The sequence below is a fragment of the Clarias gariepinus genome, chromosome 2 (genome assembly GCF_024256425.1).
Source record: "Clarias gariepinus isolate MV-2021 ecotype Netherlands chromosome 2, CGAR_prim_01v2, whole genome shotgun sequence".
NCBI classification, from domain to species: Eukaryota; Metazoa; Chordata; class Actinopteri; order Siluriformes; family Clariidae; genus Clarias; species Clarias gariepinus.
This window is the reverse complement of record NC_071101.1, coordinates 18,868,723-19,012,901: the sequence shown is the minus strand read 5'-3', so window position 1 is coordinate 19,012,901 and position 144,179 is coordinate 18,868,723. Positions and strand designations below refer to the sequence as shown.

The window sequence follows — 144,179 nt, the reverse complement described above, 5'->3', positions numbered from 1 at the left end:
AATTGTTAAGCATGAATTTTATGAGAAGCATGAATTTTATTTGTGAAGGATTTTATTTTTGTTTTTAAGCCATTGTGGAGAAGGAACACGATGAACGTGTGACAACTGGCATGAGATTACTGAACTTTTAACCAACCAGTTCAATACTAGACCCAACAAACACCAATAACACATGGTTCACAGCCTAACACCTGTTCTTAATACTGATTATTACTATATTTTGTACATTTATCAAATTTAGATTTTAAAAGAGATGAGAATACAAATTAAATAAGTCAGTCTGTGCTGATCACGCATCTGTTTTTATTTGAGCCTCAGCAAAGGTGGAACAAATTTCCCAACTTATTGCAGAATGTTACACAGGCTTAGTTTTGTTTGGAGCATTCCTGTGTACTAGCACTTACTGGAATCATTGTGTTTAGTTGTTGCATTTTATGTTTTGCAAGTTCTTTTGGGGCAGCTGGTGAAAATTTAAACTTGCAGCACTTTCAAAGCTCTATGCACGAAACGTATTCTATAATGCACTGAAGTAAAAAGAATAAATAATTGATTACATATTTAAATTAGGAGCACTCAAGAAAAATATGTAAGCCAAATGAAAATAGAATTACATACATTCGCAAACTTATTTTTTTTTTTTTTACTGTACTAACAGACATCATATCAAAAAAGAAGGAAAAAGAATTAAAAAAAGAAGAAAGAGAAAAGAAGAAAAGAAAGAAAGAAAGAAAGAAAGAAAGAAAGAAAGAAAGAAAGAAAGACACAAACAAAAATAAATGAAATATGGACTAATAAATGAAATTTCATATAGAGTGTAAAATCAAATGTTACTCTATGTACTAATCTATGTAAGCCCTTTTTTGTTAATGCCAGTGTAAGAAAAGCAAGCTGTTTCATAGTTCAAAGGTATTTTCCATGTTATAATAATAATCAGAAGAACTTTTTCTTCTTTTTCTTTCTTTCTTTTTAAATAAATGAAAATAATTAGGATTTTAATTGGAATAAGAAATTTCAATAAAATAATTAATAAAATTATTTCAATAAAGCAATAAGAAATAATTAATGTGGCAGCATCCTAATTCATAAAATCATACTGATACTTTGGCATGGATTTTGCTGCTGAAACTGTATAAATTGGAAAAAGACCAGGTAATATCTTCAACTTGTCTGATTTGTGTGAGTCTGTGTACCCAGTGTTCTTGGCTGACAGGCGAGGGATGCTATATGGTCTCATCCACCACCAATTTGTATTCTGACTTTTCTGCTCACCATTTAAGTTTTCATAACTTTCCTGTCACCTTAAACCAGTTTGGCTGTTCTCCTCTGACCTCTCTAATAAACAAGGCCTTTATAATCATCAAAACTAGATGTTGTTTGAACCACTGTTCATTATACATTTTAGATAGATAGATAGATAGATAGATAGATAGATAGATAGATAGATAGATAGATAGATAGATAGATAGATAGATTTCTATAGTAAGATAACTTTGGTTAATGTGCTAAATAAATGTATGTGCTATAAAACTTTCCCTCAATGGCTTTCTGATGTCAGCTCATTGTCAACTATTACGCTAACTATTTGCCCACTACTGCAACTAATATGCACTTGCAAACGAATTTTACAGTCTTGTGTAAAAGTTAGTGTCCCCTCTTGTAATTGTATGTTTTTTCCGTAATAAAAATCATCTGATTATAGCAGGTCTCAGTATTAGGCAAATACAACCTCAGACAAATAACAATATCTTCTTCTTCTTTGTCACTGTGTCACACCTGACACTTTTCTCCACCCATTCCAACCTGCCTGTACCCGCCTCTTCACCTCCTTTCCACACTCCCCATTGCTCTGGACGGTTAACCCTAAGTACTTAAAGTCCTGCACCTTCTTTACCTCTGCTCCCTGAAGCCTCACCGTTCCTCTTGGGTTCCTCTCATTCACATACATGTATTCCGTCTACAAATAACAATATATAACTCATTATTTATTAAATAAAGCCAAAAAGAAAAAAAAAACTGCTCGTAATATCAAGTCCCGCCTTTTTGCTTCTACGGAATTTTAGGAGGGTAAGTTTGCAGCCTGGTGCTGCAAATGATTAATTGACTTTGATTAATTGATTATCAGCAGGTGTTCAGACCTCTATAAAAGCAGAAGTTTGTGCAGTATGCTGGTCTGAAGCATTCAGGTGTGTGTGTTAACACAATGCCCACACGAAAAGACATAAGCAATCGTCTTAGAGAAGCGATTGGTGCTGCATATCTCTCTGAAAAAGGTTAGAAAAACCTTTTGGAAATGCTGCAACAATTTAGAGTTTGGAGTCTACATTGAAAATGATTATTTACAAGTGGAAAGCATCCAAGACTGTCACAAATCCTCCCAGAGTTAACATCCCAGTACATTCACCCTATGGTCAGAGAAATTAAAAAGGTACATCTCAAAAAGCTACCCTACAGGCCTCACAGAGCATTTTAAATGGTGAAGTCCATGACAGCACAATTAAAGGAAGACTGAACAAGTATGGTTTGCTTGGAAGAAAACCTCTTCTGTCTAAATAAATCATGGATGCATGATTTACAGAACTACTTCTGGATGAACCACAAGGCTTCTGGAACAATGTCTTGGAGAGATGAGACCAAAGGTGTTTGGCCTTAATGCCCAGTGTGGCATTAAGGTTTGGCAAAAAACAATCAGCATTTCAGTAGAAAGACATCATACCCAATGGCTGGCATGACAGTGGAGGGGTTTTAATTTGGCATCAATACATTTGTTCCAAAGCACACCAGAAAAATCTTTATCAGAATGGCTGAATAATAGATGACTCAATGTTTTGGAATGGGCTAGTCAAAGTCAAGAATGCTGTGGTGAAACCTCAAGAGAGCTGTGCTTAAGCAAATGCCCAAAAACTAATCAACTGAAGCAATGTTGTAAAGAAGATTTGGCCAAAGCTCCTCCACAACAATATGAAAAGCAAATAAAAACCATACAGGGAATGATTACTTCAAGTTATTGCTGCTATAGCTGGAACTACCACCTATGGAATCATTGGGGTGCTTGATATTGCCCACATATTTATTTTTATTTATTTTGGCTTCATTTTTGTTAAATAATTAAAGGCATGGTAAAAAAAAAAGATATTTTGTTCATCTAAGGTTGTTTTTGCCTAAAACTAGGACCTGCTATGATTAGATTTTTATTACGTCTTTACACAAAAAGCCTAGAATTTTAAGTTGGGCATTTTCACATGACTGTAAATACTTTATCAGGTCTATATCAACACACATTGAAGCTGGCTATGCAGGTCAATGATCTTTCTTAACAGTTGACCTGAAACTCTTATCTCTGTCCAGCAGGAAAAAAATCTTTCCCGGGTTAAAATGTTACTCTAATGTCTGCTCAGCTAAAACAAAGATTGATCAGATGTCAGACTCGAGGCAGTTCTTAATCATTACAAATATCAATATACAAAATCCCATGGATATAAGAGGGTTTTTGTCAATGGTTCAGTATATCGCAGACTTGTACAAAGTCAATGAAGAGGATGATGAAGCAGATACAGAACAAAATAATCTCTATAACAGAAGTGCATCATCCTCCAGAATGATATAATGATGAATGCACTCAAACATAATGTATTCCATAACATTAAGCGCCTACTGGAAATGCATTGGTGTAAGATTTCTGCATCATTATATTGTCATCTATCAGGTAACACATGTTTTAACCTAAACATCCAGAATGGTATGAATGTAAGTGTCTATCCTGATAAATATTTCCACTTTGTTTTAATGTAGCTGGGGATGGAGGAGTTTTGGAGTTCAGAATTATGCATAATACTGTATGAATGGGTATAGGGTTTCACAATGGGTTGCCTTGCTGCCTCATACACCTAGTGTGCCTGGTTTAATAATAAGTATGGATTACTATCTGTGTGCATCAAGTATGCATCAAGTGGCAATCAAATTTGCCACAGAGTTTCTGTTCTCATCAGGAGAATGCTTTCAGAGACAGGAAACCCATGAAAACATGTCCTCGGCCATGGGCCTAAATCTCAGAGTCATAAATAACATACTGTGCCAGAAAAATCCTTGCAAATTGAAAGGTAACTATTTCCATGTATCCACTTCCCACGGACTGTGAGATACTGTATCACGTCAGTTGATCTCATCAAAGGGTGGGGTGGGGTTACTTTGGTTTTCTATAGGGCTTGATCAAGTTACACAATCTGGGCAGACTCATGTGAGTTCATTTTTCTTTTTCAAGAGGAGAGGATTCTTGTAGAAATGTATTTAACTCCAGTCTGTTTCAACTAATATCCAAATTCTTTAACAAATGCAAAGTCTGCACTTTTATGTAGGTATCACAGTCAGACAAATACAAGGAAAACTTAGAGGTAGTATACAACCCAACAAACAAACAAACAAAGTATTGAGGGTACTCCCAATTCAGGATTTAAGAAACAAACCAAAATTAATTAATTAATTTACACTACCACTCAAAAGTTTAGGATCACTTTGTAACTCCATAGTTATTCCTGATTCTACATAAAGTAATGCTGAGGGCAGTCAAAATATACAATAATCTCCCTTGAACAGTTGATATTGAGATGTTCCTGCTACCCATGATCCGTAATGGCTACTTACAGTGCCTACTTCTGAGGCTGATAACTCTAAATGAACTTCTCCTCTGCAGCAGTGGTAAGGTTTGGTCTTGCCTTTCTGGTAAGGTCTTCATGAGAACCAGTTTCATCATGGTGCTTGATGGGTTTTGCAAATAATTTGATACTTGACAAATACTGTTCTTGCAAGTACTATTCCAGAAAGGCTGACCTCCCTGTCTTAAAACAACAACTGACAGTTGTTGATGTTGTTGGTTCATAATTACTTAATTCGATATGTGTTATTTCATAGTTTTGAAATCCCCAGTATTGTTGTAGAATGTAGAAAATAAATCACTAAACAAAAACAAACGTATGCACAATAACTGCTTTATTATGTTAGGGTCATAGTGGATTTGATCCTGTCCAAATTATATAGGCCTTCGGGCATCATGAGTGCAGAAATTCACACAGTCATTCACATCTTGAGTATAATAAACCAAAATAAAGACATGGTTTTAGACATTGGAGTGAGCCACAGTATGTGAAAGAGCATCATATAGATACAGAAAAACCATGTAAAAGTTCACACAGACAAAGACAGTCATCCAAACTTAGGATCACAGGCAGTCCCCGAGTTAAGATTGCCTGATTTACAGATAGTCGGTACTTACAAATAGATTGACATAAAGCCTATTATTCTGAAAAATTTAGTTAAACACAATTTTGTATTCTTTGAACTATATATATATATATAAACTTTTTTAGTCCTAACAAACTGAAAGTTTGATATAACTTACTTAAAAAAACCCTGGATCTACTTGTTAGTATCTTACCCACAAATTCAATTCAAGGACTTAAAGTAATTTTGATTGTCACCTGAGAACTACCTGTAAGATTTTATTAAGGCCTCACGATTAAAGAAATTTATCAAGGTACAGTATTACTTGTACAATATAAATATTACAGTATAACTTGAAGTGTTATGGGGCACATATATTCTACGTGGTTATTAAAAATGTTTTAAACAGGGTCAAGGAACTGATAAGATTTAGAGAATGGTGCTAATGAGTACAGATAAGTCTCGTAATTGAGAATGCTGGAAAATATGGAGGCCAATCTACCCTGGCAACAATTTTGTACAAACATGTTCAGAACCACGGACAGCGCACAAGGAACCATTAAGCTGCTGAAAGATAATTTAAAGTTGCTGGGAATTAAAAGATTTATAGACGACCAAACATACAACACAAGGCACGCTGCTAAAATACTTGGTGCACTTAATGTTATAATTTGTTTGTGAAGGATAGGTAGATAATATTCTCTGATGGTCTTAGATTCCTAAGTTAGTCTGTAAATATTGTTAGGAAATCAGTCTGATAGATAAATATTTTATAACACTTATGGTAGTTTATAATGTTACTTGACATTTTTACATGACTTAATTCCTGGAATAGAAGAAATACAATTTCCTTTTAACATGTTTTAACTTCCATCAGTCCATGTGTCAGTTATTTATGTCTGTATTCATAATTTTTTTTTTCCTTTTGCATTTTAATTGTTATTTAAACTAAATATTAGTGAGTAATATACATTCTCTTACTAAACAAAACAATAATTGTTTGGTCAAAAGAAAATTGTATTTTACTACAAATTGCTATTTACTACTATTTTTTTTAAAATCCAAAACTTGTATAACATCAGTTTAATGTTTTTGCAATTACACAAAATACTATACTGAGTATAAAATGATGTGATATTTCTATAGTATAATGCAGCATTATTGAAGTTCTGTGTAAACATTTTAATAAGATCTGCTCTGACACTTCCTGTTGCAATGCAAATCATAAAGTAGTACAGCGCTTGCCCAACATTAATGAATTAATTTTTTGAACTGCGCCAAGTTGAGAAAACAACTTATGAGATTTAAATTACTGGAACTGGGTTAAGATCCCATCACCACATTAGTAATTTAGTAATGCCTGGAAAGACAGTGCTGAACCATGGGGGGAGGGGGGGTTACACACATGTTGTGAGAACTCACAGAATTGGGACTAAAACATTATGTGGCTAATCAAAAAAGACTTGTTAAGGAGCATAAAGATTGGATTTTGGAGCAATGGGAAAAGGCCATGTGATCTGATAAGTTCAGACTGACCCCGTTCCAGAGAAATGGGTGTGCCAGGGTAACAATGGGTGTGCAATGCACTAATGATGCATTGTGGCCACTGTAGTCTGTGAAGGCAGTGTTATGTGCTGGTGTTGCTTCAGTTGGTCAGGAATTAACAGGGCTAAACTTAGTTTTAAATTCCCACCGGTACTGTTTATCCAATAGGTAAGGAGAATAAACTATCGGGGTGATAAATGTATAAATTGGTGATTTTATAAATTTCTTTGTATAGTTCCACTTATTTTGCTTTAAAATATCATTTTTGTTACCTTCGGGGTTAAGGGGCTAAATCCATCCAATCCTAAATGGCATTAAATGAAAAGTTAATGTGCTAGTATATAGAATCCATTGTCAAACACCAAGTACTGCCTTTATCTCGGGTTAGGGAGGGATTTGGGATTCTGTGACTGGTTTTGAATGTAACCTACTGCTAACCATGCTGGCACCCAACATCTAGTATAATTATCAACACACAGAGTTAAATGTTTCAGTGCTGCTCTATCCCTACTTAACTTTTATCCAATCAGAATTCTTTAATATGATTTGATTTAATATGATATAATATGATATAATTTGAAGACTAAATGATGATTGCTTACAGTTAGTGAAACAACTTTGTTATTTAAAAAAATAAGAGCTTGGTAGAAATTTTACTTAAACTTGTAGACCTCTCTACTTGTAGTATTTCTTTTTGCAAAGATTCTTCGAACTTACTTGGATTAACATCAACTAAAGCTATGACGAATATTATCTGATTTATTTCCTATTATTACTCAGAGTTGTTGTTCTTTTTTTTTTTTTTTTTTTTACAAAAAATTAATGTCAGCATGTTTCTACTGGGGGCCTGAGGCACTGTAAATATTTTGCATGCTATCTACATGTTTATGTGGGTTTCTTACAAATTATCAGGTTTCCTCCCACTGCAAACAAACTAGTAGGCAGATTGTGCTCTGTCCTGGACTTCTGACCAAGAGTGAATTAGTTATTGTTTCTGTTACTGAAATTCTATGTTAGTGTGTCAAGTGCATCAAGATTTGAGAATGTCTTATCATCCCTCTCAACATTGTGATTCCACTCAAATAAACATTTCATATGTGCCAAAATTCAGACATATAGAATATCTATGCTGGTAGTTTGGTACAATGCTCTATACAGGATACTCTTATCTTTCCCATGTCACCTGCTTATCCTGCTTGGATTGTACAATACATGTCTTTTTTCTACAGAAACCACACAGGTGTAGCATTATGGTAAAGCACCAGTAGTAGCACACCTGCACTATTTCACTATGTTCAAATTATACCGAGTCGAATGATTTGATTTGGTTTCAGCTCTTTGTGTAAAAGTAAAGCGTATTTAAGTAAAGCTCAGTGCTGGATTCATTACTCATGAACATCTGCTCATAGTAGGCGACTAAATAGAGAAAGAAGTATGGCAGTGTTACAGAATTGAGTGACATGACAGTACTTAACTTTATTACCTCCAAATATGAGGTATGCCATATGTCAACACATGCCTTATAATACAGAAACCTTATTCTAAATTTCTAGACAAGGAATAGACTCCACATTATGCCTCTTTATGACCCCTGGGAAAAAATAAACCATTGAGCACATTAACATTAAATCACTGTCATTTATTCTGTAAAGAAGAAAAATTATTACAAATCTTCTACCGTCCAATGGAGTAAGCCAAAGCTTTAATCTGTTTATACAGACTTCACTCCCACTGGCAGCAGGGACAGATATTGTATAGGTCTTAGCATAAAAAAAGGTAAGTGCGCATCTGCACAAATGCTGCATTCCTTTTGTCACATTGATGCATAAACCTTTTGTACATCTTAAACAGTATACATTCTTTCATCTAGGCTTAGTTCTTAACAGTGCTTCGGTCATTAAACACAAGTCTATTTGTGTTTAAAAAAATTCAGGCACACTTGTAACCTATTTTGTTTAATATCCATAATCAATTCTTAGTCATACATTGGTTTAAAATATTTGTGAAACAAGAAAAAAAAAAACCTTAAGGATGCTTAGAACCGAGCACACATTTAAGACATTTGTGGCTCTACTGTCACTTCTGATAATGTAGGCGCCTGTGAAGGGATAGTCATCAGTGATGCAATGATTACCCCGTAGAAAATATTCTAACCATTTCCTACTCATTTCCCTTACTTCTTTACTTCCCCACTGTAGAGAAAGAAGGAACTTTTAATCTTTACAGCCCCAGCTGCGTTGGGTTTACAAATTTTGGAAAAAGTGATGTCATTTTTTTTAAAATATTGGGCTGAAAGCATCTACTGATTGCATGTTTGTAATGGAATGATAACTATAAAGCACTGAAAAAAGCTCCTAAGGTGAGTACAGGTTATAGGATATAATACGACATGTCAAGAATTTAATTATATTTTATTGAATTTAAACTATGTATTAGTACACATAACAGCAAACCTAATAGTAGCATTTCTGAGTGGTTTTCATGGTGAAATAGCCTTGAATTTGAATTAAATTTTATTAAATTTCATTAAATTTGAACTTTACATTTTATGAGAAAAGTCTGTTGATAATAATGGTTGATAATTCCCTCCCAGAAGATATGTGGCATGAGGTAGGGATTAATCTTGTCAGGATGCCAAACTATTTCAGGACACACTTACTCACACCTACAGGCAATTTAAAAACACCAATTAGCCCACACTCTCACTAAGGAAACCCACCAAGCACAGGGAGAATATGCCAACTCCACACACACACCTGAAGCAGGACTCAAACCCTTGACCCTGGATGTATTAGGCCACAGTGCTTACCACTACGCCACAGTGATGCCCTAATAATAAAATCAATTCAAAAGGGGCAAAAACTATATCAATATCCACTCTCTCATGGACAGATCAAGGATACACTTTTATTTATTAAAGTGATTCACTGTTGTGACTGTGCACTGTTTATCACATTTGTTTAGAATTCCTTAAAAGGTTTTAGAACCTTTAGTATTTTGCTATGACATGGTGGATATGTTAGGCTTGACAACATTAAACTAAAAAGAAAATATGATGAAAATTATAAATGATGCGTGTAAGTACTGAATGTACTTACAGCAGTTGTTTCAACCTTTATTTAATGGTGATGATGTCACGGATTACATCAGCCAGTTCCCCCCACCAGGCAGTTACCACTAAAATGACAGGGTCATTAGCCATTTTAGGGACACATACAAGATGTTTATTATTACTATTCTGAAAAAGGAATAAAAAAACATATTTTGCAATATGTTTATGTTAACTGAGCGATTCTGAAAAGGAAATCTAAAGACACATTTTAGTGCTAACCTTTAAGTGTTAACCCTCATGATAGGTGAGAGCCAGCTAGTAGGTGAAACCTGGCAGGTATAAAACAATAAAAGAGAAAAAAATATTCATAATCTTCCCAGAATGAGCTAATACTGTTCTGTATAATCAATTGTTCAAACAATGGGCTGTTTTATCAACCCCCGTTAACTTGTTGCTGGAACAAGATGTGATGTTTTTTGTTCCAAGACCAATTGACGTTCCACAAATGCCATAAATCCATTGTGGTGATGGAAAACTGTAATCCATGGAGACAGGAAGGATTGTAAACTGGACTGTGTCTCTGTTTTGAAGGAAAAAGACACTATCAACTCTGTTCCCTCAAATTTGGGCACAATGTCTGCAGTGAGTATACATATTGAGGTCAAAAGCCCTGGGTCAAATTATTGTCAGGCAGAACTTTCACAATATTCCAGTACTCGTAGACTCTACAGCCTACGCTAAGAAACATGTGTCTGGGCTGTTTCTTCCACATGCTGACCACAGAATGCCAGTCTCAGCTCTGAGTCAGGTTAAAGAATGGGCAACCCCATGAAAGTCCAAGCCCACACCCCCGCACACACACACACACACACATCATTACGGCAACCCGCACTTAGCAGGTGTTATTATTGGTCATGGACTCACTTACGCACACTGTTATTCTGGGTGCACTGGAGTTGTTGGAACATGAACACAATATCTTCTGGATCAAGGTTGTTTCCACGTTTTCCTATTGCCATTCTGGTGTCTGTTAATCCCATGAGCTCATGGAGATACCTAACACTGCCTGAATCACTGTCATGATTTGGCAGACCTCTTTGAGAAAGCTGCAAGGTTGCTATCGTATTCTCAGTTCTAGTTCCTTCCTGCTGAGTGCATGTCATTCTTTTTATCAGGTGCACTCCTTGTCTGTACAAAAACACATTTAGACACTGTAAAAGGGGTTTGAGGGTCCAGATAGCAGAATGAGAGGTCTAAACCTTCTCCAAACAAAGAGCCCTTAATCTTCCTCTTACATAGATTACTACTTATCCATCCATTAGTGTCTGCATCTGAAGTGACACGGGCCCAAGAAGAAATCCCTGAGGTACCTCACTGGTAAGGCCTTCTAAGGAAGATGAAAAGTTGTTAATTATAATAATAATAATAATAATAATAATAATAATAATAGTTGTTATTATTACTATTTTTATTATTATTAATAAAAAATGGAAATTGTTTTAAAATTTATTTAAATTTGATTTATATTTTATTAAAATTTTGTTTTTTTTTACTCAGTAAATTTCTCCACGCACTTGCTTTGGATGATTATCACATTTTTGTCTATGTAATTAAATGTTATATCCTTCATTTATTTTACAGAGTACATACTACACAGTAAATCAAACCAATACCTGAACATTTATGTATCAGTAAAAATTTAGGGAAACTTGAATTATTTTATCTCCTGACATTACACTTTCTTTCCAGCACCATTTGAGGACACTGATAGGGTATAATCTGCTGGCTTAGGAAATTGACAAGAAACAAAGAGCCCTAAGACGACAAAAGCTCTGGATGAATTCTAAAGCCTTGTCTCACACTCCTCCTCCTGTCTCACCCCCACACCTCTTTACAGAATCATTTTCTCAGAGTACTTAATTCAAAGTTGCTATTGATGATAAAGAATGTGACACAAAAGCATCGAAGCATCTGTATAGAGAGGAGGCCTAGCGGCTCAATCAAAGACTCGGGACCAATGAGGGGATTAATGAGTCTTTCCTCATCTGCTCTTGTTCTGATGTTTTCTGTTTTCCTTCTTTATCTCGATATTTCCTCCCTGTATCCCCCCGCCCTCTTCACTCGTTTCCAGCTGCCTGGATTGTGTGTGTTACTGCCTGAAAGGAGGAAAAAGGTCAAAGGTGGCTTATTTAGGAAACTCAAAACTGCAAATGTCTTCAAAGCATGCCACTGCTTTTAAAAGGGGAAAAAACAGAGGCTTGGAGAGCCCACCTCAGACTTTGCCCTCTGCGAATCAGACCCACTGATGTCACAGGTCACATTTCATAGCTGAACTGAGCCGCCTCTCTGTACGGTAACAGGTTGCTGAATCATTTTTAAGGCTAGGGTGAGACTGAACTGCGGGGTTTGAAAACAGTGCAGTTCAAGTTTCATATACTCGAGCCAAAATACATTTAAAATCTGGAAACTGATGAGTTCCTTTTTCCCCTCATTTGGTTTGCATGGTACAAATGATATTATTTTTGGTAAAACGTTCAGGACATGGCATGTTTTTCAAGAGATAAAATTTAACAAAATGGATTAGGGCCTCCTGAAACAGGGGTCATCTACTGAGGAAAAACAAGAAAACAAGGAGTGTAAGTCTAACCGCGAAGGTGTTGGGTCAATCCCAGGCGCTTCCTGGAATAGCCAGATCATTGTGGAATTCCAAAGCCACATAAAAAGGAATTTTACTATCCCGCCCCCTTCAATTTGCCACACTGCACAGCTCCCAAATGGTAATAAAAAAAAGCACATGATGTGTTTCTATAAAACTTTAGGGAAGTAATGAAAATGAAGTGAAAGAAACAGACAAGCTGGAGAAAGGTCAGCCAGCAGATCTCAAATGTCAAAAACACTTTGAAAACATGCAAAAGCAGAACTCTGGAAATAAATGCAAACAAAAAAAAGAAGAATAATGAATAAATAAAATGAAATAAATGAATAAATAAATAGATTTTTCAATGTCGGAATGAAAAAGTGGATAAAAAGCAAGCATTGTTAAAAAAATCAAAAATCTACGTCAATAATGGTTATATCACGCTAAAACACATAGTAATCAAGCAATTATTTAAAAGTTTACACTATCTAAAATGCATGTGTGCACATATATGAGCTAGAGTTCATTGAGTAGTTAAATCGCCTAATGAAAACCTCATGCCGAAGAAGCATACATGAGTGTATGTGTATTTGTGGTGTTGTGTGATTTACAGCAGCAGTCAGCCGATACAGATCTACCCAGACCGCAACCTTGTTCATGTTTTGTTTGGCACCTGTCAAACTCAGCATTCATGCCATTTGCGCACAACACACTATTAATAAAACAAGGCTTCCAGATTCTCTTCATGCTTCCCCTGATCTTCTCAGTTACTCTCACAACATTTTTCAATTGTCAAGAACTGTGAGGATGTGTGGACAATGCTCTAAATTCCTGATTTTGAAACAGTGCCTATAATAAGTATTAAAGGAACTCTGGGATGTTAAAGAATGCAGAACAGAACAGTTTAAGAAAGTAAAAAAGTGTCACACTTATCTGTATTTTTCTGGGAAAGAAAACCAAAAAATATGATGGCGGTGTTAGAAATAAGGGAATGTTATATGACTAATGTTTTTCTTTTTGACCTCAGTGTATTATTCTCAGAAATGGTTGTATTTTAAAAGATGTGATTAACTTGTTTGCTTTGCCGTTAAAAAGTTTTTTTTTTCCAAAATTGAAAAAAGATGTGAATAGTACTACATACATATACTTTTATGGAAAGTATAAGAATAAATTTTTTATTCAAAGGCAATGCCTAGTGCCCCAGGAGGCCATAAAGGATACCCAGGTGTTTGTATTTTAATTTTAATTTGTTTTCACCCTAATAGAAATCACAAACCCACTATTATAAAATGTATTATACACCGATCAGCTATAACATTAAAACGAAAACTTTAAGCCCAATATTGTAAAGGTTCCCCTCTGCCGCTGGGGCAGCTCTGGTAGTATCTGGCACCAGGAGGGTATACTGTAGGTGGATTCACTGTGTGCTGCATGTAAGGTAGGTGCATGGATCATACTTTGCCTGTCACATCGATGCTCAATCAGATTAAAATTTGAAGAATTTGGAGGCTGAACAACCAACCTTGAACTCTTTGCCTGCTCAGGCTCATACGCAACAGGCTGTAATGCACTGGGTGTTCTGATATCTTTCTATAATGGAAAGCATTGACTTTTTTTTCAATTATTTGTGCTACCTTGGAAGTGAATGGCTTTAACCCAAACCTCAAGAATGAAAAACAAGTAGGCCTATTAATAATCCCAGCTTGGACAATTCTGCTCTGTCAGCACAATGTTCAAAAATAGAATGCTATATGGCTTGAATAAATTGAGTCACTCTTAATGTCTCTCACCTTCTCTAGGCCACCAGACGTTTCCAAGCGATCGGAACAGCCTGGAGCCCATCCCAGCGGACTCAGGCCACAAGGCAGGGTACACCCTCAATGGGGTGCCAATGCATTGCAGAGCACACAAGCACACATTCACTTACATATACACTACAGCCAAATACCTACCCTGTACAGCATGTCTTTGGACTGTGGGTGGAGATAGGACCCGGAGGAAATCCACCCAGTACTAGGAGGGGGTATACACACAGATAGACCTAATGCTGGAATCGAACCTCGAACTTTGAAGGGCAAGACCACAGTGTTAACTATTACAACTGTGCCACCCACAGATTTGGGTAATGTCCACAAAATCAATGCAAAATGGGTTCATGGAATTGATTATACACCTAAAGTCGTCCCTGATTACTTTTTTAAAAGGTTAATCTCTTGATATTAATGCCAAGTGTGCATTTCTTTTGATCATGCTGTTTTGATTATATATGAATTTGAGTAAAAAGATTTAGGCTCCTGTTAAATTTAGTGTTTCTTAAAGCGGGGGTCACCTTTTTTTTCTATCAGATGCTATTTTCCTCAATTGTTCTCCTAATTGTTCTCTTATCTCCAGGCCAAAGACATGTCATGCAGAAAGAACAAGCCTCAGGAAATGACTGGTGTGATTGTGCTCGAACTTTTTCCCCAAAAATGTTGTGTGAAACATAATGACTACAATATACTAAGATCTTATGTATGTGGATGAACAACTTTAAGCTGTCTGGGTTTCCTTCGTGCCCAGTGTTATCTAGGAAAGTGCTGGCCAACTTATACCAACACAAATAACATGGCTTGTGTTATGTGCAGACGGGTAAACGTTCACTTAAGACCCAAAATTACACACCACACTCGTGGCACACACGCACAGTCTGTCTGGTGCGTAGGACATAATGCATGTTTACCTGCACAGAAAAGCCAGGCACATCTAAGAGTGATTGAATTACTAACATAATGACTGCCTTCGGGCACTGAAATCCCTCTGATCCCCCAGAGGAGATTTTCGAAAAGCTAATATGAGGGGAAAATAAGATGTTTTATACCATGCTATGAAAATGCCTTCTTGGCTTACTTGGCGTTAAAGCGTGAGCATTTTCCAGCCTTTCCACAACAAAATAACTCCACTGTGAACAAATCTGTGCATGCAGGGTTCACCACATCTGACCACAAGCAACACATTACCCCACAATGAAGTGAATTTCAGACTTACATCTATTTTACTTACTGCGTCACAATGCCAGTCCTCCTTATACCTCATATTTACATCAGCTAAATGTTGTGCAGTATTTAATATATGACTTCTGACATTAACCACTTGAGAACTCGGTATCAGATTCAGAGCATACAGCTGTGACCTGCTATGTTTCCAAGCTTAAATGTAACTCTGTGACTTTCCAGACATTTCACCACTTTAGACATTTAATGATGACCATGGTGTGAAAACAGCATGATCTGCTATTTTACATCAGCACTAACGTTTTGGGGAAATGGAAAAGTTTCAAAGGGGAAAAGAGGAGTTACTGAGGTCACCGCAAAACTGGGTTTATGTTTACGTATAAATTACGTGCCATCAAACGGAAACTGTATGTGTTTAGATAAAAAAAGAACTCTCATGTTTAACTACCTATTCATACTTTGTTTAAAATCATAAGTCTCTTCATCCAGTGAAAGTGTGTGGTCCTTGCTTCTCCTTAATAGCTGCAGATTTTTCCCTGATAATAATACCGACCATTCTGGAACATACGCATACACACACACACTCACACACAAACTCACTCACACACACACACACATGCACACACACACACACACACACACATACACACATGCACAGTCACACCATGCTGCCACCCATCATTAACCACAAGGTCTTGTGTGTGGCTGAGAAACAGAAAGACATTGTCATTCATAACGTGCAAGTGCACAGGTCGGCGCTGTTCAGAAGCATTTCTGGACACCATCCCACCTGCATTAGTGAAGCATTCAAATAAAACTGACAGACTTTTTGCAGGAAAGGAATGACAAAAAGGACTTAAGGGACACGTGCATTCGGTCACCCTGACACACACAAGTGTTTGGGGGTAGCCATGTTGTAAAAATGCAACATCCCTTTGATGTCATTTTGTCCTAAATATTAGTAGTGATGGCGATGTGTTTGTTTTTGAGAGCTTGTAAGGTTAACAGTGTGGTTGCAGATTTAGAGCTGGTCCTTGTAAGTCATTTTATAATTACTGTTTTGTCTCCATGTGGGAAAAAAAAGGCCAATGCACTGCTCTCATAAACCTTCAATCAAGCCCTCGTATTATGGCTATTAACCCAATTTTGTGACAATTACCGTACTGGACTGAATACAAACACGCGTTCATACAATAAGTAGATTTGGATTTTGGTATACAATAGTTCCGATGCAAAAATAATGAGGAAATGAAACCTCAGACACATGGCACTTTTAAAAGTGATGTGTATGAGGCCTTGTGTAAGATCTTTGCTGCAAAAGGGCACAGAGTGCATCAGCAGCTTGTTAAAAACAAGTACATTTCTTGCCATTAGTTTCTGGAATGTTTGGATCTTTCACAATTAGAAAAAAAAAACAAAACTAAAGGCAATACACTACCCCTGAGAAAACAAGACATAAAAAGAGAATTTTAGGCCAGGTGCAATTAATTATGCCAGATACTAGAAACAATGCGATAATTGTACTGGTAAAGAAAAACATTACATGTTGGTGTCTATTGAATAATCAGAAAATGTTTCATTATCCAAAATTAAACCCAAAAACTTATATTCAGTGTCTAAACAAGTTAAATAATACTTTACATTCCTTTCTTTGAAACTGAAAAGCGTCATGTTTCTCTTTCTTAATCAATCATATGTAACTCTTTGCATGTATTTCCCATTACAATAAACTTTTTTTTCAAAATATACTTATTTTTTTTTTTTGCTGTATTTTTCACAACAAAATGAGCGCAATGATCTGTGCAGACTGACATGCGATCAGCCAAGCACTGGGATGCCAGGTGTAGAAACAGAGAGGTTACTCTACTGAAGCCCATCAGCACATTTTCCTATCATCTTGATGCTCTTCACTGAAAAGGAGGAATGCGTTACTCAATACTGTTAATCTGATCTCACAGAATAGTACACACTTGCACACAATAGGTGAATAAATGCCTTGCAATCAAGATTTAGACTCACATTCCAGCAAACACAATATCGCCTGAATAAATTGAAACACCTCTGTAAAACAAATCTCTGTCTGAAGGACTTTGGTTATTGCGTTTCGAGCAGATGCAGGTTTAGGCAAAATGAATGTTTAATGTTTAAATTCTAAGTCACATATCTTATTTTTCATGCATGATTAGAAAGAAGCGTGTTCTCACAAAAATTTAAAAGAACATTAATTAATGTTAACTGATAAATGGTCCAACGTATACTGTACAAACTGTGTAGTATATGTACTGTATTATACGTATACTGTACAAACTATGTATTTAAGTTCTATGTGATTGTACAATATATATATATAAAGTTGAATGCTGAAATGTGTTGGGAGGTGTATTTATCATGTTTAAATAACAACTGTATGTAATATGTAATTTAATGTTGAATATAATATTAAAGTCACTCACTCACTTACAGTAGCAACCTCACAGTCAGGGTTGTGGTAGATCTGAAGCTGGGAAATCTGAAATCTGGGGAACAGTGTGTTTGAGGTAGGAATATACCATGCAAGGGATGTAATTCTAAACAGATAAATGTTATAAAAAATAGTTATCTCTACCTACCTACAAGGGGTCTAAGAGGGACTTTTGATAGTGCAGAATTACAGAACACAGCTCTGTAAGTAAAAACTCCCTTTATATATATCTTTGTAATCCCCTGATACACTAATGCAGCCTTTCAGCATTAGTACTTGGATACTAGTGTTTGGCTTTACTAGTACTTGGATACCATCAAGGTAAAAAGTTTTCTCAGTACACTGAAGACATGATCAAACTGCTTGCTTCAGTGCTGTCCTCCCAGGAACTCCGTTAATGGTCCATGAAAAATGAAATGGCTTGGAGCGAGGTACGGGGATGTGTGGCAATAACTCCCAGCCGAGTTCCTGTAATGTGCAAATGGTGTTTGTGAATGATTGTGTGTACAAATGCATCTCTTCTGCGAATTGGTAACACGTTATCCATCAGTTTCCAGATTAGGCATTCCACCTAGGCATGAAAGCATCTGTCGGGATTGTCATCCAGAAACATACGGCCTTCTTTAATATTTGCTTTAAACATTTAAATGTTTTACTGCAGCTAAGAGTGTTATTAGAGTGTTATTAGCACAGTACCTTCATTCACAAGAAATTTCATCAAGTCCCAGTTTGACTTGAACGACCCTGATAGTTTAATGCTCTGTTGGTGGCATAAAATCTACAGGCTCCAGAAATCAGGTTAAGGACACACTCTTACTCTCTCTCTGTCTTTCTGTCTCTAACACACACACACACACACACACGTTAGAATTATTCATGCTTGGTTAGATGCACGGGATGCACTGAATGGCCTGCCAGCTTTTGAAAGTGGATTGTCAATCGTAAGCCAGGCCAGAGAGGCTAAAGTTTTCATGGATAAAACCTTGCGTATATACAACTTGCCAAGTATCGCTTCTTATAATTGCTTCAGTCTCAATAGAGGCAAAAAGAGGTCATATCAAAAGCTTGATGTCCCTGGCATAACCTGTTCTAAACTTTTGTTCTAAAATAATTTTGTTTTTCAGTTTTGTTCAGGAAATACTGCTAAATAAAATGTTTTGTTGTCATTCTGTTGTCACCAAAGGGTCTGCTTTCATAATGACATCACATTCCACATCCTTTACCATGCCATATCTGCCAAAGCCCGACACTGTATAAAGATGAGATTGTATTTCTCCAGTGCACCACAAAGTGATCTAATTGCCAGTTCCCAATCAAACAGTATCTCAGAGAAGGGCCTCCTAATTATGTAACCATAGTTTCTGACTCGTACACATGGCACACAGGATTAGACTCTTTATGGTTTTCATGCAGGAGAAATGATTGAAAATATGTTTTAATCAAAGATAATTTCAGAGTGGACGTGAACGTGGTTGTATTTACTTTGTTGCGTTCTTGTCGATGTTACCGTGGGTTAACAAGGCCAGGTATTAAAAGTCTAGTGGCTGAGTAAAACCTAATGTTGATATCAGAAAAATACTGTCATATCACTGGTCTGTGCTAGGAGTGGGCCTCCAGGAGGCAAGATCACACACACACATCTACACAACAAAACAGCAAAATAGAGGCCCATGTTTTAAAAAGGTATGTTAATCAGAACCTGATCCTGTGAGCTTTGCACCAAATGAGACTCAAAGATCTAGTACAATCTTTTTGCATGTGTATATAGCATTTTTATGAAGTTTGCAACTTAAATAAATAAAGTACATTTAAGTGCTGGAAGCAAGTAAAAGCCAATTTGTTTTACTATTATACGCTTACATAATAAACTCTGTGTGTTTCATTAGAAGTGATTTCCAAGTACTCTTGGGCCTATAGCAAAGAAAAGAAAGAAAAAAAACAAACAAAAAAGCAGGTATGTCTAAATAAGCAAAAATGTATTTCATAAAATGTTTTTCTTTATTGATAGTAAAAATGAAAGTACATGAAATGTGCATTTTGGACGTTCTAGCGTGCAGAGGTTAAGTCAATAAACGTACACACAGGCTGAGTGGGCTACTGATACTAGGATGTTGACATGGACTTGGACAGGTAAAAGCTCTCTTTATATTTCACGCAAATTATGTTCATGTTCATGGTGTACATTATGTTCACCTTCATGTTCACTTAGTAATCTGTTCAAACAAAAAAGTGGATGCAGTCCTCACAGGAAGCAGGAAAATAATAATAATAATAATAATAATAATAATAATTTAATCAAACAACTGATAAAGATACACAAAAAGAAGGAATGTGGAGGCAAAGTGGTATAATAATTTTTCATGTTCTGGTACTACATGACATTTGGTAACATTACTGGCACATTTTACTCCATCCCAAAGTGGACAATTTTTTTTATTAAGAAAACTGTTTGTTAACACTTCCTCATCGACATATTTAGCTCAATTTTATCTTTCATAGATTTCCGTTTTCTACCTGAGTTTTTAAACCTGCCCTAAAGATAGTTTATTAAGGTAGCCCTTTTAAAATTATTGAATTATGATTTTTTATTATTATTATTATTTTTGCAAGGAATAAGTAACCAGTCACACCACAAGCCAGATGTATGGCATGGAGAAAGAGAAGGGAAGTTGGCCCTGTGTGAGTGGCCACAGATATGATGGATATGCATTACCTCAGTGCACTTAGGTGAACACCAAGAGGTTGAGCACTTCAGTTGTCTGTTGTAACTGCACTAATAGAGAGTGTCCTTTACACACATCTATGAGCAAGATTCACAAAATCACAGATTAATGTGAAAGACAAGTATATCTCAATATATCAGTGTATGTCCATACACTGGCTTCTCATCACCACTCAGAGCTGATATATGAAGCGGCCATTTAACACCTATACCTATATTGAATATATGTTTATACTTTAATGATACCCCAAAAAAATGGCAATATAATGACATCACCATTTCCTTAGGAACAAAACTGCTTCGATTATTGTCACTGCATATGGAACAAGTGTAATACGTCAAGCATGAGTATTTTTAATAACAGAAATCCATTTGGAAGACCAAAAAGCCATGTGAGAGAAGCTACAAGTGAAGAAATGCAGAATCTTCTGAGTATGTGCCTGTTTTTGTGACAACATGCCTAAGAGGACTTCTGCTGTTTAAATATTAATTTAAAAATAGCTGAAATAGCTCAGTGGTGAACCAAAAGGAGAAAGGAATATTTTTGGTACAAAGCATCTACAAAAAGAAAAAAAAAAAAAAAGCAGTACACATACAATGGGAAAAGGAGAGCATATAAAATTAATTCCATCAGTTGAGCATCAGTGCTATGTATATTACTGTATTTGGACCAATTGTCTTATATATAATTTTATAACAAAATAAATAATGCCTTTATACAGTGCCCATATTTGTACTTAAACAAACAAACAAAAAGCTTTGCGGCTCATTATGCAAGATACAGCTCAGACTAAAAGAATATAACATGACGTCCCTGGAAACTATATATATATATATATATATATATATATTAGATATTAGATATTCAAGTATCCGTTTTCAGGCAAAAGCATGTGAATACTACTGATACAAATTTTGAAATAAATGTTAGTTGAAATTATTGCGTATGTATTCCCTTTGAAATGATATTTGTGCCATTCTTCAAAACTGCAAAATACCATCTCAACAAATTAAGTAAATGGGTGAAAAAAAGTCGTTTGCATCAACAGGAACGTCATGGTACCAGAGACTGAACAGATTTTGATTTAAACATCTCCTCAAAAAGAAAACAGAAGACTAAAAAAAAAACCCACTTATTCCAAGTCCCAAGTCCCTTTACTCCCACTTCCTGCAGTGCAAGGCCAGGGCTATGTGCAGTCCAGGCCTGAGTGTCACCCTTTCAGTGTCCTCACGTACGGCTCCTTCAACTGAGTGCAGTGAGAACTGAAGCAAAGGGGACATGGCATGACTGTTGCACATTTTGATACCAGACAAGTCCATATACAGTGGCACCCCCTTCACACATTGCCACAGCTGATATGCTCGTTTGATCTTTTTGTAAGTCACACCTTCCTTAAAACGGAAAGCTTAATAATTATTTGAAGAACAAAAAAAGCGTGCTTTTTCAAACCTTTTTTCCCTTGAGTCCATTCACAACGCTAGCACCATGACTTTTTTGAGCTAAACGTTTTTTGTCCGTAAAAAAATAGTGCCTTTATTTGCTCAACAAGAACTTTGACGTAATCCGTGGCAATGTGCAATTTGCAGACACTTTCTGCTTTTTTTTTGTTTGTGATTAGAAGGTGCTGGAACAGGAATCTAATTTTTACAAAACAATTCCTTACAGTGTGGATGTTCCTTTATAGTGGGTGGTGCAAAGTAATTAATAATGATGAGGATTAACTGATAAGATACTTCTGCCTTCAGAGAATGATGTTGAATGCTTGTTGTTCGTGCTAGCAGTTCTTCATGTTCTGATGTCCTCCAAAACAACTGTCCTTGACTCTTACAACCCATGTATCATGTATGCTTCCTTTGCTCCTTGTTATAATTTTTTATCATCCACCTGAATTTCAGTCACCCAAATTGGTATCTTCCATCCTTATTTGAGTCTTGTTTGTCCATGTTGATGAATGCAAGAGTAAGGACTGGAAGAATGCGAGCATGTACTGTATGTGTGAGGGAGGCAGGATGTAGTGGACCATCACAAAAATGATGTTCTGATCCCCTACTCTTTTAACTTTGTGCAAACTATCCAGTCTTCACTTGTGGCTGACGTAATCTTCCGTGGGATGCCATAAGGGAGGGCGTTTGCTGGGAAGTGTGATAAGACGCTTGTGGACATTGGCCGGTTCCTGGCGCTTTTTCTTCTCTGTCTGTGGCCTGTGCTTCCTCGATCGCAGGATAGCTGGGATGCCTCTCCTTAGTCTCTGAGCTGCGTTCTGTTGCCAGAGTCCATATTTGGAATATTTTATAGTCACATGCTTTCTTGAGACATCCTGTAGAGAGGCAAAAAAAATCATTATTACCACAATGTTTCGTATTGTATGCACTTCATCACTACCGCAATTACATGTTTAAAATGGCACCACTGATCCTAAACAGGGTCAGATAGGAATCAAGAAATATGTCTAAATGCTTCTCTTCCTCATTAAACAAGAAAATACACAGTTTATATGGGTCAGATTAAATGTAACACTTTAGCAGAAACATACATTTAAAAAGAATGAGCTCAAGTATATCAGATGATGAATCTTTCTCAATCAAAGTTATGTTGGTTTTAATTGTATCATATCACACTATGATTTAAAAACGCTCTTGTAATGGACCCAGTACTTTAATGGCAAACAATCTCTTCAAAGAAGCCTTCAAGTGACCTCTATTTCAGCTCTTGGATCATTTTCCACTTTGTCAGCTCTTTTAAAAGAACACCTACTTATAGTTTCTGTACAAACACATTGCTCTAGATGCTGACTGTGATAGAACAGAAGCATTGTTTTCCATAGTGGCTTATATACCTGTTTTAATGCTGGCATCACAGGTATGACCTGAAGGGAAGTGGCTGAGACGTCCCGTTCTGACTTGGCTGGCTTGGCACAGTACTGTTCTAACAGTGCAAGATCACAACTCCTAAAACAACACTCCTCCACAATGCCACGGCTCTGAGGACGTCGGCTGTTTGACCTGCTCACTGGCCTACCTGTGAAGGCAAACAATACAGATAAATTAGCTGGTGGAACAAACGGGAAGCCTAAATCTAATCAGAATGCCGAAGTGATGTAATTAAAGTACAACAGAAGCTCAGACCTGGAGACATGTGACAGTTCAAACACAGTTGACTCTCAAACACAGTGTAACAATTAGAATGAAATACAGAGGTTGGGGGCATACAAAGATCTCTGTTTGATCTTCTGCTTGACCAGGCTAATCTTGTTAGATTGTCTACAGGAGAAATTTGTTATTCCTTGGAAGTAAATACATAAACATCAAAGACAGTTCCACATAAGCACTGAAGGAAGGCTTATGAGTTAAACACAATCAGGTTGAAGGCCAGAATCTTGAAATGATGAGTAAGTATTTTAAAATGCCAGATGTCTTTTGACCTTGTCTCCTAATATCTCAGCGAACCGAGTAAAACAGATAAAGAGTGAGGCACAGAAGGTGAGGGGGCAGGATGTACTAGAAAAACAAACAAACAAACAAAAAAAACATTGAAAGAGAGGAAGAGACACGTGACAAAGAGGAGCAGGAAATCTGATAAGATGTACCCTTGATAATTAGTTTTGGTCTTCTGGCATTCCGAAGGGATAATAGATAGGAATTGATAGTAGGACAGGAAACATGACTAAGGGAAAGTGGAACTGGATAAAGGGGAAGGAAGAAACTGTCCTGGCCTAAATTGGATAATGATCTCTTTGGGCAGTTGGGCTTCTGTGGCCAAAAGAATACAAGGTCTGTTTTGACGATGTGTGTGGGAGAAAAAGAAAGAAATTGATAAAGTGGTTGTCTTTTTAAAACAGAAGGGCATGATAAAGTAAATCTCTCTCTCTCCATAGACACAGTGTATACAGTAAATGTGTAGGTCTTCTGTCTGTTCCTGTACAACAACTTGGCACAGGTTTTACACCGGATTCCCTTCCTGACACAACCCTCCCATTTTATCCAGCCTTGGTACCGGCACTGCATCCAATTGGGCATTGGGTGGGAATTGAATATTGGCAGGAGACCTACCACTGAGCCCGCAATGGCAATGGGCTTTATTTAAAGTGTGTGTGTGTGTATATATATATATATATATATATATATATATATATATATACTGTATATATACTGTATAACAGTATCTGTCACGTGATTAGTCTGACATCAAAGCATGGTATTTATACTCCAACCTCCACCAGCAACACGTAGCCTGGGAACACTCCTGGAGAGGTGAACGGAATGTCACTTGGGTGCTATTACTTTCTCTCTTGGAATGCGCGAGTAAACAGACGAGCCATTGTGGGCCACTTAACTGTGCGCGTCCCTTTCATATGCAATCAGAGATATGGAGCAGAGAATGCGCTCAGTCAGCAAGTGCGCGCTCAGCGCCGCCAGCTTGACCTCTTCATCCACTGGGGCTGTTTTAGCTTTATAGTGACTTCTTCAGGCGTGTAATAGTCACATAGTTAGTTTTACGAATGTGCTCGGGTTTTAAACGTGATTTCGCAACGTTTCGTCTAATCTCAAGCCTGCGCGCGCAAACAAGACGCGCCGACTCACGCGCCGCTCCCAAACAAACAGAGTTCTAGCTTTGGAGTTTGGATAAGAAGTGAATGGCGTGCCGAAGTACTTACTGAAGTAGAAGCCTCTGTCTTCGCACACGAACTGCAGCGCATCCACCAGCTCTCCGCCGCACAGCGTCTCATTTGCAGCGACTTCAAGCAGGCAGAAGGAGAAAACCAGCGCGCACACCAGCATCTGACTGGACGGGCACAGCTTTAAGCCCTGGGGAAGAATAAAGTCACAAACAATACAGAGTTGTAAATCTTATAACCTCAGCTTACTTCAGGTCCAAACCTCTTTTGGGAATACAAACATGCGTAACTTTACACCACCTGGAGACAATCCTCACATGTTATTTGCAACATACATGTTTTATATATACATATACCAGTATTAACTCCATCGTATATTCTCTCTCTCTCTCTCTCTCTCTCTATCTCTCCCAGACACGCAAACGCATGAACTAATAAAAAAAGCACTACCTCCTCCATAGTGATTAGGCAGATGAGTGAATAACTGCTTGTGCTAGCCGAATACCTGGTGTTATCTCCCACTACCTATCTTGCAGAGCTCTTCACAAGTTGCTAACTACTCAATAACCTCAAGTTGTCTCTCCAGATTCAGCATATATAGTAAGTGCCCTTGCCTTTACCAGATATCGCCCCCTAGTGCTGATCAGCTTTTTCCTTGAATTCACGAGACGCTATTTTGATCGAGACTCACTAACAAGACTAATAACAGTAAACGCACAACACAACTTATATAACCAGGATTATATATCAGCACATGAAATTAAAACTTCTTCAACAGCACCATTCTTGCTTATAACCTCCTAAACAGCTCTTAGCTATGGATCAGTAGCTAAAACTCCATTCTGATAGTTCCAGTCTGTTAAAAAAAAAAAAAAAAAAGTAAGGAAAAAGTTGGGTCAAATATTCGATTTACCTTTTTTGCTCCTCTGTCTCTCCTCAAGCAGCTGTGGCAAACAGAATGGTAAGTGAGGTTGGGTTCTTGCTCCATGTCAGTGTTTTAAAAAAACCACACAAAAAACAAATATAAGAATTATTATCTTGAAAAACAAAAAACAAAATCGTCCTATTTGTCCCAGATGGTGCTGTAGAGATGTGTGCATGTGTGTGTATGTGAGTGTGCGTGTGTATGTGTGACGCTGTCCCCAAATCCAGGCGACAGGCGAAAAGTTCTTAGAGTGAAGTATTATATAGCAAGGTCCGCCCCCTGGTCCGCCCCCGCCCACCGCATCCCTCCTGTTTTATTGATCCTTGCGTATATAGTGCCTGTTATATGCTGCTAATTCACTTACGTTCTGAGTGCTGCGCTGAGAGGGGATATTGAGGAATTAGCAGGATCTGAATTGAACTCGAATTGGTGTGATTGAATTACGTTTTACCTGGAAATGTCATCCATCAGCAGGCAAAGTAATTACAGCCATTACTCGAACGCGGCCGGTTTGTGGGAACGGTTAAGTCTGAAATAATAGCTGGCCTCTCAATGCTGTGTATTTCCTGTGAATGCTAGATGCATCAAATTCACACTGACTCGGGGAGCCAGAGTTCAGACTGAAGTCTACACTTTACTCTAAAACAGAAGCAGAGGAGCAAAACAGAGCAAATCAAACAGAACCAGATGCCAGTGCGCCATGCCATAAAGGAACCACTAATAAACTTTAGACCATAAACATGAACATACTGGGACTTTATTATTATGATTAGAAGGAGTAGTATTCAATTGTTCAGTTTTTGTGGCACCTTCAAACTTTTTGTATAAACCTTGGAATAAGTGCATTTTATTTCCCGGTCCTGTAATAATCTTTATTTCTAATTGTAATCATCATTATGTTGTTATTAAGCTTTTTGCTGCTCCCATCGAGGGGTCGCCATAGTCTGTCCTTCCTGATGCAATCTTCCAATTTTATCCAGGCTTGGGACCTGCACTGCATCCTTCTGCATAGTAGGCGACAAACCTACCACTGAGCCACCAGTGCCCATCATCATCATCATCATTATTATCACACTGCCAAAAATGTTATTTACCTTTTATATTTACACTGTGCAAAAGTATTGTGCCACCTCTCATTTCTCCAGATTTAACTAAAGTTTGTAAATTAAATTAAAGTAACAGGACAAATGTTTTGCTGCGACAGGCTGCAAAGTGCCTGGAAGATACAATAATAATAATAATAATAATAATAATAAAAACATTCAGCATTTAAACATGAAACTGGTCAGATACAGGTAAATAAAGGACAAAAAACTTGCTAAAATGAGAGCCAATAAAGTCTTCTAAGAAGCCCGGAGAACTATTTCTCTGGATCTTTGAAAGAAAAATTTGAAGGCATATACATACATATATACATACATTTATACATAAATACATACAAACATGCATATATAGATACATACAGAACTAAGCAAAATAGAGACACCACAGGAATGTATACACAGACATGCAGACATGTGGCTTTTAACAACTAGCAATGGTAGGCGCCCGCCGAATATTGATCAGTAAAGTGTTTCACATCTTTGGTGCATAGTTTCACCGGCCTTTTTCTTCTTCTTGCATCTTATGTTTGGACCATGAAGCAAGCCAGTGTTTTGAGTGTAATGCTATGGTTAAAATCTGCTGTGGGAATACTCGAGCTGCAGTTGGCAGACTGATTCATGTGGTCGTCAGCTTTATTGTTTTATCACATTAACCCCTTAAACTCACAGGAACCATTAGCAGGTCTAGATTTACACTCTTGTAGCCACAAGCCTTTCTTATCAGCTCCACTGAAGATAAAAAGAATTCATATTACTTATTGAATAGTATGCTTTAATAAAAAGATAAGCATGTAATGGGTTAAACTTGTTGATCCTCTGCTTCTGTGTGTTCAATTCTCAAATGGATAGCAAAATTTTATTACAAGTCTACATATTTTCTTTAAATAAACCATTATTGCATTCGATCGTATTCTGACTGAACTTCTTTTCACAATTTTAAATGTTATGTGTAATCACACAATGCACAAGTAGGGGCACCAATCATCCATGCATCACACTGATGCAGCTTTACTACCATTATTTACATTTCTTTGTAGTTATAATGGAATACAATAGTCATGGGATTAAGGTGCCAAGGTTGAGATATTTTTCAAGTGCATAAAAAGGAGAATAGCGTCCCTACTGGAGCTCAAGCATATTGCTACATATGAAAAGTGGGCCCTCTGTCATAAATTATCAATGAGCTGAGTTACTGGAAGCCCCATTAAGAGAGCATTAAACCTCTGCTCTTTGCTCTCATATCATCTATCGGTTGTGTTAAACAGGAAGTCCTGTAGGTCTGAAGGATAATATCATGAATCATTCACTGCCCCATTCATTGAGCTGCACTATTATTCATTTAACCCACATTAATCTCTCTTTTTTAGTTTTAAGAGAAAATGTTAGGCTAAACACATTCCACATTTCTGTTTAAATAAAGAGAAAAAGTAGGGTGTAGGTCTGAAGAATTCAGTCAGTCGATAAGGATGGAAAGTCATCTCTAATGTAACCTTAGATTGTTTAACGTATTTAATAACTACAATGCTCTCTTGACTGTAAAAAAAAAAAAAAGCAATTTACCCATTATAGTTTATCATTTCTTTGAATCTCTCAATAGAACAAAGATCTTTTCTTTCTCTCTCTATTTCAAATAACGGCCTGATTTCGGGAACTTTCTTAATTGTTCGTAAATGCAAATAGGCTGCCACCTGGTGGCCACAGTGTGTCCAGCCACCTTAGTGTTGTGTGGAAATTAAATAAAATAAAAACACTATATTTAGTACGAAGTAGTTATTTGGATAATTTAAATAAGAAAATATAAGATAATATTAGCAAATATTAAAAGATAAACATTAAATACAAAAACAATTAAGTAAAATGATTTAGCAGCCCTAATAATGCAGGTGCACTTACCAGTGTACTGTACATACAGTATATTTATTTTAATCAGTGTAAATCTGTGAAGTAAAGGGAATTGAAGTAAATGAAACATATTGAATGGAATCAAGAAGTACTTATTATGTTTTTCTAATATGTTTTGGAGCACGATTCAAGAGTTTGTAGGGAAAAAAAGCTTGTAATTATCCATTTGTAACATTTACAAAATTAGTTTCTGGTCATTTATAACACTCTTCTTTGGTTAAGGAGAATTATTGAGCATGACAGAAGTGTTTGAATTAGCCTTCAATCGAATTAGGCATAATTGATAAAATTACACAGTGGTTCTACTTCAAATCACAACCTAATTATATACCAATGGAGTTCAAGTCAATCCAGGATTTTTGATTGTGCAGAATATTAGAACATTAGTACAAAAATGAGAGTAAAAACTATATTTGTTTCTCTATATAAAACCCTGCTACACTAATTCACTTACTTCAGCGATTCACTGACCAGTGCTTAGATACCATCAAGGTAGAAAGTTTTCTCAGTTTGCCCAATCTATGACCAGACTGTCTGCTACTGTACATGCCTGAAACACTGGCCTCCCAGGAACTCCTTTAGGGGTACAAACATGTGGAAATGGATTGGAGCAAGGTCAGGACTGTACAGGGGATGTGGCAATCCGAGTTCCTGTAATGTGGAAGTGTTGTTCATAAATGATTGTGTACAGTTACCACAGACAGATGCATCTTATTAACAAGTTGGTGACAAACACTCACTGAATGTTCATGTTAACGACTGCAGTGGGTTACGAGCCACCTCAGCCAGGATTGTCAATCGTGCGGCCTTTCTTAAAACAGTTGCGCCATTTGAATGCTTTACTTTGGCTAAGAGTCTCTTCACAGTTTTGTGTTTGGAGTCTATAAATGTCAGTTGGTTTACACATTCATTCATGTTAAATTTTACCACAAGTCCCAGTTTGACTTGAATGACCCTCATATTTAGTAGACTTGCTTTTTCTTTCTCAGATATAAATTTAGGACATGTTAAAGATACAAATGCATTCAAGGTATTAAATATAAGTAAAGTTAATGGATGTGCCTGCTGTTTTTTTTTTACTTAGACTAATGAACTTTTTATCTCAGCTATAAAGGGGCCCAAAAACAACACAACAAGGTCTTCTTTTTTCACTCACTATTTTCTGGCAATGCCTACTCTTATACTAATGAGAAATTTAGAATAGAAATTGTGGGAACAACAATCATTGGATTCAAAGTTCCTAAAGAAAATGCAGAGGTACATAGTTAAAGCAACGACTTAGCTCAGATAGATAAGGATCTGTGAAATAACAATTACAGTGGTGATGAGATTGGCATTAGCATGAAACCTGGAGCCTTGACCTGATTTGTTTAAACAGAGTATATAAAGGTGAGTGTGAAAGAGCTGGACAGAGTAAAATAAATCATCACCAGTCACTTAAGAAATGAAAATAGACAAGCCTGTTGACAAGTGAAATAAAAATCTACAGATTATAGTATTTTTAATCTTTTGGAATAGTGTTAGAGATCCTCAACATTTGTCCATAATAAATGTCTGTCTTTCTGAAAATAGTTGGTTGCAATGACCCATAGCTTTGTGCCAGCTACACACACACACACACACACACACACACACACACAAACACAAATACATACACACAGGCAATGTGTAAACCAATCTGACACATGGCCACAGGCTATTGGTGAGATTACAACTCCCAACCCCGGAGGTGGAAAGTGACAGTGCTAACTACTAATGTTTGAGGTGAGTTGGTTAGCATTACTAATTTATATATTTTTGTAAGTGAATAAGAAAACACATGTGCTCAGCCATTTCAAATAGTTTAATTGTATATGATATTGATAATTACTGTTGTTGTAATACTAGCACCTGATTGCCTCAATGCAATTAGAGCCAAAATGCCATTTGATATCAGCCACTATAATGCAAAACATGCATCCACCTGCAAATAATAGCTCAAGCATAATTACTGTGCTACTAAAACAGATTTTACTGCTCTTGTCAGTCTTGTTTAGATTCACAATTAGAAAAAAAGCACAATTAAACAAGCTGTAAGCAAGATTTTTTTTACACATATGCTGATAATATACTGAATAATAATATACCGCACATATAATTTGTATATATTAGGTCTTATTCACTCATTGTCTATACCGCTTTATCCTGTGTACAGGGTCAAGGGGTCTGCTGTCTATCCCAGGAAACTTAGGGCACAGGGTGCCAAGTCATCGCAGAGTACATACATACCCTCACACACACACACACACACACTACGAGCAACTTGGGATTGCCGATTAACCTAATATGCACTGTTTGAATAGTGGAAGGAAACCGGAGTACACAGAGGAAACCCACCAAGCACAGGGAGAAACATGCCAACTCCATGCACACAGAGGCAGGAATCGAATCTGGCCAGGAATTGAACCCAGACCCTGCAGGTATAAGGTGACATTCCTAACCACTAAGCCACTGTGTCTTCTAAATTAGGGTTTCAATTATTTGATATGAGAGAGTCTTTTTAACAGAAAAATAAAAGTAAGGTCTTTGGAAACAAATTCCAGCATGAGGTCATTTTGTTGCCACTGAGCTTTTTTAAAACCAACACGTTTAGCTGCAGCAGAAAAGTACAACAAACACAATGTAAAAAACAGTGCCACATAGTAAACATTGAGAGTCAGAACAGCAGGTGGTATAAACTGGTCAACTCAGGCCAGTACACTCAAGGCATCTGCAAGGATCTTCAGTTCATCTTTCAGTGACTCCAGTCCTCCTCTGATCTTCAATGGGTTGTCAAGAACTTCTATGCTGTTTGTGTAAGGGTCAAAACGCACTGAAAATGGCCTCTTAATCTTCATTGAATACATTCTGTCAATAAAAATGCAAGCAAATATATGTAGAACAGATTATATTTTATCAAATGTCATTGAATCATTGGTGATGTATAAATTATTGTTAAATATTACATCTATCAATGTTTCTTTTTACCTCATTTTGTCTTTAGCATCAGAAAAACTCTCTGATACGAAATAGACAGACTGGTAGGTCTGATCTTGGTATGGCTGAACAGCTACAGTGTCTGGTTCAAACTCTCGTCTCTCTGTTTCGTCTGAAAGTGAGTGCTTGTGAGAAACAAAAACACTAATTAAAATAGTTAATTAAACTAACTAAGGAATAAAACACAATGGTGTTAATGAGTTAATAGTAGCGTTTTTTTTTCATCTTTTGAAAAAAAAACTAATATGAAGAAAAACATTTCAGCATGTCTAAATATTTCTGCTGTTAAAAAAGGAGTTTTTTCTTAGGCTTATAAGGACCACTTTCATCCAAACTAACAGTAACGACAGAAAAAAAAAACTATTAGAACAATATAAACCTGTGATTTGCCTTGAACATTAATCAATACCTTCTAATTGTTCACATTCAAGTATTCATCAGTGTTGTGGTATATTTTTGCATGACATATTCAATTGGACTATGATAAAGGACACTTACCACAAGTTCACCGTAGGAGGAAAGAAGTCCTGCTCCATAAGCTTTCACTGTGTCACCCTGCTTACAGAGACCAAACTCCACTGTGAACCAATAGAGCTGAAAATGCACACATACACAAGCACATAAACACAGTCACCAGAGCTCATTGAAATCCTAAAATACAGATTTATTAACTAATTAATTAATCATCCATAGTTTTATGATGTTGTTGACTATTATGACATATTATAACTACTTTGAATATTTGGTTATTTGACTATATAAGCATTAATCATGCCCAGAAATGAAAAAGTTTGGTCAGTCTGAGAGGGCACTATCCAGAAGTTAGCCATAAATCTTGAACTGTGTTTGAAGATCAACACTCTTATTATATGCTTAGGCAAGTGTTTACTCTTAGCTGTAGAAAAGTAAAAAATGTATATGTATTCGATACTGTGCAAAAGCCACATTTTGAAATAAGCAAAAACATTATATTAAATGTTTATTTTTTAACTCATGCATTATTGAAGCAAAAAATGGATTCCAGTTTTTACATGTCTATGGGCAGCAGCAGCAGCATCGTCAATGATAATGTTGTTATACTGTGTACAACAACAACAACAACAACAAAGTTTACAGAAAAATTTTGTATGACAGTAAACTAGCACCCTTTAAACCCAAGCAGCACAGATACTTGCCGGCAACTTAGCATAGGTCAATGACAATTTTTTTTTAAATGTGTATTTGGGTATCATTACTTTTACAAAGGGTAAACATTACCACTACCAGAAAATGTGAATAAAGCTGTAGTACTGACAAAATAAGCAGATTTTTTTTTTCTGGTCACAGTAACTACTGAAGACAACCATAAAAACATTTGATTGTGTGTATTTGTGCTATTTCTTTGCCTTTGTGACCCAGTTTTAATTTCTTTGCTTGGTCCATTGATGCATTTTCTACTTGGGCTGCATGATTTCATAAAAATAAAAATCACATTGCCATTACTTTAAGAGATATTTCAATGTGCCCAATGTGCTTTAACTATTAAATGTAGCATTTTGTATTCAATCATATTTATCTAGGTTAACAACAAATTGTGGCAAATAATACTATTAAGAAGCTGTTTGCCAATATGTATTTAGTACCTTAAATGTTACTTAATTATAATAAATACTTAATTAAAGAAAAACTCTGCATAAATTCTAAACTATGAGTATAATACCTGTTCTATTTCGCAGCCTGTTGCGATTAAATAATAGCACTGCTTTTATTCATTGATTTTTACGCAAATAATTATGCAGCCTGTGTGTTTACATGTAATGATGACTATGTTTAATTAATACTGTTAATTGCTTTCAATAGTGGATTTTATATATAAATGCTTAGTTTAATATTATTTTTGAAGCAATCTTTGTTTTATAGTGACACATAATATTTAATTATTTATTATTTAATTATTTATTTATTTCTCTCTCTCTCTCTCTCTCTCTCTCTCTCTTACACACACACATACACACTTTCCTATAAGCAATAAAATACTCACTGTTGACAATTTCTCAATGTCATCCTCAGAGGCACCAAGAGAGGCAAGACCAATATTCTGCAAATACAGACATTTCAGACATTTTTCACTCTCTATACATCACCTCCAGGAAAAAATACTTTTAGAACAGGTCACAAAAATACTGCTTAACAGATTCACCTGGGAAAACTGAGCAAATGTTTTATCAGCCAGCATAGGAACATGTCCCAGGAGTTCATGCACACAGTCCCTACAAACAAAAACATGACCATGGTCAGATAGACAGATTCTACTTGCATTTATTAATATATTTAAGAGTGTAGTTTTAAGAACAAAAGTTTGGGAAGACATGATCTGAAGTAATGAGAAATTCAGCCTAAGGATGCCATGTCTTCTTACGGTTCAGGGGAGTGCATGGGTGAAGAGGCATGCCGAATATACTGTGTACACTGGAACACACGAAATGCCAGACTGGCCAAAAAATCTCGAGCTGACAGAAGACCTGCCACAGGCCTCAGTTGGAATCCTGTACGCTCTGAATACACAGAAAAAATTTCAGTGGATAAAATGATTTTATGTTGTCATTTCTGCAATAGAATAGAAATAAATAAATAAAAAACACAGATTGAGCAGATTCCTTATGATCCTAAGAAAACTTTATATAATACCCAAAAAGCTTTTAAATTGAAATAGTAGAAATATCATACGCTAAAATCAAGAAGAAAGTGTTTTTCATGGGTCTTTCAATCTCCAGGCATGATCTGAAGGAGATCATGTCTATTATTTGTCCATTATTTTATACACGGGCTAAACAGAAGTAGGTCTGAAAATAAAAAATGACAATACATACATTCATATGTTTTCCCCATATGTTGCTAATATACTGTTTTTCATTTATTTACCTATTTTTGTTTGCCTTATTTATTCAAAATCCACTAAACCAATATAAGCGTATAGTATGTACACTTTCCAATCAGTTTTAAATAGCAGTATTCAGTTTTACTTTCAGTGCATTTGATATTCCAAATTACAATTCATACTCCACATTTAATATTCAGCTTTATATTCTTGACTAATAGGGAGCAGGATAAATAACAAGGAAAAACATAGAAACATTTCATAACAACAAGTTGTGATAATCTGCTCAACACCTTTCAAAAAGCATGAGACGTCCTCTAGTTGAGGGATGCTATTAGGGCTGTAAACACTGTGTTTCTCCAGCAGTCTAAAAGCCTCTAAATGCTCATTACACGCATGGGTGGTGTACAGTTCTCTGAGGGTAGTGTAGACCTCTCTCCTGTCAACACAAACACACACACCATAACATTTAGAATCCAAGGTCAGATTCTTAGGTATGTAACACTCACAAACACATTTGACTTCTTCGCCTTCACTTGTCGTACCGTAGGTGCAAGCCAGTTTATAATAATATTGTCCATATTAAATTTAAGACTTACACAGACCGAAACATGCTAACATAATGGCCCCACAAGTTGACCTGATTTGTACTGCGTAAACCAATTCTCTTAAAGTTGTGCAGCATGTTCTGACAGAGATTGAGTTATCACAGCATGCGGCCATGGAGGAAAAAACAAAATGTATCAAATCAACGTATCTGGAAACATATCCCTGGAGAAACAACATTTGTGCAAATTTAATGCCACAGTCTTGATTTAAATATCTATTTAAGGACACATACCAAGTTTCAGTTTCCTCTTGTGTGTACTCCACTTTAGGGATGGCCTCCCCACTGAAAAGAGGCAAATTATATTTTTTAGATTTAATTAATTGCATATACAGAGAAAAATAGGGAGAAAGTATGATGGTAGCTACGGTCTGGTCTTGACTTACTGCTTATACTTGAAAGCAATCTCCCCAATCTCTTTTCGTCGTTTTCTGTAAACAGGGTCGGTGAATCCCTACAGGAAAGAAACTGTGTCATAAGATCTTTGGAATACAGTGAGAGTTCTTATCATGCATAACAAATTTACCCACAGGATGATCCTGATCCAAGTCTGGATCAAATTTTGTCACCAGGTGATGGCATCTATCCAGTTCTGCAATTTTCTTTGGAAACCAGTGAACTTGAGAGAATAGAGTGAATGAAACAGATATTATAATACACATTATAATAAAGCATTCCACCCAGAGTTCTAAAAGTATGATATTAAATGCAGGTTGTAATAGTATATGCAAATGCCAAGTGCTTACATTTCACCTCTTTAGTGGTCCTGACATCATCTGCAATCCTTCTCAAAGAACTGATGAGTGTATTTACATCTGATAGATGAACCTCACAGCGCACAAAATAATCCAAGTCCGGTAGGCCATCTTTAGGTTTACGGCACGGCCTGGTCTCAATATGGTGCATCTTAGCCTCAAAGGTCTGTAAATAACAAGAAAAAATATATTCTCATTAAAGAGCACTAATAAATGAGTGATGCATATTTAAGGTCAGTAAAAATTGTAAGCATGCATAATATACAGTAAATAAATTATTAAAAGATGTATATTTGTACATTTCCTGAGCATGTATAATAATTAAAAGTCCATTAAGACGTATAAATAATATACCTTATTTTTTTCGCCAATAGTTTAAAGCTTATATTTATTCCATTTATAGAATATGCTATTTCAGACATAAATAAAAAGCCTTATAGAATACATTAGCAACTTTAGCTTTTTTATGTCTAAATAAATGTATTTTTTAAATTTTTAAATCACTCATATTGCACTTTTATTTCAATCATTAATTCAGACAGGAGTCAGCAGGTTGATTTTATTCTTTAGTGTTGGTGTAGTATTAAGGAAACTTCTTCTGTGTCAATCTTTTGTAATCAATTTGTAAATGTTTTATATTTTACCAAGAAAGGCACATGTGGTAGTAAAGCTTTAAAGATACACCATGTACTTTAAATTCATTTGAATGTAAAAGCTAAGAACAAACATTTCTCACCTTCATGGCACTACCATAGTACCAAGAGAAATAACAGTTTGAGGTTGTTTGTTCTATGTTGGATAATGAATTTCATTTTTGATGTCCAAATCCTAAAAATCTTTAAAACTGTAAGACATATTGCATGCACAACGTTTAAACAATTATATACAGGAAATACCTTGATGAATAAGTTTTTTTCCTCGGGTATTAGGGTAAAAAGGTGAAAGGCGTGCGTCTGAGATTTTTTTTTCCCGTGTATGGAGTTGTACCTACCTCGAAGACCTTGAGAGTGCGAGAGAGGGCCGGAGCTTTGGAGCCTCTCAGGGTGAAGAAGAGGTTAAGCAGCGCTTTTCCATCGTCCTCCTCAAACACGATGTGGTCGCTCACATCCGCCGCTTCAGCCGCCGCCGCCGCCGCCGCTTCCCTCTCCTTCCGCGCGTCCTCGATCAGACTCTGTCTGCGCCCCACGAACCGCTGAGACTGCAGCAGAGCACAGAGACACACAACTCGGGACTGAGTCATGGGACGTGCTCATAGAAAGTACTGTATTTCATGTCAAAGTAAATACCTTGTTTAAAATATTGTCTATGGTTATCCAGCATAGAAAACTCTTCCACCTGGCATGAGGTGTGTGTGTATATATATATACCCTTAAATATATAATCTATTTATATTTAAGGTGCATTTTAGTGTAAAGTTTTTTTGAGATCATAACTTGACTTAAGAGAATTATCATCATCTAATTATTTAAGTTTTTGTTTGTTTGTTTGTTTGTTTTCTGCTATGGTGCCTTCGGGGACCTCAGGTCAGCTGATAAGATTTCTCTCTCTCTCTCTTTCTCTCTTTCCTTTTTGTACTATTTTATCTCCACGCGGTGCGCTTTGGCTGGAAATGATGCGCGTCTTCAATGGCTCGCAATCTAGTAATCTGTATGATATCTATGACTTTCTGGTGTGTTGTATAGGTAAGGGATTCTTCGCTTACCGTGATGGAGTCGGATCGTTCCAGTTCAGAGCCAGCTCTCCTCATGCTTTTGGTGGAGGAAGTGGAACTGGTTGAATTAGACATTGTCGCCGTTCAGAAGCTCGGAGATGTCTCGGCAACGCTGGTGTGCTTTTCCATCAGTGGCTGCCTAAGCCCCATATTTATACAGGCAATTTCTCTTTACTGACGTCAAACCCAGAGCCCCACATTTTCGTCGTCAAACACTTTATAGCCTCTCACACCCCTGCTCTTCTTTCACTTAATCCCATTAGCCCTGCGTCCTTTGCCATTTTGCAGTTATTGATGAGCAAAAAATTGACTTATCAGTGATCAGTAAGACATGTTTGAAAAACTGTTTTTATAATTCTCAAAATACCATTATCAGCTGATTGTAGCTCAAATGAGGAAATCATTTTGCAAACGAAATATTAATTATACCATCATATTATTATTATTATTATTATTATTATTATTATTATTATTATTACTAAATTTAATTTAGTAATCAAAGTTAATAGAATTAATGCCCCTACTTAATAACTGGCAAAAAGATTTCTCTTTTTAAATATTACATTGTCAAATTTGCACTTTGATGTGCTTGTGTTTAATTAATCTCTCTCTCTCTCTCTCTCTCTCTCTCTCTCTCATCTTTATTATGATATAACTATTTATGTTATATCTTTAAATGTAAATTTCAAATTACAATCACATAATTATTTTTCATTTTTATACAACACTGTTACACAAGTAGCGCCAGTAAGTTTAATATCTTCTCCATTATGAAAATGTTCCTCATAGGACTAAAGGCCATCGAAAATTAAGTCACTTTCTAAGCTCAATTGAACATCCATTCCCATCCAGCCTGCCAAATTCGATTTCAAATAAAGCATTGCAGGGTCCCTGTACCACTAACCGGAGTTTTATCTCCAGCGGAGAATAATATGACCCCCTTAGGGAACTCAAACCACTTGATGATTCACCTTACTCCATCAGAGGCAACAAGGCTGAAGCTGCAAAAGCTGTGTACAAGTGAGAAAGCTACAGAGCTCTTTTAAGTTAATTCATAGACACTTTCAAACCAGTGTCAAGTAACATCAATTACCATACATGGCTTTTTTAAAGTAGTTTATTTCCACAAAACCAGTGAGGTATAATAACACCACTTCTGTTTGCTTCTGGTTTAATCTAACAGAGGAAGCTTACCAGGATAGTAACTAAGCAAATAGACTAATTCTCTGCCAAAGATACTCCTTGGGACATACAGGATATTCCTTAGGACATACAGGAGATTAATCAAAAACTTTATTAATCCCCGGAAGAAAATTAGGCATAAATGATTTTGTCATCAGCGCAACAGAGTTATTTGAATTTCCCATTAAATGGGAAGATAGCACCAGGTAATGGCACCAGTCTTATTAACCACCACCTTTGCAATTATTCTTATTCTTATTATTAAGACCTGGCAGCACAGTGGTATAGTGGTTTACACTATGGCCTCATACCCCAGGGGTGAGCGTTTCAAGTTCTATTTCAGGACTGTGTCTGTGGAGTTTGCAAGTTCAACCCTGGTTGGGTTTCCTCCAGGTACTTGGTTTCCTCCCACTATTTAAAGACATACAGGTTAGGCTAACTGTCATTTCCTAATTACCCATAGTGTGTGAGTGTGTGTGTTGTGCTCTTATATATAAGAGCATATATATAGTTATTTATATATGTATTGTTTTGTTGTAGCTGTTGTTGTTGTCATTGTTACCATGTCTGTATTGTAGCAGGACTAATTGTAACTTCTGAGTGTGATTCTGATTTTACAGTCCTGACATATGAAGCCAGACACATGAACTAGTTATTGTCACTGTTGTTATGGTATAGCTACTTGAATGAGCAGAGGTTAGCACGTTGCAGGGTTCACTGTAGAAAGGCTAAAGTGTAGTCATGTGGCCCAGGGCTCTCTTTACAAAAATGATCCCTTTATTCAGGAAGACAGAGAAATAAAATTAGATATAACACAGACTGACAATATGCCGAAACGAGATACGTTTTCACCTTGAGAATAGGTAGGAATTATGACTTTAAATGTAATTTATTTTTAGTTTATTGTTTTTTCTTACTGACAACCTTACTGAGATGCATAAACTTACTTCTCATTAATGACTAATTTACTGTTTTCTGGAGTTTAATTTACTAAATATTTACTATAAATATATAAATTAGATTTTTTAATTTTATTATTATTATTATTATTATTATTATTATTATTATTATTATTATTATTATTATGTGAGGTGTTCACATCAAACAGGGAGTTATGATGAACAAAGGTGTAAAAAATAGAAGACTACAAGCACAGTACACAATGATAGTAGTACAATATATTGTACAGTACATTATAAAAAAAGTGTGGTGTCTCACAAGGACCCTATAAATATTTTAAAAGTAATTTACATGGGTGAAGGCATTTGTCTTATATGTAATTTTTTATTCGGATTTAAGACCCAAGATAACACTCAAACTAATAAAAGATTGAATAGAACCAGACCTAACACCACTTGACTTTTGAAATTGCTATAATTTATATTCAAATAATATTTTGCCTATTGACCATACTATTGAGCTATCCTGTATATTTAGACGAGTAAGATTTATATGCATTATAATGTCAAACCTTACAACTATTAAGCTGAAATATGATTGGAGCCATGATTTTTTTAATGTAACAAAAAATGTGTGGTTATAATATGCTACTATATGCTTCCAAAATCCAAAAGGATTTTCTGAACAAAATAAATGAAGGTGATTTGAGACATGTAACCTTAAATCTGCAAGAGAAAGGACATTATAATTATTTTTTATTTGAAAAGATTTGCAAATATCACATGTCTGATTGTTAAGGAGAAAGTTCTTTCCTCTGGGTGAGGTGACTCAGCACACACAGGTTTTCATACAAATGGCTACAGTGATGAAATGACGTCCCTCTGTCCATTATCAATCATTCACTGTTTATTCATTTCTCTTTATCTTTCTTTTTTCTGAAAGTTACAGAGGTTCCCTGGCACAAGGCACACAATTATCGCAATTATGTATTGATTCCCCGGTAGCGTCCTCCTCACATTGTGCTCTGCGGCTCGCTTTCAGTGTATAATTGTCAGACTGTGTAATTGCAGCACGCGCCCAGCTGGGTGATTATTCCTCATCCTCCACAATTCTGTTTTTTTTTTGTTGTTGTTGTTGTTGTTGTTGTTTTTTGTCTATTGAGCATTTAGTGTTTCAGTTGTTTTTATGAAAATCATTGGTAACAAATATTTTACTGTTTTCACATTCAATCACGTAGTAATAATAAATGATCAAAAACCCATGTGGACACATTTATATATATATAAAATAATAATAATAATAATACTTAAAATGACAGCCTACCTAAGGCATCACTAACTGCCGTTAGTTCCCACCACTAAAATGCCTTGATGTTTTTTTTTTATCCTCCTCAAGAACCTCTTGAAATGCTCTATTGGGCCCCAATGTTCCCCATACGTAAAAGCAGTCTGGTCCCTGTTACAGGCAGAACAATATTGTGTGTTTATGTTTCCTCACAGTCACAGGCCATATGAAGTGCAGCACGATCTAACCCCTGTAAACAGCTATCTGACTTTTATTCCCCATAGCCCAGGGCGCAAATGCAGACTACTGAGTGCATTCTCATTTGATCAGGCTTTGCCACCAATCCACTCTTTTATTCCTTACGAAAAGAGAAGAACACCATTCCTTTTTTGTGTCTTGTTTAGTACTTTTGCAACAATGGTAATGTCTTATTTACAAATATAATGCTTAAATATTAATTTGTAACATTTAGATATTAAATAAAAACTTTGATGTGACAGTGTCACAAAATCAGTTGCCTCCCAAGTAACTACAGAATTAAAGTAAATGCTTTGCTCTGTCCTTTCTGTTAAATGTGATGTGGAGTGAAGGTAATTACCCATTTGCTTTGCAGTGTGTCAAAATACAGCTGCCAAACAAAGTGGCTAATCATGTAGAGTGCACTTTCATTACTTTTTACACATGTAATTTGTCAGAGGTGGCTGAGTGTTCTGAGGACGGATGCTCAGTGAGGCGTACTGGCGAAGCTTGAGTCATGGCTAACTTACCCAGACCACGTCTTGGCACCTGTGAGAATATGAATTATACAAACCCTATTGCACTATGGTGTTGATTTATCACTTCTGATTGTTTAGAAAATTAGCTATGACATTGCCCTTGTAAATTTAAAGTTAATGTGCTTTTTTTATAATCACAACTTACACAGGGACTTTTATGACGGAGTAGACGGAAGAGCTATTTTGAAATAGTCAAGAGAAAAAGCTGTCAATTTAGATATTTTGACACAGGAAAGTCTACAGAACCAAGGACTTTGCAATTTCTCAGCAACATGACGTCTTGCATGCTGATTATCTAAAGGGGAAAAAAGCAAGATGGAAGCAATGTGTACAGTAAAGTTATAATGGCTAAATAGAAATATCTTGAATGTTCCACAATATTAAATGTATTAAACTGATATAGAGTACAACATGATGTTATTTAATAAATGTAAAAAAATGTTAATAATGAAGCACAAACTCAATCCTGAGTTTGGGTTACTGTTTATGAAAAAAAATTGTCTATATTTATGTGAAATTCCTCTTAGTTCCATGGTTTTCTCCTCCCAAACATATGACAGTAGGTAGCCGACCACAACATGAACTAGGTGGTAATGAGAATTTGACTGTGTGTTTATGGTACACTGCAATGGACTGGTTCTAGTGTTCCTGATATCCTTCACCACCTTGACCAGAATAAATTGTTTTCTAAAAAAGAATGAATGAATGAATGAATGAATGAATGATGGTATATGTTGCCAGATTCCCCCAGATGTGAAATTTCAGGAAATGTGTCTTATTAAATACCTGATTTACTTAATAAATATATTTTATATATTTGCTAATTAATAGCAAAAGATATTGTTGTTCTACAACATTTAGGATGCAAATGTTATACCTATAATCTAATATACAATTTTAATATTTATAATACTGTACTTAAAAACATTCACATAGCATTAAATTGCAAGAAAAAAAATATTCAAGTGAACATGTAGTAGACCGCTAATGAGTGTTACAGCTTTTACCTGCAGGCGATGCTGGAGCGCAAGAAGACTCCACACAACCCACATTAGGCCCACATTTTCTTTGGGAGTGAACGCTTTATTAAATTTACCTTTCCTAATGGCTCCATGTGTAGTGCCTGCTGGAGGGCAGTCTAGAGCAGGACGTGGTAATTAGGAGCACCCATATCTCACTGACACACTTTCTAATTAAACTCTGACATTTTCCCACGTCAGCACACGCAGCCCCTTTTCTGCTCTTACTACCTTCATCTGTTTTTGAATCTTTCAGTTCCACTTTACAAGAAGATTTTGCGATAGCAGAAAATAACAGAAACAAGGAGGGTAGAATTTAATACCTTTGTTTTTTATCTCCCTTCCCTGAGGTAATGTTTGACATTTTTCACAGAAACAAATCTCTGTTTTTCCCTCCCAAAGGAAGTGGGCTATTGATTGTGTTGCTGAGTTTCCACCCCTAAGACAAGACCTATCAGTGCACCTTAACCACTGTTAAACTGACAGCACTGATTTTCCAATAAATAGTTTATTTTAAAGTGGATTCAGGGCTAGGAATTTTATCTGAAAAAAAAAGTATAATCAATTATTTTAAATTGAGTTGCTGAACACAATTATGTGTAGCAGTGGAATAAGGACATGCTTTCGAATTTGAGGAACATTAATACTACTGCAGTAATAATTCACTTAAATAAAGGAAGTAGTGATCAAGAAAATTACTCAAGGAAATCCCATTTGGACATGCATTCTTTTTCATGCAAATGAACATTGGTGATGTTGCTGGAAACACTGCATAGGCAAGTATTAGGTTAGACCTAGTCCAAGACTAAGTGACACGCAAACATACAGTATTAACACAAAAGATTAGGCAGCCACATTTGAAGGATTAGCACCCCGTCCAGGGTGTACCCCACCTCGTACCCTACAGTAGGTCTCCTGGGATAATCTCCAGACTTCCCACAACCCTATATACAGTACAAAGCGATAAATTCTATGAGTGAGTGAGATTAGGCGATGTCATGAGTATGTCTAAATGATGTATTGAGGAACATTAACATAAAAGTAAGGAATGTCTGAATGCTAGAAAGATGTGGCTTTAACAAGTTAATAAAGCCAGCAACGTTGCAATACCCCTTGTCTAATAAGCATTTGAAAGTATAAGGAAGTTGTGTGTTGTAAAAGCTGCTTAAATAATTACTGTGTAGTTTTTACACTTTTGATCTTATTGACTCAACTAATCCAACAATGTGATCAATATTTGAGAAAAAAATTTCTTAACAATAACTTAACAAATATATGTTAAGTAACAAATTGAATTTAAAACTTTGGTTTTCAAAACTTTAAAACAAAAAACCCAACTTTACAGTATACAAAAAAGGATAACATTAGCAGCCTAGCTGACGTACCCATATTGTCTTGGGATTTCAGTAGTATGCTAGGTTTGTCATCTAACTAGCAACAAGGTTAGCGATCCTGATTGCTACCTATAGACGATGGCTGTGCTTAAATGTATCTGCTAAATATTTACATATAAGGTTTACATTTCATAAAGTTTTATGTTAATTTCCTCCCCATAGTCAGACTAGTGAAATCCATGGAGGTATTTTGGTCAAATTTAGCATTTTGAATGACTAGTAAAATTGTGAAAAATAACCAGGTAGAGCGCACTATTTCAGAGATTTCTGAGGTTTGCTGTGAAAGGTTTTTGAATTATAACACAAAACAATCCAAGCAAGATGTTATGTTTGAAATCACTTGTTGTGGTTGATATGAGGAAATTGCTTTTGAAACTTGACGTGACTGGACAGCTAAGGCTCCCATAAGACCAGATCAATGACACTTCAGAAAGCAGCTCGTGCTGGGGTTGTGACGTAGATGTGACACACACGGTCTGGCTTGTCGATGATGGTCACTTCCCCTGGATAATGGCTGCAGCTGTGGCAGGCATCTGTGCAGCCGCCCCCCTGAACTCACACAAGTGTTTTAGGGCCTCATCAAGCAACACACACAGCCCATTACGTTGGACGTACACTGAGAGGCGCCTAATAGATAGACAGGGATGCAGAGGCAGGATGCATTTACTTGATGTCCTGTTTTTCATTAATGCAAAGTTTGACCACTTTGTTAAAAATCAATTCTAATTTGCTATGATATTATGGAAAGCATCAAAACCAATCAAAACACTGAATATATACGTCCCACTGTTTCTCAAAATAGGCATGACTGGATATGTGCATGTATGCATGTCTCTACACTTGTCTGAGTGTGTTCCTAACTAGCCTGTGGAGAAAGGGGTCAAGCAGCTTACCAGTGCTTTTTAGGATTATGAAGGCGCCAGGTGCATTTATGTCTATTTGTGACAAGATACAATGTCTGACCACACTAATTAACTCCTTTAAACAGGTCCAAACATAAAGTAAAAAAAAACCTGCGAAGACACTTAATTGGGGTGAACTTCCGATGGCTGTTATCACTCTTCAGCACCCGTGTAGTGCAAATACCATTCACACACCATTTAACCAACTCTTTTGCAAAACAGCTTTTGTCTTACAAAAAGGCTCCATCATTGTTTGGATTTACACTATTATTTGTCCTTGTAGCTCTTTAGGGTGCTGCATATGCCTCCTCTGTGTGCAGAAAACAGAGGGTCGTAAACTAAGTTACGCAAGTTGGGTGGCAGTCTGCTCACTGAAAGGGACCACAGCAGCTTGCAGGTGTCTCTTATTATGCATCTGCCAAAAACGTCACACCACGCACATCAGGCCGTCTTGTTGTTTACAAATTACACCCCTCAAATCAAACAAGCCTTGTCCTTCACAGTGGAAAGGATACTGTCACAGATGGTTATTGCAGAAGATAACAATGTAACACTGTCACCATGGTGTCAAATACAGCTGGGGATTTTTCTTAAGTGGAAAAGGGATTGAGTATATGAATGCTTGATGGAAAGGCTGACTATTTTGTTATGACATAATGATCATAAATGTGAGGCCAGTGAAAGTTTGATCAGGGTATTAAAGGAGAGAACCGACTGAGCAATGGGACCAACACATAACAGCCATATTTGCTGAGGTGACTCCTGTTCAGTCAACACTGTAAACATATTCTAATAAATGATTATGGTGACCAGTGTGCAGGAAAAAAGATGTGCTGTTATAACTCTTCAGTAAACAGGTTTGCAGAAAAAATATATATCTTGGCTGTGGTAATCACACAGGAGACTACAGACATAGTGTATAGGAAAATGCAAAAGAAAGGTACTTCTTTAACATTAATAAAATCATGTTTAGATTTAAATTGTTATGGATAAACCATGCAATCTTTTACTACATGGTGTACCAACGTCCTACAACCACTAGAACATCCAAACGACCCTTTAAAAAGCTGACCCTAAACCTTGTACAATTCCATCTGATCTTTTGTTTGAGCACAAAGCTATTGCTAAATGTCAGACCATGCAAGAGCTTATCCAGAAACACCATGCTCATGGCCTCCAGGCTGAAGAGCCTGTCACTTCCTCTCCACTGCTAGACACTGGCACTGCCTATCAGACAGCAAGGACAGGGAGGAGAGGTGAAAGAGGAAAAAGGGAGCAGCGAGGGAACTCTACTGAACATATCAACCTAAACAGCACAACCTGCTTCTTCTCTATAGTCCAATATTATAGTCACTTATACCTGTAACAGTCCAGTTGTATAACCTTTATTGCTTATAAACATCCAAATATGCAACTAACTAATCAGTTTAAGGGTTTTTTTCTTTACTTTTTTTTTTTTTTTTTACTAAATTGTATTTCATTATTATCTTTTTTTTTTTCAATTAGCCTTGGTTTATGTTGTGAATTTTAGATAGGCCCTGCACAGAGGAACAGACATCCAGGTAGTCAGTTCTCTAAGAAATTTAGAAAATAAAATAAATAAATAAATAATTATCCAAATTGTCCATAGTGTGTGAGTTAGTGGGTGTATGTGTGTGCCCTGCGATGGATTGGCACTCTGTCCAGGGTGTACCCCGTCTTATGACTCCTGGGATAGGCTCCAGGACCCCCAGCCACCCTGCATACAGGATAAGGCGGTATAAACGGTAAGTAAAATGAAAACCTTGGATTGCGAGTACCTTGGTATACAATTGGTGGAACGAATCTTCTGAGTTTCCATTATGTCTTACGGGGAAATTCACTTTGATATAAAAGTGCTTCGTATTAAAGCATGCTTCTGGAATTAATTTTGCTTGAATTAGAGAAAGAGGCAGAGAGAGAGTCTCTGCTTAAATAACTGCTTTTAGCTAAATATCACCTGCAAAAAAGGAAATAAGAGATCATCCTAAATTATTTTTAGGAAATTTTTGTTTTTAGGACATTTTTATACATACTCGTACCCTAGTGTTGTCAAATGTAGTTCTTGAATCTGATTGGCATAAATGGTTGATTAAATATAATTGGCATAAAACTTGTTCTGAATGCAGTCTAAACGATAATATTATATATAATGTACTCATTCTAACAAACATTATCCAAATAATATATGTCTAAAAATGAATTGATTAAGACATACTCTTATTTAATTAAAAAAAAGGTTGATAACTGTTGCCATGGCAAATGTTTCTAAAAGTAGACATTTATTTGGCTTTTTTTTTAGAAGGAGTCTTTAGTGTTAGTCATAGGTTTTTGCACAGTGTTTAATCTTATGATTTCCATAGATCCGTTGTTATTGGTTAAATAAAAAGAAATCACTGCTCTAAAGGAGGAATGAAACACTTCAGGAAGTACTGTCATAGAAAATGTTCATCTGGGCACATCAAAACATCCTGTCATTGATTGTTTTCTTATAACTGCACAAACAACTGTGTTTTATTCCTTACATGTTCCAGGTTACTACGATATTGATGTGTGTTTGACATTTTAGTTTTGCATGTGAATTGTAATTATAGATGACATTTGCCCAGCCAGGAACAAAAAGCCAGCTCCTACAGAGATGTACCCAGACATTAATGACGAAGAAAATAGTTACAATCTTTAGGTGAGCATACCACCTGGAATAGGCTTCTTGGAAATATTTTTATTTATTTATTTATTTATTTATTTTTATTTTTATTCAAAAAGAAAACTACTTACAAGAAAATGAAAAAAAAAGATAACCACTATGCACTTAGATTATACCTTACAGCAACTGTATATTGATATTGGTCTATATGGACATGCAGTTTATACACACTTTGTTTATTTACGATTTAATTATTTAATATTTTTTAACAGATTACTTTGATTATTATTGTAATTATTGTATACAGATCCTTACAAAACACTTTTATCATAAGTGTAAATAGAATCATTTTAACACACTGGACTGTTTAGACTGTTGACTGAAATGTATTTCAACACAGGGATATAGCAATCCCTGTCCCTTTATTCCACCACAACCAGCAACATACAACGTTCCCTCCGCCCCTCACCCCCTCTTTACTTAAGAGACCAGGTGGAGAAACTGAACCACAACAAGGCTGCAGGTTCTGATGCCATCTGCTCCAGAGTCCTGAAAGCTTGTGTTGACCTGCTACAGTATGTATGATGCTACAGCAGCTGTTTAATCTTAGTCAGGAGAAGGTTCTGGTGCTGTGGAAGATACCTCAGAGTCCACCTTGACGACAGACTGGACTAGAAATGTAATATGGAGGTGTTCTACAGGAAGGGACAGAACAAACTCTACTTCCTGAGAAAGCACAGATTTTGTTTGCAAACGATGTTGCAAATATTTTCCGAGTCTGCTGAGTCTAGGGCAGTATAGCAGCATCAGAATCGGTGATACCAGCAAACTGAAAAGATGATCAGCAAGGCTAGCTCATGTCCAGGGGCGTTTCTAGGATTTCAGTTAAAGGGGGCTCAGCCCCATAGATGTTTAACACATATTTGGCTTGTTTAGAATCAGTACTCAAATGAGTCTTCTCGATCACACACTCTTTTTACTCTATCAACTTTTTTCTATGTACAGGTACAATTAGAAAAATGTAACCAGAAAACAGCATATAACTTTAAACTTAGAAAGAACTTAGGTAAGAATAGAACATCTTTTTTTCTTTCATGTGACTTGAAAAACCTTCCATCTACAGTTAAATATAAATATTAAAACTTTGATAATCATGTTACCTAGTTTAATTTAGTATTTTAGCTACATAAATAAGACAGTAGGTTTTCTATTCAACCTCGTAAAATTTCATAGCTACTTATCAAATTCAAATTCAAATTTTATTTGTCACATACACAGTCATACACAGTACGATATGCAGTGAAATGCTTGTACGACCGCCGGTGACCTAAAAAAATAAAATAAAAACTATATATAAGGAATAAATATTAATAAAAAGAAATGAAATACAAAAGAAAATAAATGTTACTAGTAAAATAAACAAACTGTACAAATAGGGGCATAATAAAAATATTACAAAATATAGAAATATAGGAATATGGGGGGGAATATAGGCTATTTATTCAAATTCATTAATATAGACAAACATTGTTTGAATGTTAATAAACAAAGCATCTTTTAATAGCATTCTTTTTTTGTTACTTTTAGTTAACAAAAGTAACTTTTTTTTTAATTAAAGTGACAAAAACCCTATTCTAAGGCTAATAAATGTATTTGGGACATTATTTAATACAATACACTTATTACAAAAATGTATTTTTCTATCTCTGTAAATCTCACTGCTATGCAGTTAAAAAAAAGTGCACTGATGCTGTCTGTCACTATTTTAATAATTTAAGTGTATAACTCTATGGTAATTAATGCCATAAGCACAGTGCAATGTTTTATATAGACAGTGAGGTTTTCCAATTAAAACAGCGACGGCATGATTGTTTTATAAAGTAGACTATAGGTTAATAGAGGATGTATTAAGGGCTTCATTTTCACTAGAGGAAACAGCTGGTGTGATGAGGGTGAACACAGAGAATATTTAACTGATTAATCCCTCATGACATTTTGTAAACTTTATTTATGAGAAGGGACTGCACTGATGCAGATATAACAATTTATCGAAAAACACACACCTTGCTTTAATCCTCCCTCTGTGATGGCGAATTGAAGGGGGGGGGGGGGGGGGGGGGGGGGGGGGGGAAAGGAGCCGCCGCTTTCATATCAAATTTAAAGGGGACGAAGGGCGACCAGCAATTTGTGTGAAGTTTATGGAGAATTTTTAGGGGGGCTGAGTACAAATGTTAGGGGGGTAAAGCCCCTCTAAAAATGGCCTAGTGACGCCCATGCCCATGTCCTTAGGGAACTCAATGCTCTGAAGCCTTTGGAGTTGGTTGTGGAGAGCAAGATGCTATATAAACTATTAAATCATGGGGAATCGCTCAAGAGAGAATTCTTTAGACCCACTCTGACAAACGGCCATCAAGCAAGTATTTCTTCTGTGTCATCATGAAGATTTATTTTGTTAATATCCAGATTAGTTGATATCTTATAGATACACCGTAACATCCTGGAGCAGTATATGTGGTATAAACACTTGAGTTTCAATTTCTTTTGAATAACACTTACATTTCAAATACTGTAAATGACAAATTTGCTAAATTACCACATACCACAAGTTTCTAAGGCTGTGGGGAAGTGTGTCTGAAAGAGTGGTCAGTAGCACATGAGCTATAGAGGGGATAGTCCTCTCAGCTTTCTTCTCCACCTAGAACAACTCTTTCAATACAACTTGTGTCATGTCATGTGCAGAGGTTTTCAGATGACTCAAAGTACAGCAGTACATAATATAAAAAGTAAAGTATATAAAGGAAATATTTATACTTATACCTTAATATGTTATAAAATACACCTTGATCTGATTTACACTTGTAAATAGACCAGACCCTTTTTGCAGGACAGATTAAGTAACTCTTTATTACTGTTATGATCTTAGTTTGTTATTTAAGTGGTTATTATTATTTTTTTTATATTTTGTTTTTTTTACGTTGTATTTTTTGTACTTAGTGTTGTTTGTAAGAGACTGAGAGTAACATAATTTAAATTCTCTATATGTATGTACTGTACACCTAGTAGAATCGACAATAAAGCAGACTCTGACTTTGAGGCCTCTTGTTGTACGGAGCGCCCTCTTATGGTGAGACGTGGAGCTGCATTTCGCGATTCCGTGCCCCTGTTTGTCTCAGAAGCCTTTCGAAAAGCGTTTTGTGCAGGATAAAATACTAAAGATGAGATAAGAACCCCAGTCTTTCGTAATTTAGAAGCCAAATATTGCGTATGCACAAAAATATGTGCTTGTGGAACATCCAATTGCAGATTTATTCTTTTATTCTTTATTCTTTTTCATACTTTACTGTTCTGGGAAGGCTTTACACTAGATCCTGGTGCGTGCCTTTGGTGAATTATGTCCAAAAACAAAACATAAAACATTAATATGTTGTGTTAGGTGAGAGGGCCGGGGCGCTGTCAGTGTTCCAGGTGTTCAGTGGAGTTGGAGTCAGTCAATTTCTTCTACTTTATTAATTCCCTTTCCCCAGATATTGGCCTATTTGGGCCTACTTTATGCACACTTTGTTTATTTATGATTTAATTATTTTACATTTTTGAACAAATTATTGTGATGATTATTGTAATTATTGTATACTGATTCTTACAAAACACTTACGTAAAACCTTTTACACCTTGATCATCTAATCTGTCTCTGGAAATATTACGGTCTGGTAAGCTCCCAGGACAAAAGGGACTTGAGTGATCAGGTGTGCGAAGCGCATCACCAGGACTGTATTGCATGATCAACAGGACATTTACATCAGATGCAGGTCGAGGGGACAGTGCATTATTAAAGACATTCACCACCCTAATAATTATCTGTTTCAGTGGCTTCCATCTGGTGAGAGACTATCTCAGGGCACAAACTGAAAGACTGAACAATAGCTTTTTTCACCAGGCTATGTGGGCAATAAATACTCAACCCAAACAATGACTGACAAATGCTTCACATAATCTCTTTTACACAGTCACTTTATCTGTATCTGTATCTAATATCATTGCTCTGGTTTAATTTTTTGTACAACCAAATTCATTATAATTTTATATTTATACCATATTGTATATAATTTACTTAATTTTTTCCTTAGTCTACTTTTATTTTGTACAACCAAACCTTTTTTTTATTTGGACAGTCTGAAATTCGTCTTGCATTTCACTACTGTTGTACTTGTACAACCATGTATGTGACAAATAGAATTCTTGAAATTTTGAAATACCCTTCTTAAGCCAGCTTGTTCTCATCTAGACAAAGCAAGCTGCACTTAATCTCTCCATGCTGTTAACACAATCCGGTCTTTTTTGAGAGAGAATTTCATGAGATGCAGGACAATGCTTCCACAACTTCTAGAAACTATCAGAAAGTTTGTGATACCACATACCACAAGTTTGTAAGGCTGATGTGTGTCTGAAAGAGTGGTCAGTAGCAAAGGAGCTCCACAAGGGATAGTCCTGTCAGCTTTCTTCTCCACCCAGCACACCTCAGGCTTATAATGCAACTCATGTGCAGAGGTTTTCAGATGACTCAGCAGTTGTGAGATGTGTCAGTGAGTGATATCAGGTGGAATACAGAGGCCTGGTGCTCAGCTTTGCAGAGTCGTGTGGGAGCAACCACCAGCTGGCGAATGTGGCCAAGACCAATCAGACGGTTGTGGATTTTTGGAGGACCAAAACTACCTCAAAATCCATTTTCAATTCCATTCTGAGAGAGGAAGTGGCAGTAATCGAAAACTACAGATACCTTAAAGTCCACCTTGATGACAAACTCGACTAGAAATGTAACATGGATGTGTTCTACAGGAAGGAACAGAAGAGACTCTACTTCTTAAAGGAAGCACAGATTCCGTTTTCGTCTGTTGTGGCTAGTGAAGTATAACAGCATCAGAATCGATGATACCACCAAACTGAAAAGATGATCATCAAGGCTACCTCATGTCCTTAGGGAATTCAATGCGCTGACTCCTTTGGAGTTGGTTGTGGAGAGAAAGATGCTGCATAACCTATTAAATATCATAGAGAATCACTTAAGAGAAAATTTTTTAGCCCCTCTCTTTTACCATGCCTTTCCTCTGTGTCATCATGAAGATTTATTTTTGTTAATATCCAGATTAAATTATATCTAATACTGTAGATACACCTTAACATCCTGGAACAGGGAGTGTTATAAACACTTGAGTTACACTTTCTTTTGAATAACACTTACATTTCAAATACTGTAAATTACAAATATAAAAAGTATATATTATAAAGAAAATCTTTATAATAATACTTTAATCTGTCATAAAATACACCTTGATTTGCTTTACACTATATATATATATATAGAGAGAGAGAGAGACTTTGTAAATAAATGAGACCTCTTGTGGTACAGAGCGCCCTCTTGTGGTGAGACGTTGAGCTGCATTTTGCGATTCCGTGCACCAGTCATATCAGAAGCCTTCGGAAAAGCGTTTTAAAGGATAAAATACTAAAGATGAGATAAAGACGAAAAATATGTGCTTGTTGAACATCCAATTCCAGATTTATTTTTTTATACTTTATATTCTATTCTCTTTTTTTATACTTTACTGTCCTGGGAAGGCTTTACACTAGATCCTGGAGCGTGCCTTTGAATTATGAATTATGTTGAATCAGCCACAAGAGAATTAATAAATTTAGCTACTGATGTCAGGTGAGAGGGCCTGGGATGCTGGTGGTGTTCCAGGCGTTCAGTGGAGTTGAAGACACTTAAGTTCTTCCACACCAAACCATGTCTCTACACACCACGGTTTGTGCATAAAAGCACATAAATTTTAATACATACTGGATGCCAATATGCGTGTGTGTGTGTGTGTGCATATTGGCATCATAATAACTTAAATTATAACAAGTCTTTGAAAAACACATTTTGAAATGTAATCACAGATAAATAATTAGTTTTAAAATTAAAATTCAGTGCACCTAAATTCAAAGATATTGCTTTTTAAAGTAAAATATTTTATTATAATTTAAGATTATAAGCGCAGCAAACTACAGTGCAAACTAATATTTCAATTTTAAGAATTGAAGTAAATATCTACAAAACACACACACACACACACACACACACACACACGCATGCACGCACCAGTCAAGGCGATAGTAATAAATAAGCGAGTTATTGTATAATGATGTACAAGGTACAATAATCATGAGGGGTACTGTGTCATATAAATAAGTAGGCCTAATACATTTGGTAGTATCAAAATTTCAAAACAAATTATTTAGCACTGATTAAATTAGAAAATGTGCTTTTCAAATGATAATTTAAATTATTGTGATGCCAATATGCTTTCATATTATAAACCCAACACTGATAAACATGGATTAAATGCAATAACTGGATTATGTTGCATAATAGCCACCAGGGGGCGCTTAATCCTGTGACGTTTTATCAGTAAGGGCCAACGTATATAAGAACAGCATTTTAATATCAGTTACCTTGTTTTGACTTATTTTCTTATTCCCCAATGCACGGAGGTATTTTTATTTAATTTTTTTTACCGTTTTCATACCTTATCTTTCAGGAGTATTCATATACACATTTTATTTTATTGGCACAAATTTCCTTAATTTTTTCCCTACCTGTTGTCAGAGTGATAAAAAAAAAAAAAAAAACACCCCCGCGAAATGATTGGTTAGAAGCATTTCCTCACCAAGCTCTCTGTCCAATAAGCAGCCTTACGAGTACGAACTGGCCAATCCTAGTGAGGAGAGGCGGGATTTTTATTTTTTGGACTCCCTCAACTTCTTGTATACTTGTTTTGGTGGACATTTTCAGTAATATATGGAGACGCACACATCCTTAACGCAAAATAAAACCGGTATATTGTGATCCAGTAGCAAAGGGGAAACAACCGTTTGGATTAATTTTGCTCGGTTTACTCGGCTCGCGCTGAAGAGTCGTTTGTAAGGAACCGACTCCGTTGCGAGTCATCGCCCTGACTCGTGTGGGCTTTGAGTTGTTTCACATGGAGCAAAGTTAGAATGGATGTGTGTCGGGGCTGTGAGTTAAGAAACTATGAAAAAAGATTATTTGTGTAAATGCATTTGGAGTGCAGAAGATCTATCATAAACGGTAAGTGTTTATGTATATATAAATATCCTTACACGCCTTTATTTTCCAGCGTGTTAGAAATGTGTGTTAGAACAGCGTGATAGTGATGGCCGAGAAGTTATCTTCAACACACACAGACACACACACACACACGAGATGTGGTGACTGTAAAGTTCCCTCTATTAGAGTTAACACCATTTCCGGACGTATTAAATGACAATTACTCATCTAGTATCCTTTGAAGTTTTTGATGTTGTTTATACTAGTTTAAAGAGAATAGTTACTTTGAAAACTTAAACAGATAACATTGTTACATTCCTTTTTCAAGATGCTGGAAACTCCCAAACAGTCTGGTTTGTTTTTGTTTGTTTGTTTGTTTTAATGAATTTCTTTGTGTACCTTTTTGTTTTTCTCTTTCACAATTACAACTCTTCAGAGAAAAAACATCAGCCCAAACAGCTGTTTGACATTGAACGTTTATTGAGACACCAGCCTGTACTGCAATAGTTTAGCTCTGGTATAACTTCTGGTATGACATCCCCTAATCCAATATTCCAGCAGAAATCCCATTAAAGCACCCAGTGTGTGAGTGTGTTCACCCACTGTAATGTCCATAGTGCAGCTAAACAGGATGCAGTGTGGTCACAGGCCTGCTTCCTTCAGCTCAGTACAGGGGTGTGGAAGATGTCAACTTCCTATTTAGAGGCCAAAACTTTGATCGCAGAAACAAATCAGCACAGGGCTTTGACTTTAGTGTGTAGGAAGTATTTTGTTTTCTCAAGATTGTTGTTTATATTTATAGTAATATACTACTAGTAGAAGAAAGATATTTGTTTATATGGCATAACGTGGATCAGGAAAAATTTAGAGAAATGAAATTTCAAGCCTGTTTTTCTGACGTAATTGATTACCTAAGGCAACTTTGCTTTCAGGGTGAACTGATGTAATGCTGTTGGCTACATGGTTAGCTGTAGGTCACTTAACAGTTGTAGGTCAGTGTTTAAGGTGTTGAACTATTGATCAGAAGGTGAAATCCCAGTCCTGTTATACTGCCACTGCTGGGCTTCCTGCAGATGCTCAGTTGTAAATGTAAATATAAGTCACTCCATATAAAATCTGCCAAATGTTGTAAATGTGATTTCTTATCTGATTTACCAATGTTTTTTTTGTTTCTTGTTTTTTTTTTTTGCTATAAGATTGCTAAATAATCTTGCAGGACATGACTTGTCTTAAAGCATACCTCCATCATACCTGATGTTTGCCATCAGTCTTTAGACAGCTGCGTTAATCATAGGATATCAGTATTAAATTAATATAGCGTTGCTATTGATATAGGAAATTGTGGGATCAGTGCATTCCTAGTTTAATTGTTAAGTTTTGTGTCTCTATGGGTTTCTTTCAGGTTGGCTTCCGCCTTCCAAAAAGCATGGCGATAGGTTGTTTGACTGTTCATGTATATACTCATCATGACCCTGATAAAGATAAAGCAATTAATGAGGATAAACAAGTGAATTGTGTGTGTGTGTGTGTTGTAAAATTCACATAACAAAAGTTTAGATGAATAAATGTGAATGATATAGAGGACATTTTGTTACTTGGCAGGCCAAGCAGCATTCTCATTTACCTCTAGGTGTTTTACTTCTTTGTTTTGGAAGCAAGAGAGAATTTTAACACAGCTTCAGGACTGCACCAAGCTTTAGCCTGAAGCATCTCATTTTGTTCTGACTGACTGTCTGACTGAGAAACAGCAATGCACGAGTGATGACGCACCAATATAAACATGTTCTCATCACTGGTATGCAGCATATGTCTGCTCAGTTTGTCTAAAAATGTGGAGAAACTTCTGACCAAGGAATTACAGCTAAGAGGATGTACATCGGTACAGTAGAACCAGGATGGCCATGTGAATGCTTTTGTTACCCTTAACCCTAACTTGGATGAGTGTGTTATGAGTCAGAGTCTCACACGATGTGTCATTTGCAGAAAGGCCTGAATCAGACAGCACATTAAACCGGTGGCAATGTTTTCTAGGCTTATAAGGTGTAAAAAACAGAGGTTGTAAGGGATCAAGGGCACTGGAAAGATTTGTTTCCCCTTTAAATAGGACAGTGGAAAAATGTGTACAAGAACGATCCTACTGAAACAGTTAATTAGTCTTAAATCTTTGCACATGAAGTGTGATTTGAAAATGCCGTCAATTTGTCTGGTTAAAATTAAGTGAAACTTTCAGTTCAACTAAGTTTTGTTTAAACTTTAAACATAGACATTATGTGCTTTAAACATAGACATTATCACTATGCAGTTTTACAAGAATAAACATTTATATATAATATTAATTGTATTATTCTTACAACAACAGGTAACAGAATACCGCATTATTTTTCATTCAAACCTTTTTGCAACTGCATCTGCAGTGTAATGTGTGTTTACCATTGACAGAAAAGTAAACTGATCTCTATCGCCTCTATTAAAAATAGTTCTCATGGTAGTTGGTTGTGTTAACAATTCCTTTGAATGCTTCCCTTAAAAGTGTAATGAATAATTAATCTTTTTAGAGACAAGTGGCCTCTTCAGCGGAATAAGGTGTTGCCCATCTTAGTGTTATTAGGGTTCTTCAGGCATGAGAAATTGTGAGACATGAGTCTCTATGAAAGTAAAGTAAAGTTGACTATTAATATAAATAATTAATTTGAAGCACTTGCAGGCATTGTGTCGATTAATAAAACATCAAAGAGGAACAAAATCGAAGATTATTTTTTGTCACATGTTACTTAACAAAAGTCATGATGGCCATCTTGCGAAAGAGGGATTTCAGAAATCAATAAACCACATGAGACCGGAAAGGCCAGGTTGCCTTCATGCGGCTGCCATACTTTTAGTGCATCATTTGTTTTTAGTCTATAAAAATCGGTCTAAATAATAAATAGTACATTTAATAGTTAAACATTGTAGTTGCAATCGCAATACAGTACGTGTCAGTAAATGCACAAAGATGAACCGATTCCTGACGTGTCCCTGTTGAGCATTTACTGAGGAAACCATACTTTTTTCCTTTTTTTTTTCGATTACATTGATAAATGATTAAAACATGATTACATTGTAAAATGTTGATGTCTCTAGCTTCCTCTGTTATTTTTGGAGAGCCATTAACCACAGCTAGACACAGGTCAGCCTTGTGGTTTTCATGAAACTTTAGATGATCAAAGTGTTTAGTTCATATGAATTTTATATGAATTCCACATTTTAGTGGGTCATTCCTTTCTATTACTAATATTTGGGCTGCCATGAAAACATAATTTATGCCAGGGTGGAGTGATGCAGACGTTGATTTTATTTCTATAACAACAAAACCTGTAGTTGTAGTGATTTCTTCCTATTAACCCAGTTCCTATTATCACTTCTGTCATAAGCAGTCATTTTCTCCCCAGCATCTGCTGTATATTTTAAAGAGTCACAAAAAGATGTTTTTCATGTTACAGAGAAATCAAAAAGTGTATACTACTTCATACTTTTTCTTTGTTGAACTACAAAACACACTCACTCACTCACTCACTCACTCACTCATTGACTTTATCGCTTAATCCGGTATTCAGTGTCGCGGGCCACCTGGAGCCTATTCCAGGAGACTTAGGGCATGAGGTAGGGTACACCCTGGACAGGGTGCCAATCCATCACAGAACAAACAAACGTACACACACTCATTCACGCACTACAGGCAATTTTGGAACTGCAGTTAGCCTAATCTGCATGTCTTTGGACTGTGGGAGGAAATCGGAGTACTGTACCCGAAGGAAACCCACCAAGTACTAAGAGAACATGCAAACTCAATGTCGCCTTTGAACTATATTGAACTATAACTATAAACTATGAACTATATTGAGTTTTTTTTTTTTACAGGCATCACAGTTACACTGGAGACAGAATGTCCACATTTAGGCCATTAAGAGAATTCCTGGAAGGCCAGCGTTTTAGATGTGTAGCAGGGAGGCCTATCATTGCTTCATTGCCCTGAGTAAATGCATTAGTGTAGCAGGGGTTATATATAACGAAATAATGGTAGTTTTTACTCTCATAACTGTGTTTTGTTAATCTGCACAATCAAAAGTCTGACTTGACCTCCGCTTGTACATTACATTACTAATGAACGTACTTAATTTAATTATTAGACTCTTATTGGGAATGTCCCAATCTGGCCATAAAAGTATTTATTAGTAAGCCGTTGGATGTGATGTAAAATTTTAGCCTGTGGGAAAACACATGAGCCCACTTGTGACTTTGTTATGAAAGTTTAAAAGTATGAAAATTTTTATGCTATTACATCCTATGATTGTGAAATTAGGAAGGCCCCCAGCAGGGTTTTTTTTTTCCTATTCGAGGGAAGTGTGAGACATTTAATAATAAATCTACTCTAGCACTTCGTGTAATGTTTTGTATCCTAATAAGGGGAAATTAGCATTTTTGTTTGTTTATGTCATAACACAGTCTGAGTTTATGAGTAAGGCATTGCGATTTTAAGGGTTACACATAGAAGTTAAATATCAGTCAAGGGGAAATCCATAACGGATCTGAAACTTTGTGTAATGCTGCAGTGTTTCCTTTTTAATTCCAAGCTGTTGTTTATGGCATGGGAGGTAGTGCGAGTCCTGTTTCACATCTGGCTGTCTTTTGCATATTTTCAGACCATCGGCGGACACAAATGCATTTAATGTGCTGGCATAGTCTTTAAAAATGCAACAGCCATAAGGTACACGTTTAGATCTTTTGGAGTTGATGGAAACTACTGGAGCTTATAGGCTTCTTTGTATGGTACATAAAAATCTTTTTTTAAAAAGCATCAGAACAAACAGTTACAAAGCATTTAAATGTACAGTATATTAATTCATTATGGTAGTTATTAATATGTCAAAACGTGTAAAAATATAGCTGCTAGAGGCAAATCAAAGTGTTGTTGAATCAAAATAAAAATCACACTTACTCACACATCGTCTATACCAGTTTATCATGTAGACAGGTTCGCGGGGGCGGGTCTGGAGCATATCCCAGGAGACTTGGGCCACGAGGCGTGGTACACCCTGTATGGGCTGCCAATCCGTTGCAGGACACACACATATAGACTCGCAATGCTCCAACTAGCCTAATCTGCATGTTTTTGGACTGTGGAAGGAAACTGAAGTACCCAAATGAAACCCAAGCATAGGGGAGAACATGCATAACCCATGCACACAGATGCGAGGTGGGAATTGAACCCAGATACTGGATGTGCAAGGCGACAGTGCTAACCACTACGCCACCGAGCTGTCTCAAAAAATCACAATGCCAAAGTTCTTCTAGGTACATTTGCATGCTGTTTTTTAAAGGAACATGGTAGGTAGGTTGTTCCGAACATCATGAAGGACTAGGCAGAGATCTCCTGTGGATGTAGGCTACCTCAAATTCATCCATCCCTTCATGTAATGCCATACACACACTATAATGTGGAGATCAGGGCTGTGGGGGCCAAACCATCACTTCCATGACTCCTTGTTCTTCTCTACGCTGAACAGGGTTTTTAATGACATCGGCTGTATTTTTTGGTTTTTTTTTTTTGTCCTACTGCAAAATAACTTTGGGTCCAATCAAAAGCCTCCCTGATACTATTGCATGATGTATAAGTATCTGCCTGTCTTTCTCAGCATTTGGAGATACCATTAATCCTGACCAGAACCTTTCTTTGCAGATATGCAGCCCATCCACTATGCTTCACTGTTGCTTTCAGACACTTATGATTGTACCACTCTCCAGCCGTTTGGCAAGCACCCTGATTCCAGCTGCAGCCAAATATGTAATTTAACTTTTGACTCCTCGGTCCAGAGCACCTTCTGCTATTTTTTTGCATCCTATTTGTTTCTGCCAGGTTTTTGATAATGCCACTGCTGGATATCTTTAAATGTCAGAGGGAAGTAAGCATGATGTAAAGTCTCTTTGGCAGAACCCCTTTTTGCTTATCTTTTTGTGTTTCAGGATAACTACCTTGTATACTATTGCTGTGCTCAATCTTGCCATGGTGTATGACCTGTGACATGAAACTGTTTTCTACAACCTCCTGTTAGAAGAAGAAGAAAAAGAATGTTCAATTATTTGTCACATTTACAGCACAGTGAAATGTCTTCTTCGCGTATCCCAATTAGGAAACTGGGGTCAGAGCGCAGGGTCAGCCAGCTTACAGCGCCCCTGGAGCAGATAGGGTGAAGGGTCTTGCTCAAGGGCTCAACAGTGGCAACGTGGCGATGCTGGGGCTCGAACCCCCGACCTTCCGATCAGTAACCCACAGCCTTAACCAACTGAGCCACCACTGCCCACTAGAGTTTAGTTGTTCCTCACTCAGTTATATACCTTCTACATATCTTTAATTTAATTTAACCTAAATATAATATAGGTAATAATTAGCACCTGATTGGTAAAACTGGTTAATCTTACACCTTACTCAGATCCTACAAAATCCCTGACTTTGTGCAAGTTCTAGAATTGATGTTGGTTTAAAGCAAAAGGGTATGCACATCAAATATTAATTTGACTGGGGTATTTCTTCCGTGCGCTCACTTTGCATTTTATAAATTGAAAAACAATTAAAATATTTATTTTTAAAAGCATTCTTGGTTTACTGCATTTCTTTATACCTGCCTATACCTTGCATAATGCTGTATAAATAGGACCAGTCAAACATTTGTGTATGCCTTCCCATTCAATGTTTGTTTTGTGTATGTGTGTGTAATTTTGTCTTTTATTTTTTTTCTTCAGTCAGTCAGTTATACTAGCATGTACATCCTGATTTGTGCTGCTCTGCTAGAATTGACCCAATAGTTTGTTGGCTCCTCAGAGGATGTTGTGCTGCACCACAGACAATGGCCCATTGTAGCTGGCACACTCCTAAATGAGTAGAAAGGGCCAAGAATAGCACAGCGAAGGAAGGTCAGATGCTTTAAAGTAGTAAAACTGTAAGATTGGGTCATACAAACATGTAAATGCTTTCAAAAGTGGCATTAAGCCTCAATTAAAAAAAAAATTAAAAAGACTTGTGTTTAAAATGCATTTCACTTACCCATGTAGGACAAAAGCTACATCTCTCTCAGTACCATGCAAAACTTCACACCACCAGAGACTAGAGGTAACACAGACAGTTTGTTTTTTACTGAATTTAAGTCAGCTTTTTAAGTGCCTGAACTTCATTCCAGTTCCTCTTTCACTGCTTATGTTAGATTTTTCGTGATTGTTAATACACTTTTTGAGTATATTAAGAGAGTCATCTGCTAGATATTAGTGTTCAGCTAGGGTTTATCGTGCCCACACTGGAACAATTAGGACTAAAGCTGTTCAGTAATAGCAGAAGTTGAAACCGGGTTGATAACACATTTATGATCATTACCTTGGATTAGTGTGATTTGAGTGCATATGAATGTTTTTGCGCACTTTTACATTCATATTTTTCATATATTTAAGAGCTTAGACTTTTGGGCTTGAACATGAGTGAAAGATTATGTCTGTGCTTCATCTTTACCAGAGTATTTATTTACTCTGGTAAAATACAGACACAATTTTTCTGTACTACATCTGTGTATTCTGATGAAGTACAGACTCTAAGAGGTACTGGTGTTAGAGTGCTGAAGTGTTTGGTAAGAGGTCTTACCGCATTATACAAGTCAGAAAGAGAAAACATAAGTTGTGTTTTAACCTAAAACACCAGCACCCAAAACCATGATGAAAGTGGATGATTAAATCCATTCCATTAAGACAGCTGTCGGATTCAAGACTTATATTCAATCTTAATTTTTCCCCCAATTTTTTTATTTTTATTTTTTTTTATTTAGTCATCTGCTTCTCTATCTTAGTGTTGTTTGCATGTCTGAATAAGTCATACCTAAACACAGATCTAATCCCGTTTTTCCATTCATTCTTCCTGTATATGATTTTGTTTTAAGTTTCATACTTTGCCCAGATTGGGAATAATTAAGGAAAAATGAATTAAAGAAATAAAGCTCTGATACACATACTACGTCCCACTACTATGTACACTAGCCCACATACATCCTGCTCAGGTTCACCATTTCACGTTCTTGTCACATGGACAGCAGATGAAATGCCACATGTCTAACCACGCTGCATTCAACCACTAATGATCTAAGCAGGTGTTAAATTTGCTTTAGTTAGATGTTTCGGGAAACGCTGTGGTCTAGGAAATTTGGTCTGGCATTTTTGATTGCCTAATCTTTTAGACTAAAAGTAAATAAAGTGGAACCTTGGATTGCAAGCATAATTCGTTCCGGAAGTGTGCTTGTATATCACAACACATGTATATCAAAGCAAATTCCCCCATAAGAAATAAAGGAAATTCCAATGATTCATTCCACAACCCAAAAATATTTATATGAAAAAAATATTAAATAATATAAAGTAAAAATAAAAATAATTTACCTGCACTTTACCTTTGAAAAGAATTATGGCTGTAATGATTGGGACCGGAGAGGAGGAAGGTGGGAAGGGAGCTGCTGTATAGGCCCAGTTTCACATACCAGTGTGACGCACACACCAGTTTACCGATAGTGACTCTCACTCAACCAAGCGTGCGTGCACACACATTGACACAGGCACACAAACACACCCACTAGCTTGCAGACAAGGGGGGGCGATTTTAGAGGCGATTGCTGTCTAGGACGACTTTCTCACACACACACGCCAGTTTACCACACAAGCATGTGGGTGAGTCTCTATTAGGTAAACTGGTGTGTGTAAGTCGTCCTATGTATATACACACACGTATGTATATATATATATATATATATATATATATATATACAGATGTTGACTATATGAGTGACGCACTGAGACCAAGCATTAAGGACAATTCCACAGCGCGAGAGAGAATATAACCATTTAAAAAAATTAGCTCATTTTGCAGAACGCTCGCAAACCGGATTATTAGCAATCTGAGGTTCCACTGTATAGATAAAAAAGATATATCGAAACCTAGCAGGACTGGCCAACATGAGGACACAATGAACATTACAATACTCTTAACATTAGCAGAGGTATTATAAAGTATATTCAGAGGATCATTTTGCAGATTGCCTGCATGTTTCTATTTTAAATTTGTTTACGGCAAATAAAAATCTACCAATGAATGTCGATTTAGAATACATTATACAAGCATATATATAAGTTCAGTATTTATTATGGTTGCCGCAAAATCTTTTCCACCAAAAATAATTAGAAATGCTGTTTTTTGTAAATCAAAAGAGAAAAATGGAATCGTTTCTCATTTCTACATCAGGGCATTAAACAAAGTTTTATTAAATTATAAATAAGATATTTTTATTTAATAAATAATATACAGTAACACACATTTTAGGGGTGCCACAAAAACATTGAAGCTGCATTTAAAAAAAAAATTGCTGAAAATTTATAGGTTTAAAGATTACATAATGTTGGTTTGAATAAAGAATCATGAAAAAAAGAGGTCAAGTATTAAGCATCAAGCTTAAAAAAATTCAACAAAGCACAGAACATTTCAAAGTTTGTAAATGTTCTTAAAAACAAATGTTTGAAAAAGCTAAGGCAATACATATAATATATTTATATCCATAATAAAATGTATTGTCCCCAAATAATAGTCATGATATCAATATTATGATAAACTCAAAAAACTTAGTAGTAGTACCTTTTTTTTTTTTCCTTTTCTACTTTGCAAATAGTTTTCATTTTGGAAAATGAATGTATTGTATCTGTTTTAGGTGAAATATCCAAAATTATATTTTACTGTATTTGGGTTTAATGTATTTTCATGTCACATTTAAGTTCATTACAGACTGCAGTTTCATGTCTGCCTATAATGAAAGTGTAATTATTTAGCAATCAATCTACCTAGGACATTGGTAAATCTTTTTGCAGTCGAGGAATATGCAGACTTATTGTTTTTCCAAATATGTAAATCTAGATATGTGTATGGAAGGATCGGTGGCATGTTTTATAGATTTCTGTTTGTACACTTTATTACTCTCACTCGCCCCCATAACTCAAATATGACAGAATAGTGAGAATCCAAATAAGGAGTTACAGCTGTGAGTCTGGAAAGAAAGTTGTTTTATGCAGTAGACATGTGTTTTGAGTCAACAGGTGATGATACAGAAGGAGGCTCCATGCCTGTTTTTGTCATAGTGTTGGCCACCCAAGCGCAGAGGATTTATGTGTGCTTATACGACCTGAGCGCTAAAACTATTCTTAATTACTTTACCATCTAAAGTGCTCTGCACAGAGTGCTCTGCTGTGTGGACATCGGGTTGCGAAATCCTCAAACAGGTTCCCTTCAGGAATTTCATTTGCTGTGTGCTACTGGATTTGTCATTTAGTGTATCTGAAGTTTAGCTTCTTTTTAGATTCTCTAAACTCGAAAGAGGCCTGGAATATTCTGTAATAGGCAAAATATATGCTACATACAGTACCTATGTGTGATCAAAGGCATTATATGCGCTGCTGGAAGAGATCTCTGTTTTCTACCGGACACGGCGCTCCATGATCGCGTCGTTTCCAGTTTCCATATTACCCTATGTATGACACTCTTTGAGGGTACGTCCGGCACCAGATTTCTTCCTAAATTCACTCTGACATCACTTAAACCAACTGGTGTCCCAATAGGTTTACACTCTAAAGATGCGCTTGTCATTACTGTACACCACCATCTGATGAGAAGTTGAGTGATTGATTGAAGGCGTACGGCATTTAACGGCTCGATGGCTGTCTGGCGCCTATCTTATCGTTCCGACTCCGATGTTCAAAGCTCTATATACTAAGGCCAGTTGTGCTGTATGTTTTTTCATTCAGATTGCTTCGTTCTATCGAGAGTTGTTGCAGAATAATCTGGGGCTCTTTCGAGTGAATAACCCTGTAAATGCTTGATGGTCTGTAAGGAGCCACTCTTGCTTGTAGATTAAAAAGTGTATGTATATACTTTATATATACATAAATATATTCCAGTCTAATCTAAGGTGATGTTAATTGGTGATTCGTGAGGTTCTAAATGAACTTCTCCTGAGAGCCAGTTTCACCATGGTGCTTAATTGGTTCTGCAAATGGTACTGTTTTTGTGTGTGTGTGGGGGGGAGAAAGAGACTATATATGTTGAAAAGTTTTTTTATTTTTATTTAAATAGATTCAATTAAAATTTGCAGTAAACAAAAACTCAAGTATAATGATTGTACAGTGCTACAAAGAAACTTATAGTTGCAGGCTGTACTTCCAGAACTGAATAGCTTGCATATTTCTTTCAGTTTTCCATTGTTAAACCAGCATCTGTGTCTCATGCTGATAAGCAGCACCTGTCAATAATGTTTTAGCTGCTTCTAAATTAAAATGCATCCTAAATGAATGTATTATTTCTGCCACTGCCTGCTTTATAGCTTTTTACTCTTTTTTTTTTAAATTATTTCCTACTAGGTACATTTTAGGGAGAACTTTATGCTGATTAACTAAAATAAGCTTGCATGAGTCACATACATGAAGGTGGAAGCTGTTTAGAGGGTTAGTTATAGAGCTGGGCAGTATGATTATTTAATCTTCTTATTGTGATAATTGTGAACTTTTTTCCCCCCATTGTTGGTATCTGTATGCCTTTTTTATGGTTACAAACTGAATGGAAAGGCTCTTATGATTTACCCTGAATTCTTTTAGTCAAATCTTTAGAATAACATTTGTATATAATATTTATCTATTTGGTGTATTTGATAATTAATTTCTTAAAGAAAAGTATCAAACACCTAACTAAGGATATTTAAAATGCAACGCTACAGATTTGCTGGTGGTAATTTAGCAAAGGAATACATTATGATGCTGATTGTGCCGAATAGATTTTTTTGTCATATTACCTACCCTTAGCTTTCTTTAGGGATGTTTCAGATATTTTTCACATATTTTTATATTTTAGTGGTTAGCTTTTGAGACACATACACAGTGTTATATGTGAAACCTGGCCAATGGTTGAAGAGTTTTGCTTTTTATAAATGGTGCTGACTGAGCTTTCAGGTATGTGTAGCATGCTTAGAATGTCTGTTTGGGAATTTGATTGTGAGATTGTGCAGGGTTCAGTGGACCAGGAGGGTCCGTTTTAGGACCAGGAGTGAAGTGGCCTGTATTACAGAGCAGGTGAATAATGTGTACAGTAGATAGCAGAGCTCCGGACAATCCAATAAATAATAGTTAAGTTCATTTTAACTAGATATACTAGATATATAATAGAAATGTTTGTCATGTTTGATGTGATGCTTGAAACGCTTACAAATTAGTCTGGTGTTTATGATTAGTATGTTCTTTTAATAAGCGCTGTCTGATAAGGCTGCACAGCACACTTCCTTTCATAGGGATGTGAATTGCCATGTTGTGATTAAAAAATTTTTTTTTTTAAGTCTTCTGATAATTATGATCATGCAAAATGGGTTCAGGTTGAAAACATAACCTAAATTAAAGATATAAGATATGACAAAAATGTCCAAAGCCTTGTATATACTGTATGTTTTCTAACAAATTGCTGGAGAAATAGTAGTGTCAAACTTCAGAACTGTAACAAGGATGAACTGATTCTTTTAATGTGTCCAGAATAATGTGGTAGCTTAAATTAATAAGTAAAAAAAAATAATAATAATAATGTTATTGTATCACCTTAGAAAAGTAAGAAACAGGCATTGTGGCATAATTAATCACAATTTTATATTCTATAATCGTATTGCCCAAACCAGTTTGTTTTTATATATATATATATATATCCTTGTTCATGGATAAATAAATAACCTTGAATCTTCTTTTTGGTTTCTTTTCTAGATTTGAGATGAAGAAGGACATTGACACGTTAATAGCTGAAGAACGAGCTGAGATCATCACAAAATATGACAAGGTTGGATATCATTACGAAGTGATTTATTTCTAACCAGGATAGAGGGTAGTCTTTATAAACCTGTGGCATCTGGACCTTTCTATAGAGAAAGGATTTTATTTAAGCCCCAGTTTAACACTGCTGTAGTTAGCCGCTCAGGCTTGTATATTAACAGGCACCCACTGAAGTTGTGTGATGGTCACAGAATGGCTATTCTAAACTCAGAGCTTGTAATAAAGCAGCTTTGACCTCTGTCACCATTTTCTTGCTTTGTTGTTAGATATTTAGAAACTGCTGTTTTAGTTGTGGTGTAATTTTTACATGTACACACTTGCAGATATGTTGGCTAGAAATGGGGATATAATCTTCCTCAGAGCTGTTGTTAAATACATGTGGTTCAGTGGTTTCGGGGTGTCACTGGCATTGTCGCGAACGCTGCACAGAAGCTATTGAATATTGCAATGACAGTGTGAGAGCCAACAAGGGAAGATGACAGTTACACAATGTTATTAAAGTATACATTTTTATCATCTTGCAGGCAAAAAACATAACCTCTTGCTCATACACAAAACTGCCATAACATTACAACGCAGTTTACAACACAATGTTGTGTTGGTTCCCTGCATGTCACTTGGGAAGCACTGGCCCATCGGGGTATGACTCCACTCCATGACCTCTGGGGGTGTGCTGTGGTGTAGTGCACCAGGACATTGGAAAGGATGCTTTGAGCTTTGTGTTGCAGGGTGGGGCCTTTATGGATTAGACTTTTTTGTCAGGTGGATTCCATGGGTTCCATTCCATTTAAATTTAATTTTAAGTTCTGTTTTTTTTTAAATTTTTTATGTAATTCTAAATTTGAAGATTTTGGTGATCTTGTAACATAATTAAAATAAAAGAGGTTTAATTTATTGTGGCTCAAAATATGTGTCACAACCGCCAATGTGTGACATCCCCAACACCCGCAGATGGCATTTTAGTTTTTTTGGCATTGAGTATTTTATCTGAAAATAACCTTTAACCCACTGTCTTTTTTTTTTCCATTTAAAATGGTTGTAGCATGTAGAAATAAAATTTTTATTTTTCTGTTGCAGTTCATTTATTTTATAAATGCAACACATAAAATAGTGTTGACAAAATAAAATAGTTTTTTTTAATTTAAATAGCATTATAATACACTTTTTGTTTATGCTTCATTTTAGATGTCAAAAGGTCAAAAAGTTTTGTGGCTTCTAGTGTCGTCTTTTTTGTGGGAAACGGCTCCAAATGGCTCTTTGAGTGTTTACGGTTGCCGACCCCTGTTGTAGGGCATAGGTGAGCCTTGAATGACACTTAATATTCAGTGTTAATATTATGGCTAATCAGTAAAAATTACAATAAAGACTGACATATCCCATTTACATAAGTATTCAGACGCATCAGTTGTCTAAAGCACTCTCGACAGCACTGACAATCAAGTTCTACTTGTATGTCTACAATCAAGGTCTACTTTTAAATGATACTACAAGCTTGCCATAAATTTCTTTTGGAAGTTTCTTCTATTCTTCTTAGGAGAATTTTTCATGATCAACCAGATTGCATGGGGATGGTCTGTTCAAAGCCATTTTCAGGTCTTTTCAGAGATTCTCTATAGGGTTCAGGTCCGGACTCTGGCTGGGTCACTGCAGGACTTTCACAGAGCTGTTGTGAAGCCAATGCTGTGTTTTCTTGGCGGTATGCTGTGTGTCGTTGTCTTGTTGAAATTTTAATTGTCAATCCAGCCTGAGATACTAAGAACACTGGAGAAGTTTTTCACTAAGGATAGCTGTTTACTTTTTCCATCTATTTTTCTCTCTATACAGCCCGGTCTCCCAGTCTCAGTCTGACTGTAGGTTTTTAACACGGTGATGTGCAGTTCCTGATTTCCTGATTCCAAATAGTTCAATCTTTGCATCATCAGACCAAATGATTGTTTCTCATAGTCTGAGGTTCCTTCAAGTGCGTTTTGGCAAACTGATGAATGGCTTCTGCACTGTACCATATAGGCCTGATTGGGGGAGTGCTGCAGGAATGATTGTCCTTCTGTAAGGCTCTTCCATGATTTGAGATTAATGAAGGCTGCTGTGCTCCTTGGCACCTTTAATACAGCAGAAAGTCTCTTGTATCCTTCCCTTGTCAATTGTGTCTTGACAGATAATTCTCAGATAAATAGGCACAGGTGAACTTCATGCAAGTTGTAGAAGCATCTCAAGGTTAACTGGTAGGAGTAGGACGCACCAGAGCTCAGGTGAAACCATCATCATAAAGGGTCTGAATATATAAAGTATGTAACTGGAATGTTATTTAATTATTTTATTCTGAATATATTAACTAAACACTCCAGGCAACTGGTTTTACTTTCAGTGTAGAGTGATGAGGGGGAAAAAAGGGATTTAAATCCATTTTAAGATGAGTGTAAAACAACAAAATGTGGAAAACGTGAAAGCGTCTGAGAACTTTCTGTCGGGACTATTTACAAAATTCTTGCAGCTACAGGTCACGTATAAAACAGCAGAGTGGTGATCTCTGACTGATGACTTTGACAGTGCTATGCATTTTGTTGGTGTCAGACAAGTTGGTTTGAGTATTTTAGAAACCACTAAACCACTAAAGTTTTCTTATAGCATATAGTAAGAAAATGATGACTGACTAGCTTGTAGTATTCTTTTACAAACTCTGATCCTTAAGTAAATGGGCTGCAACATCAGGTTTAGTGTAAATTTAATAAATGGGTCCTTTTTCTACTTTATTTGTTTATTGTTTTCAAAGCTTGCTACAATACAATTATGCCAAATGCCAAAGGCTTGTATGCACTGCCCTGGTTGTGCAGTTTAAGCATCACTATTATTTCCTGTTTATTGTTTTTAGTCCTAAAAAACAAAAAATTAAAATAGGATCAATCATGCAGCCTTTTTAAAAGCTTGTTTATAGATTAGTAACGGTAACATTCACTTCGTGCACTTGAATAGAAAGTTGCCTTTGACACAAAGATCTGGGCAAGACATGATCTTCGTGTGTTTTTTTTTTTTTTGCACGTCCCATGTGACTTAAAGTCAAGAGGTAGACCGAGAGGCTGGGCAATAGTTATAGTGATGATGAATTTGATAAGTTGTGAAAAGTGTAAGTTAGCAGAATGTGTATATGTGCCGTTCATAGTGCAGTAACCACACAAGTTTCTCTCAGCCTCTCTCACTGCTGGTGCGTGTGAGAAACTGTAGAGCAGGGCCGCACATATGGACAGCCAAGGGTGCAAAATTAGCTATAAGATTTTATAAAAGATTAGAGTTGCTTGCTTGGCCAAGTGACTAAAGACCAGCAAGCAGCGACAATGTACACAAGGAAGCGTTGATATTATGTCTGTATTTTGTCAATTTAGTTTTTAGACAAGCCCATCTGGTTTCTATCTAAGGTTGTAAAGTGTTTGTCATGCATCCGTTGGATACATAATTTTATTTTATTTTTTTTTACTTGTAAAAGGTGATTTAAAATGAGTATTTTTTTTAATCTAAATTTGAAAATGTAAAGATTTACAGTAAAGTACCTTGGTTTTGGAATATAGCCAAACCTTTTATTTTAGGGGTTTGTATTTTGCTACATAACCAGTAAAAGACTCATTCAAACTGTATTGTATTATTGTTTTTGTCATCCTACACAATTAGGGCAATATTCATGAATTGTCCTACATTGTCCACAGTAAAAACAAAGTGATTATTTCCGTGTGTAATAACATGCCCCTCCTTATTTCCCCGGTGTTCTAGTACATACTGTTTTTCTTTGTGGACATTCTGCCTGTTCTTTGCTCTCGCTGACTCCCCCTGAAAGCTTTATTTAAATGGTTGCAGGGCAGAACGGAGGATGTTCACATCAACCCTTGGGAGGATGCCAACTACAATGTCTACAAGATCATGGACCGCTTCGGCTTTCTGCAGTAAGTCATTTGGTGTTCTTTGCAGTCCTGCAGCCCGATAAGTTGGCCATAAGGCGTTAATCCCTGGTCTGCCATGGACTGCCTATGTCACCTAAAACACTTTTGTTGGATTTTGCAACAGTAAACTTCAAAATCCTCTCCTAGATTTTGGTTTATACTGATGCGTGTGGTTTGTGGCTCATTTTATCATTGGTTTTATCTGTACAGTGAGAAGGAGTTACCTACACCGAGTGCAGAGGAGGAGAAGGTCAGACCAAGACACATAAGCACTTGCTGTACATAGATTCAGATGGGTGAGCAATTAAAGGGAAAATGGTCCAGGTCCCATTTGTTCCCTTACAGGGGAGGCCACTGCCGATTAATGGAAATTATTCAGACTGATCACCTTCTATTAGTGATTAAACTTTTTTGCCCTGGTTCCCTCGTCACACTGGACAGGAAGATTTCTTCATGCCCAAGAGTTTCTTAAAACTCTACGTTGGCTTTTTCTCTAGTTGGTCACCCATGTGAACTTAATTTTGTTGGACATATATGTTTCATGTTAGTGTTTATTATCCAGGTTTCTTTTCATTCATTTAATTTTTTACATAATGTTCTGCCCACAGCATAAAATTCAGGAGATGGAAAGGGTGGGAAAATGGCTTAAGATGACAAAAAACTGGAACAGATACCATAACAATGAAAAGGTGAGCACTGTGGTGTTCTAGTTATTGTGGGCACAGACCATATATCCCAATCCAATTATCCCAGTCTAAGTATATATGTGTGTGTGTGTGTGTCAAATGCAGCTGATAAAGCGCGTGTATAAGGGGATTCCCCTGCAGCTGCGTGGTGAGGCCTGGGCTCTCCTGCTGGAACTGGAGAAGGTGAAGCAGCAAAATCAAGGGAAATATGAGGTAAGAGACTCAGGCAGGATGCGTGTTAGTGCTTTCCTTTGCCTTGCCCTGTTATAGCATAAGTACAGGAAGGAGAGGAGATCTGTTTGGCCAGACAAACAGACAACCTTTTTCTTCCCTGGGATAATAGGCAGTTACATTCTGTCCCAACTGGTTGATTAAAAATAGACCTTAATGTTTTTAAGTTTCTTAAACTTGCAAAAACTTCCACCTCCACAGTCACTTAATCTAGGTGACAGATTCTTACTATTTTTACACCACACATCATGGGGTTCTTATTAATTGTGAAGTAAGTAGGTGGTGTGAGTGAGTTTCTAATAGAGACAATTTATTATCCAGCTAACTAGCTACAGAAGACCAGCAGCTAAGCAGCACAGATGAATTAGGAGTGTATGATCTGTGAGTCATGTTCAATATCACGCTTAAACCTCACACTGGAACAACCCTTGTCTGACACATCATTTTCTTTCCTTTACATGTTTGCCCATGACAAAGCCATAGTCACTCTTGAGTATGGGTTGGGTATCGCTGAATTGGATCACTAACATTTTTATATTTAAGTACAGTATAAGGGCTAACACCCAGTTAACACAGCTAGATAATGTTTAGAGAATTCCAGTTTTATTATTGGGCGTCACAGTGGCATAGTGGTTAGCACTGTGGCCTCACACCTTCAAAGCCGAAAAACTAATAATTTCACAATTAGAATCAGTAACATTTTCTGTTTTGGTTTTGCAACAGGATTAATGATTTGATTTTTGTGTTGTTGTTTTTTTTTTTTTTTTTTATCTTAAGGAAAATCCTTATAGATTTTTAGGAAAGGTGTCTCCTCAACCACAAACAAAAAGACAAATTTATTTTCTACAGTCTCCACACTAAATATTTTTTTACTTTGATATTTATCTTTAATACTCATACCCCATGTGTGCACGACTCAGATGTATTTATTACTTTTTGTCTATACAGGGTTACATTAGTGGGACATGTTTTTTTGGTCACTTCATAAGACACTTTTATAAAAGAATTAAAATCTCTTTTGCAATGTTTAAAGAAGCTAAAAAAAAAAAAAAGATGTAAAAGTGAAGATTCACAGCTTTGGCCCACTTTACCAATATTCACGCTACATCTTTGATAAGCTTAGTGTGTTCTTATAAATAAATTAAAAAATGTATTAATATTTATTTCTTCTCTCTTCTTGCAGAAAATGAAGGAACAAGCCAGAAACTTCTCGACAGAAATTAAGCAGATAGACCTGGACGTCAACAGGACTTTTAGGAATCATGTAATGTTTATGGAGAGGTTCGGAGTCAAGTAAGTCTTGTACTAAAATCTAAAAACACCCATCTAAATTCACGCCTGTTTCAGGATGTAGCTCGTCATTATTGATGTCAGTCATTCAGTCAGCCATTAAAAAAAGATCAAATGCTTGAGTGGTCTGGTTTTTCTCTCTGTCATACTGAAAGCCTGGAACTTTCAGTGGCTTTGCACTTCATTATAACCTTTTCAACATAAAAAACCCTCAGCAATGTCCGTATTCCCTCAATTTCCTAATTTCTTGTGCGTTCTTTTGGTGGTTTTGTGTTTTATTTCCATGGTTTCTTGTGTACAGGTGGTTGTGAAATAAACAGTTCGGACTTTGTAAAGATGTAACCAAAACTAGAGCCACTTCCTCTCAGTTTTTAAAAGTTCAGTTTCCTGTAAGTGAGCAAGTGTTACAGGAAGTAACAGCCCACCACACAAGGCCCAGAATAAATGTGATGTTTTTATCCTAAACAATAAAAGTCTACACTTTAGGGTAAAATTATATCCTCAATGAGGTTTAAAAAAATCTAGTTCAAATTAAGAGATCAAAACAGGGATTCTTTCAGAAAGGACATGGTGATGCATCTGGATGGTGTAATAAGAGAGTGGAATTATGATGTGACATCATTTTATGACGTTACGGGATAAACTGTTTTGTGGATCTTCACTAACAAGATAGCAGGACATTATGTGGTTTCACACTTTTGTGTGGTTAAGTTGGACTGCACACAGTAGAGGAAGTGCATTGAGACTGCATCACTGTTGCTTCACCTCAGCAATAAACATCTCCACCTGCCCTCCCTCCTATTAACACCTCTGCACATACAGGCACGACCTTGTACGCAGTTCTTTGATGCATCTGTTTCCTGTTTCCCTGTCAGTCTTATTCAACAGAAAGATCATTACTTTTGTTTAATACTGTGTTTTACATCATTTTTTCTTATCATGTGTATGTAATCGTGCATTGTTTAGATTTAGCAGATCTTTAAACTGACCCTCACTTCTCTTTTAACAGACAGCAAGACCTATTTAATGTGCTGGCAGCATACTCTGTGTACAACACGGTGAGTGTCGGATCTCTGATGCAGGAAATTACCACACCCATTTGCTTTCAGCTCACGTGACCCTGATGGAATTAGATAACGGTGTAGTTCTGGTGATCTGAATGAGTTCAGGTATTAGGTCTGTCTACCGTAATTTGGCTGCTATTTATAATTAATGCCTAATAACAGTAATGTAAATGTTTAATATTGGCATGACTGTTAAGGCCAAGGACTGATGTTACTGGTCAATGTGAGAGATACCACAAAAAAAATCAAAGCTGGACACTGATCAAATTTGATTGTTATCTTAATGTCCATAAATTGGCCATAAATTACAAATATTTTAGAAGAGATTATAGAAGAGATATTTTAGTTAGATTCTATGAAGTCATGTATTATGTAATTACATCTGTTGTGATAACTGACTGGTTGGGGTTTTCTACGTTTTTTTTTTTTTTTTTTTTTTTTTGTGTAGGAGGTGAGCTACTGCCAGGGCATGAGCCAGATCGCAGCTATTCTCCTGATGTACATGCATGAAGAGGATGCATTCTGGGCGCTGTCTCAGCTTCTCACCAATCAGAAGCATGCTATGCATGGTGCGATGGCCTTATATATGCTGTGTGCAGTCTGTTATTTATGTTTACAATGAGTGTGTAATCAAATAAATTCTTCAACAGAATGCAGTATATTGTAATGTGTACTGGTTTAATGCTTCAATTTCCAGAGTGTGTGTGTGTTTTTTTTTTATTCTTTATTTATTTATTTATTTATTTTATGGAATGATTCAGTGTTTATAATGTTATCTGTCTGATTCCTCCAAGGATTCTTTATCCCTGGCTTCCCTAAACTGCAACGCTTCCAGGCTCATCATGACCAGATCCTGGCTAAACTCCTTCCAAAGCTTAAGAAGCACTTGGTAAGATTTTGTAATATATTTAGTTAAAGTGTAACTTGACACTGTATGATTTCTTATCGTTACAGACTTATTTTTCCTGACTCTCTTTTGTTTAGGACAAAGAACAGATGACTACTGGCATATACACAACCAAATGGTTCCTGCAGTGTTTTATAGACAGGGTGAGGAGTTTTCTACTTTGTGAGGTTCTTTAGTTTTCAAGTATACAACATGTCTCACTGTTCATTTCTAAAAATTAATATATTCTCACATTACGGGTGCTGTTTGTTGAAACATCACTGGTACATTGAAGTTGTATTTGGATTCACTAAATTTGAAAACCCAATTAATATTAATCCTGGTAACAAATGAAATAAACCCCAAATACGAGGCTGAGTTAAAAATTGTCCACTTTTCAGTACACTTTGTCCAACTACAAGCGTTTGTATTTCCTTATTGCCAGCCACAAATGCACCGATGCTTTCACTTCTCCTTCGTTTTGAATCTTCATCCTCGTAGGGCTGCTTTCAGGCGACCGAACAAGTAAAAGCTCAATGGAGTGAGATCGGGACTATAGGGAGGATGCATTAACATCTTAAAATGAAGTTAAGAGTTGTGAAGAAGAAATGCGCGGTCGTGTATCGTCATGCGAGATCATAGCACCCTAGTATAGCAACCTCTTTGTTTAATCTGAAGTTTACGCTTCAGCTCTTCACTAAGCATCTCACTGTAACGAGCACTGTTGATTCTTGAACGTTTTTCCTTATAATGTTCCAGTACCGGTCCTTGAGAATTCCAATAAAATGTAAGCATCAGTTCTCCAGATGATGGCTGACTTTTGAACTTAGTCTGCGATTGAGGAGGTTTTCGTTCCATCTTCTGCCGTTTACTCTCAGGCTCGTAGCGAGAAATCCACGTCTCGTCACCAGTAATGATTCTCTTTAAGAAACTTTTACCTTAGGGTACGGTGTTAATTTAGTTTGCAGATATCCAAACACTCCTGTTTATTCTCTTCAAGTTATTTCAGCACCCTCACACCACAAAAAAAGTGAATCACTGCATGCTGCTACTCATTTTTCATGCAAATCACAAGTGGGCCATCCATTTTTGCTCGCACTGCAGTTGGATCGATGTAACACGTTCACACCTGCACAGCAGGGACTGTGGGACGACAGTAGCTTTGAACATAAAAACAGCCAACAGAAGGTTTAATATAACCAGAGTATGAATGATTTTTGACTCAACCTCATATTAATTGTTTTTAGGTAACTGTCTTGTTATTCCTCGTACACTTTTGTTTATAGAAGCGCAAACTCAAAGTACTGACCCAGAATTGACTTTAATTTCAATATTCTGTTTAAAACATAACTTTGTGGAAGATGTTGGTATGCTGTGTATTTGAGGCTGTCTATAATTTGATGTTTTTTTTGTTTGTTTGTTTTTCCTCCAAATAGACACCATTCACGTTGACGCTGCGTCTCTGGGACATTTACATACTTGAAGGAGAAAGGATTTTGACTGCCATGGCTTACACAGCTCTTAAAATCCACAAAAGTAAGCATCATTTATAGAGATGTAAATGTGATTATTTCGAAGGCTTTGGCCGGTTTAAGCTGATGCGCTAGTATATTTCGAATAAGTAGTGAAATGTTCTCGCACCTTCTCAGAGCGTCTGTTGAAGATGCCTTTGGAGGACCTGCGAGAGTTTCTGCAGGAGAGCATCTCGTCCTCCTTCCATATGAACGATGATGTCGTTATAGAGCAGCTGCAGAGTTCCCTGTCTGAGCTACGAAAAATGAAGCTGGATCTTCCTCCTGAATGTATGTATCCGTATCTGCGTTTGTGCTTTCTTTATTTTCTTTTAAGAATGTAGTGCTGTCAAAGGGTTTTTAGTAGCAAGTCAGGCAACTGGTCATGTGCTATGATCTTGAAGATGTTTCTCCATTTTTTTAGTTTTAGAATTTGTAATGATAAACTCATTAAAGAATCGATTAAACCTAGAGGAATTTGTCTGATGCCATTAAGATACTTGCTCAGTCTACAGACCAGAAATTTCCAACCAATCAGGACACTAATTCTGTCAGAAATGTTGCATAATGCTTACGCTGGTAGTAGAAAGTCAGAATTTAAAATCCTCATTTTCTAACTTTACTAAGATATACAGAATCGAGATTACAGGTTTTGTTCCAGCATGCATGTGTCCTTAGTTTAGCCAGCCAAAAGTCATTTGCTAGGGAGTGTTCCTTGGAATTTGAATATAGATTTAGAATTATTAAGTATGCTTTTAAGTCCAGTCATCTTGACCTGCTACACCTTTTGTGTTCACCAAAAATTTTTTGAAAAAGTTCGATGAGCACTATTTTGAGCTAAGTCTTTTTGGTTTTTGTATTTTTACAGCTAAAGGTGATGAATTACCAAAGAAGCCTCTGGGTGTAGAACGTCCAATTGTGCTAACCCCTATAACCCCTGTTGAGCCAGCTAATAATGCTAATCCTGACAAAAATACCATCACCAAACTGAATCAGCCATCTCCCGTTCTTCCAGTCAAGCCTCCCATTCCTCCAGTTAAGCCTCCCGTTCCTCCAGTCAAGCCTCCCGTTCCTCCAGTCAAACCAGTATTCATGTTCACCGAGGTAGAGTCCCCTAAACGCCAAACCTCGTGTTCACAGCTTGAGACTGGAAGTTCGGAGATTAGTCCTGTAGAGGAGAGGCTGCGTTCCTCTTCTACTTGTAATTCCCTTTCGCCGGACAACCGAGATGCCATTTCCAAGGCAGATTCATGTGAATGGCCTCCTCCATACCTGCCCTCTGAGACTGATGCATACAGTGTAGAATCCCTAAATCTCCCTGAACTGCCTCCACCTCCCCCACCCTGCCTCGAGCTTGAGACAGAGTCTGGGGTTGAGCTTTCACCTTCGGGGGATTCGCTCCCATTAGTGCCAATGCAACTGGACCTCATCCAGGAAGATCTGTCTACATCACCGTCGTCCTACAGAGCACAGCGACAGTTCGGCAAGTTCCCGGTCAATTTTTACATCCCAGGGTCCCCGGGTGCTCGGCGGCCCTCAGAACAGTCCCATTATGACAATCTGTCTGAAGAAGAAGAGCAGTCTGGAGAAAAGATTCCAGAAACCAGGGCAAATCAGGAGAACGGCAGCTTTACTTCTCAGCCCTGGCCTACTCCGCCTAGCTTTTTTTACATTCCCGTATCGGAACCGGCTTCACCGCTAAAGCTCGCCACGGAATACCTTAGTGCTCAAGGCTGTGTGACTTCAAACTGCACTTTCCTTGAACCCCCTCCCGAGCTTGTGGGCCAGTCGTCCACCGCTTCTTCTCCTCGGTTGTCTTGCAAACCTGTCCAAGCTGCGCAGAACCACAATAACGCTTGCAGGAATCAACTGCCGTCTCCCAGACTACCAATAAAACCTGCAGGACTTTCCTCTGGACCCACAGCGGTGTGTGCTGACTTGAACCGGATGCGTGTCCCAAATCGCCAACCGCCAAAGCCAGTGACCTTCCTCTAGTGTTCCTCACAGGAAACTGTGCACATTTTTTTTTTTTTTTGTGGCATTGCAATAAAAAGAGAACAAATGACATTGAGTTGTGTGTCTGACAGTTAGGACAAGCCCTTTTTTTGTCACCTTTTGGTGTTTGAGAAATTGTAACTCATTTTGTGTTTAGGGATTTCTAATGTAGCATACAGTATGTGCATGTTTGTGCACTTAATTCATGTCTGTCTGTGCACATTTCTGTGTGTGTCTGTGTGTGTGTGTGTGTGTGTGCGCGTGTTTAAGGAGCAGCAGTTATATTCTTAGCTTCTCTTGCTTTTTGTCACGCATTGTTCCTATTTTTTACCAATAGTAAGTCAGTTGTCAGTATTTAAACTCCTGATTTGTTTACAATGCGAGGGAAAAAAACTAAATTATTACAAGGGTGCCATTTATTTCTTGTGTACAGTAACCTTACACAGTAATACTTTTAGCATAATCTGTAGCGCACACTTCATTAATAGCTTACAAATCTAAGGGTTCTTTGAAACATTTTGAGTATGTATGTACAGTGGTTGTTTTGTGTTCTTTGTTTCATGAAAAAAAAAAAAAACAACGTAAAATATAAAACACATACTTTACTGTAAAATATAAGTGGCCATTGTGAGAAAAGAGCTTTGAAGGTGATGTGTTGTCATGCTTATGGTCAGGATTTACACATGAATGTTCAGTAGTGCCATCTTGTGGCAGACTTAGGATTGTCTTCAGGGAATATTTTTTTCTTTTAAGCACAGTCGAGTAGAGTAGTCACAGTATCACTTTAAAATCACCAATCTCAAACACTTTCTTTAACTTCTCAATCCTGGAATCAGTTACTGTACATCTTTTTGATATGTGCATAATGTCGAGCAATTGGTCTTTCTGTATATACAATTGTTTGCATGAGTTTTTTTATTATTACAAGAAATATTTAAGATTGTTCAGTATTTGTGTTTCTCTGGTGTTATTCATTCATCACAGCAAACCAAAGTATTTAGTTTTTGGTGTAAAAGTAATCCTGAGACATCTTCCACTTAGAGCATTTATTACACATTTATATCACATTGATTCTAATCATTGTTAGGAGTGTGCATTTAGCGTTGTCACATGATTTCCTTCTAAAGATGAACAGCTGTCTTTTGCAATGCATCACATCAACACACAAAGAGACACTTCAACTCTTACAAAAGTGCAGTGCAGTCTTCTTCAGAATTTCAAAAAATAAATAGTTACCCTACACCTGTTCACTTTAAACACAAGTAGCCTTTCTTTAGACACACCACGGTAAGAAAAACAGATTCTACATGTGTATAAAATAAGTAAAATAGAAAAAGCAATTTCATTGGTTCAGAGTGCTTTGGTATAATTCAATCACAGTTTACTTGGGTTTAGAATATGTAACTTCATGGAACATGGGCTGTAACTTTACTTTCTAACATAATCATTTCCATAAATCACATCATTAACGGTTTATGAAAAAAAAAAAAAAACATGGTAGTGCAAAGTATGGTAACATAGTTTTAACTCAGTATTAAGATATTTTTTCTGTGCTATTTGATCATTTCTGTAAAAAATGTCTGGATGAAAACCTAATCTGAGACTTTAGAAATTAGATGTGAAAACATTTCGAATCTTAATTTGAGAAAATAAGAGAGGTATAAATTAAATATGTTCAGGTGATATTAATTTAGCAGGGAATGAATGTCATTTTTTAGAGTGTAACATGTTACTCTTATTGCCTGTATTCTAAATCTTTGCACTCTATGTACTTGGGCATTTCTTGAATTCAGATGTTTGTTAAAAGGCACTATGCAGTCTGAGATTGTAAGGCAGCCTGGAGCGTGGATGCAAATGAGGTTTGTCATGCAGCCTTGTTTGCTGATACTGTTACAATGCTGCTGCTGGCCTTTAAAGTCTTTGCAGGGATGTTGGAACTAAATCCTCAGCTGCATCACGAGATTGGTCAGAGACGTGACACTCTCCTTCACCTTGGCATCGTCTTCCGAGCTGAGAGACGCTCCTGCCAGACGGGTGGATCCATTCACTCCAAGCACGCAGGGCAAGCTGAGGAACACTTCAGAGCTGATGCCACCCCATCCCTGAAAAGACACAGATATAATGAGTTTCAAAAGAACTAGGGCTGTGGGAGATATATACAGAGTCAGCCAAAAATGTACACACTTCACAAAAAGAAATACTTGTATAAATATTTTAATACTAAATGTATTGTTATAAGTTACATATTTATATACAGTATATAATTTTATGATAATATATTATAATATATTAATATGATAATATTATGAATATTATATTAATTTAATATACATCATACTATATTTGCTGTATAATGTACCTTATGTAGTAAGTAAATATAGTGAATAGAAAGCAATTTGAGATAAAGCAGTATATACAAGTATGTAGGCTAGTGTTGCTGTTTGGAAATTGAAATGTTTTGCTAAATATTCTACATTATTTTTCTATCAATTTGTCTATCAATAACATAAAACTAAATTCAGTGAAGTTGCCATATGTCTGCTTAACAAAGCACCAATTTACATGTAGTTAAATGTAGTTATGTCATAGTACATCTTAGTGCAAAGCTACCGCTAATGTGTATGCTGTCTGTGGCATTAAAACAAGCTATTTTACATATTTAAATACATTCCAATTTAAAATTTTTAACTTTAAAGGAAGTTTTTTTTTGCAATGAGTCAATGTTCTAATAGTCAACACACAACTGATCCTGTGTTTAACAGAGAAACAGGAATCTTCTGAATGAAGACTGATCTCGTTTTTACTGGGTTCATGTACTCAATCAGACAGACTGTTATATCACTAACCTGAGCCAGGGTTGTGATGGAGTGTGTTTTTTTCTGGTCTGTAACAATAGAGTGCGTGATGTCGGCGATAGAAAGCCCCACTGACCATGACCTCTGACCTCTCCCCTTCAACATCTCAAATGCCCTGCAAAGTGTCAACATTATACCAAAAACACCACATCACATTATGCAGACAAACCATAGGACAGATTTTATTTGTTTTTGTTTTTTTCCTCGTCATATTACAGTGGTGCTGAATTCTCATTTCTGATTGGTCAACAGGTGTTGATTTATTGGCTATAAAAGCAGCTCTGAGGTTAGTTATGTAATATGTTATGAATTCTTTTGTCTTGTATTTTTTCAAGTCACTGTGCTGCCCATCTCTGATTATTTCATTTACTATATTGTAAAATCCACAGCCTGTGTTTGTTCCTTACATTATACAGTACTGTACCATAGTCTTCAGCCACCCATCATTACTTAATATTAAATGAAATGTAATAATATAGATTAAATTAAAGGCTGCCTTAAGATACAATTTAAAACAGCAACCTCATTTCCCCTCTTGTCTCTTCCAACCACTCAGCATTCAGCAGTATACAAATCACTGGCCTGATCATCTGTCATCATCTGTACCTGTTTCTCACTAGTTCATGCCTTATATTGGATGGTTTTTATGCTTAAATGTTTCATGGGTCACAAAAAACATTCCTCTGAAACTGCTCGAGTACAGGGACTGGACTGAAAATGAGAGACAAAGAAGCCTGGAGAACTATTCCTCATAACTACATTAAATAAATACAATGTCAGTCTTGCTTTTTGTAAGCTAAATATGAAGAAGTGATGGGTGGTGCAAAACTTTTGCACAGTGCTGTACAACTTTTACTACTACTTGCTTTCTGTGTCAATTTGCGATAATGTGATGAAATATAACTTTTATCATGTCCCTACTTTTACCTGTCTATCAGTGGTCTTGTAGAGTTGGACACTGGGACCAGCATTTGGTGCTTGTCCCCTCCTACATTAGCCCAGACAGCGACTACAATAGAATCATATTATCATCAGTAATGTGGCAACAATCAAGTGGTGTTAAACACAGGAATTGTAACACTATATTCAGCATCTAAAAGTGGAATTATTAACAAAACTTAAACTCTCTGCATTATCAGAAATTCCAGAAAAAGTACAGCTCACCCTTGTTGTCAGAAAGCTCTCCTATGACCCAGGCTTTTTTGTTTGTGCTGTTAGCCAGTATTGCAACGTTGAGGGTGTAAGCAAGCCTTTCAGACTCCAGGTTACAGCCAACACCAATCACCTGCGTCGGTGGCAGACAACTCTGTCTCCATGCCACATGGGTCATTATCTCCACTAAAAACAAGAACAGATGCAGATCAAAAACACATGCACAAACACACAACTTATACCTGTGCTGTGACATTAATAATGCAAAAAGGTGCACCATTGTCCTACCATGAATCTAAGTAGTTTTTGTTGTTTTTTTAAGATGGTTGCATTGTTGTGGCCCAGAAACAACATTAATCCATAGCCTAAACTGAGTTGCTCAGCACTACCACTTTTTCAGCACACCCTGTGTGGGTGAGGTTTGCATGTCCTCCCTGTGCTTGACTGGTTTCTTTCGGATACTCTGATTCGCTCCTACAAGAGAATCACCTGCAGTGTAGGCTTGAACTGTCAACTTTATAAAAGAAACGTGGTTACATTCATCATAACTCTGGAGGCAGTGTTATGATTTAGGGTTGCTTCAGTTGGTCAGGTCTAGTCCTAGCAATGTTACGTGGCAATAAACCGAAGTCAGCTGACTGGGTAGGTTATCACATCTATGTGTAAAAAGAGCTTTATTTTATAAATTATGTTGTAAACGAGTGGTTCTGGAAGCCTGAGAAATTATTTTTGCACATGAATTGGCTACCACAGATTCCTGACCTTAACCCCTCTGAAAGTCTTTCAGATGTGCCGGAGAAGTATTTAAAGATTGGTATAACTCTCCCTTCAGCAATCCAGAATTTGGACAATAACTTGGGGTGTGGGGTATGGGTGCGGACACTGTGCAAAATGGTTCGAACAGTGCCACAGCAAATATGCTGTAATCAAAGATAAAAGTGTTCCAATGAAATATTAGTGTGTGACTTTTTTTGGCCATTCAGTGTATATATTTAGGATATTTTCTAAAGTGTCTGCCTGTAAATATGGTATGCGCCAAAATATACAGTACTGAAACTCGTGCATCTCAAACGCGTATGTGTGGTGGTCGACGGGGCATATCTCCAGCCACATGTGTTCCCAGTATTGAAAAGGAAGTTGAGCTGTGCAGTTGTTGGTAAAAATGGGTCTCTTGGTGAAGGAAAAAGCATTCATAGTTGAGTATTATTTCCGCTCATACAGAAGTGGTTGAGAATGGCGACCGATTTTGAAAAAGGTGGCGGAACAATCCTGATTAAGATTTATTAAGACTTAGATAAGATTTAATTCCGCCATTCTGGTAGTGTACTGTGCCAACACTAAACAAGTAAGTCTCGTAAGGAGGCTGCAGGAACCTTTGTTCCAGGATATGTTAGAGCATTTGCATGAACGAGGCGGTGCACACTTCAAACAATTACATTATGCATACTGCATGTATGTAAATTTCTTTCATGGGAAATAAACTCAGATGACAACAAGGTAATATTGTTCATCTTTTCATTGCAGTACTGTATATTTTGGCACAAACTGTATAATGGTGGATGAGTATCCTGTCTAAAAACATGAAAAACCTCTTAGTTTTTTTTTAAGATTTCTTAGACAATTAATTGTGGAATCAGATACATACTTTGAAAATGATTCCTGCTCCTGCACCATTAACAATCTAGAGGCTGTTTCAAGACAAGTTCCAAGTCACCACCATTGCCTATTTCCCACCCATCAGATGTCCCAGTGTTTATTCATCACACTTCTACTTCAGTGAAACTGCTAGTGTGTGTGTGTCAGTCTGAAGCAATCTCCCAAGGGCTACAAATTTTTACGATTTTATGACCCCTGAGCCTCTGTACCATAACACTTGTATTAGTCTACTAGTCTGGGTAACTGACCAGGCTGAGAGGCGACGAGAAGCACTGCACTGGGACTCAGACGAGCCAGGCTTGGGACGATCTTCCCGTACAGATCCACATTCGTCTGCACCACGCTCACAAACGACTGCTCATTGTTCCAAGCGTTTGCAGTAATCACTACCACCTTAGACCCAGCTGAGGCTGAGAGATCTACAACAACAAAATATGTACACATAAAAATACTCTCATATCTCATTTATGTGAATGCCAATGGTTTGTGTATCTGCTAGTTTTAGAAGAAAATAACAAGAAAAAAATTACAATATATTAAATTATCACTAAATGCTGTATAATTATACATGTATGTGTCAAATACAAATAAATATAAAATATATAAAATGCTAAAATAAATATGGAATTTGTAAAAAAAAAAAAAAAAAAAAAAAAGATTCTTTTAAACAAAATGTAAATGCAGAATAAACACTTTACGGTTCTCTGCATGGGAAGTGGAGGATTATTTAAAATATTTACAAAAGGCATCATTGTACAGGAAATACTGAATTGACTTTGAAATGGCTGACAGCACTGTTGTTTAGCCTTTTAGTGTATTGTTTCATATATGAATTGCAGCTCCACTAATACTACCTGTGAAAATACAGAATGAGCAGAGACACACATGGAAAGTGTTGGATTTAATAGAAATAAAAATTATACCATAATCTCCTGGTTCTTAAAGTAAATAGGTATTCAGAAGTAGTCAATAAGCTATCTCTTATTGCTATAGGAAATGCATTGTGACTTTACTGAGCTGTCTATAGAAAAAAAACAGGCTCCACAGAGCTAGGAGTGACTCAGCAGTTTTAAGATGTAGCCCTGGATTGTGATTTCATTCGCTGCTCGCTATGAAATCTGACCCTAGCTTCGTAACGTTAATTTCCTAAAACAGCCTGATCACAACCTGCAAATAAATACACAATTTTATCTATTTGAGTTTTGACACTAACAGATTGTTTACCTTTCGAGACTTCCACTTTCGGCAGGTTAAAAATTTCCAAGTCCATGGTGCCTCCTTTGGTTGAACTCTCTGGTATGTCAATTAAAACCAGTTTGTCCACAAAACCCTTTATGAGGAGAGCAAGAGAAAAAAAAGGGGGGGAAACATGACTATTTATGAAAAAGACTTAGAAGAAGAAAATAATTTATTTGTACTTAGTTAAAAATATTTACTTTTGCCATTATACTTAACACAGCAGCCATCCCCAAATCTCCTCCTCCAATCACAGAGACTTTATTTACACTCTGATCAGGCCGATTTCCATCTATAAGGAATGATTTTTGAGTTTTATTAAATACTTTTAAGCTTTTCATAACATCTGGAAAAATCAGGCTAACTATATTGAGGGAGTTGCATAAGATAAGTAAAGTAAAAGAAAAAAAACTATAAGGCTGATATTTTTCTAAAACAGCACACCTTGAATTGATTTAATCCTCTGTTACACAGTAATTAATTTATTCTCGGTTACATTTTGTATTCATTAAAGAATAATATGTCATAGATTTTGTTTTACTTTATTTTATAATTACATGTAACGATCAGGAAAATGTGAATATCCAGTAATTAATGCCCTTTCGGTTATCTCTTATGCCATAGCAGCCCTGGGACTTTTTTCTTTTTTTGGTCAACCAACTTGTCAAGTTACTGTAATGTTTTTTTGACAACTGTCAAACTTCCCATGTCTCTATCTATTACATCTCTCTTTATTCTAAGTCATATGTCTATTAAACAATCCCCACTGTGTGCTTTCTTATTCCTTCTATAGTAATATTTCTTATGGCTTGTCGGAAACCCTTTGTCTAAGTGTAATATGTTATGCAATAAACAAGACAATAGGAAGTACATATATGTAATAAATGTGTTTCCTATTGTCTTTTCTATCTCTGGGTCCCCACACGACTAACTTCGTTTTCTGTGGAACATGTTAACTTTGCACCTTTTTAACAGATGCCCATGACACACGGCATATTGCTAAAACCCTTACATAATAGAATTAACATAAAAAGAAAATCTATTTAAAGGAGCACAATAATATTACATTGAGATTTAAATCTAAGCAGCACTACTGTTTTATAAAAATATTTAACACCTTCTAAACTATTACAACCAAGAAATCAACCGGGCTGTGGGACTGTACAAACAGCAAGATCATACTGTATATCTTTTCACTGAGTATTAAAGAGCAAAAGAAATCACCTTCAGTGATCTTTAGATGCGAAACCATTGCAAGCAGCTCACTGGGGTCTTTTTCATCGCCTGTAGTTTTCATGGCCAGAGGAGGATCCTCTTCAAACTTCGCAATCATCTCCTCCAGCAGCGCTATTACAGATGATTTGGGCTGAAGTTTCATACAAATAAATATTTTTTTAAATGTCACTGATTCAGTCATGGTAAATGAAAAAAATTAAGAAAACTAACCTCTAAGGTTAAATGTATTGACAGTTTAAAAAATATTTAATGTAAAACTTTAATTCAAAGCGACATAATAAAGTGGCTGATTATGCGTGATTTTCAGTGACACAGAAAAATTATTCATGTTTTTTTTTTTTTATTAAATAAGCTATATCGTCAGAAGTATGTGGACACCGGATCATCACATCCATATGTGGTTCTTTCTCAAACAGTTGCCACAAAGTTTGGAGCACAAACTTGTATAGTGTGTTTTTGTGTGCTGTAGCATTACAGTTTCCCTTGACTAAAAGCCCCAAACCTGTTAAAATATGACAATATCCCTGTGCACAAGGAAGCTCCATCAAAACGTGCTTTGTCAAGATAAGAGGAGAAGAACTTGTAACAGCAAAAGAGACCTAGATCTAAAACTAAACATTTAACAAGCAAATATGGATGTGATTCGACAGTATGCTTAATGTTTAGCTGAGAGCTTAATTTGTATACATTTTCTCTCTAGAATTTTAAAGAGATCTATATGTAATTTGCAATGCGACCTATAGATACACCTAAATGGCAGTACATATGCGAAGTTCCTACATGGTCCCAGTTGTGCAGTGCAGGCAGGTAGATTCGGCCCTTGGCATCCACGTGTTTTCCCTCTCTTATCATCATGCTGGCTGTGGGTCGAAGAAGGCAGATGGGTGGCGTGAAGGGGAATGAATCCAATAGCCATAACTGGATAGGCAAGTTGTATGAACGTCCTGTTGAAACAGCACATTTCCGTGCATCATCCGAGCCATACCATCATCTTTGAGCTATTTTAACATAGTAAATGATTAACTGGTAATGTTTCTTACTTTGGTATCTGACAGGGATGTTTACCAGCACCTTCAGCAGGTCCTTCTGAGAACTGTCACTATATGCTTTAGTAAAAGGAATATCATTTTAAAAACCTTAACACTGGGTTTACAGGTATATACATGTATAGATAAAAAAAAATAGTAAAAGGCTCATAGTATCTAAGTTCTTATAAAGTCACATTATATAAACTCTATGGGTGTGGATATAGTGGAAATAACTCACTGTAAGTCCCGGCCACTGTTTTCATGTCTGGGTAACTGGAGTGAATTTTCTGTATTTCCTCAACAGCAACATCGTGAAATTTATACTGTTAAAAAGAATACTGCGATCAGAGGATTAACAGACACCAGGCTGACATTTCCCTGAGCTATCAGGTCCGACCAGTTGCCCGCAAGTCATCTGACTATGACAAATCACATTTAAATTCAGATTTGTAACTGAAGATATCCAAAAATAAAAAGTCTAAAACCTACCTTAGAAAGAGTCTTTTTAACCGACTCTTGATTTAGGTCCATTTCTCCTTGTAATAAATTTTCTGTAGCGTTTTCGAGCTGCCAAGTTCTTTGGACAAACTCACGAGAGTAAACAAAAACTTCCGCATACAAGCGGAGTCACAGGTACGGCAAGCCGGAGGGACCAAATCTGTGCAGCCAGCGAATCCGTCTGTGGTAATGACTCAACTGATGACTCATGCAGCTTCAGAATAAAAGCAGTTAATGCAGACAAAGGAGGTGGCACCGTGGCGTAGTGGTGCACCTAGAGGGTTCTGGTTCTGTCCATGGAGTTTGTTTGTTCTCTCCAAGCTCTGCGGGTTTCCTCTGGGTACTCCGGTTTCCTCCCACAGTCCAAAGACATGCAGGTTAGGTTAATTGGTGTTCCCAAATTGCCTGTACTGTGTAAATGAGCATGTGTGATGGATTAACACCCTGTCCAGAGGTGCCCTAAGTCTCCTCGGATAGGCTCCAGTCTCCCATAACCCTGTATACAGGATAAAGCAATATAGATCAGCGAGCGAGCAGACAAACGGTCAGATAGTCAGTATGACTTTCCATGTTTTACCTGTGTTTAGTGGGTCACCCCCCATGACTCTGTATGGGGATAAAGCGGTATAGGTGTGTGTGTGTGTGCACTCTGCAACTGTGCTGTTGGACCTATTTAAATCTAGTTACTGGATGTTACATATTCTGTGCACATCTGATCATCCAATCTATATGTGTTTCTTCACCTAAACTATAGCAAAGTTGAATTTGAAGCACACTTCAAATTGTATAAGATGTTATCATATACTGTGTTATTATAATTCCCCTTGACTGGAACTAACAAGTCCAAACATGTTACAGCATGACGTCCTATTGCGCACATATTAGCTTCATAAAGATGTAAGTGTACCAAGGTTGGTGTGGAGTGGCCTGCACAGTGCCCTGGCCCCAATTCCACTGAACACCTTTTGGATATATTAGAAATCTGACTGCACCCCAGGTCTCTTCAACCAGGATCACTGAAGCCCTCGAGCAAAAAAAATCTACACAGCCATCTAGTCGATATATATATATATATATATATATATATAAAAAACACACCACCACACACATATAAATGGACGCCCAACTCTCTAGACACACTAGACGATCTAATGGTCTAATAATTAAATATGACAGACTAGTGAGAATTCAAATAAAGAGTTACAGATGTGAGCCTAGAAAGAAAGTTGTTGTCATTTATGCAGTAGACACAGGTTTTGAGTCTACAGACCAAACAGGTTCTTACTACAGAAATTCCATTTACCCTGTGCTACTGGTTTTTATCTCTTAGTGTATCTAAATTTTAGTGTCTCTTCGGAGTTTTTTAAAGGGTCCATACAGATGCATGATATATAATCCCTAATATATAAACCTTTTAATTCTGTGGTCTTTTCTGATTTTTTCTTTCTTTCCACATTGTAAACCAAGGCTAAAGGCATTCTAAATATGCAACAATCTCCTTTGAACAGGTGATATTGAGATGTGCCTGCTACTTATGCTCGAATCTGAGGTGCTGTTCATTGGTTAATTTGGTAACTTTAAATGAACAACTTCTCTGCAGCAGAGGTACGTTTTGTTCTTGCTTTCCTAGAAAGGTCTTCATGAGAGCGATTTCATCATGGTGCTTGGTGGAATTTGCAAATGCACTTGACGATACGTTCTTGTAAAAACTATCTCAGAACAGCTGATCTTGTTAAAATAACAACTGACTGTTGTTGTTGTGCCTAATGCCACATGTGTCATTTCTTGAAAAAAATCCATAATTGTTCTAGCCAGTAAAAATAAATTCATATGTACTGTAGTATATAATAGTACAGCAGGACAGATTTATGATTGTGTGTAGTTTAAGTGAAGACTTGTGAGTGAAGAAGTGTTGAGATAGTTCAGGATCTTCTCAGTTAACCCCTCTGTTGCATGTTAGATGTAACCTGTTTCTTAGTATCAGTCCTGACAATAATCTCATCATTTTTTATCACCCTCTGTAGGTGGTTGTGGCACATTACAGTGGCTCTCCCATAGCAAACAGTAATAATGAGCTGGATGAAAACGCATTCAGCCATGCAGCTGTACAATAGTTGTTGTAGTTGCTTTGATGAACATGCTGGATCTTCTAAGGCTCCTCAAGAACTACAGCTGCTGTTGTGCTTTCCTGACCAATTGGGTGATATTAGGTGTCCAGACGAGCCCATCGCTCATGTAAATTGCCCAGATATTTGATGCTTCTCACTCTCTCCAACTCAAGCTCAGGAGCTGATTTTTCCTCTTCTTTCTCAAGTCTACAATCATTTTCTTGATCTTGCCCATAACCACCTGGAAGAAGAGTAGAACATCTCCGTTTTTTCTTTATATCGCTTTTTAGCCTCTTTTATGGCTTTTTATCAGTCCATACATTGCTGTTTTGTACTTGAAGAATCTTAGTGTAGCTTCAACTTTAAACACATCCCAGTCTGTCTAAAAACAGGTTTGTATGATCCTTTCAGTTTCTGGAGAACAGAGTTTACCTTTTTTTTTTTAAACTGAATTTTGAGTGGGGATTGTTGCAGTGTATTAAGAAAAAAAACAAATATAAAAAAAAAAATCTTTCATAATTTTATTTAAAGAATAAAACTCTCATACATGGGTCATATAAAGGTCAGGAGTTTGCCAGTAACTCCCAGCGGAGTTCCTGCAAGTGGTGTTGGTGAATGATTGTGCGTACAGTTCCCACTGACAGATGCTTCCGCAAATTTGCAGAAAGTTAGCAACGTCATAGATGTTCCACTCACTTGATGTTCACGGGAACATTCTAAGTCACCTCAGCTGGTATTTGTCGTTCACAGATGCACATCCTTCTTTAAAACATTTGCACAATTCAAATGTTTTCTTTCAGCTAAGAGTCTAATCCCCGTACTGTGCTTAAAATTTCATATATATATATATATATATATATATATATCCCTCGTCAACCACACAGACTCAGACACACTTCATGCTGATGATGTGATGACATTTTGATCTGATCAACAAATTAATCAAAATGTAATTAATCACACAGGACAACTTAATGTGTCAAATTTCTTTAACAAGAAAAATACATTGCGAAAATTGCAGAATGTTTCTTCCATCATTAAAGACCGTTAATAAAATAAAACAGATTTGAAATCCTGAACATATACCAAAGCAGATGTTGATTCTGTTCTATTGATTGTAATTACATGATCATTACCAATAATATAAAAAAATGGCATTAGTGACACACAATATATTACGTTCTCTAAAGCTCAGCTGTTAAAGATGGGCTCTTGGTAGTGCAAAACTGATCCCCTATTTTGGTAATTTGAAATAAATAACATTAATTGCAAAATGGCACAAAAAGAGTGTTGAGCTTGCTCTATGTAACTGACTTTACTCCACACTAGTCAAGCAAATAAAGTCCAACATCAAGTCTTTCTGCGTTTTGCTTTCATCGCTAGTTTTCTTTTCATCTCTTCCTCCTCCATACGCATTTCTTCTTCATCTTCTTTGATACCCAAGCGCAAACTGAGGCAAAGAAAAAACAAAGAAGCATTAAGGTACACACTAGTTTCATCCAGATGCGCAACAGGTCAGGTTATCAGTCCCTCAATCATTCACGATATTTTTCTCCTCTTCCCCTTGTGTTTCATTTCTTCCAACTCTCGGCGCTCTTCCTCCTCATCCTCGAGCACAGCCAGTCGCAGGCTACCAGCAGTAAGTGCCAGGCAGAACAGACGAAAGGCACACATTTTGAAGCATGATTGTGGTAATAAGTATACCTTTGCTTCACAATATCATTAACATGATAGAAAGAAATGTAGTATTGTTTGTTTACCTTCGCGCCTCCTCCTTCTGCTGATCTTTCCAACTGCTCTCCATAAACTTTAATGCATAGTCACTTTCATCTTTGTATCTAATAACGCAAGTACATTGAGGAGTCATTATTTATACAAAATGCAGTTATGAAACTTAAAAAGCTGTAATACCAATACCATAAACACTTACTTTTTCCGATCATAGCCGAAGATCTCTCGGATATGTTTTGAAATTTCATCCTGTTCTTCTCCCTCATCATCAATGAAGTCATCCATCTCAGAGTCATACTCCTCTTCATCCTCATGCATGCGTTTGTAGTTTGATGTTATTGGTGGTAGCGCTGGTCCTTTGGGGGGGGGGGGACATGTGGGAAAAATGTATGAGGAAAAGGAACAGGACCAATAGTTCCTCTGCCAGAGGTAACCCATCAACATGCTGGTTTCATAACATCTGTAAAAGTGCTAATCACCACATTATCACAACACAGGCAGGGAAACACTAAAATGCCAAGCTATAGACTGTACTGTTGTAACATTCTGCCCTTTAGGTGCTCTACTGCCAAAGTCAACATCTCATTTCTCTAGTCTTGCTTGTTATAAACTAAAGTATAAATCCTGCTAATGATATTTAACACCTGGAATGACTTAGCTTTAGAATTACTCGCTGAACGCATGAAACACTATTGCCAATCCCAAGTTAACCCTGAGAATCAGTCACAGATTTGTCATACCTCTAAAGACTGCTTATAGTCTTCAAGAAATTACAGTCGTGGTCAAAAGTTTTGAGAATTACATAAATATTGGAGATTGGAAAAGTTGCTGCTTAAGTTTTTATAATAGCAATTTGCATATACTCCAGAATGTTATGAAGAGTGACCGGATGAATTGCATAGTCCTTCTTTGCCATGAAAATGAACTTTGGAAAAATCTTTCCACTGCATTTCATTGATGTCATTAAATTGGGTTAGAATGGCAGACTAGACTTGGTAAAATGAGGGTGATGCTTGAAATCATTGTTCTTCCATTGTTAACCATGGTGACCTGCAAAGAAACGCGTGCAGCCATCATTGCATTGCATAAAAATGGCTTCAAAGCCAGTGAAAAGGCAAGGATATTGTGGCTACTAAGATTGCACCTAAATCAACAATTTATAGGATCATCAAGAACTTCATGGAAAAAGGTTCAATACTTGTTAAGAAGGCTTCAGGGCGTCCAAGAAAGTCCAGCAACCGCCAGGATCGTCTCCTAAAGAGGATTCAGCTGCGGGATCGGAGTGCCACCAGTGCAGAGCTCGCTCAGGAATGGCAGCAGGCAGGTGTGAGCGCATCTGCACGCAGAGTGAGGGGAAGACTTTTGGAAGATGGCCTCGTGTCAAGAAGGGAAGCAAAGAAGCCACTTCTCTCCAAAACAAAGCAAAGTCATATTCTCAGATGAAGCTTTTTTCCGATTGTTTGGGGCATCTGGAAAAAGGCTTGTCCGGAGAAGAAAAGGTGAGCGCTACTATCAGTCCTGTGTCATGCCAACAGTAAAGCATCCTGAGACCATTCATGTGTGGGGTTAATTCTCATCCAAGGGAGTGGGCTCACTCACAATTTTGCCCAAAAACACAGCCATGAATGAAGAATGGTACCAAAACATCCTCCAACAGCAACTTCTTTCAACAATCCAACAAGAGTTTGTTGAAGAACAATGCATTTTCCAGCACGATGGAGCACCGTGCCATAAGGCAAAAATGATAACTAAGTAGCTCGGGGACCAAAATGTTGAAATTTTGGGTCCATGGCCTGGAAACTCCCCAGGTCTTAATCCCATTGAGAACTTGCGGTCAATCCTCAAGAGGCGGGTGGACAAACAAAAACCCACTAATTTTGACAAACTCCAAGAAGTGATTATGAAAGAATGGATTGCTATCAGTCAGGATTTAGCCCAGAAGTTGATTGAGAGCATGCCCAGTCGAATTGCAGAGGTCCTGAAAAAGAAGGGCCAATACTGCAAATACTGACCCTTTGTATAAATGTCATGTAATTGTCGATAAAAGCCTTTGAAACGTATGAAGTGCTTGTAATTATATTTCAGTACATCACAGAAACAACTTAAAGATCTAAAAGGAGTTTAGCAGCAAACTTTGTGAAAACTAATATTTGTGTCATTCTCAAAACTTTTGGCCACGACTGTAGAATGAAGAAATATCAGGGTTTTAAACGCAGCTCAAGATCAACTTTTGTGATGGTTCTCTGGATCTTTAATGTGCTTAATAAAAAATAAAAACTCATTTTGAGCTTACCTTTTGTATGTAAATACAAAATTATCAGCACTACGCTTTTAGTAATATCATGCAATGTGTGGTATATGACTAAAAGCATGTGTAGGCTGTTACAACGAGCGCCTTGTACTTCAGAAGTATAGGAATGAATAATAAACCACAAAACACTTTCTTGCAAGCAAATTGCAGGGAAATTAACAATGCAAACATCCCAAATAAAAAAAGGATGAGACAGTTAATGTCTTCTTACCAGGTGGTCTAGCGATAATTCTATGACCTGTTGGTCCTATGATTGTTTTCGGCCCCTGAGGTGCTGGAGGCCTGGCAGGCATTCCTTGTTTAGGAGCAAAGTTCTTTGATGAAATAGTCTCAGATACAACAGTACATGGCGGCCTTCCAGGACCTGGTCCTGTACTGTTTAATGGTCTGCTAGGTTTGCCTTGTCCATTCGCAGAGGGTTTTACCCCTCCAGGAACAGGACGTCCTTGCATGCTGCCTCCGGGTCTTGGCTGCTGGGATTCTGCTTGTCTTAAGGAACCAGTATGTGCAGATCTCATAGGTCCATTGATACCTGGTCGGGGAGGAGGGGGGCCAACAGATCGTGGCATCTCTGCCTTTCCCGGCTTTTGAGGTGGTCCTTTCTTGTTTGTGTTACCCTGACTAGGTCTGGTGTGCCCAGATCCCTTAATCTCCCTTAACTGGCCATGACCTGACGGTCTAGACGAGTTTGAAACAGCATCAGCTCGACTCCCAGAACTATTTATTTTAACTTGAGGTAGTCCTGGATAGACTTTCTTAGAGTTAAGGTCACTTGGGGTGTTTGGCTTTCCACCAGACTGGGGCCTGTGCCCTGTTTGCTTGACTAAAGCTGAAGTTCCCTTCATGGCAGCTTTACCGCTTAAGGCACCTGAGGAGCTAGAGCTAGGTTTAGATCCATGAGATGATTTGGCAGAACTGTGCAGTCGCTCAGCCTGTGTGTGCAGCTTTGGCGTTTTGCTAATTCCACTGGAGGCTTTCTCACTTGATGACCTGTGCGATGTGCCTTCCCTGTCAATAACATTTTTCTTGTGAGAATTCGTGCTGGATTTACTATCCTTGTACCCTGAACCTTTATCTGGCTTAATGTCTCTTCCTTTATCTTGTTTCTTAGCTTTACGCTCAATTTCTAACTCCTTGATTTCATCCGCAGTGCGAAGCCTCTCTTCAGTTTTCTTTACTTGTTTCAACTCGACAGGTTCAAACTGTTTTTTCTCAGCGAGCTTTAGGAGATCTGCAAAATTCATAGGTGGAGGAGCAGCCTTGGGTGGAGCACTATTTTTTTTCTGTGTGTTGCTCATTTTGGTCGAACCATTACTGCGTTCCTGAAACCTGACTGCGGGTGTGGTGGGTTCCGGTTCAGATTCAGAGTCTGTTTCTGCATATTCATAATTGTCCTCATCATCATAAGCACTGTTGCTTTCTGGTTCATCCTCGAACGTTTCATCGTTGCCTTTCCTTTTCTTCGGCTGCTCTACAATGGGTACGCCATTGTAGCCGTGGAAGTTGTCCTTGGTGCGAGACGCCATTGCACGTGCCTTTCGGTCGGATTTCAATTCCACTCTCTTAGCCAGGAGATCATCCTTCTGCCTTTTTTTCTCCAGTTCTAAATGCAGATAACGGAAGCCATCAAAAAGCTGTATCTAAAGTAAAACTAAAATTATGTAAATGTAAAATAAAATAGATTTTACGGGCATACCTTTCTTTTTATGTTCTGTCTCCTGCTTTCTCAAGTATGCTTGCACTGCAGAGGAATTGACACCTTTGACTCTTGGGTCTTTTTTCGGGGGGCCAGGTTTTAAGCTGTACCTCTTCTGCAAATGAAGCAGTTATAGAAGATGTTAAAGACACAAAAATGACCATCAAGCAAAAAAAAAAAAAAAAAAAAAAAAAAACGGCTATGCACAACAATACGGTATAACTAACTGAGGCATATTGTGCAAATCATCCATCCTGGTAATCATATGTGGGGGTAATGTGCGGCCTGGAGCCTATCCTAGGGAACACACCTACACTTGTAATCATACACTACAGGCAAAAGCCCAATAAGCCTGCAATGCATATAAAGTTTGTGTGCCCCTAAGTGGCTTCAGTCATGAAATACACTATATGGACAAAAGTATTTGGCCAAACTTGTAATGACATTGTATCCAAATAATTATAATTATGGAGTTGGTCCACCTTTTGCAGCACTTTTCTTGGAAGGCTGTCCACAAGATTTTGGAGTGTTTGTGAGAATTTGTGCCCATTCATTCTGTAGAACATTTATGAAATCAGGCACTGGTGTTGGATGAGAAGGCCTGGCTCACAATCTTCATTCCAGTTTATCCCGAAGGTGCTTAATGGGGTTGAGGTCAAGGTTCAGTGTATGGGCCAATCACGTTCTTCCACACCAAACTCATGAAACCATGAAAAGGGCCTTCTCCAAACTGCTGCCACAAAGCATAGGAAGGTATGCTTAAGTATTAAGATTGCCATTCACTTGGGATAAAGGGCCTTGATTTAATTGAAACACCTGAATTCATTAATTAACAGGTTTGACCAAATACCTTTGTCCATATAGTATAGTTTAGCGGCGCGCGCACACGCACGCACGCACACACCATATGTTCAACATTTAACCAGATGGATAATCACCATTAGAATGATTTGTTCTGTAGCCGTGAGTGGGTTCTTGATTTTCTTCTGTACGGAATCTCTCTCTCTCTCTCTCTATATATATATATATATATATATATATATATATATATATATAATCAGGTAGCGGTTGAATATTAAGTATTAAGTGGAATGCGACAGTTACACAGTCATGCCACACCGACGCCTGAGGGGTATTTTAGGGAGAAGTTCACACATTAATGAGTAGAAACTCACCGGTAAGTTGCTCAGGCCTTGGTTTTGAGACGCGATGGAGAGCACGCTGTGGAAATCCATCCTGCCAAATGTCGAATTTGCCACCGACTGATTGTAAATCGCAATTTAACTGCTCCTAGCCTGCTAGCTAACCAATACTCTGGTTACCACTAATGATCATTAAGGTTTATAACCGAATATGTTCATCTTCCTAAACCGAGCTCACACGACAGCATTTCTGGAAAACTTAAACCACACGTAGGAGATGTGTTCCCTCAATGGCTCGCACAAAGCCGCCGGGTCATGATAACAGCTGCTCGACCTGCTGGCTACACACACTCAGCTCTATCTAGCCTAGTAGTTAAGAGCTAAGAGCTAGCTAGGTACGTGAAACCGATACACAACTTACAACCAAAAGTGTCAGATACGCGAACAAAGTCTGTTAACGTTCTCTTAAAATATCTAATCGCAACTCCAAATTTCTCCGAAAACAGGAAAACGAACGATACCAAATGCGATCGATTGATGAGACTACATCGCCTCTAATGCTAAACTTATAACTAACTTACGTCACCTTAGCAGTGATCTACGTCATATCCGGTCGCGAACATCCTAGAAAAAGCGCTGACGTTTGAGATCCTCTCCAACCCGTTCGATGTTGCCAGATCCCGCTTTGACCTCCTACAGTATTTATTTAAAAGAGTAGAATTTGTTATACTTATAAGTGCTTCTTAATAATTTTTATATTTTTAACATTACCTTGTTTATGTAATTCAGCAATTATTTGATATCAATATCTTTGGCTATGTAATTCAGAATTATATAGAATATTATAATTATTTCTTGTTTAAAGTACCACTCAAAAGTTTGAATACACATTTTGATATATTTTTTACATTCTCACTTATTTTCTATAATGCTTCATCCTGTATACAGGGTCGTGGGGGGCCTGGAGTCTATCCCAGGGATGGTACACACATATGCACACACACTACGGGTAATTTAGGAACACCCATTAGCATAATTTGCACAGAGTTTTTAAAATGTGTGAGGAAACCAGAGTACCCTGAAGAAAATCCACCAAGCATGGGGAGAACATGCAAACTTCTTGGACACAGACCCTGACCTGGAAATCGAACCTGAACCATTTTAGAATAACGATTTTTTTCAAAACTATTAAATAAAACATGGAGAATTAGGTAATAAAGTACTAATAAGACCAATAACAACAGGCAGTTGTTATTTTTATGACACTAAGAACAGCTGGAACATTTCTTGTAGGAACAATATTGTCAAGCACATTTGCAAAATAAGGCTGGCTCTCATGATGGGAGGAAAGCAAGACCAAAACTTACCTTTGCAGAAAACTATTGCGTTACAACAATGTACACTCTGAGAAAATATTTTTAATTTTTTTTAAATGTACTTTGGTTTATGATGATTTATTTATCCCTCCCATATGAAGGCAGCAGTGGCTTAGTGCTTAGGGCTCTGGGTTAATGATTTAAAGGGTGGTGACCACTAATCTACCACTGTTGCGCCCTTCATTTGCCAGACCATTCACCCTATATGATCCAGAATGCCAAATCATGGCATCTATATCCTGGGATATAGAATGTGTGTAGAATTTCACTGTACTGTAATGTATATTTAATAAATAAAGACTTCTTCTATTCACAAATTTGTTGGTGTTGTTGTTTCTACCATGCATACCTGGCAACCACGGTTAGAATATCATTTTTAGCTTTTGCGCCATTGCCGACAAAAAAAAAAAAAAACAGTGTATTAGAACAGTCTTATACTGGTCTTATAAAATTCTACAAAATGTACAGCCTTCAAACGGACACAGCCTTCTGGAAGAACACATGGAATTGTTTATAATGTATTGTAAAAATATAAACACATACAATTATATAATGCTTTCTAATCATATTTATTTTGGGTTTTGAGCCTTATTTATGATATAACAGCGTTTGATAGAAAAAAATAAAAGTAAAAATAAAACACTAAATAAGCGCGTGGAGAAAGAGGTTGTAAATAAGCCAGAGAAATCCCTCCCACGCGTGGGCGGGCACTGTCACTCACATGCTCACATTTTGATTGGACAGATGTTTTCCCGTCGACCAATCCACGCTTTCCTGTTTATCCCCACCCACAGCTTACAGCTGATTTCTCTCCACCCCCGATGCTGAACTGTCCCAAACAAGAGACAAAAACAAATTTCTGCACAAAGGAGCACAAATACACTTGTCGTCGCGTTTCAATTCAGGGTTGTTTCTGTCTGGACATCATTTGTTCAGATCACGGATACAATTCTAATATAAACATGGTTTCACCTGTTACTGTGGTAAGTGCATGCATATTATTCCTATATAAAAAATATATAATTAAATATTATTTCCATCACGGACTACACATTACATACAGTGTTCCATTTCTACTGATATTGCTTATTGGGTGAAGTGGATACCTGCGTCCCTATTCTTCTATCCCATCTGGGCTTTTATACTCCACATCTCTGTGGCTTTTCATGATGCATTATGATGTAAGGGAATAGCTACAGAGTATTACCGTCTTGCATTGGATCATTCATCAATTTGCTAAATATAGCTAGTGTCTTAGACGCATGATGATTGAATTGTACATCCGGAAAACAGAGAGCACGTGACCCCAGCGTGTCCATGTTTATTATTCACCCCTTGGGTCTGCGGCTCGTTGCATCTACCTGAAGGATAAATGTCGTGTTTTTTTTACCTACACACATTTACAGCGTATTTATGTAATAAGGTTAGTCTTAACTCTGGATCTAAGCAAGAGTTTGTTAAGTGGCACGGTTGCTTTTTGGTTGTTCTGTGCCGTAAAGAACATTCTCACGCTTTCTTTATTGTGGCTGCGCTTTCATAGCGTTTGTGTTGAAAGGAAGTGGTCATGTGACACCGCTTTCGCCTGTGCGCCCCAATCTGCTTCTACGCATGCGCGCAGCAGAAAACAACCTGTACTAAGGATCTGAGATTATAGTGTGTGTGTGTGTGTGTACACCAATCATGCATGACATTAAAGGTATCAGAACACCCAGTACATCACAGCCTGCCACATATGGAGCTTAGGTCATTTTACAGAAAAGGTCTAATTTGGGTCATAAAAATCTCCTGAAATATATTTCTTCTTTCACACCCAGACCTACTTTAATAATTACCTTGTAAGTTTTATGAATCCGCATTCGTCCAGTGCTCTTCATCTAGTGAGCATTGCCTCAGGAACAATTCCAAATTGTCAAATGGATTTCAAACTAAAATTATTTTTGTGTAACAGTAACACCAATGACACCAATGACATAGTTTGGCAAATTAAATATTGAACATTCAAGTAAGAAAATTTATATAATGATTTAAAGTACATGCTATATGTATACTTTTCTAAACATATACAAATTATGTGTTTGCTATTTTAATTTAAATAATTTTTGCAAATATAAGTGACAGCACCTTTCACCATTTTTGTAAAATGACCTGCTTCTGGGGTGCCACTGGAGACTCTGGGACCCTTGAAAGCCTAATACACTAGGTCCCTAACTTTACCCATACATTTTTAGGGGTCCTTGGAATCATCCTTAATTACCCAACTCCTTTATGGCACCCGTGTTAATACTGGGCTTATAATATATATATATATATATATATATATATATATATATATGTATGTATGTATGTATGTATGTATGTTTATTCATTTACCTTCTAGATCGCTTATCCTGCACAGGGTCACTAGGGACACTTTGGGCGCCAACCATTGCAGGACACACACACACACACAAACACACACAAACACAAATAAACACACTACGCACAATTAAGAAATGCAAATTAACTTAATTTGCATTTCTTTGGGCTTTGGGAGGAAACCAAAGTAAGAAATATATTGATTTAGATCTGGGGAACATACTAATCTGAATGAAAATATAGATATTATACTAAGATAGTATACTATTATAGCTATATCATGTATATTTTGCACATGTAAAAAGTACTGAACGTTTCCAGGGAAACAGTTTATTTAAGACAAAAGTTCTGCTTCATCTGTACTAGTTTCACTTCCTGCATCCTTAAAAGCTGTGTACACAGCTGATGAATGACTTTTGTCTGAAAACTCTTTGTCCATTTCTTTGGAAACCTTGAAAGCCATGTGATTATACATCCATTTTATATAACTTTAAAACAAAGAATATTTCTAACTGTAAATGCCTTATCACATAGTAAAAAGCCTACTTCTCTCTAAATATCAAATAATTGATCTAAGTGATTGTTGTTTCATACTCTGAATCTGAAAGTACTTGTTAAAACTTTATTTAAGCAAATGTCATATAATTGGAAAGAGATGCTGAAGTGCTGTGTCTTGTTTCAAGCTGTTTCTGACCTTTCCCAGGCTGCAGGGGTACAATCTGATTAAAATATATACTTTGCTAACAATAGCCTTTTTCCAGTGGAACAACGTTACTTCAGTTCTCATTTCCTCTAGGAGCCTAAAGAGCCAAGCAGCCAAATTCTTAAACAGATCCCAGTGCGCAAATTCAGATTCACTTAGGATAATTTACCATTAAACATGCAATGATCAGAGGCAACACTTGAAAGGTGTCAAATCTTTGTAATACTGTATAGATTTATATATGCACATATGCATGGCAAAAAATTGTACAAAGTCAAAGTAAGACTAGACAGACATGTGACCTCGCTCTGCGTGCACGTTTACACATGTATTATTAATATACAGATTTAAAAATGTTCTGATATGATACAAACATCAGGATTTTAAATAGAAAATTAAGGAGCAGAAAAGATAGAACTGGAAACTTTGGCTACGCTGGAGTATTTATATTAAATTTAAAGTTGAAGGAACTTTCCATTGCATCATTTCCACGGTGTATGTGTATTATGCGACTTTTTCAGCTGATATTTATGGCTGTTTTAATTATTTAAAGCAGTAAAGGCATTAGAAGTGTATCAGTTATCCTGTATCAGTTATCATCCTATTAAGCACTCTGCAGTACAGTACTTATCTGCCTTTTGCCATATAGAGAAAACAAAGAGGGAACCTGTAGCCTAACAATGGCACAGGCAATTCATAAGAATGTAATAATTATGAATTATGCAGGGAATGAGCTTGCATTAGGATTTGGCCCCAGGGGTTGCCCTACCCTGCCTCTTCGGCTCATTTACTTGCTCATAGGGATTTGGGTACAAGGTGAAATTGCAGCAGTTTGTTTTGACACACAACCTCCTCTATCGGTTCACTGCCAAAGCAATCTAGAACACCCTGAATTTGATTCTCAGTTCCCTCCTGCTGGCAAAACAATAACATTTGGTTTATTTTTTCCATTGGTCTGATCTGCACAAGTGTGCAGGTTTAAGCACTCGTAACTTTTCGTAAGTCAGTAGATTGTACTTTATTATTCGTAATTCTTCCAACTATTATTGATATTTAGCATTTAAAAACAGAGAATTTAGTTACAATGTAATTATGATTACCTCATATAAAAATAATGGAACTGTCTTTTAACATAAATGTACATAATTATGTAATATTGTGTGTATTTCCTTAAAATGTTCTGTTGTTTTGTGCAGGTAAAAAGTGAAGGCCCGAAACTGGTGCCCTTCTTCAAAGCCACCTGTGTCTATTTTGTCCTGTGGCTGCCCACCTCCAGCCCATCCTGGTTCAGTGCCCTTATTAAATGTTTGCCGATTTTCTGTCTCTGGGTCTTCCTGCTGGCTCATGGCATCAGCTTTTTAGGAGCCCACTCAAGTGCTAGAAAGATCCTCGCAGGACTCATATTCTCAGCTCTCGGCGATGCCTTTCTGATCTGGCAGGAGCAAGGTTACTTCAGTCATGGTGAATTCGACTTTTCACTTCATCTCTATAATGTAATCAGACATAGTACTTGGCTTAGGTAGCGGAACCATTGAATAAAATTGAATAAGTTCATCAATAATCACATGCATCATTTGAATGTATATATACATTTCTTTTTTCAATTCATGACATATTCAACCATTGTTTGTAACAGGGCTGCTGATGTTTGCCATTACACACATCTTGTATTCATCTGCTTTTGGGATGAAACCACTGAACCTTCGAGCAGGCCTGGTCATCGGCACTATCTCAGGCCTTTGCTATAGCCTTCTCTACCCTTATCTTTCCGGCCCCTTCACCTACCTGGTGGCCGTCTACATCGCTCTGATAGGCTTCATGGGCTGGAGGGCGATCGCTGGTGTTCAGCTGACCAACGACCTGTGGACATGGACCAAGCTGTCAGCTTGCTTAGGAGCTGTTCTCTTCATGGTGTCAGATCTCACCATTGCCGTGAACAAATTTTGCTTCCCTGTGCCGCACTCCCGTGCCATCATCATGGCTACGTACTATGCGGCACAGATGCTAATCGCCCTTTCGGCCGTGGAGTGCCAGGATGCTGACGTAGCCAGGAAAAAAGTGTGAGAGCCTTAAACCCTGCAAAGGGCAGGGGCTTTACTAGTTTGGGTCCATTCCCCCTAAACTCTTCATCTTAAACATCCCCTCCTCAGCATGATCTGTCTGTCTTATGTGTCTGTAGGGGTTTGACTGCTGTTTGAGAGATTTTATGGGGTCTGGAGTATGTTAGGACTTAATGCTGGATTTGTGGTCGAATCCTGTTCTGGAGTCTATTTTCTACACTTTTAATATTGGAGCCCAGTGTTAGAAGTCATGCACAACATAAAAGTGAGAAGGAAAGACTTAACTAAAAGAACACAACGCCTTGATTAGATTATCTGTAAAGGAGTAGACAAAATAGCTTTGTTTAAAAATAGCGTCACTTTAATTTCCGCTCAGCACCAACAATGCCTACTTCATGTTCCTCCTTTACCTTTCTTTTAAAGTCTCAGCTGGTCTGAAAAAATGGAAGTTGTTGACTATGTTCACATTACCCACCTGAAGTGACTCCAATCCGATTTTATATCTAAATGTGACACAGATCTGATTTTTTTAAGGCTGTCTGAACGCACAAACATGATATTTTTCAGATCAGATCTGAATCACTTTCGGGTATAGATCCGATACCTATTCATGCAACTTGAATGAAAACGGTCTGATCAGAATTCATCTTCCCTTTTAAATCAGCGCAGGGATTTAATTTCTGACAAACTGCTTCCCATCTTCCAGAGCAAAGCATATTTTTGTCAAAATTGCCTCAGTTAATTGAAATGAATAAAATGCCTTGCAAAAGTATTTGCAACCCCAAACATGAGCATATAATTGTGAGGTGGAAGGAAAATAATAAATGATTTTCAATTTTGTTTTAAATGGATTGAACAGTGATATGTTCAAAGCTTGGGAATTTTATTTTGTAACCTAACCCTGCTTTAAACTTCTCCACAACTTTCTCCCTGATATGTCTGGTCTGTTTCTTGGCTTTCATGGTGCTGTTTGTCCACTAATGTTCTTTAACAAACCTCTGAGGGCTTCACAGGACAGCTGTATATAAACTGAGGTTAAATTACACACAAGTGGACTCTATACCCTATTAATAATTAGGTGATTTCTGAAGGCGGTTGGTTCCACTGGATTTTAGTTAGGGGTATCAGGGTGAAGGGGGCTGAATACAAATGCACACCACACTTTCCAGATATTTATTTGCAAAAGAATTTAAAAGCCATTTATCATTTTCCTTCCCCTTCACAATTATGTTCCACTTTGTGTTGGTCTATGGCATAAAATTCCTATTAAATGCATTCACATTTTTGGATGTAACATGGTAAAATGTGGCAGAATTCAAGGGGTATGAATAGTGGTCGCACAAATATAAAGTGTTTAACCTAGTTGAGGAGAGCAAAGACGTTTCAATGTATGCATGGGTGCCGTTTTAGGGGACAGAAGCGTCCAAATTAGAGTCGGATAAAAGTCAGTTGTAATTGTGAATGTGAACGAATCGTTATGATATGCAAATCAATGCAAAAAAATGGAATTGAACAATGCTGCTTGTAATGTGATCATAGTCTTAGTTACATGCTGGTGTGAAACGAATACCAGGGCCTGCATACAGTATATATTCTCTATACTGGGACCCAATTATTTCAGGGTGCTGGATTTCCCACAATGTTTTTTTTTTTTTAAATACTGATGCACATTTGTAGACTGACAGATCCTGTGTCTGTGGCAGTATTTTGCAGTTTTGTTTGATTCATCTTTGTCCTTTCATTTCACAGTGTTTGCTCTACTGCTGGTTTTGTTTGGTACCTGACCTCTTGAAATCACTTACACATAAGCTATCGACCTTCCTAAGAACTAGCACTCACACTCCTGCAGTCTCTTACACAGGTACCTTGGACATGCCTATATTCTCACATCATTGTTATGGTTAATGTTTCAATATCTTTTGAAGGGATATTGTTTTAATGCAAAAATAGTATTGATGATATTTGTACTTCTGTACTGGGCTAAACGTAACATAAGACAGGCTCAGCAGCATGAAACAAAAACCAGATAAAAAGGAAAGTCGCCACCCCTTGTGTCTTTTTAACTACCTAATCCTGGGCTCTACTGTTGTGTACAATTTCTTTTCATTAGCAGTCGATTATGGCAAACTTATAATAATTATTCTTAAGCAGGAAGAAGTATGGAAAAATAGAATTATAACCTGATGGCCCTTGTATGAGAATCATACTTACATCCTCAAATGAGGACCATCTGGTCTTAAGAGGTCAAGATCCCTTGATAGTCAATCATCAGCATTATGATACTGCTCTACTACTACATAGATGTAAATAATGATGTTCTTTAATTCAATTCAGGTGTGTCTTTTTACAGATCTAGTCAGACATTTAATTGTAGAAATTAAATTATACATAGCCTACTGTACAATATACTGTATTTTGTTTACCGCCTAGTTCAAGTGGGAACAGAAAGCATGCTCGGTCGCAGCTGCACTGCACTGAAGCATAATTTGGACAGACCTTGTAATTCATCTCTTTGTGTCTGCTATATGCTTTCCAAAAGTCTTTATTTTCGAGAGGAAGCACAGTACAATCAAGGCTTTAGTGGTACCATGTCATCCTCATGATAGTCAAATATTCTCTACTATAAACAAGAGATGAACAATCTAGGAATGACAATACTGATCAAACCAACCACATCCATCTTTTATTTATTTATTTATAAGGGGATTTTTTTTTAATAATATGATTTCACCCTGTATACGTCCTATAAGCCTTACCAACCTAATGTTCACGCTGGGAAATTGCTGGCACTTGCCTCATACAATATGTGTCAGACTTAACCTAAGATATACTCAAAGCACTAACGCGCTCTGTTCCTCACCACGCTTGAAGGAGGATTTTACTCAAGGTGATCACATTACAAAAAATCCATCCAATCCTGTCCCTAGCAGTGTATTTGATTTCCAGTGGATTGTTCAGCTTATTAAGTGTCATCATTCAGTCTACCAGTCCAGATGTGTAATGTAGCAGAATTGTCTGGTAAAATAATTATATATAAAAGAGGGATCAGCATCTTTTCTCCTGTTCCACTGCTAAAAAGGGGAAACAAACTTGCAAATGCTGTTGGGTGCTTTAAGTGTTTAGCTGTCATGCTTGGGCAAGATACATAATCGGTTAAGCATACAAAGCCCTATACCATTACAGAAAAGTAGCAGGCAGATCCCTGCATGTCACCCCAAGTTTCAGCTGAATGTGTTTTTAATCCCCCTGTTAATCATCACACACACATACCTACTTACTCATGGCATGTTTGTATTTAAATATTTAATATTTATCCTTTTATGCTGTGTGTTACCTGTATTTATTTAATATATATCTTCATTAAACAATGCAATACAAAAAGTAAGCGATTTATAGGATATCTTTTATTTGCTCATATTTTTTTTTTGTTCATTTCACCTGCCTCTTCATCTGCATTTAGGTTTAACGGACAACTTGAGATATGTTAAGGATTTAAATCTCTACAGAGAATAACGATCTTAAGCACGAGCACCCAAATGCAGACATGCACCACATTTACTGCTGCACCATTGCGACAGGTTCGGGTACTTTAGTTCAAAGCTGTGTGCAGTTTCACAAGCTCCATCTTCCCTATAGACGGTCATGTGGTCAGCAAAACATTTGCTTAGTCAGTGTAAAGCATGCCAAGTTACTGCATTGTCATTAAAAAAAAGGCTCTTTGCAGTTATCATGTGTTGTCCTGTTTTTCCAAGTTCAGTGTTTAGTCTCCATCCGAGCAAGAGACAAAGGGATGACAAATTTTTATTCTAAGGTCGGGTTAACAATCGGATTTTTAAAATGGCTCTGTGTGTTAAAATGGCGTTCTTTTTCAGACAAATCTGTAAAAGCACAGATGATGTCAGGTTAAATCAGAGTGTTGAACGCAGGCTATGTAATGTGATTACATGTTTTTGTATGTGAACAATCCAAAAGAACTTAGGTGTAGAGCCTTATGTATTAATTGCAACCGATCTAAGTCTCTCTTCTGCTTCCAGAAAGTAATGAACGCTCGATCCCCTGCATGTTTGTCCCCCAAGAACTGAACAGGTTCACAGGTTCAGACAAACAGCCTATCCTCAAATAATCTAGCCTTTGTTTAGAGGCTGTACTGTAGCAGAGAACAGAGAACAGCCCCTCACAACGGAAACCCAATCCGTTGTGAGGGGCTTTTTGAATAAGGATATGTAGGACAACACAGGAGGGAAGATTCCCTTTCCATCAGGCTTTGAGCTCACAGAAGGCCCCATTTGACCCCTGCTACAACTCATCACTTTATGTCAACACGTCTACTGTTACTGGTTGTACAGTAAATGCAGACAAAGAGGTTTAGAGGAACACAGTATGAATGAAGTGTTGATGACAGTATCTGTGTATACCAGCTCTCTTTACTATACTGGGTAAACTTTTCTTTTGTTATGTTGCTTTTTTAAACCACTTTCCGTAATGTGGTAACTACATATAATACTAATGATTACTATAAATACTAATAATTTAATACATTTTCAATAACCATCAGATATCTAAAAGCGTCCATAAACGAGAATCTGCTTGGAGTGTTACCTTTTACTCAAGTTACTGTGTTTTAGAACAGGGACACTTAAGTCTTAGCAATATTATCCTTGGTACATACTGGGAACAAATATAAGGATTCTGAGCCTAAATGTCTCTATATATCTTATTTGTTTTTACATAAAATCTGATTTCATTTATTTATTTTTTTTTTTCTATTATCATACAGTACCTGTGGCCTGCCATCATCACTAACCTTAATACTTAAAAAAAAAGTTAAAATCATGTTTATAAGCATAAAGGTATGCTGCTTTGTGTATGGAGATCATATTATTTTTTTGCTTGAGGTTGTGATTGATTTAATTGCTGTGGTCACCAGGTCAAGTAGGACAAATTAAGCAAAAAAAAAAAAAATTTAATTAAAAGAAATATATATATATATATTTCAACTACCAAAAAAAAAAGGACAAGATTCTTTAGAACTGGTCATGACTGTAAATGTTGATTTTGAAGATTTAAATTAAAAGGTGGTCTTTAAGTACTAAAACTTTAAAGTACAGTATGCATCCACAGTGTCACAATAATCTTGTCCATTCTAAAGCAGGGATTGTGTTATAAGTAAATACTGTTAATCTTTGCTGAGTTGTTAGATATGTTTCAGTATTTTGCCTTATTTTTCTACATGTCCACTGGTTTCATTTATTTCCTGTATTTACTATTCTGTAATAAATGACCATATTGCTCATTTCCTGTAGTGAAATTGCTATGAATGTGATTCAGTCTATAGAATAAAGAAATGCAATTACAATGCAATGGATATCTATTGTATGTGTCATTCGATTAAACTTTCACTTTTATACAAGTGGTTCATCAAAACAAAATGATAAAGCAGCCAAAGAACAGTCATAACCCTGTGATAGGCACACCTCAAGGGTAAACATGTAGAGCCTATAGTTTACACTGAGAAAGTTGAGCATGTTTTTATCCGAGTAACCACCGAGTGTCATCTTATCTGTACACAGAAAAGGCCATCAGGGTGAATATCAAATTTCTCAAACTGTCAAGAATGTGACAGAAATGTGTGCGTGCGTGTGTGTCTGTGTGTGTATGCTCTTAAACTCCAAGATTACCACTATCCCATTTTTGAATCCCAATGCATTATGCAAAGTCTTAAATAGTTCTCTAATTTTAAGCCCTGAAGCAGTTAAATGGCTGCACTCATGTGTAGGCTTAGTGATACTTCCTCTGCTTACTAATGCTTTAACTTCTTTTCATTTTGATCAAATTATTTTAAAAGAGAATGAGGAAGTGACACAGCAGACGAAGCATTCTTTCACCGATAAAAGAGAAATAGGAATATGACTGCAGCCAAAAGGGATTTCCTGTGTAGATTCAGGACTCTAAAAGAAACCACTGTGGTCTGGGATGCTGCACTGATCAGGCTGCTAGTGAGCTGAATTTTGATAGAAACCCTGACACGATGCCACAGCCAGCTGCACGGCACGAATATGTAACAGTTTATCAATTCACCTTTACAAGCCTTCTTGTGGTCAAAGAAAAAAATTACAATCATGTCAACGAAACATAAAATATCATGCAGCATAAGTATTCCTTGTACTGTGCAAGAGTGGTTAAGGCATTGGACTACGGTTCGGAAGATCCCAGGTTCAAACCCCACAACCACCAAGTTGCCACTGTTGGGGCCCTTGAGCAAGGCCCTTAATCCTCAACTGCTCAGATGTGTAATGAAATAAAAATGTAAGTCGCTCTGGATAAGAGTGTCTGCCAAATGCCTAAATGTAATTTTCCGGTTTTAAAGAGCCAGAATCGCTTGTATTTTTAAGGAGTAGTTCTCAAGGCTTCCTTTTGGCCCTCATTTTCAGGTCCCTACCTGACCAATTTCAGAGAATTTTTTTTTCTTTGTTTTTTTTTAAGCCACATGGTGAACTATGAATCATTTAGGAATGAAATCAATCTTACTTATGACATGAACCAGTGAGAAACAGGTGCAGATGATGACAGATGATCAGGCCGGTGATTAGTACACTGATGATGCTGAATGCTGAGTAGTTTAAACAGATGAGAAGAAAAATAAGGTTGCTGATGAGGTTGTTGCATAAAAAAAAAAAAAAAATTAAGGTGTATCTTTAGGCACTTTGCAGCCTGTTGCAATTAAACATTTGTTTCCATTTCTATTATTTAATCCAAATAATTACATTAGATTTACTGTAATATGACACAATGAGGGGTGACTCAGGTCTTTTGCACAGTATTGCAATATTGTAGAGATTAAAAAGACTTACATGAGATTCCAAATCAGCTGGTTAGAAAAAAATTATTTTTCTTTATGATTCTGTCATATTCTTTTAATTTTTCATAACAGAATTAACAGTGGTCTAGACTCTAGAGGATATTTAAAGTTTTGGATATGTTTTTAAATCATTAAAACCTGACTGATACTTTGTCAGAACTTTCTGTCCCAGACTTAGTTTACTAGTTTACTAGTATGTGATTAGACTTTATCCTATTTAATTGATTTTAAACTTGAGTCACTGATTTATATTTTAGGATAAATTACCAAAGGCTCTGAACATGCACAAAAACATAAGTTTTCAGATATAAATGACAACTTGTTTTTTTCCTGCCAACAAAGTGAGTAGCTAGTGAACAGTATAATCATTTAGGATATTGCTAATAGAATAGTTATGAGATTTATGAGAGTGTGTTGTCTTGACTGATTCATTCCCATGGAAGCCTGGATGGAAACAAATCAATCAAGACAACACATTCTCCTGCTGCTCATCTTCACACAGAGAAGGTGCTGCCCTCTTATGACCATTATATAGTATTGTTTTAAATACACATCTGAAAATGTGATCATCAAATGGACCCTATCCATCACACAGTACACACCGTACTGATTGAAGCACCCGCTTTCTGCTTCACACACACACACACACACACACACACTCACACACACACAAAAAAACACATTAAAGGCGAGAGAGAGAGAGACAACCGGTGTTCCGGGGCATTCAGTTTCCCTATGTTTCCCTGATTCAAATCGTGACGTCATTCGCTACCTAAAGCAGAGAAGGCGAACAAGGATTTTAACAGTTTTTCTCTCGATTTAAAGTTTTTTTTTACGAACTTTGTGAATTAAACAAATAACCTATGCAAAATTATTATGTGTCTTTTCACTTTCATTGTATATTTAAAGTATATTTAAAGAAAATTTAGACGTTTTAAGCCGCTGCAAAAGGCTGGTTTGCTGGGCAAGTACTGACATCACGACCAGTTTTATTTCACGTTAGTTGTGTGATGATGTTAGATGTGATACTGATTTATTCTAAATATATTTAAGGTTATCTATCTATCTATCTATCTATCTATCTATCTATCTATCTATCTATCTATCTATCTATCTATCTATCTATCTATCTATAATGTGTGTGTGTGTGTGTGTGTGTGTGTGTGTAAATACACCCATGTATATATTGTATGGTTGTGTGTTGGGGTGTCTGTTCAAAGGGCTTAGATTCACTGATATCTGTAGTATAAATGTTATTCAGTAGGGCAAAAAAGTATTTAGTCAGCCACCAAGTGTGCAAGTTCTCCCACTTAAAAAGATTAGAGAGGCCTGTAATTTTCATCATAGATATACCTCAACTATGAGAGACAAAATAAGAAAAAAAATGGTAAATTGCTCTGTAATATAAGTATTTGGTCTCCTACAAACAAGCAATATTTCTGGCTCTCACAGACCTGTAACTTCGTCTTTAAGAGACTTCTCAATCCTCCACTTGTTACCTGTTTTAATGGCATCTGTTATCGGTCTACAACCTCAAACAGTCACACTCCAACCTCCACTATGGCCAAGACCAAAGAGCTGTCTAAGGACACCAGAAACAAAAATGTAGACCTGCACCAGTCTGGGAAGTCTAAATCTGTAATAGGTAAGCAGCTTGGTGTGAAGAAATCAACCGTGGGAGCAATTATTAGAAAATGGAAGACATACAAGACCACTGATAATCTCCCCCGATCTGGGGCTCCACGCAAGATCTCACACTCTGGGGTCAAAAAGCATGGGGGTGGAAACATCATCATTTGTGGCAGTTTTTCTGCAAAGGGACCAGGATGACTGATCCGTGTAAAGAAAAGAATAAATGGGGCCATGTATTGTGAGATTTTGAGTGAAAACCTCCTTCCATCAGCAAGGGCACTGAAGATGAAACGTGGCTGGATCGTTCAGCATGACAATGATCCCAAACACACCGCCCGGGGAAACGAAGGCGTGGCTTGGTAAAAAGCATTTCAAGGTCCTGGAGTGGCCTAGCCAGTCTCCAGATCTCAACCCCATAGAAAATCTTTGGAGGGAGTTAAAAGTCTGTGTTGCCCAGCGACAGCCTCAAAACATCACTGCTCTGGAGGAGATCTGCGAGGAATGGGCCAAAATAGCAGCAACAGTGTGTAAAAACCTTGTGAAGACTTACAGAAAACGTTTGACCTCTGTCATTGCCAACAAAGGGTATATAACAAAGTATTGAGATGGAATTTTGTTATTGACCAAATACTTATTCTATTGAAGAATTTACCAATTAGTTCATTGAAAATTCTACAATGTGATTTTCTGGATTTCTTTTCTTATTTTGTCTCTCATAGTTGAGGTATACCTATGATGAAAATTACAGGCCGCACATCTTTTTAAGTTAGGGAACTTGCACAATTGGTGGCTGACTAAATACTTTTTTGCCGACTTTTTAAAATTTGTACTACAGATAACATTGTACAGTACCTAAGCCTTTGTAAGTATACCTCAACTATATATATATATATATATATATATATATATATATATATATATATATATATGTCTGTGAAATAATGTTTAAAATGACAATAAAATAATGTTTCAAATGCCCTTTCAAATGTCTTTCAAATTCAGTGTGGGGAACTTATTTTCCTGGGCATCAGGAAAATCTGTTCCCCCCCTCCCTACTGGCTGTGGAAGATCAGGGATGTCACGAAGCATTAGTACAGACCCATTTTTCAGGAGCAGCTTCCTAGCAAAACCTGCTTTATATTGACCCTCATTTATAAAGCAGTATGGTGAAAAATAATTAGTGCAAACATGAATGCATTTAGGTAGATCGGCGGGGACGTTAGCTTCAAAAAACAAGATTCAGCCACTGCGTCCTTAGCGGCTCAGATTTCGGTAGTGAATGATGACTGCTGTGTTCGCTATTACATCCAACAACTGTACACCACACTCGCTTAGGCGGCATTTTGCTCCAGCGGCGAAACAATGGCCGACAGCTTCTTCTCACTCGTGGCGGGTCTTTGCTAAAACACCGGTGTCAATCAACTATAGTAGGAGCGGCCTCTGACGGTGTGGCGTCACATCGACAGGCATTTGAGATTGGCCTGATTTCAGAAGGGGCATCTTATTTTAATAAATGAAAAGAAAATCACTGGGCGGCTCTTTATCATTGTAGAGTGGTTGTGTACACACTCTCCTAACACACATTTCAGTCCAAACAGCTTGAAAAAGTGCATGTAGGACCGTATGACCCCTTAAGTGCTACTTAGGAGTCGCTATCCGTTGGTCAAGTGCTGAAATGTCACGCTGTAGAATGGCTCGTCATTGTTGGACATGCTCTTATAGCAATCCATCTAAGTTTTAAATTCCGTTTCTTATTTTACTTGTGTGAATGTATATTTAACTCGAATAACATAAAAAAGTCATGTAATTTCTTCTTGAATAAGTTTAAAAACAGAAATTAACTGGAAATGTCGTTCTGTAAAAACACTGTCTTGCTCTGATCTCGCATAAAACAAATTCTAACAGTCCTTGCCGGAAATGACATCAGCATCATTTTCGATATTTATATGAAACCTCAATTATTTAAGTAGATTTATTTATCAATTTCTTTATCAACAATTTCTTATCTCACATCAAAATAAGTAAATACATAAATAAGCTCTTACATTGATTTTTGAAAAGTTTCGCCTATCTTCACCTGATGTCCATTTCCTAATAGGAGAAAATTTTTAATAAGGACATACCTAGGGGTGGAGACACTAGCAATATGGCTAAAACTAAAAAACAAAGAAAAGACATTTTTCAAAAAGAGCTAATTAATATTATTTTAGAGTAGGTGGAGCTACAAAAACATATAATTTTCAGCAGGTTTAAGGGTAGTCATACAAATAAAGAAAAACAAAAAATCTGGGAAGATATTGCTACAAAACGTACTGCAAAAGGGGGGTATTCAAAGATCAAGGAGGGAGGTCAGGAAGAAGTCGCACGACTATTCAAGCCTAGCTAAAAGAAAAAGGGCACTACAAAGGACAACAATTAATAAAACAGGTGTGAATAAAACCTAATGATGCCCCCGTTCTTACAGCAGAAGAAGAAAAGGCACTGTCAATTCTTGGAACAACTGCCTCAGATGGGATTTGTGGTGGTATTGACCTCCATGGAGGGTTAGGGTTGCGTCAACCTGAACCTGAGCCAGGGCAATTATGTTCGCAAGAGCAATCAAGTTCACCTCCTATTGACAGACAACTACCATCTCCCAGTCCTCCTAACAGTCCATCCATGCCTCAGCCTCCAGCTTCAATTGTTCAGGCTACAGCCATAACACATCAGCGATTTGAGAATGTCTGTGGTTCTAGTCAGGACTTAGTACAGCTGGAATGAGAGAAACTAGATGTTCTAAAAGATATCAGACCATCTCTTAAAGAGGCCAATGAGATAAACAACAACTTTTAGGAGCAAATCATTGAACTTAAGTAGGCCAAGCTGGCTTTGGAAGAGAGGAGACTTTTACTGGAGGAGATGAGATTTGCAAGGCGCTCCATTTCAGTGCCAATTATCTTGCCAGATAAGTCAGGTAACATTGTTTAATGTTGTTTAATCATAAATAATGATATATTTTAATATAATATGTTGTACAACATGAAATATTATTTTCCATATGTACACTTATCACATTTTGCAATGTCTTTTGCAGATTTTGGGGAACAAACTACAAACTTAAATCAATAAAAACTGTTTAAATGCAACATTTTGATGTTTGTTAATCAAAGCCTAGGGATCAATGAAAAACTACAAAGCAGAAGACTTCTTATTATAAGTGTTTCACATTTAAATAGCTACTTGTAGTACCTTAAGTAAATAAATAAATAAATTTAAAAAAGCATGCATGCCCTATGGGCTAGTTTCACAGACAGGGCCATGATTAGGCCATAGTTCAATTAGATTTAAGTAATTTTTTTTAATATAAATGTGCCTTAGGAAGAAACATTACTGGTGTCCATCTTGAGATGAAACATCTTGAGATGAAACAAAGAATTTTACGATTAGTCAGTGCACGTGTCCTTCAGTTGAAATAGCACAGACTTACATTTTAGTCTAGACTAGGCTTTAGCCTTGTCTGTGAAAAGAGAGGTATATATTTTACTATAGCTCTGGTCTTGAGGGTGTGTGTGGCAATATAGTATTAGGCCTATATATTAGCCTATCCATATAGGTGCAGAAAAATGTTTTATATAAATGTACTCCATACATTTATAAAAGCACAACCTTTGACCATTATGAACCTAACAAGAAAATAAATTCAGGGAAGAGGTAATTAATGCAATTTCTAAAATCAGTTATTTAGTTTCTTCAGGTGGGGCCTTCTGCAATTACTGAAATAGATGACAATCAGTGTGTTAAAGGTGAATATTATCGCAGCCTGAAAAACTTTAATCATACAGTATCTCACAAAAGTGAGTACACCCCTCACATTTTTGTAAATATTTTATTATATCTTTTCAAGGGACAACGCTAAAGATATGAAACTCAGCTTGTATAATGGTGTAAAGTTAATGTCCCCTCAAAATAACTCAACACACAGTTATTAATGTCTGAACTGCTGGCAACAAAAGTGAGTACACCCCCAAATGAAAATGTTTAAACTGTGCCCAGTGTCAATATTTTGTGTGGCCACCATTATTTTCCAGCACTGCCTTAACTCTCTTGGGCATGGAGTTCACTAGCGCTTCACACGTTGTCACAGGAATCCTCTTCCACTCCTCCTTGATCACGTCACGAAGCTGGTGGATGTTAGACACCTTGCGCTTCTTCACCTTCCGTTTGAGGAGTTCCCACAGATGCTCAATAGGGTTTAGGTCTGGAGACATGCTTGGCCAGTCCAGCACCTTTACCCTCAGTTTCTTTAGCAAGGCAGTGGTGGTCTTGGAGGTGTGTTTGAGGTCATTATCATGCTGGAAAACTGCTCTACGGCCCAGTTTCCAAAGGCAGGGGATCATGCTCTTCTTCAGTATGGCACAGTACATGTTGGCATTCATGGTTCCCTCAATAAACTGTAGTTCCCCAGTGCCGGCAGCACTCATGCAACCCCAAACCATGACACTCCCACTACCATGCTTGACTGTAGACAAGACACATCTGTCTTTGTACTTCTCACCTGGTCACCGCCACACACTCTTGACACCATCTGAACCAAATAAGTTTATCTTGGTCTCATCAGACCACAAGATGTGGTTCCAGTATTCCATGTCCTTAGTCTGCTTGTCTTCAGCAAACTGTTTGCAGGCTTTCTTGTGCACCATCTTTAGAAGAGAATTTCTTCTGGGATGACAGCCATGCAGACCAATTTGATGCAGAGTGTGGCATATGGTTTGAGCACTGACAGGCTGGCTCCCCATCCCTTCAACCTCTGCAGCAATGCTGGCAGCACTCACCCGTTTATTTTCAAAAGCCGACCTCTGGACATGACCCTGAGCACATGCACTTAACTTCTTTGGTCTACCATGGCGGGGCCTGTTCTGAGTGGAACCTATCCTTGTAAACCGCTGTATGATCTTAGCCACCATGTTGCAGCTCAGTTTCAGGGTGTTAGCAATCTTCTTATAGCCTAGGACATCTTTGTGCAGAGCAATAATTTTTTCTTTTAGATCCTCAGAGAATTCTTTGCCATGAGGTGCCATGTTAAATGTCTAGTGACCAGTATGAGAGTGTGAGAGCGATAACACCAAATTTAACACACCTGCTCCCCAAGGACACCTAAACCCTTGTAACACTAACGAGTGACATGACAACGGGAAGGGAAAAGGACTAATTGGGCACAATTAGGGCATTTTCATTTAGGGGTGTACTCACTTTTGTTGCCAGCAGTTTAGACATTAATGGCTGTGTGTTGAGTTATTTTGAGGGGGCATCAACTTTACACCATTATACAAGCTGTAACACTGATTACTTTAGATTCTATCAGAGTTTCTTATCTTTAGCGTTGTCCCTTGATATTATTTATTTATATTATTATAAAGATATAATAGAATATTTACAAAAATGTGGGGGGTGTACTCACTTTTGTGAAATACTGTATGGTTCGGTTCCTGTGAGCAATTTTAGGATAGTATATAAAGTTCACACTTCAGTAGTTTTGCAGAGGAAATCATGGCTCCACTATAGCGAGTTTTCCAGCTGAGAGTGAGGCAAAGAGAAAGGCAAAGACAAAGACGACCACGGAGTACACTATGTACTATAAATGCCTTCATCTGGATATGCTTGATGATATGGCTGTCATTGACAGATATCTGTCAATCTCTATCAGAGGAGCTTCTTTCCGCAGGCGATACGGTCTCTTAATCAGTACACCACACAGTACTGATCCATTTTGCACATCCACACATACAGTATGGTTCTTGCACTCACTGTGGACATTCCGGACATTCATTGACACTAGTGGTCACTGCACACCTGCACATTCATGAACATTAGTTACTTACTCTAGCATAAGTCACTTTAAATATGTCACTTTAAGGTATATTTGCACACACCCTGGACATTCTGTTTCCCTGATGCACATAGTCACTTTAAATATGTGAATTATGACACTTTCAGACACATTTGCACACCCCCTGGACATTTCTATTTATATTCAACTTCATTCCCACACAAAAAATCCATAAATTCTAAAAATGTTTATTGTACAGCTGTTTTTCTTATTTTACATATATTTTTCTTATATTGTATATTTTGTACTGTACAGTTATTTTATTCTTCTTAGTTAAATTTACTGTCTATTTTCTTTTTAGAAAGTTAAAGTTTTTTTCTAATAATTGTCTTATTTTAAGGTCACAGGCAATCGTCTAAGCATTTCACTGGATATGGTACTGTGTATGACTGTGTATGTGACAAATAAAATTTGAATTTGAAACATTCAGGAGTATTTTTAACACATTACCATATACCACAAGTCATTGGAGTCATTGATGGTACTTTAATTCCCATCAGTACGCCTTCTGTGGATGGCCATACATATATATGCTGGTTATCCAGCAATCAACTGCCAAGTAATCTGTGATCATAAGTGTTTAATCACAGACATTGTTGCAAGGTAGCCTGGAAGCACACATGACTCCTATATTAATATTTATTAACTCATCTGTGGGTCAAGGGGCCCAAAACTCAAAAGGACAGTAGAGACTGCTTGGTGACAGCGGATATCCATTGAGGCCATATCTGTTCACCCCTGTTGCTAATCCTGTCAGTAACAGTGAGGCACATTTTAATGAGGCTCACCGTGTTGCCGTGTTTACCGTGAAGTATTGTGGAGCGCGCTTTAGGGCAGTGGAAGCTACGCTTTTGGGCTATTCACAAGTCCAGTGGTGGTCTTCTTTTTGTGCCACAAAGTGCTGTGCTGTAATAACAGTAACAGCTATGTTGCACAACATTGCAGTGAGGGTAAGAGTGCCTTTAGACATCAGGGAGGAAGATGAAGAGGTGGAGGAAGAGAATGAAGTTGAGATAAGACTTCATGATGATCAACCAAGACATGTTCAATACATTGCTGGGTTTCATGCACGCCACATGACACATTTTTTGAGTTCCTCCTTTATTTGTCTCATCTTTAAAGCATATTAAATATTTTCTATTAAATACAACATTTGTACTACCCTTGAAATGTCCATATACAACAGTGTACTTTTTTCATGCTAACATTTATGTCATTTTTATTTTATTTCTTTATTCGTTATTATTTATATATTGAATTGTGCAATAAGTAGAAAATAGAAATGAATAAAAATATACGTACAAATAAAATGAAAAATGACTTAGAAGAGGAGTAAATTTTACGTGCAATTTGCCGGTTGTCCAGCAGGTGCCCTCATCACTCTGTCTCCTTACGATGCACTTAAGGGTTTACGATTACTCCAGAGCACTCGTAGATCTACAGAGTATTGTAAGTGCTATTTTAGCTACGATGTTTTTGGGAAACAGACCGTAATATTAATATCATTTGTACGATCATTTTTACGAACTTCTTAGCCTTACGATGCCTTTGGGAAACACAGCCCAGGCTGATTGTCATACCGCCGCGTTGCCTGGCAACCGCGTGTATAAATGGCCCCGCCTTTGCCTGTTCTCCTATTAAGATGCTAGTTTTGTTTGTAAATAGTGTGTATAAGATTTTCATGCATGGGCGTCGCTAGGCCATTTTTAGAGGGGTTTTCTCCCCCTAACATTTGTACCCAGCCCCCCTAAAAATTCTCCATAAACTTCACACAAATTGCTGGTCGCCCTTTGTCCCCTTTAAATTTGATATGAAAGCGGCGGCTCCTTCGGCTCCTCCCCGTCTTTCAGCGGGTCTTCAATTCGCCATCACAGAGAGAGGATTAAAGCAAGGTGTGTGTTTTTCGATAAATTGTTATATCTGCATCAGTGCAGTCCCTTCTCATAAATAAAGTTTACAAAATGTCATGAGGGATTAATCAGTTAAATATTCGCTGTGTTCACCCTCATCACACCAGCTGTTTCCTCTAGTGAAAATGAAGCCCTTAATACATCCTCTATTAACCTATAGTCTACTTTATAAAACGATCATGCCGTCGCTGTTTTAATTGGAAAACCTCATTGTCTATATTAAACATTGCACTGTGCTTATGGCATTAACTACCATAGAGTTATACACTTAAATTATTAAACATGTCTGACAGACAGCATTCAGTGCACTCGGTTTAACTGCATAATAAATTTCTAAAGATAGAAAAATCCTTTTTTTGTAATAAATGTTGTATTAAATACTGTCCCAAATCTTAAAATACATTTATTAGCATTAGAATAGGGTTTTTGTCACTTTGATTTAGAAAAAAGTTACTTTTTTAAATTAATAGTAGCAAAAAAGAATGATGTTAAAAAGATGTTTTGTTTATTTACATTAAAACAATGTTTGTCTATATTAATGAATTTGAATAAATAGCCTAGTAGCTATGAAATTTTAAGGGGTTGAATAGAGAACCTACTGTCTTATTTATGTAGCTAAAACACTAAATTAAACTATATAACATGATTATCAAAGTTTTAATATTTATATTTAACTGTAGATGGAAGGTTTTTCAAGTCACATGAAAAAAAAAGATGTTCTATTCTTACCTGCTGCTCATTTGGAGACCTACTCCCATGTGACTTGAAAAACCTTTAATTGTCAAGAATTAACAGATAAATGTTTGACATTATTGGCACCCACACAGTTTATTCCCTTGTCCATCCTCACAGGTGTGTTGTTTATATTGCTAATCAATGTAAATTTAAAGTTATATGCTGTTTTCTGGTTAAATTTTTCTGATTGTACCTGTACATAGAAAAGGTTTATACGGTAAACAGAGTGTGTGATCCAGAAGAGTCATTTGAGTACTGATTCTGAACAAGCCGAATATGTGTTAAACATCTATGGGGGCTGAGCCCCCCTTAACTGAAAATCCTAGAAACGCCCCTGTTTTCATGCCTGTTATAATTTGATAATTTTATCAATGTTCCATGGTAGTAGCACACATACCAAAGTATGTACTGGAACAAAGTAAGTAATGTACTGGGACATTAATATTTAAAGTGGTTTGACAATGAAAGTGAAACGCTTGGTTTTTAGACCACAATAATTTATTAGTATGGCGTAGGGCCTCCTTTTGCGGCGAATACAAGATCAGTTCGTCTTGGGAATGACAGATACAAGTCCTGCACAATGGCCAGAGGGATTTTGAGCTATTCTTCTTGCAGAATAGTGGCCAGGTCACTATGTGATGCTGGTGGAGGAAACGTTACTTGACTCTCAATAATATTTATATCTGGTGATTGTGCAGGCCATGGGAGATGTTCAACTTCACTTTCATGTTTATCAAACCACTCTGTCACCAGTCTTGCTGTGTGTATTGGTGCATTATCATCCTGATACGCGGACACCGCCTTCAGTACACAATGTTTGAACTAGTATTGGGACGTACTGTGCTGATGCTTTGAGGCATGTGTCGAGAAATCCAGGAACAATTTCGTAAAGCGCAGTTCGAGGCTTGTATTGTTTACAGCGACTCAAGAAAGCGGTTTAGAAAGTGGTTCGAATCTTGCCACCATGTATTGAAAAACATAAAGCCCAAGCTCTGTTTTTTGTTTTTAGGTGCTCTAATTGCTATTTTTGATGTCTATTTTCTTTAGTATTATAGGTCTTTTGCTGTGTGAATTTTTGTGTTCCCTGTCTCTCTGTAAATATCTGTACAAAAAAAATATATATATATTGTCAGTTCTTCACTGTGCTGATAATGAAACAACTCCACCATAATCACATAATACCACAAATACCATTATAAATGACAATGCACAGATTATTCATGTTTTCCATGCATGAAGGCACATTTACCTTGGATTTCAGCTACTGGTAGGTGATTTCCCTAAATATGTCACAGAGTAAAAATTTGGACAAAAAAAAGGGCAGTGTGAACTCCGCATAAGCTTTACATACCAAACTAATGCCATTTTTATGCTCAATGAAGGGCATTTTAAATAATGTATTGTTTACCAATTCTCATGCAATTGCCAAACTTGAAGCTTCAAAAAGTCACATGGACAGTATTATTAATGCTCTCAAAGTAATTGATTTAAAGGAATAACACTTAGCTGTCATTGTATGGAAATATAAGTTTAATAAAATCATACAGGGCTGCATTTCCGGAAAAGCATTGCAAGTCTAAGTTGATTGTAAAACCATTGCCACCAATGGTCTCTTCGATCAATTTAGGCTTGGAAAGCTTCTGGGAAACACAGCTCAGATTAAAACAATATGGTTAAGCTACATATTACTTACAACTGAAAGGGGTCATGAAGAAAGGATATTTTTCGAAAAATTTCAGAAACAGGAATGCCATTTATTATTTCTCTTCTACTCCAAGCAAATGTTTGTTTTATTTATTCATCCAAAATTGCAGCATCTGGTTGAGTCTTCTTGTACTGGTCCTGTAAGGTCTTCACAATTAATTAAGGAAAAACAGTCTTCAACTGCTTATAATGCAAAAAAGACACATGTAATTACAGCATTACAAGTTTTAGGATTTTGTTTTAAAATTAAATCGAAGTGTATTATTCCTTTAGTTAAAGACGACAATTTAAATCTGTAGATTAGAAATATTTGTTTGTAGAGTTTTAAATTTATCACTCTTGCCCACCACAGATCTGCTCTTGATTATCAAGTGGGGACCATTCAGTTTAAAGTTTTCTTTTTAGAGATGTGCCAAGTATGTTGCAGTAAAAAAAAAAAAAAATATATATATATATATATATATATATATATATATATATATATATATATATATATAACAATGTTTGTCTTGTTTAAAGACTTTGAACTTGTTTTAACATGTCTTGGCCTACAGCCACTAAAAGACAGAAGGTTTGCATTTCTTATACATACATACATTTATACATACATACATTTATATATACATTTCTAGTATATATATATATATATATAAGAAATGCAAACCTTCTGTGAGGGAAACCTGTTTTTTAGTGGCTGTAAGCCAAGACATGTTACAACAAGTTTAAAGTTTTTAAACAAGACAAACATTCAGTTTAATCATTTGTATTATTGACAGATGAGGCTGTGTTATTAGTTTCAGGCAGTTGTTATTGCAAAACAGACCATGGAATGTTGCAATTGGCCAGTCAGAATCAAGCATTTTAGAGTGCCATGTAATAATATGGTTTAATGCAATAGCTAACATGAACTGTAAAAATTTTTCTACAGCATTTATTAGTTCATTTAAGTTCATGTTTATTTCAGCATTTACTAATACATTTATAAAATCTAAAGTTTTAACTGCGCAGTGAACTAACATGAACAATTGTAGTGACATAAAATAACAATAAAAATATTAATACATTATAAAATGTATTGATCATTGTTAGTTAATGTTAGTTAATACATTTACTAAACTAATGCATCCTTATTGTAAAAAAAAATCTATATTATAGTGACCAAACTAAACCTGTAATACTAACAGTCATTAAACTTTATCATAAAGGAATATTAGTAGATTAGAAATATGTCAAGAGACATTTTGCATTTAAAATTTTGCACTAAAATGAGAATCTAAAAGTCAAAGGCATTTGTGCTAAATTTTAACAAACTAATAAAATGAATGCCATGTACAGTGGGGCAAAAAAGTATTTAGTCAGCCACCAATTGTGCAAGTTCTCCCACTTTAAAAGATGAAAGAGGCCTGTAATTTTCATCATAGGTATACCTCAACTATGAGAGACAAAATAAGAAGAAAAAAAATCCAGAAAATCACATTGTAGGATTTTTAAAGAATTGATTTGCAAATTGTAGTGGAAAATAAGTATTTGGTCAATAACAAAATTTAATCTCAATACTTTGTTATATACCCTTTGTTGGCAATGACAGAGATCAAACGTTTTCTGTAAGTCTCACAAGGTTTTCACACACTGTTGCTGGTATTTTGGCCCATTCCTCCATGCAGATCTCCTCCAGAGCAGTGATGTTTGGGACTGTCGCTGGGCAACAGACCTTTAACTTTATTCAAAGATTTTCTATGGGGTTGAATTCTGGAGACTGGCTAGGCCACTCCAGGACCTTGAAATGCTTTTTACCAAGCCACGCCTTCGTTTCCCCAGGCGGTGTGTTTGGGATCATTGTCATGCTGAACGATCCAGCCACGTTTCATCTTCAGTGCCCTTGCTGATGGAAGGTGGTTTTCACTCAAAATCTCACGATACATGGCCCCATTCATTTTTTCCTTTACACGGATCAGTCATCCTGGAAAAACAGCCCCAAATCATGATGTTTCCACCCCCATGCTTCCCAGTAGGTATGGTGTTCTTTGGATGCAACTCCAAACACGACAAGTTGAGTTTTTACCAAAAAGTTTATCTGACCATATGATATTCTCCCAAACCTCTTCTGAATCATCAAAAAGCTCTCTAGCAAACTTCAGATGGGCCTGGACATTAAGCAGGGGGACACGTCTGGCACTGCAGGATTTAAGTCCCTGGCGGCGCAGTGTGTTACTGATGGTAGCCTTTGTTACTTTGGTCCCAGCTCTCTGCAGGTCATTCACTAGGTCCCCCCGTGTGGTTCTGGGATTTTTACTCACAGTTCTTGTGATCATTTTGACCCCACCTGGTGAGATCTTGCATGGAACGCAAGGTCGAGGGAGATTATCAGTGGTCTTGTATGTCTTCCATTTTCTAATAACTTATGTGAAAAAAAAAGTATGCCAAGTATATTTAATCTAAGCATATTTAAGTATGCTTGCAGCAGACTAATGTTTAGTATACTTGAAGTGTGCTATTTTTGACATACTAATTTTGTGCTAAATATATTTTAATTGTAATTAAGTTGTAGTAAAGCATAACTTTAAGTGTATTTAGTGTACTTTTATGTGCTAAATTGAGACAACTTTAAGTATACTTAGTACACTTAAAGTATATGGCTGTGTGTGTACTAACATACATACCTGACAGTAATTAATACAATTTAAGTATATATTTAATGTATTATAAGTACATTACAGCTATTTTTGCTGTCACAAAATACATGATATATAATATATATATAATATATTGTAGCGTTTTACGCTAGAAAGATCTGGAGAGATGAGTGAGCTTTAATGGCTGGGAGTACTTTATTTAATGGCTGGGAGTATTTTATTAACACAGTCACTGTATAGCATGAGCAGCACATTTCACACGAGAACCAGACCCAATGCAACGATGCAGCTTCCAGCTGTTAATTCAAACTAGAAGCGAAGGCCTGGCTGGTGTCGCGCTGATTCTAATCTCTGGTTGGCTGGTAGTTGAAGTGTCGTTTTATGACAGTAAGCGCATAGAAGTAGGTTTAAACAAAGAAATTATCTTGAATGTGAAAAAGTGATTTTCAGCGCGCAAAAAAGAATTTGAGGGCGTGTGCGGGGGAGAGAGCTTCAGCGTGCAAAAACAAGTCCAAATGCGTCAAAAACGCGCACGCACATGAGAGTAGTGCACTAAATATATGTACATATGAATAAGTACATTTAAATTTAACTGATAATATACAGAGACTACCCTATATTAAAAATTGTATTCTAATGTACACTGTACATTTGTACAATGATTATTTCGAGCATATATTTTTTTTAAATGTACCAAAAATACATTAAAAAACAAGTTTAAATAGGTATACTTTGGAAATTAAACAAACCTTTCACTTAAAGTATATTTTTTAAAATAATATATTTTTGAAAAGTGTACTATAATACAATTATTTTAAAGTATATTTAAAGTATAATTAAAAAATTGGTAAAAGCATGATGTTAGTATACTTTTGTCATGTCGAGATATTGGACAGACGCAGATGCAGGGTTGCAGGAAACCAATATTTATTTATTTAAACAAAAGAACTTAACTAAATTAACAAACAAACTAAGGCTCAGCCCGATCTGTCGCAGCTTCCCCCACTGGGTCTGCAGGCGGGCCGTGACTCTTCACAGTCCTTAACTACACCTTTACTCCTGGAGGAGGGGGACAGAGTCGTCAGCATGAGCACAGTCGAGAACATGAAAAAACACAAGTGCACAACGGTGAACAGACAAAGGGCTACGGGCTCGGCTGGTATATATAGAGACACACAGGGGTAAACACAGGTGAACTTGGTCTTGTGCTAATACAGATACCGGGGGACAAGTACACATGTAGACACACTAGGGGGTGACAAAGCTACGGCTAGTAATCCGGAGACCCAGATCTTTTTCCCCCGGACCGAGGTGGTACCGATGTTACAGTACCCCCCCCCCCAGGACCGGCTTTCCGAGGGGGGTGCGGGCGCTCACTCCGATTGACCGGAGGGAGTCGGGACCCACCGGCCTGATGGAAATGCCGGCGGGCGGGTCGGCCCGGTGGTCGCGGTGCCGGGCGATCCGGCCGAGCTAGATGGAAATCTGTGATGAGTTCCTTACTCACAATGTCTCGGGCCGGGACCCAGCTCCGTTCCTCCGGACCATACCCCTCCCAGTCCACCAAATACTGGAGGGAGCCCGCTCTTCTCCGGGAGTCTAGTAACTCTCTTACTCTGAATGCGGGGGCGCCCGCTATTTCCACAGCCCCGGGGATCGAAGGCTCTGCGACACCTCCGTCCAGGGGTCCCCGAACCACCGGCCTGAGAAGGGAAATGTGAAAAACAGGGTGAATTTTCATATGCCTTGGGAGTTGTAACTTAAATGTGACAGGGTTTATTTGTGTGAGAATGGGGAATGGACCAATGTATCTGGGAGTGAGTTTCTTACATGGGAGGTTAAGGTGAAGGTCCCGTGTCGAGAGCCATACTCGATCCCCTACCTGGAGCGGCGGACTTTCCCTTCGCCGTCTATCGGCAAATTTTTTGAATCTGCGAACTGCTTGGGAGATCTTGGTGTGCGCTTCCTCCCATACTTTTTCCGCTCTTTGAAACCACTGATCCACCACGGGGATATCGGTGGGAGTGGCATCCCAGGGACAGAGCGGCGGCTGATGCCCTAGCACACACTGAAACGGCGTCATGCCGGTCGCGGAGTGACGTAGTGAATTCTGCGCATATTCCGCCCAGATTAAACAGTCTGCCCATTCATGCTGTCGACTACTGCAGTATGCTCGGAGGAACCTTCCAAGTTCCTGGACAGTCCGCTCTGCTTGCCCATTAGACTCGGGGTGATAACCTGACGTTAGGCTAACAGTGGTTCCCAATTTCTGGAAAAAAGCTTTCCAGACCTTTGCGATGAATTGGGGACCACGATCAGAAACAATATCCTCCGGGATACCGTAGTAACGAAACACTGTCTCGAATAGGGTTTCTGCCACCTGGAGGGCTGATGGGAGAGAGCTAAACGGAAGAAAACGACTTCCTTTAGAAAAGCGATCCACCACTACGAGAATTGTCGTGTACCCTTTTGACACCGGCAGATCCGTCACAAAGTCCACTGCAATGTGGGACCACGGTCTGTGCGGCGTGGGCAGGGGCATTAATTTTCCAACTGGCAACCAGCGGGGACTCTTGGTTGCGGCGCAGACTGTACAAGACGAAACTACTGTTTTCACGGTTTCCCGCAGTTTTGGCCACCAGAACTTTGGTTCCAGCAGGTGGATGGTGCGTGACACGCCGGGGTGGCCAGATGATAGACTGGTGTGTGCCTCGATCGTCACTCGTTCTCGTAATGGCTCCGGAACGTATGTTCGATTCGGAGGACAGCCCTGAGGCACGGGATGGGACCGTGTCATTTGGGCTATCTCCGAGTCGATGTCCCATACGATCGGGGCCACCACGAGTGTCGCGGGCAGAATGGTTTCTGGATCGGGGTTTCGATCCGGCGTCGGATAATAGCGGGATAACGCGTCCGCTTTCTTATTACGTGAGCCGGGGCGATAAGTAATAATAAATTGGAAACGCGTGAAAAACAGCGCCCATCGGGCTTGGCGAGAGTTTAGTCTCCTTGCTTGTTGAATGTACTCGAGGTTACGATGGTCAGTGAGTACAGTAAAGGGGTGTTTAGCTCCCTCCAACCAATGCCGCCACTCCTCTAACGCCGCTTTTACTGCTAGCAGTTCACGATTACCAATATCATAATTGCGTTCGGCTGGATTTAGTTTTCGTGAAAAAAAAGCACAGGGGTGGAGTTTTTCTGGGTTGCCGTGGCGTTGTGACAGCACCGCTCCCAGTCCCACCTCCGACGCATCGACCTCTACTAAGAAGGGCTTATCTGGGTCGGGTAGCTTTAATATAGGCGCAGAAGTGAAAGCTGTTTTGAGCCGCTGGAAGGCTGCGCGTGCCTCCAGCGGGAATTCGCGCAGCCGCTGTGGTTTCCCCTTTAACAAGCTTGTGAGAGGTGCTGCCACCGTGCTATAGCCCCGAATAAATCGCCGATAGAAGTTGGCAAACCCAAGAAAACTCTGTAGCGCCTTAACTGACTTGGGTTCCGGCCATTGTTGCACCGCCTGGACCTTGGCTGCCTCCATCGCGACCCCCTGTGGTCCTATGCGATAGCCCAGAAATGCAATCTCCCTTTGATGGAAATCACATTTCTCTGCCTTCGCATAGAGCCCGTGTTTGCGCAGCTGACGAAGGACGGCTGTTACATGACGGACGTGCTCGGCATATGACCGCGAGTACACCAAGATATCATCTAAGTATACTATGACATAACGGTTTAACATATGTCGAAACACGTCATTCATGAACCCCTGAAACACCGCAGGTGCGTTTACCAGTCCATATGCCATTACATTGTATTGGTAATGCCCAGATGTCGTGCTAAACGCAGTCTTCCATTCATCACCCTTACGAACACGAACGAGATTGTAAGCGCTGCGGAGGTCGAGTTTTGTAAAGATAGAGGCGCCGCGGAGCTGGTCGATAGCGGCCGGTACCAGGGGCAGTGGGTGCTTGTACTTTACTGTTATTGTATTTAGACCACGATAATCAATACATGGCCTAAGTCCCCCCCCTTTCTTTTCAATAAAAAAAAATCCGGCCGAAGCTGGAGACGTGGACCTGCTGATGAGCCCCTGCTGGAGAGCCTCACTCACGTATTCCTCCATGGCACGGGTTTCCACCACGGACAATGGATAAATGCGCGAGCAAGGTGGTGCTTTCCCCGGCAGGAGCTCAATCGCGCAGTCCCACGGACGGTGGGGGGGAAGTCGTGCTGCGGCTCTAACACTAAATACATCTTGAAATGTTTGGTACTCCGATGGCACAGTGACCGATATTTGGGCGCTTGGACTTTCTATGGTTGTTGTTTGGACCGTCAAAGCTGATGGTATACATAATTTAGCGCATTTAGGAGCCCAGGATGTGATGCGTGATTGAGCCCAATCAAAATTAGGATTATGATAACTGAGCCAGGGGAGGCCCAGCACGACGGACTGGTCCACCTGAGGTAGCACGAAAAATTTTAGCTCCTCGGTATGACCGGGGAAAGTTAAACGTAGGGGCACGGACATTAATTCAACAGGCGATTGTTTTAATTTTCGGCCATCTAGAGCTTTGACTGAGATCGGGTATGGAAGCTTCGACACTGGAGCTTTGAGCTCGGAAAGAAGTGCTGATGAGATGAAGTTACCAGCCGATCCCGAATCTATTAGTGGAAAAACAAACACAGTGTGATTATGATAAGACAAACTAGCATGTAGACAGAAGGAGTGATGAGTGCGAGGAGGTGTGTGTGTGGTTACATTTAACAAGGGACAGTTGCTGACTCTGTGCGCTCCCCCCCCACAGTACAGACACAATCCTGCGGAGATCCGTCTTCGTCTCTCTTGGACCGAGAGGTGTGACGTACCGATCTCCATGGGCTCCGGATGGCTGCTTTCGCGCGGTTCGCTGGGGGGTTTGCTGAGGCTGTCGCGGCGGCCGTGGTCAGTTCGTCCCGTGGAACTCCTCGCGGGGGGAAGTCGTCGTTGACCGCGGAGGTGCTGGTCCAGCTTGATGGCCAGGCTGACACAGTCGTTTAGGGACAAGCCGGTGTCGCGACAAGATAGTTCTAGTTGGAGGTCGGGTTGCAACCCGTCTCTGAACCTGGCCAACAAGCTCTTTTCACACCAGCCACTCTCCGCGGCTAGAATGCGGAACTTCACCGCGTAGTCCGCGACCGTTTGACTACCTTGTTTCAGCCTCAGCAGTTGTTGCTCCCCCGATTTTCCATGGTCAGGATGATCAAACACCGCGCGAAAGCCTTCGAGGAACTGCTCGTAATCCGCCATCTCGGTCCCACCAGCGCTCCACACTGCGGCCGCCCAGTCCATCGCTGGACCTGTGAGCTGCTGGGTGATGAAGCTGATCTTTTTTGTGTCCGCGAGCTCCGGATAATCAGCCAGGTAGAGCTCACAGGCCAGAAGGAAGCGCTTACATCCCTCGGGATTCCCCGCATACCTTTCCGGCGGGGCGGCGCGTGGTGGGGAGTGTGCGGAGCGCGGCCGAGCGGCGGGGGGTTGGTTCCATCTCAGTGAGAGCCGTTCCACGCTGCGTGCCATATCGCAAACCGCTCGTGCCAATGCGTCAATCTGCCCTTGCTGCCTGACAATATAATCCAGTGTGGGCGTTTCCTCGTCCGGCAGGGGCGTCCCTGCTGCGTCTTTGAAGGTCTGTTCATCTGTCATGTCGAGATATTGGACAGACGCAGATGCAGGGTTGCAGGAAACCAATATTTATTTATTTAAACAAAAGAACTTAACTAAATTAACAAACAAACTAAGGCTCAGCCCGATCTGTCGCAGCTTCCCCCACTGGGTCTGCAGGCGGGCCGTGACTCTTCACAGTCCTTAACTACACCGTTACTCCTGGAGGAGGGGGACAGAGTCGTCAGCATGAGCACAGTCGAGAACATGAAAAAACACAAGTGCACAACGGTGAACAGACAAAGGGCTACGGGCTCGGCTGGTATATATAGAGACACACAGGGGTAAACACAGGTGAACTTGGTCTTGTGCTAATACAGATACCGGGGGACAAGTACACATGTAGACACACTAGGGGGTGACAAAGCTACGGCTAGTAATCCGGAGACCCAGATCTTTTTCCCCCGGACCGAGGTGGTACCGATGTTACAACTTTTTATGTATTAACTGATGGTACATTTTTTTGTTAGTATATTTGCAATGTACTATCAAGGATTTCAATATATTTGTAATACAGTAAAGTGTATTTTTTTTCTCACTGAAATGTGTGACTGTTTGAGGTTGTGGACAGGTATCTTTTAGACTGATAACAAGTTCAAACAGATGCCATTAATTCAGGTAACGAGTGGAGGACAGAGGAGCCTCTTAAAGAAGATACTACAGGTCTGTGAGAGTCAGAAATCTTGCTTGTTTGTAGGTGACCAAATACTTATTTTACCAAGGAATTTAGCAATTAATTCATTAAAGATCCTACAATGTGATTGTCTGGATTTTTTTTCTTATTTTGTCTCTCATAGTTTCATAGATGAAAATTATAGGCCTCTCTCATCTTTTTAAGTAATTGGCTAACTAAATACTTTTTTGCCCCACTGTATATTACTTAAAAGATTAAGCAGAAGCAGGTCTGTACTATAATATAATTGTATTGTATAATACAAATAAGTGTGTTGTGCACTGAAAGCGTAGTCTCAAACACCAGATGCTTAAAAAATGGTAGGCACTCTGGTACGGAAATAAATGACTCAAATATACAGACCAACAAAATAAAAGTCAAATTCAAATCAAATTAAAAAATTTTTTGTCACATACACAGTCATACACAGTACGAAATGTAGTGAAATGCTTACACGACCGCCAGTGACCTTAAAAAGAGAATTTAAAGCTTATAATAAGTAATAAATATGAATAAAAGAAATACGATAGAAAATTTTAATAAAAAAATAAAATAAAATTTAACTAGGAAAAATATAACTAAAAAATAGAAACTAAAAATAGAAATATACTGTACAAATAGAGATATAATGGTGTGCAAATATGCATAGAAAAAGTGACTTTGTGCAAAGGTTATTAAAGTGTCTTTGTGCAATGGTCCAGAATGTAAACGTAAACATGTAGTGTAGATGTGATGTGCGTGGAGTTGTCCATAGTGTCCATGGATGTATAAAGATTGATTGATTGATTGTGAAAATTGTGAAAATATTGTGTTAGTTCTGCATAGTGGTGTGGTTGAGAGACCTTATCGCCTGCGGGAAGAAGCTCCTCCTCAGTCTCTCTGTGTTGGCCCTCAGGGAGCGGAATCGCTTCCCAGACCGCAACAGAGCAAACAGTCCATTGTTGGGGTGGCTGAGGTCCTTCACGACCTTCCTGGCCTTGGTCCAGCACCGCTTGGTGTAGATTGAGTGCAGGTCAGGGAGCTCGGTGCGGATGATGCGTTCAGCTGATTGCACCACCCTCTGTAGAGCTCGTCTGTCCTGCATAGTGCTGTTCCCGAACCAGGTCGTGATGTTTCCCATCAGGATGCTCTCTATGGTGCAGAAGTAGAAATTCCTGAGCACCTTGGAGGGCAGTCTAAAGTCTCTCAAGCGTCTGAGATGGTAGAGACGCTGCCGGGCCTTTTTTACCACGGTGTTGATGTGACAGGACCATGCCAGGTCCTGCGTGATGTGAACACCGAGGTATCTGAAGCTGTCCACTCTCTCCACTGGGCTGCTGTTGATGATGGGGGTCTGGTAGTTCCTCACCTGCTTTGTACTGAAGTCCACTATCAGCTCCTTTGTCTTGTTGACGTTCAGGAGGAGATTGTTTCTCTGGCACCAGTTCTCCAGATTTCCAACCTCCTCCAGGTACAGTAGGCCGTCTCATCGTTGTTGGTGATCAGGCCCACCACGACAGTGTCGTCACCAAACTTGATGACGGTGGTGGAGTTGGTAGTGGCCACGCAGTCATAGGTGTACAGAGAGTACAGCAGGGGGCTCAGAACACAACCCTGGGGGGCTCCAGTACTGAGAGTAATGGAGGCTGAGACATGTCCGCCCATCCTTACTGCCTGTAGCAGTAAGTTAGTAACAGCACAGTTAAGATCTTTTTCTGCAGAATACAAAATAAGACATTTGCCAAAATATCTTATTTTGTGTTCCACAGAAGTAGCGGAGCAAGTGAACAGAGTTTTATGTGTACTATGTACTAGGACTGGGCGATGCGGCATAAAAAACAAAACCTTGAACTTTTGACCAATTCACAATTTAAATTTTTTTGTACAACTAGTAGACTTAAAACTATAACTTAAATATGGTTAACATTGCAGCTCACACAAAGTGATCAAAATAGTATAAAACAAATGACTTGACATTTGTTATACATCTTAGCAGAAAAGATGCATGAACTATCAAGGTACAAAATGTAAATATTATGATATATAATGCTAAAATATTGTGATATCCAATTTTTTTAAACTGTAAAGGTTTTGTAAAAACAGAAAATAAAAAGCATGTTTAGCTTGTCAACATTGAGCAAACATAAAAATACAAAAGGAGTGTTTTATATGTTTTTGCACTCCATTGCATTGTCATTCTATTTACTGTACTCTATGTAAACATGCCGCTGATTGTTGTGTTTTTGGCTGTTACGCGTCTCACGTTTTTTTACAGCAGCTCACACAAGGAAGATCATTCTAAAACACGCGTCTGAAATTAGAAAAAGTTCAACTCCTCTCAATTCTGCTGACATTTGCTTTCTTTACGCTAACGCATTGTGTACAAGTAGCCTCCATGGCTGCCAACACTCGCAAAAAAGTTAGCATTAACGTGTTTACAACATATTTAACATTTGGTAGAATTGCCCCGAAACTGTTTCACTTGGGCCAAAAGTTTCGGGTAACCTTCCACAAGCTTTCTACAATAGTTTGCTAAAATTTTGGCCCACTCCTCTTGACAGAACTAGTGTAACTGGGTCAGGTTTGTAGGCCTTCTTGCTCGCACTTTCAGTGCAGCCCACAAATTTTAAATGTGATTGAGACCAGGGCTTTGTGATTGCCCCCAATACCTCGACTGTCCTTAAGCCACTTTGTAACTAATTTGGAGGTATGCATTGTCCATTTGGTAGACCCATTTTTACCCAACCTTTAACTTCCTGGCTGATGTCTTTAGATGGGTAAAAGTCGCTAGAAGTCGCTAAATAAAGTCATTGAGTAATTTATATAATGTCTTGACAAAAAGTGAGTAGGTAAAAACACCCTAAATACATTAAGAACTAATATATAATTTTATTTATTTATTTATTTTTAATTTATTTTATTTACTATAACAAGTCTCAGTTAGCTTAATACGGTGAATGTAGCAAGGTTTATATTATTATTATTATTTTATTATTATTAAAAAAATCATTATATTTTTATTATATTTATTATATTAATAAAATAAAATCAAATGAGAGAATAGAAAAAGAATAGAACAAGCTAGTGTTAGAGGCCTGTTTTGGTTTTGTTAATTGTATAATAAAGAAAAAGAAAATAAACAGATAGAATATAGAAGAACATAGAAGCCAGTGTTAATTAGTTAATATTAGTTCGTGCAGTGATTTATTTCCAACAAAGAACATGTTACTTTTTTTATATACAGTTCATCAGAACAGAATATTTTACATTTACATCCTGTTTACAAGCCAGGGTGGTAGCGTGCAATTCATTTGCAGTTGGGACGCAGAGGCGTGAACATCCTCTGTTGTGACTGCAGCTGGGAGGGACTGCTGAGAGAGGAATGAGCCGCCTGGGAATGCTTTGGGAGGGGCAGGGTGCCGGCGGCAGCGGCAGCTGCTGTAGCAAGTTAAGAAGTCTAAAAACGGTATGGTATAGACACTTCAAAGTTTCCAAAAGTCTCCAGTAACACCAGATAAAGTCGCTAGTTGCTTTTAAAAAAATGTGTCGCTATAGGGGTCTGAATACTCGCTAAATATAGCGACAAGGTCACTAAGTTGGCAACACTGTTCAAACTAGAAGTGAAGGACTCACTCTAAAAAGTGATTCAGTGGCCTTGTAAATTTCACAGTGATAAAAAGGTTATGTTACCTTAATAAAATCTCTAAAAATCAGATACATGATTGTTTGAGTTAGACAAATTAAAATAAATGCCTAAAAAACAACTGTTCTAGTTGTCTTAAATTAACAATATAATTTAAGTTTATTTCACAAATAGAAATTAGCATTTGAATAACTGAATTATATTTTTACCATGCACTTAGTATTTTTGATACATTTCAGTCAACATATTTATATTATACTGACTAGTTTCAAGAACTACAATTATCACTCATTCCAACTCAATATTCTTTATGTTTAACAACAAAAACTTAAATAATTGAGTAAATTGCCCTGTGCAAGTGCTCATGGGAAGACTGATGTAACATCAGGTACAAAAAGGCTGTGAGGATGTGAGAATGGACATGAAGCACCTGGAAGACTCAAATCAAATCCTGGTAAGTAAGCAGCTAACACAAGTTACTGAAATAATGACTTTGTCTGCCTGCATTCACACCTTTATAGGGTGTAAGTTACTTTTCTGAATCCTGTCACAGCCAACCTCTATAGCTAATGATAGCTAGCAACAGGCCAATCCTGGGCCCAGTTTTTCAAAAGTAATCCACTAGGATTTTGGATAACGAATTGGATCAAATCTTGAAAAAGAAAAAAACGATTAGATCACGTAATGTGTGTGTTTTTATTTCAAATAAAAATAAACTCATATTGATCCCACACTGGCTATTCTACTTGTTGCTCTTTACATATCTATAGTTCTATATTGTGATTTCCTATCCTGTGCATATACAAGCACCTTGTGAGAATGAATGGGAGTTTATAAACAGAAAGGAGAGGCACAGCATCAATGTCCAACTTGTGTGTGATGCTGACCTCATCATCACCAACTGCGTTGTCAAGTGGCCTGGGTCTGCCCATGATGCACGCATCCTGAGGGAGAGCGCTCTATATAGAGACGTCCAAACCAACCGACCGGATGGCATAATATTAGGAGACAGTGCCTACCCACTCCTACCATGACTGATGACTTTTTTTCTAACAGTAAATACACCGGCGCAGGCATGCTTCAACACTGCTCATTGCAGAGCAAGATGTGCAATTAAGCGTTTAAATGGAGTTCTTAAGAGGCGCTTTGCATGTCTTAACTACCTGAGAGCGGAACCACAGAAAGCATGCAACATAACCCTTGCCTGTATTGTCCTGCACAACATTGCTACTAAGCGCAATGTGCTGACAATGATGCACCTGAGCCCCTTGGAGACCCTGACCAACCTCCTGCATTCTGCCAGAACGAGCAAACAGGACTGAGTCCAGTAAAGCTCAGAGTCTAGTACAAAAAAAAAAAAAATATATATATATATATATATATATACACATTTGTGTATTTGTATTGTATTTCTTATTGCAACAGTACATTGCAAATATACTAACAAAGTTGACTAATTTAAAATATATAAAAAGTATATTACTACAATGCTTTTACCTATTTTTACAATACAACTTTTAATACTTTAAAATAATTGTAATTTAGTATATTTCCTTAAAAATATATTTTACAAAAATAAACTTGAATTGAAAGTTTTGTTTATTTTTATTTTTCATAAAGTGTGTTTATTTGCACTTTATGTAAATATATTTTAGTATTATTTATGTGTGGTGAAAATTACAATTTTCACAACTGTCACAAAATTACACCTCTGTGGCTGAGGATAAATGCTTTAAAAGCCCATTTAAAACAAAAAGGCTACACTTGTATTTGTGATTTAAGTATTTTAATACATTTAGTCACAAAGAAGTCCAATGTATAAACATCAATCCATGACTACTTTTAGATCATCAGCCCACCATACGAACACAAGAAAATATGTTCTACTGGACAGGAAGATCAGCTACTGGATTGCAGTGTCATACAGCAAAGTAAACACTGTCTATATCGCATGACCAAATTATTTAACTCACACTCTTTAACACATAATATCATAATAATTGTTTAAAAACCTTTAACATATTATTTAATTTTAGTGAGAAATATAGGGGAAATACAGCAATTTGCATTTGATATCTGTAAAGCAACAGAAGTAGTTCCCCTAGATGTCAGTTTTAGTCTCTTTCAATGCTGTTTGGAAGTGGAATAATATACAGTTTGTCCTTAGACTTAATTAGTGCACATTTACGTTTGAGTGACTGAGGAACAAACACATTATTGGTGTGAAACACTTTATATATAAATGTTATGGATATTTGGAGCTGATCATCTCTACACAACTTTCCTTCACTCTTGGCAAGCTCTTTAACTAAAACACAAAATCTGTTGTTGCCGGATGCAGAAGATAGCCCATCCTCACATGCAAAATCCACCAGGGTCACAATTTGACATAATGTTTCGTCAATTAACTGTACAACTGAATTGTTTCTCTTTTTAAGAGTTGTGTTCTTGCAGGAATGATAAAGAACTCTGCTACAAGTGAAAAAGTCATAAAAGAAACCTGAATTGACTATGTCACCAGTAAAGTCTTCAATAGCCAATTTCTGCAGCACAGATGTGGTACCTTTCTTCGGGCAGCCAAAGCCTCTTACTTTATATAGTTTCACTTCTTTGACTTTTGTGTTAAGCCAGATCTACTTTGGAGCTTGTCAAAAAATGTTTGTATGTTTTCATCAGCATTTGCCATTGTACTCACTGCTCTTACTGAGAGAGCCCTCCACCTCAGGAATCTCTTAACTACTTGATCTAGCACATGCGTTGTTCCATTAAAAAACTTAAGCAATGTTCCATTAAATCAGTGGTTCTCAAAGAGTGGGGCGCGCCCCACTAGTGGGGAATACAGACATGACAGGTGGGGCGCAATGAACGGGAGGGAATTAGTGGAAAATAATAGGAAAGTACCTATTATAATTCATGCTTTTCTTTATTGACAATAAGCATCGGACACTCGAAACTAAACAATCACATGCAAAGAAATGGAATATTAATACAAGTAAATTAAAATAACATCAGAGAAAAAGTGGAACCATAGTGCAACAATAACGGTTTAACGTCGGCATGTTAATCGCAGAGGAACAATATATAAGAACACATTCGGTATTATGTATGTAATTTCATTTATTCCAATGTGAATGCTGATGTTTCTGTATTTATTCAGGCAGTACTAGTCTGGCATTTCTAGTTTCCAGTGAGGTAACAAAGTTGTTTTTTGATCCTTCAGGCGCTGAACAGAAGGGAAGATCAATATCGTTCTACGCGTTTTGTTGGTGTGCGGCATTTTGCGATGATCCCTAAATCATTCGTTGTGCCGTAAAGAATAATGGTGTTTATGCTTTTAAACTTGCTCGCTAAAATGCCCCCCTGCCACGAATTGCCCAAACCCCCCCCCCTCCCCAACACATACACACGTAATCTCTATCAAATGTTATATTAGGACATACATTCAAAGGTTTATTATTATTAAATATATTATTACTATTATAATTAACCCTAGGCACGTGACAGCCGTCGAGACGATTAATACAAATCCCCAAAAATGATTATTTTATGGCACATTTATTTTGTAGGGGTTTGTCAATGTACAAATAACAAATTATTTATCACAAATTACACTAAATAAATATTGTTTGTGGTAAAAAATTATAGGAAACTATTTTTATTATAAAATAAGCAATATAAAAATATAGATGTTGTATATGAAAAAATATATCTAATTTATATATTTTCCCCCCTTATACAACATTTTTATATTGCTTATTTTATAATTAAATTCGTTTGTTATAATTTGTAATTTGTAAACCATAAACCTATGAATTTATGTTCTAATATATTATTTGAAAGAGATTACGTAGGGGAGGCAATCCATGGCAGGGGGGGGGGCATTTTAGAGCATAACACCGGGTCAGTAGCGTACAGTGTGTAGTGAGCATAATAACGTCAATGGATACATTTGTTACATGGACCACAAAAAAGCAGGCGATTCAGCACTATCAGCCTAATCAACCAAAAAGCCAGCCGAAAGGAAAACATGATGAAGCCTATGTTGCGCTTGGATTCATGGTGGGGATGGTGGGGCAGAGGAGAGACCCGTGTGTGTTTTGTGTCTTAAACCGCTGGCAGCAGACAGCACGAGACCCAACAAAGTAGGAAGACACTTAGAGACAACACACCCCAGTCACGTTATTAAGCCACTCGAAAGAAAGCTCTAGATAAGTGACAAAGTAAGTCTGTTATAACAATTGCATGTGTATTTTACCTGTTTTGAACTTGCCGTTATTTGATCTTATTGTTTTAGAAATGGATATTTCAATAAATACACACTTGGCCGTTTTTGTTATCATTTTGTTGACAAGTGGGGCTTGAAAATTCGCCCACCCCCTTAAGTGGGGAATGACAGAAAATGTTTGAGAACCACTGCATTAAATGATTCGAATGGAAAGGTGAATGTTGCCCACAGTGGTCCCCAGTTGCGCACAATTGCTGCTGAAAGCATTAATAAATGCACATTGAAAGAAACATTAGCAGCACCATAAAGTTTCTCAAAGTTACGCACAAACTTTCAAAGAGCTCGTTCTGCCATATTTACATGGTTTCCTTTGATGGCATCATGAAGAAGAGTGTGTATTGAAAACACTAATAAAAAAAGATGATTCCAGTACTTATTTTTAAAAATACCACTTAAGACAGGCAAAGAATAAAACAGCAAAAAAGACCTTTCCAGAATGCTTTTCAGAATTTTCGGTCTTTCACTGATCTTGGGGCACTTGTGACTTCCAAAGGTGGGTTAATGGCCATGAGTCCCTGGTCTATGTCATCGATCTTTGAGCCCAAGTACCAGTCTTCCTTATGGTGTTTACTGTCCATCCACAAAGATGTCATCTGTTTAGCTACACCAAAGCAGACACTATGCTGGTACTTTGGAACAAATCCTGTGATCATGTTAAAGCTCTGAAGTTCCATCAGAGTTGATGGTCCTTTTACCTTCATTACTGGTAGCAGGTGTTGCCAGCATAGCGTGGCGGAAATGATCTGTCTCTGTTCTTAAAGGTGATTCTGTTTTTTCTCAAATATATGGGCCACCACCATAGTGGAGGCAAAAGTCACATCCATATTTTCCATTAAGCTGCTTCGTGTTTCTCAGGAGAGGCCAGGCAATTTAATCAGAAGAGCAGAGGAGTGAATGAACCTTGCTTGTATGTTCTACGTTTTCAGAGTCCCTCCATTTGATTCCAATCTGTTGTAGTTCCTTGAGTTGTGCCACAAAAGCAGTTAAAAATGTCATCATATTTGGCTTGCTGTTTCCAACCCATAAGCATGGTACGCATCACTTGGTGACAGCTCAATAATTTGACACTGGATTGGCCATATCTGAACAGTATTACTTTAAAAAAACTGGAATTCCATCACAATTCCACAAGATTGATATGTCATCAGGCCCCATTTGTCCACCTCGCTTTTGATATTCTGCCCCACACTGAATATCAGAAACAATGCCTGGAATTGATTCTGCTTTATTCAAGCAAACGTCTTTTTTATTTTTTTTTTTATGTCAATTATTTGGGCAGATAAACTATGTACTAGAAAGTAAGATCCAGCCCTTATGTTTTTCACTGCATCAAATTGAGCTTCACAAAAAGTACAGTTTTGTTGTGCCGTCTCAGTAGGTCCCAAGTAACCATATAAAAATAATAAAACAATAAAAATGTGGCACATACTGACCAAGTTGTCCATATGCTTTATGGAAAAGATATGAAGTTGCTGGCACCAAGCCAGGGAAATTTTCATTGAACATAGTAAAAAGATCCTAAAGAGCTACTTCTGTCAAATTGTGGCGCAGTACATATGACACGAGTAAGCGCAGACTCTGTCCATTTCTGAGAGGAGCACCAGGGTATACAGGATCGTCCTCCTGTTGTTGCTATGGAAAAACAAAAGGCAGATCACATTACAGTTTTGTTCGACAAAATCTTTACTTAACACACAATTTCTGAAACCTGACACTCAAATACCAGAATGCAAACCTGCAAAACCATATGCTAATTCTCGGCCTTGAACTTGTTTTCCTGTTTTTAATTTCATAAATTATATACAGACAACATAACCTATTATCTACACACCTTTCTTTGGTTTGAGGAAGTTGGTTCCTCTCTGTACTCTTTTCTTGGTTTTCTGTCCTTATCTACTTCTATTCTCTTCTTCTCTGTCCTCTTGTAAATTTCCATCTTCAAGATCTTCTTGTTCACTTTCACCATCTATGTCCCTGTCCTCTTGCTCATTTTCCTTTCCTTTCTCATTTCCACTCTCATCACCTTCTGTGTATACCTCTTGTCCATTTTCATTATTTTCTTCTCTGTCCTCTTGTCCATCTCCATCATCTTCCTCTCCTTCCTCATTTATACTTCCATCATCTTCCTCTCTGTCGTCTTGTTTATCTCCATCGTCTTCCTCTCCTTTCCCATTTGCATTTACATCATCTATCTGTCTCTCCTCTTGTTTACTTTTTTTTGTGCTTTCAAGTTCGTTCTTCTCTTCAGTTGGATTTGTGAGAGGAATCCAAACAAATGTACACAAAAGGGAAAGTGCAGCAAACAAAATAAAGGCAAAACAAAACTACAGTATTTAAATGCTGGCTGAATGTAATGAAATGTACAGTAAATGTCAATAAATGAACTGCCAACTAACACAGTCTGGGGCACTGAAGCTGCAAGGCCCATCTGAACACCAACGTGTGGTTCATTTTGTCTATCATAATAATTTCTTTTACTATACATAACATACTGTTTTTCAATATTATTTACCTTTTTGTGAACTACTCTTCTGTAAGTAGTTGTTAGTGAAATTTGAGATGTATGAAGAAATTTCTTGTATAACAATTTCGTCCTTTTCTACAAACAAAATTAAATAACTTAAAGTAACTGCGATCTAATAGTTCAGTACTGTACATGTGTTGTCCCCTGTTTAACAGTTTTAATGTACAGTGATCTAGAGTAAACATATTAAATTCATGCATCATTTGTTCAGGCAAAAAATATTTTTTTTACAGAAAAGTACAAAAAGTAAAAAAGATTGTAATATTGTAACATAAAAATATCCTCCCAGGAATAGACTGTTGTCCAGTGCAGTAGAAAATGTATTTTAGTGAATTTCTCTGACCTCACACATGTTGAAGAGGATGTCCCGTAAAGAGCATATTTGGGTGCTTTCAAAGATACCACGTTTGAAGGTTTTACCATGACAAAACTACTGAATTCATTTAAAGATAAAATGAACTTTTGCAGAAATATAAAAAAATATGACTTTTTGTTACAAAACAGAGCCACAGTAAAAGACATCAGTTACATAAACAAATCCGTTATGATAAGACTGTGTCTTAAATGATAGTATAACCAACTACTGACGGGAAACATCATGTCCTGGTTCGGGAACAGCACCATGCAGGACAGACGAGCTCTACAGAGGGTGGTGCGATCAGCTGAGCGCATCATCCGCACCGAGCTCCCTGACCTGCACTTGATCTACAGCAAGCGGTGCTGGACTAAGGCCAGGAAGATGGTGAAGGACCTCAGCCATCCCAACAATGGACTGTTCTCTCTGTTGCGGTCTGGGAAGCGATTCCGCTCCCTAAAGGCCAACACAGAGAGACTGAGGAGGAGCTTCTTCCCGCAGGCGATAAGGTCTCTCAATCACACCACCACACAGGAGTAATATCTTTTAAACATTGACATTGACTGGACAATTATGCATAATTATGCATGGTGTACTTAGTGTAGATTGAGGTAAAATGATTAGTATTTTACTTAAAATGTTTTCCTTTAATTATGAGAAGATGGTTAATGTTATTATGCCCTCTTCCTTAGGGCCATGCCCAGACCA

The 144,179-nt window shown here is 37.5% G+C and overlaps 6 protein-coding genes across 9 annotated transcripts; 2 read left to right on the top strand and 4 right to left on the bottom strand.

Annotated features, from left to right (window-relative positions):
- Window positions 1-20,835: 20,835 nt before the first annotated feature.
- Window positions 20,836-26,384, bottom strand: igf2b (insulin-like growth factor 2b). Of its 2 annotated transcripts, none has more exons than XM_053478740.1 (4): window positions 26,152-26,384; window positions 25,278-25,428; window positions 23,460-23,641; window positions 20,836-22,940 (listed from the first exon to the last, which is right to left on the bottom strand). In XM_053478740.1, the coding sequence occupies exons 1-4, from the start codon at window positions 26,224-26,226 to the stop codon at window positions 22,704-22,706; spliced, it is 645 nt and encodes a 214-aa protein (XP_053334715.1). In that variant the 5' UTR covers window positions 26,227-26,384; the 3' UTR covers window positions 20,836-22,703. The 2 variants fall into 2 exon arrangements, with proteins under 2 accessions (XP_053334715.1, XP_053334723.1); XM_053478748.1 differs by lacking the exon at window positions 26,152-26,384 and adding an exon at window positions 25,689-25,791.
- Window positions 26,385-31,007: 4,623 nt separating this feature from the next.
- Window positions 31,008-38,216, bottom strand: th (tyrosine hydroxylase). Of its 2 annotated transcripts, XM_053479441.1 has the most exons (13): window positions 38,105-38,216; window positions 37,394-37,600; window positions 36,394-36,568; window positions 36,178-36,266; window positions 36,034-36,101; window positions 35,882-35,932; window positions 35,334-35,479; window positions 34,582-34,717; window positions 34,363-34,432; window positions 34,204-34,260; window positions 32,682-32,777; window positions 32,175-32,308; window positions 31,008-32,054 (listed from the first exon to the last, which is right to left on the bottom strand). In XM_053479441.1, exons 1-13 carry the CDS (start codon window positions 38,186-38,188, stop codon window positions 31,895-31,897), a joined length of 1,473 nt encoding a protein of 490 aa, XP_053335416.1. In that variant the 5' UTR covers window positions 38,189-38,216; the 3' UTR covers window positions 31,008-31,894. The 2 variants fall into 2 exon arrangements, with proteins under 2 accessions (XP_053335416.1, XP_053335423.1); XM_053479448.1 differs by lacking the exon at window positions 31,008-32,054 and having other exon boundaries at window positions 32,181-32,295.
- Window positions 38,217-55,070: 16,854 nt separating this feature from the next.
- Window positions 55,071-80,788, top strand: si:dkeyp-19e1.3 (USP6 N-terminal-like protein). The gene is made up of 14 exons (XM_053477821.1): window positions 55,071-55,364; window positions 68,184-68,256; window positions 72,093-72,178; window positions 72,386-72,425; window positions 72,784-72,864; window positions 72,967-73,074; window positions 74,276-74,385; window positions 75,392-75,440; window positions 75,895-76,015; window positions 76,241-76,335; window positions 76,431-76,496; window positions 77,769-77,868; window positions 77,982-78,134; window positions 78,712-80,788. Exons 2-14 carry the CDS (start codon window positions 68,191-68,193, stop codon window positions 79,836-79,838), a joined length of 2,202 nt encoding a protein of 733 aa, XP_053333796.1. The 5' UTR covers window positions 55,071-55,364; window positions 68,184-68,190; the 3' UTR covers window positions 79,839-80,788.
- A 581-nt stretch (window positions 80,789-81,369) lies between these two features.
- uevld (UEV and lactate/malate dehyrogenase domains) lies at window positions 81,370-89,645 on the bottom strand. The gene is made up of 12 exons (XM_053477810.1): window positions 89,491-89,645; window positions 89,240-89,324; window positions 89,014-89,079; window positions 88,754-88,917; window positions 87,962-88,103; window positions 86,938-87,029; window positions 86,726-86,831; window positions 85,750-85,920; window positions 83,858-84,031; window positions 83,621-83,702; window positions 82,685-82,808; window positions 81,370-81,940 (listed from the first exon to the last, which is right to left on the bottom strand). The coding sequence occupies exons 1-12, from the start codon at window positions 89,530-89,532 to the stop codon at window positions 81,776-81,778; spliced, it is 1,413 nt and encodes a 470-aa protein (XP_053333785.1). The 5' UTR covers window positions 89,533-89,645; the 3' UTR covers window positions 81,370-81,775.
- Window positions 89,646-92,582: 2,937 nt separating this feature from the next.
- spty2d1 (SPT2 chromatin protein domain containing 1) lies at window positions 92,583-99,072 on the bottom strand. 2 transcript variants are annotated; one of them, XM_053491025.1, is made up of 6 exons: window positions 98,521-99,072; window positions 97,346-97,460; window positions 95,861-97,252; window positions 93,538-93,694; window positions 93,368-93,445; window positions 92,583-93,057 (listed from the first exon to the last, which is right to left on the bottom strand). In XM_053491025.1, the coding sequence occupies exons 1-6, from the start codon at window positions 98,578-98,580 to the stop codon at window positions 92,958-92,960; spliced, it is 1,902 nt and encodes a 633-aa protein (XP_053347000.1). In that variant the 5' UTR covers window positions 98,581-99,072; the 3' UTR covers window positions 92,583-92,957. The 2 variants fall into 2 exon arrangements, with proteins under 2 accessions (XP_053347000.1, XP_053347001.1); XM_053491026.1 differs by lacking the exon at window positions 92,583-93,057 and adding an exon at window positions 93,064-93,237.
- Window positions 99,073-100,702: 1,630 nt separating this feature from the next.
- On the top strand, window positions 100,703-110,102 carry LOC128509735 (lysoplasmalogenase-like protein TMEM86A). The gene is made up of 4 exons (XM_053481573.1): window positions 100,703-100,846; window positions 104,118-104,382; window positions 104,558-104,981; window positions 106,731-110,102. The coding sequence occupies exons 1-4, from the start codon at window positions 100,826-100,828 to the stop codon at window positions 106,771-106,773; spliced, it is 753 nt and encodes a 250-aa protein (XP_053337548.1). The 5' UTR covers window positions 100,703-100,825; the 3' UTR covers window positions 106,774-110,102.
- Window positions 110,103-144,179: the final 34,077 nt, after the last annotated feature.

What these genes read in the sequence shown, in the direction of transcription:
- igf2b (XM_053478740.1), bottom strand. Translation starts at nt 26,226, where the DNA reads ATGGAGCAAGAACCCAACCTCACTTACCATTCTGTTTGCCACAGCTGC. An exon ending in GAGACAGAGGAGCAAAAAAG is followed by an intron (nt 25,429 to 26,151) that starts GTAAATCGAATA and finishes ATTCTTCCCCAG; the next exon opens with GGCTTAAAGCTGTGCCCGTC. An exon ending in TGATGCCAGCATTAAAACAG is followed by an intron (nt 22,941 to 23,459) that starts GTATATAAGCCA and finishes GCCTCTCTACAG; the next exon opens with GATGTCTCAAGAAAGCATGT.
- spty2d1 (XM_053491025.1), bottom strand. Translation starts at nt 98,580, where the DNA reads ATGGATTTCCACAGCGTGCTCTCCATCGCGTCTCAAAACCAAGGCCTG. An exon ending in TTCGGCTATGATCGGAAAAA is followed by an intron (nt 93,446 to 93,537) that starts GTAAGTGTTTAT and finishes TTGCGTTATTAG; the next exon opens with ATACAAAGATGAAAGTGACT. An exon ending in CAGAAGGAGGAGGCGCGAAG is followed by an intron (nt 93,058 to 93,367) that starts GTAAACAAACAA and finishes TCTTTGCCTCAG; the next exon opens with TTTGCGCTTGGGTATCAAAG.
- si:dkeyp-19e1.3 (XM_053477821.1), top strand. Translation starts at nt 68,191, where the DNA reads ATGAAGAAGGACATTGACACGTTAATAGCTGAAGAACGAGCTGAGATC. An exon ending in TCATCACAAAATATGACAAG is followed by an intron (nt 68,257 to 72,092) that starts GTTGGATATCAT and finishes AAATGGTTGCAG; the next exon opens with GGCAGAACGGAGGATGTTCA. An exon ending in GCTGGATCTTCCTCCTGAAT is followed by an intron (nt 78,135 to 78,711) that starts GTATGTATCCGT and finishes GTATTTTTACAG; the next exon opens with CTAAAGGTGATGAATTACCA.
- uevld (XM_053477810.1), bottom strand. Translation starts at nt 89,532, where the DNA reads ATGGACCTAAATCAAGAGTCGGTTAAAAAGACTCTTTCTAAG. An exon ending in GCATCTAAAGATCACTGAAG is followed by an intron (nt 87,030 to 87,961) that starts GTGATTTCTTTT and finishes CATTCCTTATAG; the next exon opens with ATGGAAATCGGCCTGATCAG. An exon ending in GAAAGTGGAAGTCTCGAAAG is followed by an intron (nt 85,921 to 86,725) that starts GTAAACAATCTG and finishes TTGTTGTTGTAG; the next exon opens with ATCTCTCAGCCTCAGCTGGG.
- LOC128509735 (XM_053481573.1), top strand. Translation starts at nt 100,826, where the DNA reads ATGGTTTCACCTGTTACTGTG. An exon ending in TGGTTTCACCTGTTACTGTG is followed by an intron (nt 100,847 to 104,117) that starts GTAAGTGCATGC and finishes TGTTTTGTGCAG; the next exon opens with GTAAAAAGTGAAGGCCCGAA. An exon ending in GACGTAGCCAGGAAAAAAGT is followed by an intron (nt 104,982 to 106,730) that starts GTGAGAGCCTTA and finishes TTCATTTCACAG; the next exon opens with TGTTTGCTCTACTGCTGGTT.
- th (XM_053479441.1), bottom strand. Translation starts at nt 38,188, where the DNA reads ATGTCTAATTCAACCAGTTCCACTTCCTCCACCAAAAGCATGAGGAGA. An exon ending in ACTTGGATCAGGATCATCCT is followed by an intron (nt 36,102 to 36,177) that starts GTGGGTAAATTT and finishes TCTTTCCTGTAG; the next exon opens with GGATTCACCGACCCTGTTTA. An exon ending in ATTGCTTTCAAGTATAAGCA is followed by an intron (nt 35,933 to 36,033) that starts GTAAGTCAAGAC and finishes GCCTCTTTTCAG; the next exon opens with TGGGGAGGCCATCCCTAAAG.